General features: G+C 36.5%; 2 protein-coding genes across 5 annotated transcripts; both read right to left on the minus strand.

Moving 5' to 3' along the window:
- Positions 1-7312: 7312 nt before the first annotated feature.
- Positions 7313-8807, minus strand: LOC116861953 (non-POU domain-containing octamer-binding protein). Its single transcript, XM_032848890.1, has one exon. It carries the CDS (start codon positions 8753-8755, stop codon positions 7343-7345), a length of 1413 nt encoding a protein of 470 aa, XP_032704781.1. The 5' UTR covers positions 8756-8807; the 3' UTR covers positions 7313-7342.
- Positions 8808-15301: 6494 nt separating this feature from the next.
- On the minus strand, positions 15302-87607 carry ARHGAP5 (Rho GTPase activating protein 5). Of its 4 annotated transcripts, XM_032848893.1 has the most exons (8): positions 87116-87349; positions 70060-73947; positions 43886-44033; positions 25542-25619; positions 22817-22948; positions 22004-22109; positions 18655-18982; positions 15302-17085 (listed from the first exon to the last, which is right to left on the minus strand). In XM_032848893.1, the coding sequence occupies exons 2-7, from the start codon at positions 73777-73779 to the stop codon at positions 18655-18657; spliced, it is 4512 nt and encodes a 1503-aa protein (XP_032704784.1). In that variant the 5' UTR covers positions 73780-73947; positions 87116-87349; the 3' UTR covers positions 15302-17085. The 4 variants fall into 4 exon arrangements, with proteins under 4 accessions (XP_032704784.1, XP_032704783.1, XP_032704785.1 ...); XM_032848892.1 differs by lacking the exon at positions 87116-87349 and adding an exon at positions 87503-87607 and having other exon boundaries at positions 15302-18982; XM_032848894.1 differs by having other exon boundaries at positions 15302-18982; positions 43886-44030.
- Positions 87608-144179: the final 56572 nt, after the last annotated feature.

Raw genomic sequence — 144179 nt, forward strand, 5'->3', positions numbered from 1 at the left:
AAAGATCAACTGACCGCAATCCTAAAGGCAATTCTCGAAAGCTTTGAGCAGTGCACTTCCATGGCTGCCATATGAACCTGATTTTTAACTGAGAAAGAAGCACTAGGGCAACAGGAGTTAATGAGATAAGGATCAGGACTACTTGTTTGTGCAACCTAATTGACACTAATGCCCACTCACAGAGGTACCACTTCCATCTTATGACAGATTGCTGCTGGGTCCTTCCTGACTTTATGACCTGACAGATCTAACAGAACCTACCTTATCTTAGATAGTTCTGGCTACATGGTTACTTGATAGCCATGGTCATGCTCTTTTTCCAAGGTGTAGAGCATGCAAAGAACTTCTTGAACAGTATATAATTCTCTATAGGAGATGGTGTGGATTGCTCCCAAACCCCGAGTCTATGTTGTAATTCTCCTGTTGGGGCATTCCATAAACTCCGCATTCTGTCATTGGGGCCTTTCTAAAAATATGGATAGCTGCTTATTTCTTCTCATACCTTCTCATAACTCATATCTTCTCAAAGATTTTTACTCTGTACATTTGTTTTCTACCTCATTAGTTTTTATTTTTTTCTCCCTGCTGATAATTTAGGTTTCCTAATATATGAATTCAAAGCTATGAATTCTGCTTATATATGTGCAAAGCCATAGATCTCCACAATTCAACACATCACAAGATTTGATATTTTCATTATCTTTTAGTTCAAAATATTTCCATTTTTTATATTCTTTTTCAGCCATAAACTATTTTTTTTACAAATATATGCTTAATTTCCAAGCATTCGGGGATTTTATCTTGCTGTTAACTTTTATCTTAATTTTAATATAACCAGAGAATAAATTCTATATGATTTTAATCCTTTGAAATTTGAGATTTCCTTTGTGGTTCATCATGTATTCAATTTTGGAGTAGTTTCATGTAATTATCTACAGTTATTTGGTGCAGTGTCTAACATGGGTCCTCTCTATCATGTTTTCTTATCATGTTGAATCTTTGATACTTTTACTGTTAGTTTATTTAATTTGCTTGTCCCATGTGTTACTCTCTTACTCGGATAGTGGAGATCTAGCTCTCCTTGTATTTCTAACATATGTTTTGGCTTTATTTATTTTAATGGTATGCTACTCAGTGCTTACAAATTTAGAATTACTATCTCTTCCTGCTGAATTAAACCTTTACCATTATTAAGTGTTCTCTATCTCTATGCTTTTTACCTTCTTACATTTTACTGTCTGACAATAGTATGGCAATATCAGCTCTTAGTATTTGCATGATACATCTTTTTCATAAAGTGCTTTATACTTATCTATTAAGTCATGTACTTTTTCTCTTATTCTATAAACACACATTACAGTGACTGATTTTTGAAAGTTAAATCAACTCTGTATCTTCCTTTTAACATCTTGCTAAATAAGATTTTTCACTTATTTATATGATAGTGCCCTATAATTGTCATCATTGAATTTACTTATCAAGATGTTAGCCTCATAAAATCAATTCCAGTGTTTCCTCTTTTTTAATTATAAAAAGACATTATAAAACATGTGTGCTATTTCTTCCTCTAGTAAAATTCACCAGCAAAGGTATATGGGCCTATGAATGCATATAAACTTTGAAGTTATAAATTCATTTCAGTAGATATCCAATTAGTAGTAATTCCTACTCTTTTCTTGTATGTTGTGCTTTAAGGGAATTTTTCTATTTCACTCAAAGTTTCAAATATATTGGCATTTATTTGTTTATAATACCATCTTTTTCCTTTTAATCTTCCTGTATCTTTCTGATTTTTGGTGAGGCCCTGGTAAATGTGATTTGGTCATTTTCTGAATCCAGTCTGACTTCCCATATCACTCATTTAGAACATTAAATTTTCAAACTCAATGCACTTAATATGTTTGGATGTAATGTACCATAATATATTTTTGTCCTATTTTTGTTTCCTTTTCTCTTTTTAAGGACTTATTATTCCATTTCCTCCCTTTCTACTGAAAATATATAGTGAGAGGAAAGTCTTGTCATAAATTTAATTGAAATTTCCAGAAAGAGCAGAGAGAAAGAAGTAGTATTTAAATAGATAATAGCTGAGATCTTTCCACAACTATCAAATCACAAACAACTGATTCAAGGGCTGTGAATCAACGGAAAGCAGGAAAATACATAACGAAGCAGATCAAAATTAAACTAAAACTAAAATTAGACTGAAAATTAGACAAAAGCAATGCGAAAAAGGATAGAAAGAGTACCACTTAGACTACAAACTGTTTTCTTGATCATATTAGAAGCCAAACAATGTGAAACATCTCCCTAAAATTCAATAGCAAAAAAAAAAAAGGTAGCTATTAAGAATAAAAGTAAAAGACATTTTTAGATGAAGTAGAAAATGCTCTTAAAATACTCTTAAAATGACTGTTTCTCAGGCAGAATAAAACTAACCCCAGATGGAATGTTAATATGTAGAAAAGAAGAAAAAGCAACAACAATGGTGAATACATGGGTAAATCTAATGTTAATGATAAGTAAAAAGTGTAACATTGAAGCCAGTAGAAAGGGGGGAAATGGAATAGTAAGTCCTTAAAAAGGATCTTTAGGGTTATGAGTTCAAGCCCCACATTAGTTGTAGAAGTTACTTTAAAAAAGAAAGGAAAAAAAATAAGCTAACAGGAGAGTGAGGGATTACAGTCAGCAATAGGGGTGAAAAAAGGGCAACATAGGTAAACCTGCTTTTGGCGTCCAATTATTTAGGTAACAGAATCTGGATAATGCTTCTGATGGCCTTCTGTAGTTTTAAGTGGGCAGGGATTAGATTTCAAGGTCTCAGTGTTTCTACAGTTTTGCAAATTTGATGTCCTACACAAAATAACAAGATGTGTACAGACAGCATGAATTAAAACTAATGAACAACACAGGCTCATATGCTAAGCCCAAGGAAATAAATGTCAAGATGGAGAATTTCAGCAGACGATTACAAAAAGAGAGAAAAGTACCAAGTAGAAGTCAAAGAACCGAGAAATCTATTAACTGATTTTAAGGACTCAGGATTAGTTTATAGTAGATTAAGACACAGCTGAAAATATAATTCATGAATTAGAAGTGGTTAATAGAAAATAGAATAAAAGATTGAGAACAGAACCCTAAAGATCCGGAGTTGTACACTCTACTGACTGAGCCAGCCAGGATCCCTGATCTTGTTAGTTTTTTTAATGGCCTTCATATTGATGTTTTGAAACAAATTTGTCCATTTTTTTTCCTAGGCGTCCTAAGCTGGAGGATTGGTCCAAATGATACTACCTGACATTACTATAAATGGAAATCTCTTCTTGTTTTATGCCACTTACATTCTAACTATATAGGATTCTGACTTTAAGGCAAAAACAGCATAAGAAGGGTGGGAACCTTCAGTAAAGAAATAAACTTTTATAACTAAATTTTGCTCCTTCCCTTTCAAATTTCATGTGTTACGTTCACATAAACTGATTGATTTAACTAACTTTCTTTTTTGGAGGGATGACCCTTGGAGTTATCTACTGTGCCAATTTCATCGATGTCATTTTATCATTCATTTTCAAAAGTCAAACCAACCCGGCATTTTTTTTTTACATTTTTTTTTAAAGATTTTATTTATTCATTTGACAGAGAGAGAGAGATCACAAGGAGGCAGAGAGGCAGGCAGAGAGAGAGGGGGGAAGCAGGCTCCCCACCGAGCAGAGAGCCTGATGTGGGGCTCGATCCCAGGACCCTGAGATCATGACCTGAGCTGAAGGCAGAGGCTTAACCCACTGAGCCACCCAGGTGCCCCCCAACCCTGCATTTTTGATCATAGCATATTATCCTTTTTGTATATTGTTAGTTTCAACTTGCTAAATTTTTGGTAAAGATTTTTAAAAAACTATATTCAAGAGATATATTGGTCTGTAGTTTTCTTCTAATATTCTTTTATATAGTTTTGGTATCAGAGTAACACTTGCATTATAGAATTAGATGGCACAATGCTCCTCTTCGATTTCCTTGAAGAGACGGTAGAAGTAACATGTGGTGAGTTAATGAAATCACGTTTACAGTAGCCAAAGAAATGTGTGCAGAGGAAACTTATTGAAGACTATTAGCTTTTTGGCGAGAACAATTGCTTAGTTTAGAACTAGGTAACATCCATTTAAAAACAATGCAAACAATTCCAAGTGGTTTTCCTTGAGTCACAGATCTTACCCGTACTGCTTAGTTACTATCTACTCAGTCAATGCTGAGTTTGAACTGATTAAACAACCTCTAAGGATGTTTTGTGGAACAACCAAAGCAAGCTGAGAAAATGTTCAATACAACCTTAAATAGAATTTGTTCTTTAAATTGATGGTGGTAAAATATAGGTGTAAAATAGAAAGATTTATTAGACAAATTGATCAAGCTTTTGCAACGTTAAGGCTTCAAATCTGTGGTTATTCATTATATTATTTAAAGGTCCTTTACAGAAAATATTTGAACCTATCATGTTATTAAACTAGCAGTATCAGTGCTTGACTTCATCAATATTTACACATGTATCCATTGTAAATATCATGAATTTGTCAGAAGAAGCCACATGCCCTGATTTGCCCTTCCATATGGCAATTCAATTTCTTAGCACTGATAAAGTTTGATTGTAATTTTTTGAGGTCAGGGCCAGGATTTGAAATTTTTCTGGATGAGAGGACCTACCCCAACCACCATTGCTGAACACCGAATTGTTTTCAAAATTACCTCATTGTTGCTGACTTGAAGTTTCTCAATGAATTCAACCTAAAATTACAAGGCAAAGTAGGTAACTTGCAAAATGTACACTGCAATGCTCATTTCATGATAATTAATATTGATTGAATCACAAGCAAATCTCAAGATGCTTTATACATTTTCTATACTATCAGAAATTTAAAAAATTTCAATTCCAAATCTGTATCAGATTTATTTTCCAAGCCCACATTAATAGTCTAGCAGTTTTTGGACCTTCATGGACTTCCAAAGGAAATTTATTTAACCACGTGATTGTGGAATTTCCACATAAACTTTAATCGGAAATTATTTGTAACATAATGACATTTTAAATTTTTATTTATGGACATTTGTTTTTTCCTAATTGTCTTTAGAATATCCTTGCTTTTGGCCTACTGGGCTGCAAAGCATAAAAAATTTACCATCTCCTAATATAACACTGTTTGTCAACTATATTTCAATTAAAAAATATATTTACCATCTGACCTTTCATAAAGTTTGCCAGTCCACATGCTAATATTTCAAACTAGCAAGTTTTTCCTATGAATTATTAAGTGCAGTAAGATGCCCTTTGCTCAACACATTCTTGGATGTTCTCCTCAGAATTTTTCTCACAAATATATCAATATAATTTCTGAGCTGCATAGAATCTGTAATGTGCAATTTCATCTTATTCTGTGAGAAGCTTTCTCACTTTATAGATTTTCTTTCATTTATGAATTCTGATATATACTGCAAACTCATGCCAAGGCCTCTCCCCCAGTAAGTGCACCAATAGTGACTCAGGGACTATGGTCATATTAATCTGTTGGGGAAGGTCTTACACTCCCCTCTCCCCATGCACCTTTTCTCCTTTGTCAATCTGCTGATGCTGCTGTGGTATTTTCTAGAGAAGTTACTACATAGTGCATTCTCTGACATGTATTTAAAATAAGATTTCTCCATGAAGGTGCTCTTATTTTGTAAAAACAGTTTTTCCATTCATTTTCTGATACTGAAATTTACTTGAGCAATTAGAGTTTTCCTACTCACTACATATATATGGTTTCACTCTGTTAATTTTCTGATACACTTGGCATTGTGACTTGGAAATGAAGAAAACACACCATGCATTCATAAAATATCTCCACACTATGAACTTCTACCTGCAGCTGTGTTAGTTATATCTTTTGCTGTGTAAATTACCCCCAAAACATGGCAGCTTAAAACACTTATACTCCTGAGGGTCAAGAATCTGGGGAAAGCTTAGTTTCATAGATCTAGCTCTGGTTATCTTTTGAGATTTCATTCAAGGTGTCAGCTGGGGGCAGAAGAATCAGCTTCCAAGTTCATTCATCATATAAAGGGGATGCCCAAGAGGGGAAACCGTAGTCCTTTGTAATTTAGTCTTGGATATAACATATCATCACTTCTGCTGTGCTACTGGTCACAGAAGACCAATCTTGGTAGAATGTAGGAGATCATACAAATATGTGAACACCAGACACCAGGGCCTCAGGGGCCATCTTCGGAGCTGGCTATCACTTAGTAAGCCAGTTTAACTGGAGGTTGATGGACTTGCCAAACTCAGTACGTAATACAGTTTCTCTCCAGAATAAAATTCTGATGTACAGAGTTCTGACTTCTGGGTGAAGGCTCTTCCAGTCATTGCATTCAAATGGCTTCTTGCCAGTGTGAATTTTCTTTTTTTTTTTTTTTTTTTTTTTTAAAGGCTTAAAACGTATTTTAATAAGTTGATGCTGTATTACTGCTCCATTTCTCAGAAAAACTCCAAAGATATCAGGGACAAATCAAACATGGTACACCAATAAAAAAAAATGCACAGCATAACTACCTAAGATAGGCAAGGCTAAGAGCTACTGTCCGACCTTCAGCATACAGCAACCCTGTTCCCAAGATTGTACTAGGCCTATCAAGAAAAGCTGTGAACAGCAACATCATAGACACAAAAGGGCCATTCCTGGGTTGTCCAAACCCAAGAAAAAAGATGGAGGCAACTTAACACAAGATTTTTTTAAAGATACACTAAAATGAAAATCTCTAAGAGAAAATGTCTTCCTTAGGACATGAAGGGGTAATATATGGGATATAACAGAACCGTATGTATGTTGTCTGTGACCTCTGTGGACATTTGCCTGAATTCCCACCTGTGAATGAATGGAACAATGGGGCTAAGGTCATTGGGGGATTTGTTTTTGTGGTGTATGTGGCAGTGTCTCTGGGGTTGAAGGGTATAATGAGAAACCAAATAGAACAGGATGGACAAAGAATGGAATGATCAAGATTAATGGGGGCTCTAACTGGATCCATTTTGCCATGGTTCCCCCCCCACCCCAGGCCCTCAACAATCACGAGAGACTTCAGGAATGCACCACACAGAATCGATTAGTTAAACGATATACCACACTGAACTGATTTGTTAAATATCGCCCCTCCCTTGCCCTCAGCCTCCAGCAAACTCCCTCAGAGTAGTACAGGCAAGGAAGACCTAACTATTGGGAGGAATCCGTAACACTTTTCCAGGGCAGAATTCTGGCTAGTCCAAAAAGGGTCCTTCTTTAAAGGGTTTTTGAGAAACTAGACATTGAAATTTTTATTAGTATCGGCGACGTTTGTTTGGAGCAAATTCAGCTCCAGGAGCTGCACGGTTGAATGCAGGAGGGGTTCCACCAATTGCCCCAATTCCTTCCATTGTAGCAGCTTGGCCAAAGCGTTCAGTTGTTGGTGGGGTCAATCCCAAGGTTCCATCTGGCATCATAGTGGCAGGTCCTGGAGGAGCTGGGGTACCAGCTGGCACTGGAGCAGGGGGCATGGCGCCTCTGTTGTTTATTCCCATAGCACCTCCCATAGCCATCTGGCCCATCCGTATCTCCTGTTCTCTCGCATCAGGGAATGTTCCCTTGAATCCTTCCTGCTGTCGCCGCATCATTTCTTCCTGTTGCCGTCGCATCTCTTCCTCACGGCGCCTACGCTCCTCCTCCTGCCTGAGCTCCAGCTGCTTTCGTTTTTGCACTTCTTGGTTGTGCAGCTCCTCCATCCTCCGAAGTTCTTCCTGGCGCCTCATCAAGTCCTGTCTCATCAGCATCACCTGGTGCTCATGGCGAGCAGCCTCCATCTCCATCTCCAGCTTCTCACGAGCCTCCTTGATGTTGCGATCCACTTGGTCCTGCTGCTGCTTCTCCATCTCAATGAGTGCCTTCCAGCGCATGGCATACTCATACTCAAAGGAGCCAGGCTGTGCAAATCTGGGTGGCTGCTCTCGCTCCTTGTGAAATTGCTGGTTCTTTATAACCAGCTTCTCTGGAAGTCCCTCTTCATCATCCAACTGGTCCATGGGCTCCACAGTCACAGGCCGGGGAAATGTGGTTAGCAGGAAGGAGCCTTCACTGCACCTGTCCAGAGCTTTCCGAGCAGCTGGCTTCCCTGAGAATTCAACAATGCCTTTTCCTGAGGGCCTTCCTCGATCATCCACGATGACCACAGCCCTTTCCACCTGGCCAAACACCGAAAAGGCTTCCTCCAGCAGTTCATTGGAAACATACTGAGGAAGGTTTCGGACTGTAAGGGATGCACTATGGCAGGCAAAGCGCACACGCAGCTGCTTTCCACGGAGTGGCATGTTGTCCAGTTCTACTTTGGCAATCTCCGCTAGGGTTCGTGTTTCCAAGCGGATAAAGCCAAAGCCCTTATCCTTATGAATGAAGACTTCGCCTGCCTTCCCATATTTCTCAAATAGTTTCCTCATCTCCTCCTCAGTGATGTCAGGAGGAAGATTGCCCACAAAGAGCCGGCTACGTTGAGTGAAGGTCTTCTCTCCTGGTTTCCTAAAATTCTTCAGGTCGATAGTCAAGCCTTCATTCTGGCTGCTGGCCTGTTGCCCATTTGCAGGTATCGGTGGCGGTGGCGGCTGCTGCTGTTGCTGCTGGTGGTGCTGCTGGTGGTGATGCTGATGATGCTTCCTTGGAGTATGGTTTTGCTTCTCCAAGTTAAAGGTTTTATTGCTCTGCATTTTTGCACCCCTCTACCGACTGTTCTCTCCTCAGAGTAACGGCGACGCTACACGGCCTCTACTGTCCCCGCCAGTGTGAATTTTCTTAAGTGTAACCAAGACTTAACAGGTAAAGACCTTTCCAAATTTCAGTACATTCATGGTTTTCTCTCCAGTGTGAGCATTAGTGTTCAAAGATATGTCATCTTTTGGTAAATGTCTCTACATTTTAAATGTATGTGTAAGATTTTTGTTCTGAATGGTTGCAAATATTCAACCATTGTATGACTTCAATTTCCCAGGTACCATGTTTCTTTCCAGTACAAATGGTCTGATGTTCAAATGGCTTCTGAATGGAGACCTGCTCACATTCTGCACACGTAATTCTTTTATATGAATTCTTCAAAGGAACCTAAGTACTCATTGGGGGGCAAGGTCTTTCCTACTTTATTTCATCTTGGCCTATATCCTCAACTTTATTTTCCACAGGGGTCTTAAAGAGCTTGGGCTGTCTTTAAGTTCCAGAGTTGCTAGAAGAGCTGGATTAATCTCAGGACTGAGCTCTCAGGTTCTGAGACACCAAAACCTAAAAACCTTGCAGGTTTTAGAGGGAACTTGATTTGTGATCAGTCTTTCAGGAACTATAGTTGGAAATCTCAATGATAACAGTAAACTCCCTGAGGACTACTTCTGCTTTCCTTGGCTTTTATTGAAGGCCTACTGGTGATGATGTACCTTTTGTCTACAGCTGTATTTATTCCACAAGTACATTTTCTTTGGCAGATACTGCTCCCTCTCCTCCCCATACTGCCAGCATTTTAAAGATGTCATTCCATTGTCTTCTGTCCTCAATCATTTCTATTGAGATATCAACTGTCAGTCTTATTGATGATCCACTGAAGGTAATGTGTCTTTTCTCTAGCAGCTTTAAAAATAAGTCCCATCTTGGATTTTCACCACTTTGCCATGGGTACCTACACAGTTTCAAACATTTAGTTCTGCTTGACTGGTATTGGCTGAACTTTAATCTATGGGTTTTCATCATTTTTGCAAAACTGCTTTCTAGCCATAACCTCAAGCATTGTTTCTGCTCTAATTACTCTCCCCTCCCCCTACAACTCCAAATTATATCAAACATTTTGAACATATCCTGATTGATAACGTGCAGTGAAAATCCTGTCTTCTGGCTAATTTTTTTTTTCCTGGTGCACACGATCTGTTACCTCGTCTAGGTAGTTCTTTGCCCCCCCCTCCCCCCCCCAGTATTTAAGTAGGCTCCATACCCAGTGTGGAATCCTATGTGGGGCCTGAACCCACAGCCCTGAGATCAAGACCCAAGCTGAGATCAAGTCAGATACTCAATGGACTGGGCCACCCAGGGGTCCCTGATCTAGGAAGTTCTTGACTTTTCAGTTCTAGAGTTCTTTCAAACAAAAATCATTTCTTGATGAAAAATTTCACTATTTCATGTCAACCCTATTTTCTTTCACTTTAAATCACAATTATTTAAAAAGTCATAGTTCTACACAATCTAATTTGGATACAATTGTACATTTCTTTCCCCTCTTGTTTGTCATATAATTTTGTTGCTTCACATACCTAATAATCTTTGAACTGTATGCTGGATATTGTGTATAAAAGAACTGTAGACGCTCCAAGACTGTTTATTCCTCTTTAAAGAGTTCCCCTTTGCTTTGTTAGGCAGACTTTTGGTTAGATTTAGCCCAAACTCATCCTTATGCCTAGAGTATAAGCCTAGAGAAATTTTTGGTTGAGAAGCCGGATGGACTTTTGTTTCCTCAGCCTTGAAAGACTGCAGGGGATACAGTTTTACCTTTCAGAATTTTTCAGCTTAGCTTTTTAGCCCAAATTTCACATTTAACAAAAACCCTGGTAGAAAAACTGGCTATTCTTTTAAGGCTTTCAAACCTTCCAATTTTGTCACTCCCATTCTATGCAATCAGTAAAAGCATAGCTGGTTTCTCTCCCTAACATGGCCCTTTACCTGGGCCAAATCCTGATGCCCAGACTAAGCCCAGCTTCTACAAAGTAAACTAGAGTGTAAAAGAGTTTGTGATCTTCCACTAACCTCTGAATAATTCTCCCCTTTATGGGATTGAGTCGTGTATACCCTCCTTCCACATCACATACCTTTGAAGTATGGCTTTGAAAATTATCCCGCTTAATAGATGGTATGTTGTTGACCTGAAGTGAGCTATATCCTCTGTGAAAAACTGAAAATCTGCTTTTTTTTTTTTCTAAGACAAATAATTAAAAGTGGTAGAAAAATTAAAATTGTGACTTTGGAAAACTCAGAATATATAAATTTACAATAATGAATACATTCTGGAGTGCTTGGGTAGCTTTAGTTGTTAAACATCTGCCTTTGGCTCAGGTCTTGACCCCATAGTCCTGGGATCAAGCAATGCATTGGGCTCCCTGCCCAGTGGGAGGCCTGCTTTTCCCTCTCCCATTCCCCCTGCTTGTGTTCCCTCTCTTGCTGTCAAATAAGAAATCTTGAAACACACACACACACACACACACATTCTGCAATGCAAATCACTCCATATCCCCCAATTCCTTTGACTCTCAATTTCCTCTTTGATGGAACCTTTTTTTTTTTTTTTTAAGATTTATTTGAGAGAGAGAGCACAAGTTGGTGGGGGGGTAGCAGGCAGAGGGAGAGAGAGAAGTAGGCTCCCCAAAGAGCAGGGAGTCTGATGTGGGGCTCGATCCCATGACCCTGGGATCATGACCCGAGCTGAAGGCAGTAGCATAACCAACGAGCCACCCAGGCACCCTGGACAGAACCTTTTAATTCACAAAGAGTTAAGGAGGGAGAAGACTAAACAGTTGAATTTTCTAAGTAATAACAGTAAAAGCTTCCTTAATAATATGCCCAGATCTTTGCCATTAAAATACTCAGTTTTGACTAATTTATGACAACTTACAGCCATAAAATTGCTAACTATTAAGTCTACATATTGACACAAAGTTAAGTTTAAATTTGAATGCCAAGGCTTTTTCTATGCAATGAACCATTCTCATACGAACCTCTTCTTCCAGAAATTCCATTTAATCTTCCCCAGATGGAATACATGTAAGCACGTAACTGGGAATAAATCTCTTATCTTGCACCTCAGAGATTTGTATAGTTGGATGACTTCCAGATAGCTTAAATAGTTTCCACTAGTGATTCTGAGACTTGGAAACCATGGCTATAAACAGAAGAATACTCAAAAGCCAGCACATTCTGCAAACTTTCAACATTATTCTTAGTTGAAGGAACTTGCTTGAATTTGTCTGAATCTTTTACACCTCATATGGCATTTAAGTAGATTAAAAATAGCGAAAAGATTCAGAAGCAGAAACTTACATTTTGAAGAGATCATCTATTAAATAGTGGTCACATACTTCCAGATCCATTATGGACATGATTTTGGCATTTTGGGCTAGTTGTTTAAAAATATTAACTATTTCAGTAACATCACAATCTACTGAAGTATTTAATGTATGCTCATGATTAATGTATAGTGTGTAGAGATGCAATTATCACCACTAAAAATATTACTGTAAGGAGCACCTGGGTGAGTCAGGTGGTCAGGCATCTAGCTCTTGATTTCAGCTCAGGTCATGATCTCAGGATTGAGCCCTGTGGTTCTGTGCTCAGTGGGGAGTCTGGTTGAGAGTCTCTTCTTCTCCCTCTGCCACTCTCCCTTGTCAAGCTAAAAATAAGTAAATCTTTAAAAAAAAAATGTTACTTAATCTTTAGGAACAGAAGGCAGGGCATGCCTGGGTGGTTCAGTTGCTTAAGCGTCCAACTCTTGTTTTCGGCTCATAATTTGAGTCATGGGACTGAGCCTTGCATTGGGCTTTGCTCTGGGCATGGAACCTGCTTGGAATTCTCTCCCTCTGCCCCTCCCCTGCTCACAGCCTCAGTTTAAAAACGAAAGGAAGGAATGACGGAAGGATGGAAAGAAAAGAAAGGAAAGGAAAAAGGAAAGAAAAGGATTGAAAAGAATTAAAACTGTGGAAGTAACTTAATTCTGATATATACAATTATATCACCAGTCTTAAACACTGGATATAACACTTCAATAACTTACTATGATCTTTTAAAGAACTATTCCACATAGTTCATTTACTTTATTACAACTAAAAAAGATAATTCCCTTTGGGAATAAAGAGTGCTAAAATAGAGGACAATTATCACCACCCCCTGTAAAATATTACTTCAGCCTATATTATTTAGAGTTAATCTATCATAAATTACTACATATAACTGGAAACTTGGAAGACTGGATTTTACTAACAATCTATGCCAGTGATCATCTGGTCTGTGGGGCAATTTCAGTCAGTCTGCTGCATATTTTCTGTAGACACAGTTTTACTGGAACACAGTCATGTTCCTTTATTTTTATTGTTTATGGTTCTTTTAACACTACAACAATAGAACTGAGATCATATGGCCTGCTAAGACTAAAATACCTACTATCTGCTCTTTGATAGAAAAAGTTTGCTCACCTTGATCTACACACCATGAAAATAATTATTATAAATGGATTTTTAAGTAACTTACAACTTCCATTAAAAAAAAAAAGATTTTATTAAGTAATTTCTACACCCAATGTGGGGCTTGAACTCACAACCCTAAAATCAAGAGTCACATGCTTCACTGACTGAGCCAGACTGGTGCCCCATAACCATCATTTTGTAACTAAAGAATTGGATAGAGCATTTTAGTTTGTATTTGAAAAAGACATCCCTGATAATGGTTTCTCTCTATAAACCAAGAGCATTTAGCAATTATACCTCTGAGCACCAACAAAGATGAAAAACCTGAAAATGAATTTCCAAGAAGTAAATTTGACAAGGTATCTAAAGGTTATGTTCTTTCAGACAGCTTGGGTTTTTGTTATTTTTAAAATCTTTTCACCTACACTCTTAAAATAACCTAAGTCCTATACAAATAATAACAGCAAGGATAGTATAGATTGCTTCTAATCTTACTTATTTTAGGTTATTAAATATAAGGTGGCTTTAATGAACAACTAGAAAGACATTTATTTGAATAAAATGAAATGCCAAAAATCTAGAGAAAAGAGAAAACTGAGAGCTCCAAATTTAAAATGGGTAAGATCTTTTAAAAACTGGCAAGCACTTAAAACACATTAAATGATTAGGACAAAACCTTCAGTTCAAGGCCACAAGAAAATGATCTTGTGAGTACAGATACCTAATTACAAGTAACTTGGGTGGTTTAGTGAAGCAATGAATAAATAGGTCAATTGTTAAGCCTATATCACCTGTATTGAAGTAAGATTTAATACAGAATAGAAATAAATCTGAAAAAACAGGTCACAACACTAATAGAATTTAACTAAAAATCACGTAAACTTTCAGAACAGGAGAGCCATTATTAAACTGTTCATAATTTTTACCAAATGAGGCAAATAAAATTGAATAGAAAATCTATATTGAGGGAATATACAAACGTTATTTCCACAAATTCCATGACAATTACTCAGTGTGTATATATTGTAAATCTTAGACTATCAGTAAAATGACTAAACCTGAACTGCTAGCACTGTATTAATTTTAAGGCTTATAATTTTATATGTTAACTTAGTAATCAAAATCTTAACTTTGACTATCACTGATTAGCTTTTCAAAATCATTCCTATTGCCTGAAAGATTTCTCTAAGACTAGTATTAAATACTTTAAGATTTAAATGATATGAGAACTATGGATCCCCCCACCTAGACCCACCTACTCACAAAGAAATAAAACTAATATGAGGTGGGGGGGATAAATGGAATCACGGTCAAAGGATAAGGTTCAACTTTAACAGTGAATGTTTTGTCCAAAGTTCAACAATTAGATTTTAACTACTTTAAGAAGATCATGGTACCTGCATATCTAAGAGCTAGATGCTGGGTATGAGATATTAATGCCTGTACAGTTTGCTCAACTACACACAGACGTTACCATGAGAAATCAGTTTAGAAGAGTAATTCTTTCCCCTATTAAATCTTAGAAAATTTTATTTCCAGATATTTGATAAATTGAAATGGCTGCTTAGAATTCCAAGAGTTCAAATACAATAAAAAATTAAGACCTATAAAGCACTGACCCAGATCAGAAAGTGTTCAGCCTAAAAATTGAAGTAATTAAAATGACTGAATTCCAAGACAAACACAAAGACTATAGTCAAACAAACTTTACCAGATCCATAGAATCTGAGTACATACATCCACAATACTGGGTTTAATATTCACAATCCATGAAGAGAAAACAAAAGTATATTCTTCAGTGTTAGCAGCTCTGCTAATAAACTAGAATGGGCTTCAAAAAATATTTCCAGTGGCTCAAAAGAATGTCTAGCCATAGCTCAAAATTCAGGTCCATGTAACAGCTGAGTCAGAAGTCTGAGCAATCCATCTTTTCCTGAACATTTAAAAAGTGCATCTCCATCAGTATGTATATATCCAAAATGAACTTTGGATCTCCACTCATGGTACAGTAAAAACTCAGTAATATACCTCCCTAATAAAACTTTCATCATATTGACAAATTTATTTTTATTTTCCTATTTTACGCACCCCCCAAAAAAACTTTTTACCAATGAAATGGTAAAATTAGAGGCAACTATAACTTAAAATTACACAGCTTCTTAATGTTTTATTCATAGCATTCTTTACACAGAAGCAGCTTCACTGATATTTAATTTACTGCAGCATCCTGTGGGTGAAGCACAAAATTACATTAATTATAAACAAAGAAACAAAGCACTTCTGACTTTTTAAAATTATATATATATATATATTTATATCCAGTTGACAAATAGCATCACATTACTGTATAAAAAACTAAAAATCACCATGGACGCTAAGGCCTAAATTCTTATTCCAATTGTTCCCTTTGTTTGTATCTAAGAGATATCAGAAATTAAATTCCAGTATCACCAAAAGAAAAAAAAAAAGGTCTACATTATTTACACACAGTATGGAAAATAAAAGCTGCTTTTTGGCTAAGTTAGATTGCTGTTACCTACAGTATATATATAGTAAATTTTAGGGGGAGAAAAGCACTACTAAACAAATACCATTTCAAATGGAAATGTATTATGCCTAGAACTTTGCTCTAAAATTAATTGTATATCCTAGTGTCTGTTGAATAGAATTTGTCTTCCAATAAATCTACTAAAAATTTGAAAAGAAGTACCACTATGCTTCTTTATATTGCTAATCTAGACACTGTTAAGTATAATATTGTAGTAACTATAAGCACTAAAGCTTAAATGAAACAATGGCAACATGTGTGTAGATGGAATTTTATTTAAAATTGTAAAATATAATGCCTTAATATTTACCCATAATTATGAGACTACCTAATATTCTTTTTGTCCTTTAAGTCTCATATACATTATGTCCCTAAACAGTGAAACCTTCCAGTAACTTACCAGAAAAAAAGTTTAATTATATTATTCTGTTCTTAGAATTATTTTTCTAATATTTAAAAACATATCTAAGCCCTTGGCAAAAACAAACGCAATCAATTCAGTGTAACAGACTGAGCTTTAAACTGTACTTTAATTTTCAATTAACTGTAACCTACAGGTTAACTGAACCAAATGCAGAATTTTAAATGACCCCTACGAAGGTTTTCAAATCAATTATAGAACGCATAGAAAAGCAGAGATAAGTTTTGGGGAAGGTGTAAGGTAGTTAATGTGGAGTATGGTAAATGCTAGTTTTAATAACAAAAATGGTACTAAATGTACATGAAAGTTAAATTAACACAGTATAAAAGAGAATAGCTTAAATAAACTGGGATTCACATATTACAATAGCAAAGTCATGACCGAATGAACTGAAGACAAGAACAGTTCTGAAAATTCTTTTTTCAGCCTACTTCTAAAAGAAATAGTCAGGCTTTTTTTCCTGTACATAGTTTTGAGCTTTGTCTATACCATATATAGTAGAAAAATAAATTCTTTAGCAACCTAGAAACAGTTTATAAAACTCTTAAAGTTTAATTTTCTTTGCCAGACATGCCAATGTTAAACTGACAGCTATAAATTAAAGCTATATAGACAATAGGTTATTAAGTAATATAGAACAAGTTAAGAATACTACATTTACCGGATTTTTCTTTTTAAAAATTACTGTACTTTCTTAATTCCCGTGTGCTTTGCAATAGGAATAATAGGGACTTTGTTTTCTTAGAAAAGATAATAACACATAAGAGTATAACACAAATAAGATAATTTATAATATACATGTACTTCAACAGCAGCCTGGTTCATGTTGACATCTTGATTCTGAAGTTGAAATTAGAAGTACAATACCTAGGACATAACAGTTGGGAAAGACAGTATTTATTTTGGGGAAAAATGAGCAAATCAAACTCTTAGGAGCCTTGAATCTCAAAATCATCTATTTACTATAATACACATAAGACAACCTTAAAATTGCAGTATGAATGAGGTTTACAATATGGACCAAAGAATTTCCTCTTCCTACAGAAAAATGTAATTGAACAATGAAAAACACACCATTTTTTTCCTTTCCAGAAAAAAAATGGCACGGTTTGATAATCAACGAATTCTGAATAAAGTCTAAAAATACCTATGCCACCTATTCTGAAATTTTTATCCATATTTTAGTGTTCTGGTTGTATCTTCGCTAACAAAATGTTTAACCCCCAAAGCAGCAGTAATTTACAGCAAATCTGGTACCAACGTCAAAAGAAAAAACTGTTTTAAAAAATGGTGCAAAAGCATTTTGATTTTAGTACAACATATCACAGAAAAGAACATGAATACAAGTTTGCAATTTTATATATACACACTTCAAAGAGGTTGTCAGTACCCAAAGTATTTTTATTGCTATATTAGCAATGGATTTTTGGATATGTTTTTAAGGGCCACATAAAAATAGATTCAAGGAACAGATTAAATTGAAGTCCTAGATTAAAATGTTTGGTTTAAAGAATTTTCTACAACAAATTTCATGTTTATGTACGAAAAGTTATAGAACCCTTATATGAAAATGTCATGAAGTATTTTCTACACTATACTAAATGTATTTCCCAAGAGGGAAAAAATTAAAATATCTAAAATATATTAGATTAAGATTATAAGACCATCATAGATCTTTTGAACATGCATCTGTTTACAGAATTAACAGTATACAAGATGTTTATGTCATTATGGACCATAAAGAAATGAGTTGGTGACAACTATCCTTTCTTTGCACAACATTATCAACTCACTTTAGCCACAAGTCTGTCCTTGGTATGTGTGTACAAGAAGTATCTTCGTTTACCCCTCATCAAATTATCCACAGGTTTACTTAGAAGATGAAGGAGCAGAAATATGTTAAGTGTATTTTTCTTTCTTTCAAACAACATCCCAAGCATGGCATAAGTAGCCTGAAATTATAAAATACTTAACTGGGCTTTTAGGTATCTACACAGATTGCTAAAATGTAAATTCAGTTGCCCAAATTAACACATCAAATAACAAAATCAGCCATAAAGCAGGCTGAAAAGCATTAAGTGTTTCATATATGTGAGTTTTTAAATCATTTAATTTCTATAGAAAAATTTTATTCACAATATAATGTGACAGAAAATGCCACAGGAATGATATACTGATTGCAATAAGGTTGCATGCAACAGCAGCTTTGTATTTTATAGCTATTTTTGTTTATAAAAATTAAACCTCTCCAGTCATGCTTATCCATGGTCTTAGATTTGTAATGTAAGTGAATACCATACAGTTCAAAGAGAAAATGTTTCATCATTTTGAATGTGAATTACCTGTAAGAAAAATCAAGTATACTACTGAACCCTGAAACATGCATGCTTAGTTTTGCTTTTTGTCAACTTCAGGCTGTCTGCAATCAATACCTACTCATATAATACCAAGAGGATCTGTCTGTAACTGTGGCTGAATCAGCTGAGGTTGCAAGGGTGGTGGCAACTGAAGCGGTACCATTGGTTCCACCAACTGTCCTGGGTTTGAAGGTGGTGGAGGAGCCACAGTGTTCACAGTTTCTACAATTTCTCCATTATAAAAGAAAAACTGACACTGCTGAATGAATGTTTCAACAACAGATTGATGGATCTTAGTGGTAGACAGAAACTCTCGATTTTCAAAATCGGGTCTCATCAATGTTGGCCAAAAACAGATGGATAAGTTGTCTGCCGTCATTAGGTTGATTTTATTTTGCTGACTAACCCTGAAATTACGACAGGAAAAAAACAGTTAGTAACCAATCAAAATTCATGACAATTTAAGTATTGTAGATCTCAGATGATATAGTTTTAAAATCTTTTATACTAACTTCAAATTTAAACCATTTTTCTTCTTGTATATTCTAAGATGTTAAACTAAATTCCAGTATCAGGAGACAGCAATAAAATCCATTCCTTATGAAAACCAAAGATAGTCTTTAAAAAAAGGTTGTACATAGGGGGCGTTTTATACTTACAGAAGCCTCCTTAATTTGTGTGGGGGGAAAACACCCCACCTTTTTCTCATAGTAAAAGAAAACATGTGGTAATTTTAATGAGTTTCTGGCAACAGAAACAGAAAATTCTAATTGCATATACAAATTCCTTGACTATTATGAGAGATGAAGAGACAAAGTATGATATGCCATCCCTTTGAACCTTGGAAAAACCAAACTCTAGAAAAATGACTCTATTATAATGCTCCAAGAGGCTTTTTAACTTAAAAAAAAAATTAGTTTCTAGTATTGCAAAAAAGAATTTTTCAATCATTAAATATTTTACCTTGCTACAAATTTAATTTGAAAGACAATAGTTCACAGAAATACATTCCACCTTAAAATTCTTAGGATTTAATAATTTATAAATGATCATATATTATTAAGATTTACATCTACTTCTTTAAATATGTGAGCAAGAACTTCTACCATTATCTGTAATAAACAAACTTAAGAGGCAAATCTTGAATTTTTAACTCAAAATTATTAAATTGGGAAAGAATCTTAGTATTTTTATCTGACCTTCTTATTCCACACATAAAGAAACAGCCCACTATGCAAGGTAGTGAAAAAAATCTCGTAATTAAATTTGCACATCAAAATTTTTAAAATATAAACCAAAGAATCCCCTCTCCCCAACCACAGAATTGCTCATCTGAGGTAAAATATGTGTCTTAAAAATGTGTTCTATGGTAAAAATTATTCCTATTTGTTAAGAGACAAAGTTAGAATATTTAGAATAAAATTAACTTTTTATTAAAATATAGTGGGCCCAGTCAGGTGTTTCTGTGCAGCAGGCAAATATAGATTCTGAAAAAAAGAAAAAACCTTAAAGTTGAGAGAAATTAGAGTACGGACATCAGGTCTAACTGCAGGGTCAAAAATTATAAAAGAAAGGTACCAAATAAGAGATGAGGGTGGCCAGGGAAGGTTTCTTTGAAGAGATAATGTTTGATGTGTGAGTTAAGTGTGAAGGGCAACTGGTAAAATGGTAGGAAGGAAAGGTAATTCAGTCAAAACAGTGGTTCTCAACTTAAGTGTGTATCAGAACCTCCTGGAAGGCTTGTTAAAACACAGACTGATAATTACGTCTGAGGGGAGACCTAATAATTTGCATTCCTAACAAGTTCTGAGGTGATGCTGCTGCTGCTGGTTTGAGGACCAAGGCAGTTACATTAAGATGTAATGACAGACAGGTGCAAACTGATACTTTTGATTAAGTGCTATTAGCTTAGTACAGTTACCTGATGTGTGCATGGCGGAAATTTCTGGAAAGAAGGTGTAACTGAAGAAATTAGAACCAGACCACTTAGTTTTTCTTTAGGATATAGGATGTTATTCAATGGGAAGAGATATTTATAGAAAGATCATTCTGACAAGATCAAAGGAAGAGTCCAATTCTTACTTCAGCATTCTAATCTGGCCAGACAACAGTATCTTCACAAATCATCCTTACACTCCATATTGGGTAAGATCTCTGACAGTACCATGTACACATCTGTTATTATGTCAAGAACCACTTGTACGGTAATTTTCAAAAGATGATATTCCACAAATTATATGTTTATACTAGTATGCTGGTATTTTCTCAAGGAGGGAGACTTCAGAAAACAATGACCAGGAATGTTAATATAATTTTATACTACATTGACTGCAACAATAAAACTTTAAACATTGGTTAATATTCTAAGAGGTAGAAACTGATATGTACTTGGGTTTTATTTAACATTGATGTTATTAAAAACAAACAGCATTGATGTTATTAAGAACAAACAAACAAACAAAAAAACCCAAACACCCAAACTTCAGTTCATTGAAGTGTCGACAGAAAATATTATGAAGAATGGACTTTTGAAAAAATTAGCACAAATACTAATAATTCTATTTAGTCCCAAGAACAACTTTGTGAAGTGTTATTTTTCTCATTTTTATAGTTAAGAAAATGAAGACTTGCACAAGGTAAGTAATCTGCCTAAGGTCAAAGAACTAATAAAAATGTTTCAAAACCAGGCCTGTTTGACTCAAGAGCTGGAGCTTTAAGCTATTATACAATATTGTCTTTCACTTAAGAAATGGCATTGTGAGTAGTATCATTTTAGAAAAAAGAATAAACTTAAGGCTTTTAATACAGGATTAGTATCCTGCACTTCAGGTTAACAGGGTAGATTATAATATGAATTTAAGTTTCTGATGAAATACCACCTTGTGGGCTATATCCAAATAAAACAGGCAAGATATTCAAAAGCAACACAATGTGATACAAAAAGTAAATGAAATGTCTTAATAAGACTTAGATTCTACTTATAAGATGTGTCACTTATTATGTGACACTGAGCATACAATTTCCCTCTGAGCATGTAACTTTCCCTCAGAAAGTAAGTTAGTTTTAGAAGAAATTTCCATTACATCACTGACTAGAAACCTCAATTCTTCCAACTTCAAATGAGGCTGATTTGGTTAAGAGTCATTTCATACCTATAATTCCAAGAATCTACAGAAGAAAAGTGTTAAAAAATAACAGTAGTAAAAAAAAAAAGGAAGATGTACCTATTATACTATTCATAATCATTAAATGTACTAAAAAAGTCGTATGTCTTTCTTTAAACAAGTTGGTGAAAAATCCATTTTAAAAATCCAGAAAAAATAGAAACAAAACTGAATTGTATGTTTAGTTTGCCTTTTCTCTTATATTTATAAAGTCTAAAGTTTGAAATTTATAGTGCATTTGCAAAAACAAAAAATAAAAAATACCTGTTTAGATGTGTTATTACATATCTGAATACATCATAGTTTACAGGATGAAATTTCTTAACAATTTCTTTCAATGCATGAAGACGTTCTGTTTTATCTGGGATTTCTGTAAAATTAAAGTAGAGAGAAATCTGTTGAAACTTACACATTTAAAATATTTGATAAAGCTTTCTGCTTTGCTTATTGTAAAAGACAATGAACAATCTTTCTGAAGCACATTAGGATAGGTAAACAAAAACAAAGTATTCTAAAGAACCTGCTAAATACTTCATCGTTTATTACAACAGCCTTTCTCCAAATAAAGCTAGTCAGAGAGGGCCTAAGAGACACTGAGACAGTAAGTACCTATCTTCTTATCTTTTTCAAAAAATGAAGACAAGAGGCCAAAGTTAATTTGACTTTAAAAAATTTAAATACACACATGTACACACCATACATATGTTAAAATTTTACTGACATACATTATAGATACATTCATTTGAAGAGTTCATTTAATTTTCTTACAAAGCCTCTGAGTTTGAATCAAAAGTACAAATCTCAAATTTCTAGTAAAATGATCTTCAAACTTCTAGAAGCACTGAGTCACTTGAGAGACCTGCTAAAATTAAATATTCCTGGGGAACACCCCCACCCCCCAAAGGTTCTGATTTTGTTTACTTGGAGGAAAATACATTTAAGAAAGAGTCTTGTAAGTTAACATTTTATGAGCTACACATTCTAGTGCATGACTGATTTTAATACATAGCAATCAATATATAATATATAACACCCGCCATCATCATCCCTCTCCAAAAAAGAAGGCTTATAACTTACTTGCTGCTTCCAGTAACTCTGGATGAAGAGAATATGGAATTAAAGGGTCTGGCAGATCTGCAAAGAAAGCTTTAAGAGCTCCAGCTACAGCATTTACTGTTACTTCCATTGATACTAGACTGATATTATGATCTAAAAGACAAAAATTTAAATTTATAAAATAAATTCTTTTTTATAAAATAAATTTTAAATATATTATAAGAGAAGTAAGCTAAACAGGTATTTGTAGATCCAGAGATTTTAGAATCTTCTCATCAGCCATGTTTCTTTACAGGCTGATTCATCTCGTCCCCACTCTTCTAGTAAGTTTGCCTGACATAAGGGAAGAGAGAACCAAGCAAGAAGCATCTTCTACTACAACAAAAAGTGCTGTTAGGCTTATAAATATGTTGAAGAACATTAGCTTTCACTAACATCTATCTTTTGAAATGTTTTGTTTACATAAGCTATTTAAAAAGGTAATAAGAAAACTGAAAGACAAAAGATAGGAATTAAGCACATAAATCTGAGTTTATACCTTCTAGTTTATGTTAATTTTTTAAATGAAATATTTTTATTTCAACACTTATCAGTGAAATTCTGACTTAAAAGACAAGAATGGAACATACTAAAGGTATATCATAAGGTTAATTTGCTATTAAAAGAATCAATTATTTTCCTTTTATAAGTACAATGGATACTTATGATGGAAAATGTATAAATACAGACTAACAAGAGAAAAAAATTACCCCATCACCTAGAGATAATCACTGTTTATACTTTATTTTAGCATATTTCCTTTCAGCCCTCTTCTACTCATTAAAAAAAAAAAAAACAGAAAAATCATAAATACATTTTATACTGGATTTCATTTTTAAGGCATTGCCTAAGATTATTAAAATTTTACAGGCAATTTTAAAAAACTTTTCTGTGTGTGCTAGGTAACATTTAATTGTAATATAACTGAAAATTGAAAAAACAGTACCAAGAAACTATATATAATCCTTAACTCATTACTGGCCTTTTGCCCTAGTTTTAATGACCCCAAAATATTCTCCCAGATCTAACAATTTATATAATATTTTATTACTGAACATTTGGATTTTATTTAAAAGAATTACAGATACTATGATAAACACTTTTATATAATAAATCTTATTTTCTTAGGCTACATTCTCTGTAACAGCTACCTAAAGAATATTTAATATGGTTGTATAGAAAACTCTTCATTATCTCCTTATTCATCATAGTTCATCTAATCACTCCCATTCTAAATATGATAAAGTTAGGATTTAGAAAAATTAACTTTCCTCGGCCCAAAGACAGTAAGTGGCAGAACCAGAAAACAAAACAGGAAATCTAATTCAAGAGGCCCTAGTATTGACCACTACCCGCTCCTTCATTATTGTTAAGTGAAAATGCACAAATCTGATATTATAAAGTCCAGTTTATCCAACCAAATATTTTTTAAAATTACATACTATATATACAATATACTTTTAAAGTAACGAAAACACACACAAATCTACATTTTACGTGGGTATCTAATATTCTACTTATAAGCCCAGTGGACAGGCCCCCTCCCCCTTTTTAAAAAATTTCAGACAGGACGCCTGGGTGGCTCAGTGGTTAAAAAATTTCAGACAATGCTGCAATAAATGACCTTTCAAGTATATCTTGGTAAGCTTAAACTAAGACTTTGGTAACATAAATATTTTAAGTGCAATTTCTCTAGCAAAGATAATATGAATTTTAATAGATATACATGAACTGCTTCTCAAAAGTCAACAAACCTGCTTGTCTACACTCTTTCAACAATCTTTTTCACAGATTATAAATCAAAACCAAATCTTTTTGTTTTAATTTTGTATCTATAAATCAGAGACAAAGCATATTTTCATATACGTGGTTGGTCACTTTCTTCTGATGTGAACAGTTTAATCTAGCCTAGGTAATATTCCACACCTTCTTCAAGTTTATAGTTTGTCTCCTGATTTTATGTTTTATCCATCATCTCACACAGAATTCTTACATTTTTAGGTAGTCCAACTTATTATCTTGTCTATGCTTTCTGGGCTTCATATCAAATTTAGGTCTTTCCCTACTCTAAGATTATAAAAATATCCACTCCTTTTTCACCATAATGCTCAGTTTTCATTTTTCCTATTTAAAACTTTGATTTCTTACAGAATTTGCTTTGAGTAGAGAATTGTTTTGCTTTCATTCCTAATGGCTAGCTGGCCCTATAGCATGAAAAAAAATTTCAACTGCATCTTTAAGTAAGTACTGTCTCTTATATACAAAGATGCTGGTATCTCATAAGTCAATTTACTGCTTTTCTAATTCTGGTAATGGATCTTTATAGTTCTTCTATTTCCTGACTATGGTATTTATTCTATCACATACTTATCCTTTTTTTTTTTTTTTTTTAAAGATTTTATTTATTTATTTGACAGAGAGAGACACAGTGAGAAGGGAACACAAGCAGGGGGAGTGAGAGAAGCAGAAACAGGCTTCCACTGATCAGGGAGCCTGATGTGGGGCTCGATCCCAGGACTCCGGGATCATGACCTGAGCCGAAGGCAGACACTTAACCACTGAGCCACCCAGGTGCCCCACATACTTCTAATCCTGTTTTAAAATCCTTACCCCTCAAAATCCCATAACCTTAGAAAATCAATCTTCCCACCATGAAATTTCAATAAGGAAAATAATTTAAAAAATGATTTTATTTTATATACCATACCTTGATCAAACTGCTTTTGAATATTGTCTTGATCAGTTTTGTTCCCACTAACACGGTAGAGTCCTTCAGTACATAATCCTAAAAGAAGAAATAAATACACAAGCTTTTACACATACATACTTATCTACAACAAAGAATATACTTAAGCTTATGTACATCTTAGTGACTTACAAAAACAAGGTGGTAAACTACTGTTAAGAATTACATTTTTTAAAGCATCTCTTTTTAAATTCTCAATGGACTATTTTTTCTGTTTAATAATTTAGGACACCCAGGTTCCATGCAAAATGAGAAGCAGAGTTTCTCCTTATTTCTTCCACCAAATACAGCTAAAATTCCTGAGCACAATGAACAGAAAGTCAAAAGACTGGTAGAGAGAAGGTGAGCTAACTAATGACCCTGGAACTTGAAGAACAATAGGACAATGAGTTCTCCGGGTTTTCTTTTTGCCTTATACTGGACTGGGCAACAGAAGCCTGCAACCCAGAACTACCACCAAGCACAGGCAAAAAAAGAAAAAAAAAAGAAAGTAACAGAAAACCAACCACAACAAGAAAAACCTGCTTTCTCTAGTGAAAGGTGTAGACTTAGCAAAACAAAACAAAAAGAAAGTAAAACAAAACTTTTTTTTTTTTTTTAATCGTTAACTGCCCTTCTCTGGCTAAAGACATCAGTTGTGACCAAGCAGGGAGATTAGAATTCCACTTCTGCCCAGCAGCAAGAAAAGGGACACCTCGCCTTCCCCTTCCTGGAATGTCAAATAAGGGTGAATGGAGACTAGATCCTTAGGTAAGAGGGAAACTACCCTCCCCACCATGGCAGTGTTAGTAGAGCCCCATGGAGACCAAGTAGGGCATCTGGATTTCCAACCCCAACTTGAAGTAATGAAGCAGCTCTCCTTTCCTGCTGGTGCAGTGTCAGAAGAGGTCTGCTAAAACAGAAGATCCAAAATCTCGTAGCATAATCTCCAAAATGTCTGGGAAAAAACAATAAAGCTAACTTCACTCATCATACCACAAAGAAAATTTCAACATGAATAAGGAAAGACAATTTAACAGACACCAACACAAAGGCATCAGTTTTGGAATGAACTGACAAGAATTTTAAAACAGCTATCATTAAATATTTCAATAAGCAATCATAAACACACTAGAAATAAAAAATAGTTAAGTTTTAGCAAAAAATCAGAAATAAAGTAAGAACTGGAAATTTTAGAACTAAGAATGGAGATGAGAGAGTAATGAATGAATGACCCTAAAAAATCAACTGAAATTACAGAATCTAAACACTTGAAGAAATTATACTGAAGGGGGGGTGGGCAGAAAGAAAGAAAAAAGAAAAGCCTCAGGGACTTCTAGAAAGTAACAAAGATCTAACATTTATATGTCACTGGCCAAAAGTCTATAGCTATTTTCTACATTCCATCAAGTTCCTCAAAGCACTTCTAAAAGAAACTCAATTTGATAAGGCACTGTACTCTTATGATCACAGGAGTAACAAAAAACAAGAAACAAATAGAAAACAAAACAAAACAAAGCAAAACAAAAGAATGAAAAAGTAGATTATTTGAAATATTCCTTGACCAATGTCACAGCTTTTGCATGGGATAATGTATTATTAATTCCTTCTACTTTCCCACCTAGTTATTAGAATTACCTTAGTGTTTACAAAGAAAACACAACAGGAAAGAACAAAGCGTATCTCAAGGTAATATTCAGAAATCCATGAACATAAAAGGGAACAAAAAATCCAATGACAAGTTTCATGGGCTAAAGTTGTATTTTTTAAATGTTACAAAATTTTACTGACATAATCAACATGAATTATTCTGTAATGAATGAAGAAACCATACACAAAAGAATTTATTTTGTATGATTCCATTTATATCAAGTTCTAAAACAGGTAATACTTACCTAGAAGTGGGGGACGGGGGAATCAGAAGAGGTTTTTGTGGGTGGTTGGAAAACTAATTGGAAGAGACATAAAGGACGATGAAAATGTTGTCTCTTGACAGGTATGCAGATCAAATAGGGGTATGCATTTGTCTCAACTCAATCTAAGTGTGTACCCTTAAGTTTGGTGCACTTCACTCTTTGTAACTGGACCTTAAAAAATTAAAACTGTGAGCACTTATGGAACTCTGCTTAGTAGGTTTTAAATCTAGAGTGTAATGTATACTTTTTGCACATTCCAGACTTCAGCAAATGAGTAAATATGTGGAGAACAAAAGGAGCAAGGATTCTCACTGTTGGAGTAGGAAATTAAAAATTAGGGTTTTTAACACACTACTACAGAAATAAGTACAGATACATACATAAGTGTATTTCTAAGCTTTCCTAGCTTTTTTGCTAAAATGGTCCATAAGCAGCCCTAATAGTGGTTTCTAAATACAATTCTCCACCAACACAAATCTGAGCAATCTGGAACAAAGGCTGATTCCAAAGCTGAATCAGGAAAAGCACAAGCCAATCCTGGCTGGTTATATCCTGTGCCAGAAAACTGAGAAGTACTTAAAGAATTATGGGGACATATCTTCAAAGGACACAGAAGCCATGAAGGAGAGAGACTAAGCTGCAATGATCTGAATTATCAAAAATACATAAAAACATTAATGGATTACAGCTTATTGAGTATAGTAAAGAATGAATCCATATCAATATAAATAAAAAGTTAATAAAGTTTTAACTTCAGTGATGAAGTCTGGTAGATATAGCACCAAATAATCAAAATCAGTATCACCTATATTGGGACACACTGACATTTTGTCTCAACAGATGATTTACTTAAAAAGACGTATCACCCTGGTGGTATTTCTAACAAAAAAGCATAATTCAAATCTAGTAACGAGGAAATACCACACAAACTCAACTTGAGGAAGAAAGAAGAGTTCATCTGTATGGCGAAATGTCAACCATTAACACAGGAGAAATAATAGAGATTTAAAAAATCAATGAAGACTAAAACTAGTGGCTAGAAGTCTGATGATAATTTCAAAAATTCTTTTGAATTAAAGGGGTTTAAAAAGACATGAACATTAAATGCAATGCACTTAAATTAAATTATATCCTAGACTGTCCCTCTCATAAATAATTAAATGGCCCAAAATGTCAATAATGCTGAGGTTGACAACCACTGACATATGATGAGCATTTAATATTTCTTGCTAAATGAAAATTTTAAGGTACTTAATCATATGTACTAAAAATCTTGTCTTCCATTCACTAATAATTAAAGGATGTAAAATAAATAAACAAAAAACATCCCCAACTCACTTACCTAGATGTGAACTATCAAAGTTTCACCTGGACTTAAATCACCCAAAGTATCTATTGTGGGCCTCCAAATAATAAAGGCATTAGAAATCTATTCTAACACTCCAAAACTAAATATAAAAATTTAGAAATTTAGGATAACTTTTAACCAAGTATCCTCTTTTTTCTTTTATTAGAAAAGTGCCTAACCCTTTGCTGTACAAGGTTCTTAGTATCTCAAAATGGTCTGTTTGAATTACTAATATAGGATATCAAACGAGAGTTTCACAGACTGTTTCTGTATACCTTTAGGTTGAAATAATCCTAAATCATAAAACAGATCACAAATTAAGGTGTGTAGATAACCCATAAATTAGGAAAATATCTCCATGAGGAACGGCATCAGTAAGAGATGGAGATAGGAATTTCAGGGCTTGGTTCCCCCAGAAAAGCAACTAATGTGTGGTAAAAAAAAGTGTCAGAATAAATTTTTGCAGAACTCTAAAATCTAGTTAAAAAAAAAAAAAAAAAAGCCACAACCACTTAAAGGCTTGGTGAAGAAAGGAGCTTTTAATTGTCCATCTACCACTGAAATACCCTTACATTTCAGATTGGCCATGACCATACTGATGCAGTCTGTGCTCTGGGCAAAGGTTTCAAAGGGCCAGAGGGAACAGAGATCTTGTTTTCAAAGAACTGTGGTGATGGGTTTTCACCTGTCTCCCAGATGGAAAAGCACAAGGGCTTGCTTGTGTTTCAATCAACATGAAGTGTCCCAGGGCTAAGGTGGCTTTCTCTGGCATATAAAGGCACAAGTATGGGCTGTAGCAATTTGGAGCAAGGGACAACAGTCAGGACAAGCAATGGGAGGGAAAGCCTATGATGGAAGATGTTAGCCAGGGAGACAGTGGCATATTACGGCTTTTAACACGCTTCTACATATACTGGGGAATCAAGAAGCCCACATACATGCTCAGGGCTAGATACATCCTCAGAAAAAGCCTGACAAGGTTAGAAACTTTCATTTCTAGGCGGACCACAGGCTCTGCTCAACCTGGAAGTGGAGGCTCAGGCAGAGTGATAATGGCTTGGGTTAAGTGTTCAAAGAGTGCCCCGATACAATCTGCAAAGATTTGGAAAGGACTTTTCCCAATGACATCAAGTATTTAATCTGTCAAAACACTAGCAAACCACTAAGCTAATGGAGTACAGACTTCAGTGGCCACAAATGACAAAGAATACACACATTACAAACAAGAGTAGTTTAGAAAAGTCACCAAACTAGCAAACATAATCAATAAACAACAGAAACCCTGCTAAGGAGAATTTCCAAAGATACCACAATAATGAAAACCCCAAAATATGTTTTCAAAAACATATTAAGAGATAGAAAGAAACAAAACAATATGGTACACTCAAGAAACAAGAGAAATAAACAGAAACTGTCCATGAGGAAACCCAGTCTTTGCACTATGGAAAAAATTTAAATCAACTGTTTAAAAAAATATATTAACAAAGAACTGAAAGGAACAAGGAGAATGATCACAATAGTGAGTATCAATAAACAGACAAAAATTATAAAAAGAACTAAAGAGAAACTCTGGATCTCAAAATCAGAATAAAGAAAATGAAAAATTCACTACAGAGGTGCACCTGGGTAAGTCAGTTGGGTGTCTAACTCTTGGTTTTGGCTCAGGTCATGATCTCATGGGTCATGGTAGTGATCCCTAAGTTGGGCTCTGCACTCAGCAGGGAGTCTGAAGATTCTCTCCACTGCCCCTCCTTCCACTCACAAATGTGCTCTCTCAAATCAATCAATCAATCAATCAATCCTTAAAAAAAATATTCACCAGACAGGTTTAAGAGCAGATTTTATCAGCAGAGTTTACCACCAGGTAGAAGAAATAGTGAACTTAAAGACTGGCTGGTTGAGATTATCTAGTTTGAGGGAATGAAGAAAAATTAACAAAACCTAAGAGATTTTTGGGACACCATCAGGTTTACCAACATATGCACAAGGGCTTTCCTAGGTGGAAAGGAAAATATCTGAAGAAAAAATGGCCAAGGGGTGCCTGGATGACTTAGCAGGTTGAGGGTCTAGCTTTTGATTTGGGTTCAGGTCGTGATCTCAGGGTTGTGAGATCCAGACTCGCACTGGGCTCCATGACGGGAGCTTTTTGAAGAAATGCTTATACAGAGATCTTCATAAAGGCACTATTTACAAAAGACACAAAATGTAAATAACCCATAAACCCATCACTGGGTGAATGAACAAACAAAATGTACATAAGGAGTAACTTCATGCTTCATGGGTACAGGATTTCCTCCGGAGTGATGAAATACTTTGGAATTAATTAGAAGTGATGTTTACACAACACTGTGAATATACTAAATGCTACTGAATTGTACAATTTAAAGTGGTTAAGTTATATGTTATGTGATTTTTACCTCAAAAAAAAAAAAAAAAATTCAAAAGCTCATGTAGGGGGGAAAAAAAAAAATCAAGCCCTGGTGGTAGTATATAAGCTTATTCAAGGTAGATGTTACACAATTAAAAATGCATTGTTGGGGCACCTGGGTGGGTCAGTTGGTTAAGCGCCTGGACTCTTGGTTTCGGCTCAGGTCATGATATCAAGCCCTGCAGTGGGCTCCACGCTCAGCACAGAGTTTGCTTGACATTTTCTCTCTCCCTCTGCCCCTCCCCCTACTTGCACACACACTTTCTCTCTAAAATAAATAGGTAGAGGGGAAGAGAGAAATAAAATCTTAAACTTAAAAATACATTCTTATTGTTTGACAGAAATGTAAACACCACAGGTGGAGGTATATGGGTAAACAGTAGTATTAAGGCAAAATCCTATTTCAAGAAAACTGTACAATGTGCATTTAGACAAAATAGGACAATCTACATTAATCAGTTATTTAAAAAATTAAATAATTTATTTAGAAATGCTAAATCAACAAACTTGTCATTACAGTATGCTTATGATGTACTCATCAGATTCTCTGAGAATATGGAATTGGGGACTCAGCATGTAATTCAAACTGAGACATAAAAATGTAGGATGTGTAAACATACAAGGTAAGTCTAGAGAGAGAAAAGGACACAGAAAAACAGATGATGCTACTATCTTGATTCTAGTCCACTGGGGACAGATGCTCCTGGCTTCCAGAAATAAATTTCCTTTCAATTAAATGTTATTTTTTGCATTTGGTTTCTTGCAACCAAAATTAGGATTTTAAAAGCCTTAATTCCTAGGCTACAGATTCATTTCTTTTTTTTCCTTCTTTTAAGCACTCAGTATTTTTAAGTAGAAGACACATTTGGGGGTAGGGAGACAACTGGATTAGAAGCAGTGTAAATATGATTTAAAAAGATCTTGATATGGTAGTGACAATGGAAAACAGAAGAAAAATACTACTAAGAAAGATCAAGGCTTAGTAATTAATGCTGTGTGGGCACAAAGGGTGAAAGAGGAGTCAGATAAATGAAATACCTTTGCCCAGATTAACTGGGAAAAAGAAACTGGCACTATCGAAAAGGAAATCAAGAGAAGGAGTGGTGTGGGGGAAAAGGAACTGAACTTTAATCTTAAATGCCAAGATATCACATCTCAATAGGAAAGTTCAATAGGCAGTCAGCAATACAGAAAACACTGGGGTGTGAGAAAAAGATCTGGGAGTCATTTTCTTAGATGTGGTATCCCAAGTCTAAAACAAAATGTGTAACAGAATATGCATAAATGAGATGAACACTAAATGAGGCAGCTATATCTTATTGAAATTAATTATAAGTGTACTTCATAAATGCAGAAAAGATATGAACATGTGGATCCCTACTATGGTGTGTTTTTATTTGAACCAGGATTTAATATTCCTTAATACAACACCTACTATGGGCTGTGTATTGGTATATACATGTGATGAAAGACATAAAATATACTGTCCCTGATATGAAGCAGTAGGTAGTTCAACAGGGCAGTTTTAAGTTTTAAAACAATGGCTAAAGTAAAATGTCCATCAATTTCAAGCGGAGTATAGTATAATTTTTCATATTGTAAAAGTTTATAAATCCAGACAAAATATTTTAAGAAAATAAAAGTACAGACCAGTATCTCTCATGAACACAGATGCAAAAATCCTCAGCAAAGTATTAGCAAACTGAATTTTTAAAAAGTGTAAAAAAGATGATATACTACAAACAAGTGGGTTTTACCACAGGTAATCAAGGTTGTCCAATATTCAAAAACCATTAAATCAATTAAACAATCCATTAAATCATTAGCCTAAAAAAGAAAAATCACACAATCATACCAATATACAGAAAAAGCATCTGACAGAATCCAACACTCACTTATGATAAAAACTCTCAGCAAACAAGGAACAAAGGGGAACTTCCTTAATATGATAAAGACTATCTATAAAAAAAAGAACCTATAGCAAACATCATACTTAATAGTAAGAAACCTAGAAGTTTCTCATTAAAATCAGGTACAAGGCAAGGATGTCCCCACTCACCATGCCTTTCGACATTTTTTTTGGAAATCCTTGCCAAAGCAATATAGCAAAAAAAAGGAAATCAAAAGCATAAAGACTGGGGAGAAAAACTATCTTTTTTTTTTTTTTTAAAAACAAATGACACAATCTTCTATGTATTAAGTCAACAGGCTAAAATCTGGAGTAAGTAATTATAGCAAGGCTGCAGGATACAAGGTTAACATATGAAAGTCAGTTACTTCCTCCTTTATATACCAATGAACAAGTGGAACTTGAAATTAAAAATATGATACCATTTACATTAGCACTCCCCAAAATGAAATACTTAAGTATAAATTCAACAAACTTGTATAAGATCTACATGGGGAAAACCACAAAACTGATGATAAAACTTGAAGAACTAAGTGGAGAAATATTCCATGTTCATAGATAGGAAGACACAATATTGTCAACATGTCAGTTCTTCCCAACTTGATTTACATATTCAACACAATCCAATCAAATTCTTATTTCTATTATCAAATTACAGTAGTTTTATTATAAATATCAACTAAAAATAAAATAAAAAATAAGTATCAACAAACTGATTCTAAATTTTACATTGAGAGGCCAAGACTCAAAGCAAATACAATATTCAGAGAGAAGAATAAAGTTGTAGGACTGACACTACCTAACTTTAAAACTTACAACAGTAAACAAGACCATGTGGTATTAAGAAAACATAGGGAAACAGAACAGAATAGAATAGAATAGAGAATAGAACAGAATAGAATAGAACAGAATAGAGAACCCAGTAACAGACACCTACAGAATCAACTAATCTTTAACCAAGGAGCAAAGGCAATAAATACAACAGGGCAAAGATAATCTTCAACAAATGGTGCAAGAAAAGCTATATATCTACATTTAAAAACAACAACAACAACAACAACAACAAAACAAACCTAGATATAAACCTTTTACCCTTGACAAAAATGAACTCAGAATGGAATATAAATGTGAAAGTTAAATGACTTAAATACAAAACACAGCAATACAGTGTGCCTTAAATATAAGACACACTGCTGTCTTCTACTGCCTAGAAGACAGTAGTAGAAAACCTAGATGACCTTGGGTATGTATGGTGATGCCTTTTTAGATACAACACTGGAGACACAATCACTGAAGGAAATATTGATAAACTGGACTTCATTAAAACTAAAAATTTCTGTTCTGTGAAAAACAGTATTTTGAGAATTAGAAGACAAGTCACAGACTGGGGAAAAAATATCTACAGGAGACGTATCTGATAAAGGATTGTTATCCAAAATATACACAGAACACTTAAAACTCAGTAAGAAAACAAGTCCATTACAAAACAGGCTAAAGACCTTAACAGACACCATAAAGGAAGAGATACTGATGGCAAATAAGAGTATGAAAATATGTTCTACATATTAAAAACTGCAAATTAGAACAATGAGATACCGCTATATACCTATTAAAATAATACTGACAAAGCCAACTGCTAGCAAAGATGTGGAAAAACAGTAACTCTCATTCACAGTTGGTGAGAATGCAAAATGGAAGATACTTTGGAAGACAGTTTGGCAGTTTCTTACAAAACAAAACACATTCCTTACTGTACCATTCAGCAACTGCACTTCTTGTTATTTACCCAAAGGAGTTGAACACTTAACATCCACACAACAATCTGAAGACTATGTTCATAGCATTTTAATTCATAATTGCCAAAGGCTGGAAGCAATCCAGACAAACTATAGCACATTCAGACATCATGGAATTATTAAGTGCCAAAAAGAAAAAAAGTTATTAAGCCATGAAAAGACATGGAAGAATCTTAAAATGCATATTACTAAGTGAAAGAAGCCAATCTGGAAAGCCTACATACTATATGATTCCAACAACAGGACACCATGGAAAGGCAAAATGATGGCAAATAAGAAGATCAGTTGCTGCCTAGGGTAGAGGAAGGGAGAGTGGGGAAGAGATGAATAGTAGAACACAGAGAATTTTTAGGGCAGTGAAAACTGTATGTTATTATAATGATGGATATTATCATTACATATTTGTCTAAACCCACAGAATGTACAAAACCAAGAGTGAAGTCTAATGTACACTAGGGACTTTGGGTGATTTTGATGCATTAATGTAGGCTGAACCTTGGTAAAAAACGTAGTGTTCTGATGAGTGATGCTAGTAAGGTGGGGTGGGGTGGGGTTCACATGCGGAAGCAAGGAATATATGGGAATATATACCTTCTTCTCAATTTTGTTATAAACTTAAAATTGCTCTAAAAAATGCATCTATCTATATATACCAAGCTTATAATGGTGAACTAACATCAGGACACCTAGGTGGCTCAGTTAGTTAAGCATTTGCCTTCGCTGGGTCCTTGGTTCAAGTTCCGCATTGGGTTCCTTGCTCAGTGGGAAGCCTGCTTCTCCCTCTGCCTGCAGCTCCCTGTTAGTGTTCTTTCTCTTTCTCTGACAAATAAATAAAATCTTAAAAAAAAAAAAAAAAGGATGAACTAATATCAATGCAGTAACTTCTACCAGTGTTAAGTAACATATTAGGCAAAGGCTATTACATGAATAATAAAGCTAACGGCAGTACTTTTTCTTTTTTGCAGTATTTTCTTAATTAATAAAAACAGCGTCTTAAATTCCACTGGGGGGAGGGTGGAAAAGATATGTATATTATTACAACTCAAATTTACTGAATTAAAACATGTCACCACCTGAGTGGCTCAATCGGTTAAATGGCTGCCTTTAGCTCAGGTCATGATCCGGGGGTCCCAGGATCAAGCCCCATGTCAGGCTCCCTTGCTCAGTAGGAAATCTGCTTCTCCCTCTCCCTCTGTCCCTCCTCCAGCTTGTGCTCTCACTCTCAAATGAATATAATCTTTTTAAAAAATTTTAAAAAAAAGTCACTATATTTTCCAGCCACTAAATCTTTAATATTTGAGAAAAAAAACAATAATAGCTCTCTAATCTTTCATTTTGTTATTTTCCTTACTATAATGATTAAAGTTTCATAAGCAGGCTTGCCTAGCTGGCTCAACTGGTACAGCATGTGACTCCTGACCTCAGGGTCATAAGTTTGAGCCCCAAGCTGGGCACAGAGATTATTTAATACATTAAAAAAAAATAAAGTTCATAAAAACGATACTACTTTACATTTTCATCTCCTGTTCAAAATAACAATGCCTTATGTTAAAGAGAAAGAAATAAGCTTTGAAAAGTGAAGTGACTTTCTCAAGGTCACACACTGAACAAGCTAGGGTAATTAGTTTGTCACATTCAATACATGCTTACTTGTTTTATGGTGCGTACTTTCTACCACTTCAGGCTGGGCATAGAAAACTCAGGTCTTAAATACTTTTCTGAAAAAACCAACACTACAAGCATATAAAGATGTACATATAAGAGGATAACTGCCAGTATTCAATGTTTGTGGACCTTATGTTCAGAAATACAGGGTAATTGAATAAACCATGACCATAATGCTATTGTTCATGTACTAAAATCATTATAAAACCATGTTTAATTATCCCCTTCTGAAAAAGCTATGTATGCTTAAAGGTGTAGAAAACCTTAACTCTTGATCATAATAAACTTAAAAGTGATTTTTCAGTCTACTTTTACAGACTTATCTGCACTTTTCTTCTTGCTGTAACGAAAGAGAAAACTCCTTTCCTTAACAACAACAATAAAACAACTCTGAAGATCATCAAAAGTCACCTGTAAGCACTAATGGTAAATGGAGCTAGACTCCAATTGTATGACCTCAGATCTGTTACTTAATTTCTCTGAACATGTTTCTACTTCTGTAAAACAGATAAAACCACTGTACATACAACTCATACAGGTTGAAAACTACATGAATATACAAGTTATTTTATAGTATACTAAAAATTACTATACAAACAGTAAATATTCCATAAAAGCTGATTAACTTATAAAGGAAGCATCTGGCAGCTTTCACCTAAGAACAGTCTCTTTCCACAGAAAAACCAGAAAATATCTTACACATTGAGTCACCTTTGTCCATTATTATTACAATGCAAAACTTGTGTTTTTATGATATTATAACTTAGTGGGGCCAAGCATAATGCAAATTACTCAGTTGCTATCCATTTAAATTATTATAAGTTTCACTGCAACAGAAATGTCTCCATTTCTCATCTTTTCATGCAGTCTTTGTGTTCACATGAGAAAACAATAAACATTAACTGTAGTTTGGAAAATAAAAAGACTGAAATATTCATATGTAACAACGTCACAAGGACAAATATGGCTATTATGAAAAAACTGTTTAAACGTTTATTAAGTAAGGAGTTACTTACATGTGCCACAGCCATGGGTTTTAGGACCCAGGGGTCCCCACTCATGATCATTGTCTAAGGGCAATGATGTAAAAACAAACAACAACAACAATAACAAAAAAGCATTACTTAAGACTCAATGAGAAACTACTTAAAGAAGATAGTATTCCTGCTAACAGATAAAAATATATTTCAGAGTCAGAAACCATAAAAAAGTAGTATTAATATATCAGGAAAACCTCAAGGAATTTCTGCTAGACACAACATACTAAAACTAAAGAAGTTCATTAAGAGACTAACTTGTAATTCCTGGTTTCTCTGGTTTTGAAAGAGTCCTACCTTCAGAATCTATTTAGGCATTCCTGGGTTAGAGTCTTTGAAATTTTTTTCCCTACATTTTACAGTTTTTCAATTTGCTGCTTTGCTGGTAGTACACCTTCTGCTGCTGATAATCTTATCTTGCTCTTCCAATTTGCCAATGATTTGGACAAATCTGAACTCTTATACCTTGCTGATGGAAATATAAAATGGTGAATCCACCACAGAAAATAATTTGATAGCTCCGCAAAAAGGCAAACACAGAATTACCATATGACTCAACATTCAACTCCTGGGTACATACCCCAAAGAACTGCAACAGGTACTCAAAACAAATGTTTGTATATGAATGTTCACAGCAACAGTGTTTACAATTGTCAAACGTGGAAACAAGCTAAATGTCCACCAACTTATCAATGAATAAACAAAATGTGGTAAATCTACACAAATACATATGCTACAACACAGATGAACACTATGCAAAGTAACAGATGCCAGACAAAAGGTTACATAATGTATGATTCCATATATATGAAATATTCAGGATAAGTAAATCCACAGAGACAATAAGCAGGTTGGTGGTTGCCGCAGTCTTGGGCCAAGGGAGGAATAGGGAAAGGAGTAACTACTACCTCTACTACCTCTAGGGTGATAAAAAATCTTTGGAACTAGATAAGGTGGTGGTTGCACAACACTGTACATGCACTACGGGTCACTGAACTGAGCATTTTTATATGGCTAATTTTATGCCATATGAATTTTATCTCAACAAAAATGTATCATTCTAAATCACCTGACTTTATGTTCAATGCTGATATTGATGCTTCCTTATTAAAATTTTCCTCCTCTCTAGTGTTTTAAAGCCTATTCTTTTTATAGCTTATTTGCACTGAGCTTTTCTTCTCACTCCGTATAGTCACGCTCAATTTCATCAACACATAGCTTACATTAATAACTATATAATGACAATTACCGATTTTTTTTCTCAGTTACCGAAGTCTTAAGACTAAATCATTTTCCAAAGATCCAAAGCCATACATTCAATGGAGTCTTGGGGCTTTTATATGGATAACCCATAGGCAACTGACAATTTAACATGTACATAATGAATCCATTACCAAAACGTCATTTCTGCTTTTCATACTACAATTTCTGATGTATGGAATGGCTGAATCACTATATTGTATACCTAAAACTAATATAACACTATGTTAACTATACTGAAATTTTTAAAAAATTGCAGAATTAAAATATGTAACAGTGGAACAAGGGATGGAAGGTTAAATATATTGTTACTAGGTTCTAAATTGTACATTACAGTGGTGTAATATTTGACAATGAGCTGTGATTAAAGATATATATCTCAAACACTAAGCATATCACTTAAAAGACCTAAGACAGACATAACTGATAACCCAAATTTGGGTCAAAACAAAATTTTTAAAAAATTCAATTAATCCAAAAGATGGCAGGAAAAGAAGAAAAAAGGAATAATAATCACACAGACAAAAAGAAAACAAAAACAAGATGGGAGATTTAAAACCAGTTATACTGATAATTATAATAAAAACCAATGACCTAATGAATACTCCAATGACACAAATGAATTATCAAATCCACTAACATGCTGCCTGCAAGAAGCTAAACTAAATATAAAGATACAAATAGGCTACAAGGATGGAAAAGATATACCACGCAAACATTACTCAAGGAAAATACCACTGGCTATCTTAATATTACATAAAGTAGTCTTAAGAAGGAATATTATAAAGCATAAAGCAAATCTTTTTTATAACTAAGTTCATCAAGCAGACATAATCCTAAATGTATATGCAACTAAACAAATTTCAAAACACATGAAGCAAAACCTAACAGAACGGAAAAGGAGAGAAACATACATAATCATGAGGGAGAGCAGACTTCAACAGTATTTTTTAACTAAAAAAAAAAAAAAAAAGTCAACAACAACAAAAAAATCAGTAGGGATCTATGAGAATTTTTAAAGAACATCTCGTGACCTAACTTATATTTACAGAACTCTTCACCCAACACAGAATAAAACATTCTATTCAAGGTCCCATGGAACAGTATTCAAAACAGAGTATATTATGAGCTATAAAACAATCTAAATAAACTTACAGTGAAATCAAACTGCTTGTTTTCTGAATGCAACAGAATTAAACTAGAAATGAGTAACAAGATATCTGGAAAACATTCAGAAATAAAATACTTCTGGGGAGCCTGCGTGGCTCAGTTGGTTAAGCATCTGCCTTTGGCTCAGGTCATGATCCCAGGGTTCTGGGATCCTGGGATCCTCCTTGCTCAGTGGGGAGCCTGCTTCCACCTCTCCCTCTAATAAATAAGAAATAAAACCTTTTAAAAAAATAAAATACTTCTAAATAACCAATGAGTTAAATTTTTTAAAAAATCAAAAGGGAAGTTACAAAGTATTCCAAACTGAATAGAAATGTAAACATATCAAAATCTGTGGTATGCAGGTAAAACAATGCTTAGAGGAAAATATTTAAAATTAAATGTTAAAGACTGGTCAAAATCATTAATCTGGGCTTCTACTTTAAGACACTGTAAAGAAGTCAAATGAAAGCAGAAAAGGGAATTAAAAGTGGAATTCACTGAATTAAAAAATAGGAAACAAAAATCAATAAAACAAAAAGTTGGTTCTTTGAAAAGATCAGTAATATTGATAAATATCTCATGAGAGGGGTAAAAAAAGACAAATTAGTGATGCAAAATCAAAACAGAAGGTATCACTACAGATGCTACAGGCATTAAAACATGGATAAGGAATTCTATAAACAAGCTTATGCCATCCTGGGTGAAATAGACAAACCCCTTGAAAGACAACACACAAAAAACAATGCTTACTCAAGAAATCAAAAATCCATAAAGCCCAGTATCTACTTAAAATAATTTTTAATCCATAGTTAAAAACCTTCTCATAAATAAAATTCCAGGTCCAAACAGTTTCACTGGTGAATTATACTAAAATTTACAGAAGGAAATATTACCAATTCTGTATAAACTTTTTAGAAAAGACTCAAGTCTGTGATGCCAATTTTATTCTGATACCAATCCAGAAAAAGACATCGCAAATATTGCAAACAATAGACCAATATCCCCCAGGAAGCAGAAATCCTTAACATTTCAATAAATTGAATCTAGCAGTATCTAAAAAAGACAAAACATTATGACCAAGTGGTATTTATCCCAGGGATGCAAGTTTAGTTTAACATTTGAAGATCAATTCATATAACTTACCATATATAAAAGAACAATATGATCACCTCAACAGATGAAGGAAAGTCACATGACAAAATCGACATTCATTTTGGATACAAGGAAACAAGAACAGAAGGGAACTTCTCAATCTGATAAAGAGCACCTACAAAATCCCCAACAGCTAGCTATCATTATCATCATCATACTTCATGATGAAACACTGGATGCTTTTTGGGATGATGAAAATGTTCTGTATCTTGACTGTGGTGGTGCTTAAATGACTACAGAGTTATCAAAACCTCACTGTACAATTAAAATTGGTGAATTTCACTGTATGTAAATCATCAATGAAGTTGAATTTAGAACTAACATAACGGGCTTCTTCAAGGTTGTTTAAAAAGTTTAGTCCTTTAAATAAGGCCTCTTGATTGATTCTAACAATAAAAGTACTGCTCATTTACACCACTATGTCTATGGAACTCCAAACAACAAAATACAACTTTTATTTTTTTTTTTTAAGATTTTATTTATTTATTTGACAGAGAGAGAGAGATCACAAGTAGGCAGAGAGGCAGGCAGATAGAGAGGGACGCAGGCTTCCCACTGAGCAGAGAGCCTGACGTGGGCCTCAATCCCAGGACCCTGAGATCATGACCTGAGTCAAAGGTAGAAGTTTAAGTCACTGAGCCACCCAGGCACCCAAAGTACGACTTTTAAATATTAAGTATCTGATATATATTTACATTGTAAGTAAAACCTTCGAAAGATGGTTGTGCTGTAAGTGCATATAGAGAATATTCAACACTGAACTCAAGCAACTGAGAATTTTCTGCTAAAACTCATCTGCATTAATTCGTAAAATCAAATACACTACCACTATCACCACCAAAGAATTGGGCTTTAATCTTCTATATGACTACTCTTACGGTCTTATGTTACCTCAGTACACTTCTAACAAAGCACTTAAATATATAAAATTTCCTATCAGTTAACTGAATTAATTCAAATTATGCTAAGAACTGGGGTAGAATTTAATTTTATCTTACACTTGGAATTCATTCATTTTCCTCATACCAAATCACTCAATTACCGTAAAAATATTCAAGAAATGGGAATTTTTTTTAAAGATTTTATTTATTTATTTGACAGAGATCGCAAGTAGGCAGAGAGGCAGGCAGATAGAGGGGAAGGGAAGCAGGCTCCCCGCTAAGCAGAGAGCCGGATGCGGGGGCTCGATCCCAAGACCCTGGGATCATGACCTGGGCCGAAGTCAGAGGCTTTTTTTTTTTTTTTAAAGATTTTATTTGACTGACAGAGATCACAAGCAGGCAAGAGAGGCAGGCAGGGAGAGAGGAGGAAGCAGGCTCTCCGCAGAGCAGAGAGTCCGATGCGGGGCTCGATCCCAAGACCCTGAGATCACGACCCGAGTCGAAGGCAGAGGCTTTAACCCACTGAGCCATCCAGGCACCCCAAGAAATGGGAATTTTTAACTATAAAAAATAAATGTACAAAATACTATCAATTATTACTTTATTGCTTTCTAATTACTAAAGAAAAATACCTCCTAATTTCTCAGTCATATCCATAAAGCCAAATTTTACTAGAGCAAATGAGAGTTCAAGCTCAAAGCAGAAAGCTAATATTTTAAAAATATCTGCACTTCTACTATGCTAAAGATGGGCAGAAATACAGACAAGAAATTTGGCTAAAACACACTTTGTTGAAGGAAAAAACAAATGATTAAGAGCATATCCAAATGTAGGCTCTGTAAATTAACCCTTATTAATGAAATGGGGAAGATAAGTTATTTCAACTATAATACTAATGGGTAACAGTTACTGTCCCATATTCTACCCCTTTATTAAAACTTAAAGTCAGCACTTCTCACCAAACAGAAAATCTAATAGGTATAGAACTGTACATCCAAGCAAAAATGAGCTTGACATTTTAGACAGGACAGATGTCCTAGTTTTGTCTTTTAAACAATGCTTATTTAGCAAAGAAGATCATTAAGAACAAATAAAGCTAAGAGGGAATTAGCGCATGTTTTCAAACCATTAAATTTTGTAGTCCATTCAGTTACTGAGGTTTAATGTTAACATATTTTTAAATGCATATAAACATAAGATTCTATCTTTATTCTTCAATTTTGACTAGTCCAGCCCTCAGATAATAACACAGGCTAGTTTTTAAAATAATGAGGGTATCTGTACACTCCTTAAAAATACAACTCAAACCATAAACAACACATCAAGATAGTGCTGCTAAATAAACAGTAACATCTCAAACAAGCAGCCTTTCATACATTTATAAATATCACTATGAACTTTAAAATAAAAATTTATCTGTAAAATGGGTAATAAAAATAGTACTAGACTTTAGAAATTTTTAACTTTCAAATTATTTAAAATCATTACTATCATTAAATAGCAACATAATTCTAAATTACAGAGTAAGAGAAATAAAATTTTAGCATTCAACTTACCCATTTATTAAAGAGAAGTCCAACAAAAGCATTAATGGCTAACAAGAGCTTTTTTCAAGTACCAGACAGTTATGTCTAGAGTTACTACTCAACAAATCAATCCTAAGGAGAAGTATACACCTCTTTCAAAACTTAGCTTTTATGAATCATGAACATTTGACAAACTGTTGGTATAGCAAAAGTGAAATTTTAAATTAAATCTCTTGCAATGATACTTCTATCCTACCTGTATCTTCAATAAATTCCACACATTTTTCAACAAACAGTGGTATGGGCTTCTCAGCTGTAACCAGATCCTGGAGGGGCATCCCAAAGTAATTACTTTCCCAATTTCTACGTGTTGGTGGATTGAAGTTCTTAGTTTTCTTTTTCTGCTATAAGAAAACATATTCAAGTTAAAACTATTAAAATTAATTTCCTTCAGAATAACAGTAGTATTTAGCAATGCAAACACATATTTTGTATCAAAAAAAGTTTTGAAAAGCCACATCCCACCTAAATGACCATGAATATGGGAATCCATTAAATGCCGCTAGCAACAACTTGAGCAATGGAAAAAAAAAAAACATGAACAGAGAAAAAAATGACTAGAAAGAAAGTTCCTTTTGGAAAATAATAGGAAACTAGATAGGTAGGGAAATTAGAAAAGATCATTTTTCAATGCTAACTCAAGGGAAAAGCTGGAAGTAAAAAACACTTAATTCAGTTTAGGTGCAGTCTACTGATTCTATTTGGTCTTTGGGGCAGGTCCAAGTGAGGTTTTTGTGCATAGCTGTATTTATGAGAACATAATGTAGCTTTAATTGTTGATTATACAATGAAACTGTGTAACTTCATGAATTTTAGTCCCATCATTTGTCCTTTATTTTCCCATTTTCTTCCTATCTACTGACTCTGTTTCTTAAATGTTAAGACAGTTTTTTTTAAGTAATAGAAAAAACATTTTCACAATAGTAAAAACAAAATGAAATCTTCACTTTTCAGAGTTTAACTTCAATCTAGCACTGGGAGAAAAGGGGTTCTTAACAAGGGAGTGAACATCTCAAAAACCTAAGGAAGTACTGTCTAGAATTCAACTGCTGTGAAGATTCCAAGTCAATTTTTCTGGAGTAAGCTATTTTAGGAATCTCCAAAGATAATTTTACAGGAAGATGCAAATAAATTTTCAGAAATTTGAAGATGTTAGAGCATTTTTATTGTTCCCTTTTTAGTTTACCTACAAAATTTTTTTTTAAAGATTTTTTTTTTTATTTGAGAGAGAGAGCGCGCACGCGCGCATAGGAGAGGGGAGAGGGTCAGAGAGTCAGAAGCAGACTCCCCACTGAGCAGGGAGCCCAATGTGGGAATGACCCTGGGACTCCAGGATCATGATCTGAGGCGAAGGCAATTGCTTAACCAACTGAGCCACCCAGGCACCTACAAAGTTATTTTCTCTGATAAATCACAAACCTATTCAAATCTGTCCTAAGTATCACTCGTAAGTATCATTACTAACTTGTAAATAGGATAAAAGCATACTATTTCTTTTCAGAAAGGGGGGGGAGGTATAAGTTGGCGGGGGGAGACAGGAGAGCTTTCTATGCCTAAAGCAATACTCATCTTAATTTCCCATTCTTGCTGGAGGAGTCTCTCCTTTACATGGATCCCCCAATGTATTCTTCCAAGTCTCTGGCTATCTTGAATAAATAAGTCCTTTCTGCATTTTGATTTCAGGCTGCTCCACCTAGCACACTTCCAGAGCTCATGAAATCCAATTTCTCAATTCTCACATACTGCAACTCAATGATACGGATTACGTATAACCCTGATACATACAGATCACATAAAATATAACTAGATATCTGGAATGTTGCCAACAAAGCACTGGAATGTTTGATCTGGCTCAAGACTTAAATCTACCAAGTCAAGCAGTGTGGATCCTTACTCCTTAAATAATACTTCCACTACCACACCATCACCACCAAAACAGAACAATATGTAAGGAAATGGAAATGAAGACACTTAGGTAGATAGTGGCTGAGTCCTTTTTCTCAGAAACATTAAGGTGCTTTCTAGCCTGCAAACTACCAGGTGCAAAATTTTATTAGAAAACTGAAAACTGAGGCAAAGATGGATGTATCTTATTTAAAGTGATAATACAGCAATGAAAAAGATTACACTTAGGTAGATTAATGGAAAGACCAATGCTTAGCCTATGACAGAAGCAACAGGAATGAAAATGATAAAAAGATCTTAATAGATATTTGCTACCTAAATAAAGAACAGTTACAAGAAAAGTAAGCTAGCTGGTCCTAAATGTTCCAGTCAACTCTTAAGAAATCCTCTTTTTAATACTGCCTTTTAGGAATCTATCTAAACTCCCAGATGACTCAGAAAACATTCCACCCTTATCCCTGGGATGATAGAAAAGAAGAAACAATTAAGTGTAAACTTTATCTAGTAAGCACTGAATACCTGACTAAAATTGGGAGGCTAAAGCCAACAAAACAAAGTAAGGTAGTTTCTCTGGCTTATGCTCAGGGAACATCCCCCAAGGTCTATAAAATTACAAGGGCAAATTATTTAATTCTGTGGTTATACCAAGATGCAGGGCTAGTAATCTAAGATAATGAAAGGCTAAGTGTCATGTAGCATGGAATTTCTGGCAAACTCTAAATGGATAATTTACTAATAAAGTACTGCCCTGACAGCTCAAGTTATAATTCAAATATATTAGGAGGAAAAAAGGCATAAAAAGTTCTGGATTTTACTAATTTTTCTACTGTCACTGATATAAAATATTCTATGCAGGAAAACTTTTGAATTAGACATTCCTGTATTAGGTTTTATGATGAATAAAAATGTATATAGTTCATTTTTTCTAATAGTGACGGTTCTTAACCATCAGAATTCAGGGAGTTCTTTTATAATATGTGAATTATGAAAAAGTCTACATATTCTGATATACATCCCTTAACTAAGAGATGCTGATCTATAGCTATACATTTATAGCAACTCAAAATGAATTTTCTAAGTTACTAAGGTTAGATGATTGTAACTCCTATAAAACGCCATCAAGATTCTCTGAAATGCAAGAAAAGGAGGAGGAGTATGGTTATTTGGTAATTATTTCCATAACTTTTGAAGAAGCACTGTCAGAAATGGCAGCCCCCAATTTAAATAACTATACCAGCAGGAAAACGTCTGATCTATGATAACCCAACTTTTGATTCATACTACAATCACACTATCTTTATTTCTGCTTAAATGCAAATGCCCAATCTTGTTTTTCTGGCTACTCAGGAAAATCTCATGTCATGTCAGCTGCTGCAAATGAATATCCACAGAAAATTAAACATCCCATTCACAAATAATGTATACAATGTTATCAATTAAGTGTTCAACAGACATTAAAAACTATCATTAGTCTAAGAAAACAGGATCAGGAAAAGGTATGTAAGTAACTCTTTCTAGAAATTGCCCTCACACTCCAGTAATATCAGCAATACAACAAGGGAGGGCATCTAAGCAACATCCTCAAATAAATACTGTAATCAGTAACATTTAAAAAAATATACCTCAACCGCTTCTTTCATAATGAACTGAAGAAAAAAAGCAGTTAAGGAGGCTTCCAAAGAGCTAATCCAGGAAACGAGAAAACTTGGTATTCTCTATTCTCTTAAATTTAAGATAGGATTCTCACAGGGGGTAAAAAAATCAAAGAAATGAGACAACAGAGGAAAAAAACCGTTAGAGAAATGAAAACTCTTTAGTAAGACTCCATACAACTGTAAAGATCAAAATAAAGTGAAAAAGATCATTGGTTCCCCTTCATTGTATCATTCCTGTGACGCATTCCAAAAAATACTCTTTTGCTTCCATTTTATTTAAAAGATTTTTATTCATTTATTTGTCAGAGAGAGAGAGAGAGAGAGAGCAAGCGAGCACAAGCAGGCAGAGGCAGAGAGAGAAGCAGGCTCCCTGTCAAGCAAGGAGCCTGATACAGAACTCGATCCCAGGACCCTGGGATCATGACCTGAGCCCAAGGCAGTGGCTTAACCGACTGAGCCACCCACGCATCCCTTTTGTTTCCATTTTAAAAAGAAGTCTCAATCTTCCTTTCCTTAGGTATTTGCCCCATAATGCTACTCCTTTTGCAAACTCTGCAAAAGTCATATATATTAGATGTTTCCAATTCTCTCTTATATGTACTCAAATTAGTCTATCACCTTCATCACTCCACTAAATCTGTTCTTATTAAGGTCACCAATGATTGTTTTGTAACAGTTCCCAGTTTTCAACTTCGTTGACCTTTCAGCAGTCACTCTATGTCTTCACTGGACTTTGAGACCACCACCTCTATTTCCTCACTCACACTCCCCATACAAGTCTCCTCACTGATGTCTCTTAGCCATCCCTGTAATGTTGTGAAAACTCCAGGCCTCAGTCCCTGACCATCTTTATTTCTCAACGTCTATACCCACCCTCTTCACATTGTCATCCATCTGCTGATAACCCAAATACTTCTCAGGTCTCTCTCCTGAACTCGACTCATTTGAAACATTCTAGTGGACATCACCACTTCAATGTCTAAGAAAGATATCTTTGTTAACATATGCAAAACTAAACTAACTGATGATTTCCTTAAAATGTTTTCCCAACTGCAACCTTCTCCATCTCAGATGCTGACAATTCCATCCTTTCAGTAGCTCAGGCTATCAATCTTGGAAGTCATTCTTGATCTCTCTTTCTCTCTCATACACTACTTCCAACTGTTAAGCAAATGTATTAGATACAGAATCCAACTACTTCTTAAAGCTATCATTTCATACATCTAGATTATTAATCAACTCCTCAATCCATTCCCTCCCCCCGCCCAGTTCTACCACAATCCCCTCAAACCATTCTCAATAAAGCAACCAGAATGATAACGGCTCTCTTAATAGCAGCCTACAAGGCCATATACAATCAGCATGCCTTGAGCTCTGCCTCTCTGTACTGTGACTTCATTTCCCTCTACTTCCTTCATCACTTACTCCTTTCCTCCAGCCAAATGGCTTACTTGCTGTTTTAACATGCCAGGCATGCTCCTAAGTGTTTTTTTATACTGGCTGTTCCCTTTACCATTTCAATGAGGCCAACAGTGACTACCCTATTAAGAATTATTATCTTAATCCCTGTCTTCTAGCTCCTGTCCAGTATTTCCAATCCAATCCCTTCTACTGCTGTTTCTACCCACACCACTACATTCTTTACTTATGTATTATTATTACTGTTATTATTACTTGCTGTCCTCTACTACAATTTAAGCTCCACACAAGGGCAGGGATTTTTATCTGTTTTGTTCATCAACATACTCCAAAGATCTAGAATACTGCCTGTAAAAAAGTGCAAAGTAAAAAAGGATTTGAGGTCTCTTGAAATAATGAACGCCAATACGTAGATTAAATGATCGCATCATGTACTAGGAAAGATAAACAGGAGTGGACCATCAAGTTACAGACATACATTCAACTCAGTAAGCTTCAAAGAATCTTAGAAGCATCCAGTAAGCTTCAAAGAATCTTAGAAGCATCCAGGCAGAAGAAATCAAGAACAGGAGAGGGAAAGTATCAGGCTAGCTTTAAAGTTCTCAGGAAAACTGGAAAGTCAGAAGACTCATTTATAGGGATATTCATGAGAAAGGAATTGTCAAAAATTCTTTACTTAGTGTATCAATTCGGATGTGCACTACAAGCAACTATAATTTTTTTTAAATTCTCAAATATGTAATATTATTTAAACAGCACAAACTCCTGAAAAAAACATGTGATGAAACATCATTGATAATAAAGAGCTTATATGTTGAGAATCTGTGCTATGGAAGAAAGAATGAACTTTTTTTTTTTTATAGTCACACACAGAACTAATTCTAAATTATAGTGGTTTGGCTATATAATAAAATCGCATCTACAATTTAGTGGCTCAAACTACAAAATGTAAAAATAATCTGACAATAGGCCAAAACCAAAGGCCTCAATATACCCTAAAAGAGAAGGAGAAAAAAATAAGAGATCATGTAATTATACTAATGCCTGACAGAATATCATGACTACTGGGAGAGGTAAGAAAGAGAAACTGAAATAGGGGTTCAATATGTATTTAATGATAAAAATAAGCAACACACAAACTAAGTTTCTTCACTTTTCTTTTTCTTTCTTACATTTTTATCTCCAACTGAAGTGGAATAAAAATAGGAAACAAGACAAAAGCAAACTGAAACTTACAAAAATAAATACAAATGAAATAAGATCAACTAAAGAAGATTCTCAGACTTGGTAAAAACTAAACCCAAATAGGGACTCCTGGGTGGCTCAATTGGCTGAGCGTCTGCCTTTGGCTCAGGTCATGATCTCAGGGTCCTGGGACTAAGTCCCACACTGGCCTCCCCGCTCAGGGGGAGTTTGCTTCTCGCGCTCTGTATCTCTCTCAATCTCTGACAAATAAAATCTTAAAAAAAAAAACAAAAAAACCTAAACCCAACTAAACACATGCCATTTAAACAAAAGGACTCCTAAGACTTGAAAATAAAAGGAAAGGAAAAGTAATGATGTTTTCTTTTTTAAGAGCAATGTTAAATTGGAGTTGCCTTCAAGGCAAAATGCTTTGAACTATAGAGTCACCCCTATTCTCTAACCCTTTTCTCCTATAACATTAATCTGTCCCTTCCCTGGGTCATTCTCCTGAACATATCATTAGTTTCTAATAATTGTCATCTTTAAAAACAAACATGATAACCCTCCTTTGATCCCATGTTGACTTCTATCTACCACCCCAATTCTTGCTTTTTTTTAAACTGGCGTTTTAAGTTTTTATTTTCATTCCAGTTAATCAACATACAATGATATATATTAGTTTCAGGTGTTCTGCTCCCTTTCACAGCAAAACTTCTTGGAGGTTCCATCTACATCTACTATCCGCCATCTACTTTTCACATCCCATTCACTCTTCAACCTACTTCCATCAGGGTTTTCTCTTCCATTCTACTTAACCACTAGTCAAGACCAGACATTTCTACACTTTAAAATTAAAAAGAAACATTTCGCTTTGCCCTTCCTGAGCTCTCAGAAACATTGTTTCCTGACTACTACTTCCTTAACCACTTGCTTTCCCAGCTCCCATTTCATTACTCTTTGCTCAAAGGATTTCTTTTTCAGTTTCACCTGCCAACATTCTGGTTTACCAAACTCAGTTCTGAGCCCTCCATTCTTCTCTCACTACTCGACACCCTAATTTCGAGTTTTAAATCCTTTAAATCCTGATGCCTCTTTTTCTAAGTACCAGATTCATATGCTTAACTTCTATACTTTCACTGTGACCCTGACATAGGTCCCACAGGCCCCTGACATATTTTAAACATTAACATAATAAGCACAAAGTAGATCTCTTTTCTCTGGTCTGAAACCTTTCACCTTTAGTCTTCACTATCTCAGTATATCTACCTAGTTGCTTAGACCACAGATCTAGGAGTTGATCTTGATTTTCCCTCTTCCCTCACTCTCCACAGCAACTGCATAAAAAGCCCCCGTTGGTATGACTTCCAAAATATTATTAGAAACTGTCCACTTTTCCCTTTTTGGCATCTGTACTAGCAAAATACATAGCACATGATAAATAGATATTCAGTAAACACTGACAGAAGCACACAAAATTACAAACAAGAACCAGAGAAAGCCTTTACCATGTAAGATTTCTGTTAATAAATACACAAAGTACTGTTTGTTGGTTTATTTACCAGTCTATGGAAAGTTTCATTATATCAAATTCTTCCTATCTATGGGAGTCACTATGTAGGTATACCTACACTTAAGCTCCCAAACCTAATAAAGTAAGGAGTCATACAAACAATGATTACACATCATAAAATTACAAGAAAAATTATATAGCCAACTCTATGTGAATTCATTTGGATATAAGGTAATGCACTTTTTAAAAATTTAAATCCAATTAACATATAATATATTATTAGTTTCAGAGGCAGAGGTCAGTGATTCATCAGTCTTATATAATACCCAGTGCTCATTACATCACATGCCCTCCTTAATGTCCATCACCCAGTTACCCCATCCCCCTTGCCCTCCAGGATCCCTGTTTGTTTCCTATACTAAGAGTCTCTTATGGTTTGTCTCCCTACCTGATTTTACCTTGTTTTATTTTTCCCTCTTTCCCTATGATTGTTTTGTTTCTTAAATTCCATATGAGTGAGGTCACATAATTTTCTTCCAACTTATTTCGCTTTGCAAAGTACCCTCTAGTTCCAACCACGTTGTTACAAATGGCAAGATTTCCTTTTTTTTTTTTTTTAAATGACTGAGTAAAATTCCAGTCTGTGTGTGTAATGTGTGTTTACCACATCTTTCCCCATTCATCTGTCAACATCTAGGCCCTTCCCGTAGTTTGGCTATTGTGGGCATTGCTGCTATAAACGCTGGGCTGCAGGTGCCCCTTCAGATCCCTACTTTTCTATCTTTGGGGTAAATACCCATTAGTGCAATTGCCGGGTCATAGGGTAGCGCTGTTTTCAACTTTTTGAGGAACCTCCATACTGTTTTCCAGAGTGGCTACATCAACTTTCCCATGAACACTGCAGGAGGGTTCCTCCTTTTCTGCATCCTCACCAACATCTGTCATTTCCTGACTTACTAATTTTAGCCATTCTGACTGGTGTGAAATGGTATCTGATCGTGATTTTGAGTTGTATTTCCCTGATGGCCAGGATACTGAGCATTTTTTCATGTGTCTGGTAGCCATTTGGATGTCTTCTAATAATTGTAATACCTGTTCATGTCTTCTGCCCATTTCTTGATTGCATTATTTGTTCTTTGGGGGTTGAGTCTGGTAAGTGGTTTATAGATTTTGGATACTAGCCCTTTATTTGATACATCATTTGCAAATATCCTCTCCCATTCTGTCGACTGTCTTTTGGTTTTGTCGACTGCTTGCTTTGCTGTGCAAAAGACTTTTATCTTGATTAAGTCCTAATAGTTCATTTTTGCCTTTGTTTCCCTTATCCTTGGAGTCATGTCTAGCAAGAAGTTGCTACAGCCAAGGTCACAGAGGTTACTATCTGTGTTCTCCTCCATTACCGATGGATTCCTGTCTCACATTTCGGTCTTCCGTACATTTTTTAGTCTATTTTTGTGTATGGTGTAAGGAAATAGTCCAGTTTCATTCTTCTGCATGTGGACATCCAATTTTCCCAATACCATTTGTTGAAGAGACTGTCTTTTTTCCATTGGGTATTCTCTCCTGCTTTGTCAAAGATTAGTTAACCATATAGCTGAGGGTCCATTTCTGGGCTCTCTGTTCTGTTCCACTGATCTATTTGTCTGTTTTTGGGCCAGTACCATACTGTCTTGATGATAACGGCTTTGTAATAGAGCTTGAAGTCTGGAACTCTGATGCCACTAGCTTTGGTTTTCTTTTTAAACATTTCTTTGGCCATTCGTGTCTTTTTTAATTTCCATACAAATTTTAGTATTATTTGTTCTGGCTCTGTGAAAAAAAGTTGGTGGTATTTTCATAGGGATATATTCCTCTAGGCAGCATAAACGTTTGAAAATATTTTCCTTCCAATCCATGAGCTCGGGACGTTTTTCCATTTCTTTGTGAATTTCAAGAGTGTTCTGTAGTTTTCTGAGTACAGATCCTTTACCTCTTTGGTTAGGTTTATTCCTAGGTATCTCATGGTTTTGGGTGCAAATATAAATGGGATCAACTGATTTCTGTGCATTGATTTTTTATATCCTGCTACTCTGCTAAACTCCTGTATGAGTTCTAGCAATTTTGGAATAGAGTCTTTTGGGTTTTCCACAAAAAGTATCATACCATCTGCAAAGAGTGAGAGTTTGACCTCTTCTTTGCCAACTCAAATGCCTTTTATTTCTTTTTGTTGTCTGATTGCTGAGACGAGGACTTCCAGTACTATGTTGAATAGTAGTGGTGAGAGTGGACATCCCTGACCTTAGGGGAAAAGCTCTCAGTTTTTCCTCACTGAGAATGATACTTGCTCTGGGCTTTTTGTATATGGCTTTTATGATAGTGAGGTATGTTCCCTCTATCCATTCACTGTAAAGACTTCTAATCAGGAAGGGATACTGTATTTTGTCAAATGTTTTTTCTGCATCTATTGGGAGTATCATACGGTTCTTTTTTTTTTTTTTTTTTTTAATGTAGTGTATCACCATTGATTGATTTGCAGATGCTGAACCACCCTTGCAGCCCAGGAATAAATCCTACTTGGTCATGGTGAATAACTCTTTTCATGTACTGTTGGATCCTACTGGCTAGCATCTTGGTAAGAATTTTTGCATCCATGTTCATCAGGGATATTGGTCTGTAATTCTCCTTTTTGGTGGGGTCTTTGTCTGATTTTGGGATCAAGGAAATGCCGGCCTCATAGAAAGTCTGGAAGTTTTCCTTCCATTTCAATTTTTTGATATAGCTTCAGAAGAATAGGTAATAATTATTTAAATGTTTGGTAGAATTCCCCTGGGAAGCCATTTGTCCCTGGACTCTTGTTTGGAGATTTTTGATTACTGCTTCAATTTCTTTGCTGGTTTACAGGTTTGGTCAGGCTTTCTACTCCTTCCTGGTACAGTTTTGGGAATATGTATGTTTCTAGGAATGCATCCATTTCTTCCAGATTGCCTAATCTGTTGGCATCCAGTTGTTCATAATATGTTCTTATAATTGTATTTCTTTCATGTATTTCATTGATTTCTGCTCTAATCTTGATTATTTCCCTTCTCCTGCTGGGTTAAGGCTTTATTTGCTCTTCTATCTCCAGCTCCTTTATGTGTAAGGTTAGATTGTGTATTTGAGACTGTTCTTGTTTCTTGAGGAAGGCTTGTACTACTATACACTTCCCTCTTTGGACTGCCTTTACTGTATCCCAAAAGTTTTTAATAGTTGTGTTTTCATTTTCATTTGTTTCCATGAATTTTTAAAATTTTTCCTTAATTTCCTGGTTGACCCATACATTCTTTAGTAGGATGTTCTTTAGCTTCCATGTATTTGAGTTCTTTCCAAATTTCCTCTTGTGATGAGCTCCAGTATCAACATACTGTGATCTGAAAGTATGCAGGGAATGATCCCAATCTTTTGGTATTGGTCGAGACCTGATTTGTGACCCAGGATGTAATCTATTCTGGAGAACGTTCCATGAGCACTGGAGAAGAATGTGTATTCTGTTGCTTTCGGAAAGAATGTTCTAAATGTATCTGTAAAGTCCAGTGTGTCATTCAAAGCCCTTGTTTCCTTGTTGATCTTCTACTTAAATCTGTCCATTTCAGTAAAGTGGGTGTTAAACTTCCCTACTATTATTGTATTATTACTGATGTGTTTAATTTTGTTTTTAATTGGCTTATATAATTGGCTGCTCCCATGTTAGGAACATAGACATTTACAATTGTTAGATCTTCTTATTGGATACTCTTTAATTATGATATGTCCTTCCTCATCTCTTATTACAGTCTTTGGTTTAAAATCTAATTTGTCTGATATAAGGATTGCCACCCCAGCTTTCTTTTAATGTCCACTGGCATGATCAATAGTTTTCTACCCCCTCACTTTAAATCTGGAGGTGTATTTGAGTCTAAAATGAATCTCTTGCAAAAAGCATATCAACGGGTCTTGCTTTTTTATCCAATCTGATACCCTGTGTCTTTTGACTGGGGCATTTAGGTCATTTACATTCAGAGTAACTACTGAAAGATATATAGTTAGTGCCATTGTATTACCTGTAAAGTGACTGTTATTGTTTCTGCTCCTTTATGGTCTACATTACTTTTGGACTCTCTCTTTGCTTAAAGGATCCCTTTTAATATTTCTTACAGGGTTGCTTTAGTGATCACAAATTCCTTTCGTTTGTTTGTTCTGGATGCTTTTTATCTCTCCTCCCATTTTGAATGACATCCCAGTTGGAAAAAGTATTCTTTGCTGCACATTCTCATTTAGCACCTGAATATATTATACCAGTCCTTTTTGGCCTGCCAGGTCTCTGTGGATAGGTCTTCTGCCAGTCTAATATTTCTACCCTTGAAGTTATGGACCTCTTGTCCTGAGCTGCTTTCAGGATTTTCTCTTTGTCTCTGAGATTTGCAAGATTCACTATATATAAAGTCTATGTCAGGGTGCTGACCTATTTTTACTGCTCATGAGGGGGTTTCTGTGTGCCTCCTGGACATGAATGCCGGTTTTTTCCCTACATTAGGGGAGTTCTCTGCTATAATTTGTTCTAACATACCTCCTGCTCCCCCCACTTCCTCTTCTTCTGGGATCCCAATTATTCGAATAATGTTTCATTTTATGGAATCACTTATCTCTTGAATTCTCCCTCTGTGATCTAATAGTTGCTCATCTCTCTTTTCTCAGCTTCTTTATTCTCCATCATTTCGTCTTCAGTAGCACTAATTCTCTCTTTTGTCTCATTTGTCCCAACAGTTAGAGGCTCCATTTTTTATTGTATTTTATTGATAGCCTTTATTTCAACTTCATTAGATTTTAGTTCTTTCATTTCTCCAGAAAGGGATTCTCTAAGTGTCCTCGATGCTTTTTTTTCAAGCCCAGCTAATATCTATAATCGTTAATCTGAACTCTAGTTCTGATATCTTACTTATATCCACACTGATCAAGTCCCTGGCAGTCAGTACTACCTCTTATTCTCTCTGAGGTGAGTTTTTCTGTCTTGTCATTCTTACAGAAGAAAATGGTCACTTTTCTATTTATAGAGTTGTGGCTATTATTTTCTTAGATATCCGGTTGAGTTCACAGGTATTCAGAATGATTTGACAGCTCTCTAGCTCAATTCTTGGTACCAGCTCAAACTAAAGTTTCCTATTCCCCTGCCACCTTGGACTATGTACTAGTGTTTGGTGATAGACTTCCAACAGTGTGTAAGAACTGAGTACTATGTGCATAGCACCATGCTAGATATTGTTCACAATATAAAAATCGTGGAGGTAATGTTAATGCTCTCAAGAAATACATTATGGAGAAAAAGGGACCTCACTACCTATCATTTAATTAACAGCACATATAAAAATAGTACATGATTAAGTGTCAAAATAACTGGATGCAAGGCTTAAATCCAGACTTCAAAAGCTAGAACTTAAAAAGGAAGCGATAAGGTCAGAGATATTTCAGAAATTTAGAAAGAATTTGGTCTGTATTTACTCATTTAAACACTTGGGTGCCTTGGGTTCAGCATAAGAACCCAGAAATCACTATACACTGCATTTATTCCTTACTGTGTATTAGGTACTTGGTAATATTACATGTATAACCTTAACTGTCACAACGGCTCTGAGACTACTACTATTCTGTATCTATTTTACATCTATTTCAATACACCTATAATGTGCAGGAATGAATAATGTGGGCAGAGAGGTAGGTAAAGGCCACATTGTTAATGGCGTTAGGTAGGTCCCTAAGAAATTTGAACTTTATACACGGGCTACAAAATATATTTTGGAGGGAAAAAGGTTAGGCACTTTATTTTAGTACTAGCCCTCAGAAAGCAACATAAAAGGAAAGTATGAAGCAAGGACAAACAGGAGACACAAAAACTTAAGTTATTATACCACCTATGCTAGTGAAGCTATGCAGAAACAACCCATCACACATTCCTAGTGGGACTCCAAAATGGTATACCCACTTTGGAAAACAGTTTGACAGTTTCTCATAACACTAAATATGAAAATACCAAATGACCCAGCAATTACGCTCTTGGGCATTTATCCCAGAGAAGAGAAAACTTGTATTTCCATAAAAATCTGTACTTTATGGTTCATAACTACTTCATTCATAACAGTCCCAAACTAGAAACAACAGATGCCCTTCAACAGGTTACGTAACTGTGGTATATCCACACCATGAAATATTGCTCAGCAAAAAGGGGGACAAACTAATGATTTATGCAACAACTTGACTAAATCTCAAGGTAATGATGCTGAAAAGAAAAAGTCAATCTCAAAGGTGTATATGGTATAATTCCATTCATATAACATTCTAGAACTGGCAAATTATGAAATGACAAAATGGAAAACAAATTACTGGTTGCCAGGGGTTATGAATAAGGGGAGGGTGTGGTTATAAAAAGACAACAGAAGAGATGTCAGTCATAGAACTGTTTTATATCTTGTTGTCAATACACAAACTTACCCATGTGATTAATTACATAGAACTAAATACACACACACACACACAAATGAGTACAAGTAAAACTGGGGAAATCTAAGTAAGATCTGTGAATCTTAATGTCAAAACCCCGGCTGTGATATTGTACTACAGTTTTACAACATTTGTGGGAAACTGGGCAAAGGGCATATGGGATCTTTTGGCATTATTTTACAAAAACATGTCAATCTACAATTATCTCATATATTAAAATTACTATTTAAAAAAAAGATCACCACAATAATCCAAGTAAGAAGTTATGACAACTTTAACCAAGACTGCAACAATGAAATGTATCAACATATTTTACAGCAGAATAAACACCAGCCAAGTAAGATAAACAGCAACAGCATGTAGCTTTGGCCCACAGTAGCTCCTTCCTGAAAATACATTCTCATCCAATCAAGGTAAGGAGAGGGAAATAAATTCTATGACCTCTGAGGAAAATTCTGTCTTTCATAATGACCAGGTACAAGTTTGTCTTACATGACTGACTCCTAGAATCTCACAGGAATTTCCCTAAAGACCACATTCTGTTATACAGGGTTTTTCAACTTTAGTATTATTGACATTTTGGGCTGTATAATCCTTTGTTGAGAGAGATCACCTATGAATTGCTTAGCAGAAACCCTGACTTCTCCCCAAGAGCTACCAGTAGCTACTCCCTACCCCAGCTGTGACAGCCAAAAATGTTTCCAGACATTGCCAGATGTTCCTTGGAGAGTAAAACTGACCCCAGAGAACTACTGTGCTAGGCTCATTAAAAACAAGAACAAAGAACTTAAGTCTGGGAGATAGCTACAGATAGATTCTGAGAAGTCTGAAAATTTTAAATTTAAAAAAGGTCAGTACTTAACTCATGACTGAAAAACATTACTGTAGGGAACACAAAGATGAATAATCGTAACTGCCTTCAAGAAACTTACAGTGTAGCAAGAAAAAACTTATTAAACTATAAAGTGATAAAGCTACTACAACGCAATTACTTTAGATGAGAGAAATAAGTATTACATCTGAGCATACACTTATATCCGTATAAGAAGCCTTTAATGGGAGCTCGGACTCCATGAAGATTTACTTAATCCTTTTTTAAAAAGTCTATTAAAGCTACAGGTACTGACTGAGGGTCCACAATTTGGAAATGAGGGATGTTGTCAAGGCTTTCACATCCTTTGTGAAAAGAGGGGAGACAGTAACTGAGGGTAAATAAATGTGGTCTGGATTCTTATACATACTAACAGACAGACTGCTTCTAGCACTGATTCATCTCTAAGATGCCATCTCTCTATAAAGCATTTCAACATAAATTATCTACCTGACAGTGACTTTATTAATGACATTAACAACCTCACAAACCAAAAAATAAACATGTAATCATCTGGAGAGGGTCCTAGCAAAATATCTAACTATTCAAATGAATAATGGGTGGATTTCCTCCTAGTTTCCCCACATATGTATTTTTAAGTATATTCACATGAAAATGGGTTTTTTATTATACCAGCATTTCATTCTTAAAATCACTGATTTTCCTTTTGCTTCACAACTAATTTGTTAAGTACTTTCCCTTACTCTAATGATTGTCAATCAGAGGATCAAGAGAGGGAAAAAAAATTTTCAGTGTCTCTTCCTCCTTCCTCATTATCAACAGAGGTTCTTAAGCAAGAGGCCTCAGCTTTAGAAAGTATAGGAAACCCTTAAAACTCAGTAAAATTTTGTGCATGTGCATTTTTCCAGGAAAAGTACCCAAATCTTTCTTCAAATTTTCAAAGGCTAAGAACACTTCCCCTGAAGCTCAAAATGATTACTTTGTACAAAGTACTCAAGGTATACCTTCTATTTGGACAAAATTAGATACAATCACAAGATCACTTCTATCACACACTTTATTTTGTTCTAAAATTTGGAAACCACAAAAATTACTACTTTAAAAAGCAGTCCTTTTGGGGTTTCCTTTTTTTGCAATCATAGCTTAAGCCCTGTTTACTTGAGGACTCTTTTAAAACATCAACTGAGATGACAAGAAAACATTACAGAGTTAGAAATCATAAAACTATACCTATTATAGAAATAACTCTTCTAGGATTAAGTGGAACAATTTGTACTATGCCAAATTTTGGAGTATATAAAATAAAGAACCCTATAAAATTACCCATAAGTCCTGGAATAGTAACAATTGTCCAATAATAAAAAATTATAGTAAGAATATTCTATGATACAGGAGTTAAGTGACTCCTTGATATATTAATATATCCTAACAATTATAATTAATGTGCTGCAGAAGAGTAATTTCAATATTTGCAGTATGCCAGTTTTTGTTAAACATTCAAAATATGCTGCTATGAAAGCTAAGAAAAAAAGTTTGAATAGAAAGCCACACCAAAGAAATTTACATATGCTTTTAAGTTAGTGAAAACAAGCACACCAGTGACACAATCATTTAAATTAAGCCCCATTAGAACACATAAGTGAAATAAATATACTTTAAAAATTGACCATCTAGTTACATTTCAATCTGAATTGAGAAGTACTAAATCATGGTCAAATGGACACCATACAACAAGTTCAAAGAAATAGTAAAATATAAACAGAAATACTCACCTTATATAACCATACCTATATAACACCATAAATTGATGTACCCAACACCAGAAATGACACCAACTTTATGAGAAATTTTAGCAACTCCATATAACCAATCAGGCATAGACCAATTTAGCCAGTCAGTAAGAAACCAAGTGAAATGGTTACTAAAGAACACCTCACCAAATTCTTCCCAAATGAGATCAGAGATAGGAAAGAGCTAAATCTTGCTGAAAACATAAAATGTTTAATTTTCAACAAAATCATATTTTACTAGACTGAATTCCTTGAGACCAGAACCCATAACCAATTCATTTCTGTATTCTTAGCTTCAAACAGTGCTCAGGCATAGCAGACATTTAGTAAAATGCTCTTTGAATAAAATGACCGTTTTCTTAAGTTAAAATAAATGGTAATTACTAAAAAACAAAAACAAAACAAACAAAAAAAACCCATAACAACCAAACAAAAAAATCCCACCCCACATAAATGGTTCTGTTGTCACCATAACAAAAGCCACATACTCAAACTGACTTCAACTGACAACAGTCAACGTAATGTACTAGGCCATAAGATTAATTATAAATCTTGTTTGTAACAGGTATTATGGTTTTTGTCCCATAAAAAGTACCCCACAATCTGGGGAAAAGGCAACTTCACCCAGAGCTCTAGGAATAAAGGCTCAGGCCTACATTCAGTACCATAAATTCTATTCTCCTGGCCAGAGTTCACTGGTTAGGAATGGATACAGGACTCAATTCAAGGTAAATAGGCTGGAAAAGATGCTGATTGAGGAGTCTGGAAAAGCAACCTTCTCATTCTTCTGCACATACTGCCTTTATAAGAGTAACCCACACTGTCTCCCCAAACAAATTCTGCAAGACCATAATGGTTATAATGGATACTCTCGCTCCCAGAATAGGTAAAAAAATAGAAAATCTCAAACTTTCAGGCAGTTCAAGACTGTTAAATGACCTTGCTCATGAAACAAAGTCTACTCCGTATCCGTATGTGATCTGTAAGTATTGTTCTTTCTATAGGAAGCTTTTTAGCACCCAACTTTTATTTAGCCTTAATTAAAATTCTTTCAAGAATTTTAGTTTCTCTCAGATGTGAACACTGACAGACCATCAAATAACTGTCAAGAGGTTAAATGATACACACTAAAAATGAAAACTTACTCTGTAATTTATGCATTTCGATATAGACAAACAAGAGTTCAATATAGACATATATCTGATTACTTTTCTATCTGGAATGAACAATCAAGAGAAAATCTTCACCACCACTGTCTGGGTAAGAGTATTTTTAAAAGGTATTTTACTTAATAAAGACTAAGATTCTAGAAGTCAGAAGTCAAATAATTCTAAACCTAAGATTACATTCTAAAGGATCTATCATACTAATTAATATTAAGGTACCAGTTCACTATTTACTAATATTAAATTAACATTTTGATTCAATATATACAGATAAGACATCTATCTCCTCACAGCTTGTTTTGAAGGTAACATACCTATTTTGGTATTCTTCCCCAAATCCTGTTACAATGGCTACAGCAGTACATTCTTCTAAGACATTATCTGAGAATCAGGTTTAGTAAGAAGGAAGCAGTAAAACAGAAAAGAATACGGACTGGAAGCAACATTTGAAAAATAAGATAGGAACTGGTAGTTGTTAATACAAATAAGAGAATTAAAAGATTCAGGACCTGGAAGATCGGAAAATAATTTTAAAAGCTGAAAATGAAAAATCAACATAATACCTACTCTAATGCACCATAAAATTCACCAAATATTTTACTATTTCCTGTCTGAATCAAGCTAACAGCACTGAAAGAGATAACTGAAGAGAAACCAAACTGGATTAAACACCCTTATACCTCATTTCATTGAATGAGTGTGTTACAAACCGGCAATTTTATCAATACAACTCAAATTTCTCATCCTCTCAAAGCACTTTCAAGCACCTGCAGGTTATGAAATCAATTCAGTAGGTCACAACCAGCACTACCTCATTTCACTATAACAGACAAGAAAATCAAAATAATGTATACAGTAGCGGTAAGTATTTTTTGAGATTTCACTTATGTAGAAACATTTATGTATATGATTTAAACAAAATAATTCCTATGGCTGCAATCAAGAAATGTCATACAAGGTTTGGATCTCATAACTAACACTAAACTCATTTTGGAGTATAAAGGACAATCAAGCATAGAGCCTCTGAATGACAAGCTCAGATCTCTTGAGCCTTCCTCAGATGCCACTAGGGCCCAAAGGTTATGATTTTCCAGGTGTTAAGAAATCTGAGAAAAGATTCCTGGACTACAGCTCCCATCTTGGAATCAAAGGATGAAGGTAAACAGATGACCTTTCCTCTCAGAGAGGATTTAAAAAAAAAAAAAAAAAAGGCAAAGAAATGCATAAACTCAGGTTCAGAATTAATAAGAGTATTTAATTTAAAAATAAGTCCAGAAACTAATCCAATATTATGGGACAAAGGGCTGTTGTGAAATATAGCCAGAGTACATGGGGAAATTTTAGGCCTAATACATACTACAGTAGCATTTATTAAGCACTGCTATATGCCAAGCATTTGAAACGCATAGTTCTCATGTCTATCACAATTCCAAATACTATAATCACTCATTTAGAAGTGAAAGAATCAGCTCAGAAGCAGTAAGCGTTACTATTACTCTCTACCTACTGTTCTTAAGGATTATCTTACTACATAGCATTCAACACTGGCAATTCCTCAAGGCTTGGAGATACTCCTCTGTTCGTACTCTCCCTAGGTCAATTTCATCTACTGCCATCTCTACTTCATTGTCTCCTAAATATGTATCTCCAACTCAGTGCTCTCCTATGAGGAATGGTATATCTAACTGCCAAACTGGTATCTCAACCTGAACTCTAAAGCCAGTTTTAATTCCCACTCCCCAATTCCAAACCTGGCAAATTTCTAATGCTCTACACCATAAACAGCATCATCACTGTTTAAGCTGCATAAGCTAAAACCAAGAAGGTATCTTTCCTATCTCATTCATCACCCTCCCTCTTCCCCCACACAATACATCATCAAACTTAGGGATTCTAAGTACTCTCAAATCCATCTCATTCTCTCCCTCTGCCACCATTCTCCCTCTCCACTACAACTACTCAAAGCTTTCATCATGGTTTATTTAGACTACTCTAGTATGCCAATTAGTCTTCCATCATTCAACCCATTCTCCGCACCGAAACAAAGTGATTTCAAATCCATCGCAGTCTAGTTGCAAATTACTCTAAAAAATAAATTGTCTAAAATACTCTAAAATAAAAATGTCTAACAATGCTAAAAAGGTCCAAGTCTAGTCCCAACTCTCAAGTCCCTCCCCTTCAACTACTCTCTCCCATAAAACAAGAGTCAGCAAACTATTGTCTGGGGACCTTCTACCTGTTTTTGAAAACAGCCATACTCAATCATGAGTATGAGCCATACTCATATTGTCAATGACTGCTTTGGTACTGCAAGAGCAGATATGACCAGTTATAATAGAGGCTGTATTACCTGCAAAGCCTAAAATACTATCTGGCTCTTTATACAAGTATGCCAGCACCATCATTACATGAATGACCACCCACAGTGGTCTTTTTAAAGAACACACCACTTTCCCTTTTACAACATTCAGCACTCAATCTTCTTCCATCCACCCAACTATTCCTCTTAAGTCCTATTAACCCATGATAATGATACTTCTCAGGGAGGGCAAGCTTTACTCTCTAGACCAGCACATCCCCATTCAGATTAGCCACATGCAATAGCCCCATATGGGTACCACACTGGAACAGGAGTTCCAAGCCAGAAGACTGTATGTTTCAAGGTGCTCTATTCAATTCCATTGGTCAATGTGCCTATCGCTCTGCTAGTACCAATCTTACATGCCAAAGGTTTACATTATCTGATAAAATAAGCACATACACTCAACACCACCACTCCACCTCTGCCTTTCTTAAGTGTCCTATTCTAGGCTCTTTACTCTTCCATATATGGATTAGAATCTGTATGTGCAATTACCTGAAAACCTAACACTTTGAATGAAACACTGAAACCAGAGATTAGTCTGAAGAGCAGTGACTTCATGATACACTATATGCATGGATAGGAAGGCACTAGAGTTCCTCATTTATTTAGATATTTTTCACTGTCTTTCAATACTTTTATTACTTTTCTACATAGTCGTTTGCACAATAACTCCCAGGCACTGGACAATCTCCCATGCTTTTTTTTTTTTTTAAAAAAAAGATTGATTGACTGGTTGATTTGACAGAGATCACAAGTAGGCAGAGAGGCAGGCAGAGAAAGAGGAGGGGAAGCAGACTCCCCCTTGAGCGAGAACCCAATGTGGGGCTCGATCCCAGGACCCTGGGATCATGACTTGAACCGAAGGCAGAGGCTTTAACCCACAGAGCCACCCAGGCGCCCCTAAAATAAATTTTTTTTTAAAGATTTTATTTATTTATTTGACAGATGGAGATCACAGGTAGGCAGAGAGGCAGGCAGAGAGAGAGAGAGAGAGAGAGAGAGAGAGAGAGGAGGAAGCAGGCTCCCTGCTGAGCAGAGAGCCCCATGCGGGGCTCGATCCCAGAACCCTGGGATCATGACCTGAGCCAAAGGCAGAGGCTTTAACCCACTGAGCCACCCAGGCGCCCCCTAAAATAAATTCTTAAATAAAAATAAAACTGGGGACATGCCTTGGTGCCTGCCTCAGTCACGTAAGTGTCCAACTCCTGATCTCAGCTCAGGTCTTGATCTCACAATTCTTATTTCAAGCCTCATGTTGAGCTTGATGCTCAGCAGGGAGCGCACTTAAAAAAATACAATTAAAAAAAACTATATATGTACATCAGCTTCCACACTTAGACTATGTGATATCAATCTCATCCCTACCTTCCACCTATCCAACACAACTTTCCTTGCTCCTCTGGCCTTGCTTAACTAACTCCTTTGGATTTAAACTAGTTTTTCAGTTTTGTAGATTTTTGTAAATACAATGCTATTTCTCAATACCCAAATAAGGGCAGTTTCCTATCACCTCTCACCTTACTTCAGTCATAATTTTATGCCCCTGTACAAATGATTCTCCCCACCTAAAATATCTTTACTCCTTCTTCGAAGCCAATTAAAAAACCCAAAAGTAATGATTTACACCTTTCTCTTCATGAAGTTTTGTGACATACTACATACTCCATGGCAATTTCTGTCTATATTCTTTTAATATTTATATTTAAACAAACTATCACAAAATAGTAGATACACTTTTTTATTTAACAAATTTACCAATGTGTCAGGCACCATTGTAAATAAACATGAATTGATTTCTCATAGCAGTCCTAAGTAGTATGATTATCTCTATTTTCCTAGTGGGAAGTGCAGAGAAGTTATGCACTTACAGTTAGTAAGTGGCAGAGCCTCAATTCAAATCCTAGAAGTCTGGCTCTAGACCATGTGCTCTTAAGAATTACACTATGCTTCCTTAAATTGCTCTAGTAGTACTTAACACTGCCCAAAGCACAAGGTACGATCTCTCAAATTCCATTTAAGCTTTTTAAGGGGGGATGCATGTCTTTAACTTTTCATATCCTTCAACAGCTTTTTGTACAGACTTTAAGTGTCTAGCAGGTTTTTAATAAATGCTTACTGAACTGAAACATGAGATGACAATTACTCAAGTCCAGATGACACAATGAATATAATTTTTAGAGAAATTAGGTTGCACTGAAGTGCTCCAACCTTTCTATAATGCTTAAAAAAAGATACTTTGGATAACTGTGATACAATAAATATAAAACGAGATGAAATCAGAGAGGCAGACAAACCATAAGAGACTCTCAACCACAAAAACAAACTAAGGGATGCTGGAGGGGAGAAGGTGGGGGAATGGGGTAACTGGGTGATGGGTATTAAGGAGGGCAAGTGATGTAATTAGCACTGGGTATTATATACAACTTATGAATCACTGACCTCTACCTCTGAAACTAATAATACACTATGTTAATTAACTGAATTTAAATTAAGTTAAAAGTAATAATAAAGTTAGCCTTGAGTGAGCTAAAGCATTTCACTGTGCATATATACAAAACCATAAAATATAAACTGTGACACAAAACTCTATGAAATTTCACTGTTACCTATGTTTTTCTTTTTAAGACCACAGGTACAGAAACCAAACACTTAAATGACACCTGATTTAAAAATTACTTACAGATGTGAAGCCTTCTAAAATACAATTTCTCCAATTTTTTTAGATTTCAAATATAATACATGAATCTAAAAATTAAAGCAATGTTATACAGAAGTGCAAGGAAATTCTAATAACTCTAAAAGACAACTGAAACTACTGCGTTAAGGCAACTGAAAGCAGATTATAAATATCACTCTAAATTGATTCACTACTTCAATAGAAGTGAGGAAAAGATGGACACCAAATGAAAGACTTATATTAAACAAAAGCTTTAGTGGAATCAAATATATGAAACATCTGCAGGTGTGGAGGAAGAGAATCTAGGCCCATTTTTGTCTGTGGGATGATAATAAAAAATTAAAGACAAATTGCTATAGTCAGTGACTTTAAGATGAGGTGATTATAAACACCACCATTACTTTATGGACCTCTAAAAAAAAAGGAAAGAATAAAATCCTGTGTTAATTAAGATATGCCATCAATTACTAGACATACCAGATTTAGGATCTATAAACAAACAAACAAAACCCAAAACCCTGGATTTTATAATCAATTGAAATATTTATCTTCCAGAACTTATAAGGTTACATCCCAATAAACCCACTGTAAGTTGAAAACATTAAATTAAAAAAGCACTTAATACACTAACATTCTGATCATATACTTTGGCCTGGCCTACCTTAAATGCGCTCAAAACATACTAGCCTACAAATGAGCAAAAATATCTAACACAACCCTATTCTATTAATAAGGAGTATCTTGTAATTTACTGAATACTGTACTGAAAGTGAAAAACAGAATGATTGTTTACCCTTGTGATCATTGGGCTGACTGGAATTACAGTTTACTACCACTGCTCTGTATCACAAGAGTGTATTGTACTGCGTATCTTCCTAGCCCAGGAAAAAATCAAAATTCCAAATTCTAAACATGGTTTTTACTTAATGTGTTATTCCTTTTGCACCATCATGAGGTTGAAAAATCCTAAACTGAACCATCCTAAGCCAGGTACCATGTGTACAGTTAAGTGACTACATAAGACAAATCAGGTATGAGGAGATTTGCTTCAATTTGAGGAACATTATTATTAATAAACTAACTGGAGGGGCACCTGGGTGGCTCAGTGGGTTAAAGCCTCTGCCTTCGGCTCAGGTCATGATCTCAAGATCCTGGGATTGAGCCCCGTATCGGGCTCTCTGCTCAGCAGGGAGCCTGCTTCCTCCCTCTCTCTCTCTGCCTGCCTCTCTGCCTACTTGTGATCTCTGTCAAATAAATAAATAAAATCTTTAAAAAAAAATAAACTAACTGGAATCAGAGGTTGTGCTAAAATTTCAGAATATTAATACAGATTTGGCATATTCCTTCCTTGCATAGTACTCATACTTAAATTAATACTAAAAGAAGTAGAGTAATAAATATCAAGTCATTGGAATACTCTTGTCTTCAATCTAGTGATTCTATTTTTGTACATTCACCCTAAAGAAATGACTGAAAAGAAATAAACTTTTATGTAAACTGGCCACTGTAACAAAAAATGATAGCAAAATTTAAAACCTGGAACCCTAACCACCCATTTTTAATATAACTTGCTAAATGAAAAATATAATGACTAAAACGTATTATCGAAAAAACTTTAAAAAAATAAAAATAAGAAGTATAATCGAAATACTATAGAGCAATAGGGAAAAATACAACTAAGTGAAAAAATAAAAACTACATATATACTATTGTTGGAACTACATAGAAATTAGGGAAAATTGGGAGAAGATATAAAGAAAACTAATGAGAAAGGTTTCAACATGTTCAAAATCTGTTTTTGATCACAGATTGCATATTAAATAATAATACCTTAACCTAATTAAATTTCCTGATTTTGATACCTATACAGTTGTTATTTAAGAGAATGTTCTTATTCTTAGGAAATAAAGTATTTCACAGTAAAAAGAGTCCCAACATCCGCAACTTCATCTCACAGGGTTCAAAATGAATAAACCCCAATAAATACCCACACGAAATAAATCAAGGAAGAGGGACAAAATGTAAATAGCTGGTAAATCTCAGTAAAGGGTAAATAAAAGCTTTTACTCTTCCTGTAGCTATTCTTGAAGTTGAAATTTTAACAGAAAGTTATCAAAACAATTAAGCAGACTTATGATCAAAAATGGAAAAATAACACACACACAAAAGCAATTTAAAATGGGGCACCTGGGTGGCTCAGTTGGTTAGGCGTCTGCCTTCAGTTCGGGTCATGATCCCAGGGTCCTGGGATAGAGTTCCACCTTGGCTCCCTGCTCATCAGGGAGCCTGCTTCTCCCTCTCCTCCCTGATCCTGCTCTCTCTCATGCTTTCTCTCTCTCAGATAAATAATAAATAAAATCTTTTCAAAAAATAAAATAAAATGGAATGACTGTAAATGCTTTATCCTCATTAAGTAGTATTAATAACAAACAAATTGAGAAAAAATGCTGAAATTTTTTGACAGTGATTAAATGTGTAGGGAGAACTAGTGATAATAGATTGAGTATGAAAGATGCCAAAGATATTTAGCCAGTAGCATGTGTTGAGAGTACCTGTAGTAAACAAACATGTATTAAGACTATGGACATAACTGATGAAGAAACTTCAATATGCAGAATAAAAGCCTGCTGAAAGCTATCTCAAAACCATAAAAATCTTCAGCAAAGCTTGTGCACACTCAAGAGTCAAAGAGTACTAGAAGTGAAGGTGCTAAAGTACCACTGTAATAAAGATCCAATGGAAATTACAAAATACAACTTAGCACATATATTTAAGTTTTCAGTGCTTAATACAATCAGGTCAATTACTATCTACTGAAAACAGATATTGCTATTTAGTCAAAATGCTCCAACTCAAACTTAAGAAACTTTTCTACACGTCTTTAGACAAAATACCACCACCCACAAAAAAGAATCCTAGAACTGTTAAATTTCCAATATTACATATTATCAGTTTGACTATATTATCATGATCCTTGATTGAGACTGGTATTTCAAAATAATTTTCCAAAACTGATAGGTAAAGAAGGCAAAAAGAGATAAATGGGATGCTTACAAACAAAATAGAGCAAAATCACGCTATATCTGGGCTTCTATTAGGAAAATAAACATATTCACCTAGAATGATTATACTGAAGAATATGAATTCAAACTTCTACATTAAATAAGGCACAAATAAAAAGGCAATTTAAAAAGTAATGAAAATATTTTTCCTCACAAAATATTCAGAAAATTACTAAAAAAAAAAAAAAGAAAATTACTGAATGACATAGGCATCCTAAGTTCTCAATGATGTCAAATTCATTATCTTAAAAAAATACATATTTTAAAAAGCAAAAACAAATATCTTTATAAACATCACTTACTATGAGTTAAACTTACCTTTTTATCTTCTTTTACTTTGTGGGTTTTCTTCTTCATTTTCTTATCATCTAACTCCTGGTCTGAGGTGATTGCAGGATTATCAATACCACCTTTCCAAGTTTCAACAGGAGAAAGAAGCGGATCTTCTTCACTTCCACGATGTCTTCCTTTTCTTTTTGTTTTAGAAGTGGTAAAAGCCTCATCATCACTCGCATCTGAATGTGTTCTTCTATAGTATGACTTGGCTTTACTAAACAGAGTTTTAGATTTGTATTTGTATTTTGAAGGCCTCCTTTCTCCATGACTTTTTGACGTTCTATCAGAAAATCCATTTTCTTCATCTCCTTGGGTGTTATTTACAAAGGAGTTTCGAATTTTAATAATGCGAGTCTGACTATCATCTGGGACAACATATATCTCTTCAGAATAGCCCTTCTGTTTGAAAATTGTGTCAATGGGTTCCGCATAGTTATCTGAAGGATCCATATCTTCAGGATGTGCCAAAGGCACCCGGGAAGTCTGTTTTCTTGGATTTTTACCAATTCCAGCTTCAATTGTTTTTACAAGGTTTGGATCCAGTTTTTTCACATTTGTCTTAGGTACAACTGGTTTAGGTTTAATAGGTGGAGGCACTTTATGGTTGCGTTCATGGTCATGACAATTTGGGGTGCTATGAATAGGATATTCATTTCCTTCTAAATCTAATCTGTATCTAGAACGTTCACTAGGTGTTGGAAGCAACTGTACATCATCTCCAATTGGGCTATAAGGAGGCGGTGCTTCTGTATCATCATCTGAATCAGGATAGTTGTTATATGGAAAGCAGTCTCTGGGAGATGGTAGAAAAACATCCTCACTTTGATGGGTTGATTCCCTTGTATTATCAGATAAATAGGAATTTTCTATCATATTTTTTTTCTCCAGAACATCACTGAAAAACAGTGTAAAGACCTCAGTTTGTCGATGATACTGAGATAATGAATACAGTGCTGTAAATTTAGCGGAGATCTCAGTTGCAATGTGTTCTCCTTCAGTCATTAGTTCCTTGATCGCCTCATTTTCAAAAAAGTCTGCTTGGCTATCAGTAACTGCCACCAGCTGTACAGGAATGGTGTCCTGAACTTCTGACAGAAATGCTCGAAGCATTCCCATTGACGCTTTCCGTTTGGCAGAATAAACTAATATATACCCATGGACCAGTTCATCTTTCCTTACTCCAATTGAAGAATGGTATGATAATATTGTGATCTGTATTCGCCTCCTTTTTTCACCAATGATTTTATCAAGCATTAGGGAATTATTTTGTCCAGCTTGAGCAGCACTACAAGAATGAGAATCAAGGAAGGGTGAAAGAATAAGATCCACACTAAAGGGATCACCACACATGGCACACATGACAATTCTCAGGTCAGCTTCTGATACATCCTTACTGGCTGGAACTGGGCTCATGACATCTAAATTATGCTTAACTGATTCTAATACTCCTCTGAGAGCTTGCTTTATTTGAGTTTCATTAAATTTACGAGGATATGTACCAGGAGGTACATCGACAAAAGGGCACTGTAACTTGTTTGCCAACTGTTGCCCTTGGTGCCTGAGAATTGGTAGATTCTTACTCATAGAATCTCTCTGATTAGCCAGAATTAAGGTAAATGGAAGATTAGCCATATACTTATCTTTTCTGATTTGAGAAGCTTCAGTTCTTATTTTTCCAATAAATTCCCCAATAAAATTCAGTGACTCAATGGAATTAAATACACAGAAGCACCCATGTGGTTTAAAGGCGGCAGTCCACAACTGACTTAAGAAGTAAGGCGACTTGGCATCAACTGGCCGAAGATCAAGTTCATAAATTTTTCCATCTAAGGCATACTCATCATCAGTAGATTGTGTTCTTATCTCATTTGCTAGTTCTTGAGCAAGGCCATCCTTCCCTAAAATGAAAAGGTTAACTTTATCTATACTGGTACTATCATGATATAACCGTAAGCGGCCATGATCCAACTGCGAAAGACTACTGGCAAGTAACTGCTCCACTTTAATGTCTGTACAATTTTGGCCACTAAGACAGGTTTCTTTAGTGGGATGATAAACAAACCCTATGTGCTTAAGTAGAAGAGATTCCCTATCGGGTGCAAGTTTCTGTAAAGCTTTATATCTAGGTTCTTCACTCAAAACTGTATGAATTTCACTCATTTTATCTGAACTAGGCGTTGCATTAAGATCTAAATCATAAAAAAGTTCAGAGTGCTCAAAAAGCATTTCCTGAAACTCTTCTTTGGCTTTTTCAACTATTTCTCGCTGATGCCTACCATACACCTCTTTGCTATCAGCCTCAGTGATATATTTGAAGGCTTCATCCTCCATAACAAAGCACATAACTTCTTCCCACGGTTGCCCAGGTGAAATGAACTGAATTTTTTCCAGAGTCTTTTTGAATTTTTCCTTCATTTCTACCCTTCTTTTCTCTGATATCAGATGCTGTACATGGTTCTGATAAACTTTTTCAGCTTCTAAAGTGCTCAGGAGGTCAAATGGAATTCGTCTATCATTAATTTTATCTATGTGGTCAGTTTCGTCCCAAGGTGTTTTTTCTAGCACCACAAAACATAACTGAAAATCTGCTCTCTTTTCCATTAACTTCAAAGCTTCTGACCAATTCAAATGTTCAATCTCTTCTAGGTTTGGCAAAAGAGTGTTAAAAGCTCTTGGTAAAGTATTTATATATTCTTCTCTCCTTTTTCTTATATGTTCCTGTTTAAGTTGTTCTATATGTTTTGAAAATGTATTTCTGGCCTTTCTTGTTCCCTCTAAGTTGATGTATTCTTCATAATCAGGATGATTTTTTAATTTATTACTAACAGTTTTCCAAGTTGCATGATAATCTCTCACAGTCTGCACAAGTTTTTCAAACTTATCTGTTGCTGTGACAACAAGTTGTCGCTGTGTTTTATAAGCATCCAGATAGGGAATAATTTTAGGCTTGCCACGAGTTTTATCCAACATTTGTACCAGTGCAGTAAAACATGTCTCAATGTTGACATTAAATCGTGCTGATGTTTCCACTACAAGAAGGTTCTTTTTGTTTGAAGCAAAAGCCTGAACTTCTCTAAGATAATGATCCACGCATTCATCACATTTAGTTGCTGCTATTATTACAGGCTTTTTTGATTTTGATAGTTGGACAAAAAGATTATTCACAAATTTAAGTTGATCATCAAACTTCCTATTGCATCCCTGGCTCACATCAATGCACAGTAAAAATCCGTCTACATTGAGCTTCCCTTCAGGCATTTGCTTCTGTTCAAAGTCTTGCTCCAATCCCAGCTGATCAGTGCAAATGTACATTAGTTTCTCTGCTGACTGCAATTTAGAGGCAGCTGCACGTTTTATATATGGTTGCAAATTCGTACTCCGATGAGGCAAGAAAGTCTGGTCATCAATGAACTCTGTTTGTTCAATGACATGAATTTTGCATTCTATTCCATCTTCACCATTTTGTGTTATGTCACCCCAGTATAAAAAGTGATCATTGTTTACCACTCGTCCTCCAAAGTCAATGGTGCTAAGCACAGAAGTATGTTCTGGGTAATATTCATCTGCTTTTGAGCGTACAAATCTATTGCACAAACAAGACTTTCCAACTCCACAGTTACCTTTATCTTTTTCAGTCCCAGAGAGTCCAACTACACTGATAGTATAGGATGGGGGGCGAGGCTCTTTGTTTTTTGCCATCATAACTCTCTTCTCATGTCTCTACATTCATAAAGATAATCAGATATACTTCTCATTCTGAAAATAAAATCATCTCAAAATACAGATCCCAAAGTTCAGAACTATATTTGGTTCTTTGTATTTCCCTCATTTCTGTGCAGAAAGGTCTTCAAAATCATATGGATCATCTTCCTAGAAAGAGGAGAAAAAGGAAAAAATTTAATCATGAAATTATACATTACATCATATACACACTACAGATATTTATAACAAATAACTATGGACATTAACAATAAATATTACATGTATTTTAGGAAGCCACCATAAAGTTATGATTTATTGCTTTAAATGCAAGATGACTTCAAAATTTAAGACAAATCTAACAATTAAAATACCTACATACATAATTTAAGGTAATGTCTCAAGAAATTTAAAATAAGCCCCTAATAACCAAATGTGCATTTTATTTTACCTCTGTTCCTTCCTTTAAGTTTGAAGAAATAACTAGTCTTTTCCCCTCCCTTAATTTTCTTGCCTTCTGTGACTACACTATGCTTGCTGATAATTAAATGTACCAGTTGCCATTAACAACTCCCTTACAACTTTCAAAAACAACCTATTACACCGTTCCTCAAAACTTGTTCCCTAAAATGGAATCTCATATAAATTTAGGAAGATTTTACAATTATGTAAAATTTTTCATAAAGTTTAACACGCTCCTGTGAAATCTATCGAATTTTATGCCCCAATACAAATTCAAAACATTCAAATACTTCAATAGGAAAACTGAAATGGACAGTTAATACAAATACTGAAAGTATTTAACTAGACCAATGTTTCTCAAAACTATCAAGGTGAAGGATCAATTTTTATTTCATATCTGCGAGTCCAATTTTGTAAAACCCAAAAAGTGAACTTTTTTCAAAAATCCAAACCCTAATAAGATTCAAGAGACATAAAATTACTGTCCAACATTACTTCTAAATGTTCTTGATTTCTATATTCATTTCCTGTCAGAATAGTTACAAAAAGCTCATGGATAACATTTTGAGTAGAACCAAGCTGAAGAATTTTGAGATTGTCTACTTGAGACAATTGTTTATAATTATTTGACATACCAGCAACATGAAATAACCCTAAGAATTGAATGTAATTTAATTTACGTTATTTACGTGAAAGCAGTCAATCAGTCTTTTATATAAGTTTTATTTGTAGATTCTTCACACTTTTGAGGTTGAATTAAAAGTAATATATCATTTCTACCACGCCAAAATTCACAAGACAGGGAAAATATCCACTCGTATACATCAACATACATGAAAATTATCTTCAATCCAGACAAAATAAAGAACATAGGAAAAAAAAGAAGTAAGAAAGGAACCATCACTTGCCCCAAATACCTGGCTTCTACACTGACCTCAACTGCAAGTAAACAAGTAAACACCTATTGGTGTTAAGTAAACACCTATTCAAATTACACTACACATTTACTATACTACAATTAATGATTAAAGAAACTATTATAATTTAAAATTATGACTAATAGTTTTGGTAAAATAATATTAAAAGTAAAAATTTCAGATTTACTTTTGTATTTCTGAAGTGTATTCTATTAGCTTCAACTATAAATATTAATAGTATCTGCCATATGATATACAAAGCATTTATTAGATTCACTTTCATAATAAAATAATCCTGTGTTGAAGGAGCAACACAACAAGTAGAAAACCACAAATAAATACAACTGATTTAAATCTATTATTTATGAGTTTATGACAACAGCAAAACTGAAACCGCTTTGTGTCATAGCTTCCCCATCTATAAAATGGGGCTGTGTATCTATACAAATTTAAGAATGAAATCATTTTTTAAAATAAGTGCCTAGCAAACAAAGAAAGTTTAATAAGTAATGTATCAGTTTGATTCTTGGAATCAGTGAAGCTGTCAAAAGATTTTTTGTAAAAAATTACATGATCAGATTGCAACTTTAAAGTATTTACCTGGCAGCAGTATATACAATAATTAGAAGTAAAAGAAATTAGGGGAGTCCCATCCAATCCTATTAACTCTTTTTCATTAGTGGAACTTCTAAAAAATATTAATCTGGTTAAATTGGGTACTTGTACCTAGCACCAGTTTCTTTACCTAAACTGCATAAAAAAAATTTGTATTTACTGATAAGAAAACAAAAGGGAATGAACTGGATAACAAAGTTATTCACAGTGATAAAAAGATAAAACAAAATTCACAAAAACAGCATGATTCTGTAACAATTGAGAAAAAAAATGGAAAACACACAAAGGAAAATACAAGGCCTACCCTTCCTTCTTACTAGAAAAGCAGAAAACCGCAGACAGTACACTTTAAGATGTACATCAAAAGAAAACATACCTAGTGGTTACTCTGGGGAATTTTCATGTTAAACAGTATATACACTAGTACTACATGCAGCTCTTTATTAAACAAAAATCTGTTCTAAAACTAAGAGCAATTCAAAGAAAAGTAAGACTATTCCCTGCCTTCTAGTTTAAGAGACACAAATAGAAAGGTTAATAGTACAAAGTCACATGAACCTAAGTATTATAGAAAATTCTCAACTACAAACTTAATCCCTTGCCTTCACAGTCACTTTATTCATTTCTCATATATGCTTATTCCAAACACATTAAAACAAACATTCCTGCTCTCCTACAGCATATAGCTCAGAAAACTGAGAATACAGAATACTTTCTACTTTAAGCTACAGAGTGTAAGCAGAAATAAAAACACTCTCATCATAAAATGTATTTTAAAAGCTACAGGAAGAAAAGGGCCTTAAAATTCAATGGAGATGAGTGGAGCATAAAGTTACCACCCCTTTTGGGAGGCTTTTTATCTAATGAGAAATAAAATTATTATACGGAGGATAAATTTTAATATTGGGGTTTCAACACACATCCTAATAAATTTGATAGTGGCAGGCTCTGAATCATGAATATTAAAGTTTAAATTAAAAATGAGGTAGCTTTGTGTGACATTTATGGTTTTCACACCAAATTCACAGTAAACTACCAATTAGACACTGAGGAACATCCATGTTCTTCCAGGAAGGCTACCTGCTGGTTATTTTGAAATCAGCTCCAGAGCTTATGTCATGAGTCACTACAAAGTGATTTTCAAACGGTGGTGGAAAATTCTTTCACTTATAGGTGGTAAAAAATATTGGACAAATAGGTGCTCTCTCCCTCCAACTCAATCATCAAAAGCAGTACATGCTTTATCTGATTTACAGGTTTACTTAACTCAAAAGATCTTTTTAATGTTTTTCCAAAAGCTTTAATATTTAAAAAATGTTTTCAGAGTTTAAAAAAGTTTGAGAAACCAGAAGACTAGGAAAAAACTGTTACAACCCACCCTCAAAAACATTTTGCTATTTGTTTGGGATAGTATGGTGTTACCACCTCATGAGAGAAAGATAGCATTCATGAATTTGGCTGTAACAGGTTATAAGGGCATTTAATTTTAGCCACCTGGATAGTTTACACATACATGAATTTTCTACTGGCCCTCAACATCCAGGTCAAAATTACTATCCATTAAGTAACAAAGGTAATTTTTCTTCTGCACTGATTAAAAAAAGAATCCCCTGTTTTTTGTGTGTGCTCCTAGTAATAAACTAATGGCTGATATCTATATGCAGGCTATTCAATTTAATCTGAAAATTCCTTTCAAATGTTTAATGATAATATTTGATTATGTTGATCCATACAACTTCCCGTTTTTTGATGTGACTTTACTTTCATGTGACTTGTTCTCATTTTCTCGTATCTTTACCCTTGAAGAAACCATGACAAAAGTAGCAATCATCGACTCAAAGCTATCCAGTTAAAAAGAGTCTGGATGACCAATTTTTATTCTCTTAGGCAAAGTACTGCTTTTCAGCAATTTGCAATGCATTTTTTAAAGATTTATTTATTTGAGAGTAAGAGAGAAGGAGAAGGGAGGGGTGTCAGACTCCCACTAAGCAGAGAGCCTGATGTGGGGCTCGATCCCAGGACCTGAGCCAAAGGCTGGCTCTCAACCAGCTGAGCCACCCAGGTGCCCCAGCAATGCAGTTTCTGTTTCATTCTAACTTTAAGTTCATTTTACAACCGTTTCAAGGAAATGTTTAGATTAAGTACCTTCCCAGAAATTAACAACAATGTATAATTTGAGTAGAACTACAGCTGATGAGAGAGATGCAGGGGTACATCAACTATCTGCCTGATATTGTTGAGTGGTCCCTAAAACTGTCTTAAAAATGAAGCCATCTATACGACGGAATTTTCTAAGATACGTGACAGCCACTCAAACACAACATACTACTTCTAGTGGAGTTTTAATAACATGAAGTGCTTTCTGCAAGAAAAATTTTTAAGTCCTACAGGGAACCTAGGAAAAATCAATTCTTAGTGATTCTGGACTTAAACCAAAATTTGTTTTGTACCTTCTCACAAAGTTTGTGTTCATAAATATAAGGTGGAATTTTAAAATTATTTTATACTTTTAAATTATTATACTTTGTCAGGAAATTCCTTTTGGTCCTATCTTCAAAATTTATTGAGAATTTATTACTTCTCATTACATTTATTGCTCTATTTTTGACCCCATCCACCAACCTATCTGGCCCCAGATTAGTCCAAAGACTTTCCCTGCTTCCATTCCTGCTCCTCTTGCCATCTATTACTACCAGAGCAGCCAGAGTTTCTTTTAAAACATTAAGTCAGAGCTTCCCATTCTTAGGCCCAAAACCCTCCAAGGGCTCCTAAAAGTCAAAGTCAAATCCTTTCTGTGGGATACTATAATATCTACCTTCTCCAACCCTGTCTTGCTCTCTGACCTACTCTCATATATTCTCCCATTCTCATTCTGCTCCAGTCACATGGAGGAACACTGTTCCTCAGCATGTCTGCTTTTACACTTGCTTTTCCCAATAACCCCCCAAATCCTCCTTGCCTCTTAACTCCTAAGTTACTATACAACTTATTTATTACTTGTCATTTAACTCTATCCCTCTCCCCACCCCAGACCATACTTAATAAAGATCCACAAAGGCTTCAAATCTTTATTTCATCAATGTATTCCAAAAGTCTCCAACAGTGCTTCCTATGTATTAGCTACTCAATAAATTCATGAATCTTAATAAATGTTCAAATCACAATGTTGTTAATTCTTTGGCCAAAAAAAAAAAAAAAAAAAGAGGAAATCACACGATGTTTACTAAATAAGCTCTGCAACATATTAATCTAAAAGTTTTCTAAAGCTATTAATGGAAGGGAGCACGGGTGACTTAGTCAGCAGATCGCACGGGTTTCAGCTCAGGTAGTGATTTCAGTTTGGTGTGATCTAGGCCCGAGTCAGGCTCTGTGCTCAGCACGGAGTATGTTTAAGATTCTCTCGCTCCCTCTTCTTCTGCCTCTGTCCCTCTTCCTTCCCCCCACCACGCCATTGTCGCTAAAATAAATCAATAGATAAATAGATAGATAGCTTTAATGGAGGAAGTGCACATGGATTTCAAGGTCATTAAAAGTCAAAAATTAAGCCACCAAAATGAAGACTATGATCTACAGTATCTTCAGTCAGAATAACCATCTAGTTTTTTAAAAATATTTTTTAGAATCACAATTATAAGAAATTACATGTTCCATCTTCTTTAGGTCAAATAAAATATCCCTTATATAAACAAATATTTGAGAAAAGACAGTTCCAAGCCCTAAGACTATCATATATCTTACAATGTCAGGCAATCTAGAATAGCTTAATAAAAGTAGCAACTGAATTACTAAAGATGAATATGGCACAATACTGATATAGTACTACTTTTCTTAATACTGCTCATTCTCAGTAACAAATTTATCAATGCCATGAAAAATCACAAGGGGAAAGCCATTTTAACATACATGATAACTAAAAACAATGTAATACCTATAGAAAAGTCAGTTATATTCCATAATAATGTGTTTGACCAAGTTTTCTACCACATAAGCACATAATCTTAAGGCTGAATGGAATGCTAAAGACATCATTCATATGAACTGCTCTTTACACAAAACTATAACCAAGTTAATGAAAAGAAAATCTATTAAAAATTTCAACAACTTACATAGCAACTAAATAACCTGGAAGCATATCTTGGTAGGATTCAGAATTAAACTATGTTAGGATGGAAATTTTATTCTGGTTTTTTTGGTTGTAGTCGTTATTTTTTTATTTTTAACCATATTCCCAACACCCTAAACAGCACCTGACACACAGTAGGTACTCATATATCTGATGATTACATGGGTCAATCTGCAGACTCAGATCCTAAACCACTAAGCAATCCTGAAGTCGTATTTATGGTCAAAATTAACAAAAATTACAAGCATGTTATGGGCCCAAACACTATTAGTATAGCAATATATTCTAAAATAAAAAGTCTCCAGTTTTTTTCAAGACCAACAGTCCGCTTGTTAAGACTGATTAGGTAACCCTGAAGGCTCATTGGAAATACTTCCAAGAGGGTCCAAGTAGGCAGTACTTTGGGAGCACTGAAGTCCTACTCAACAAAGACAATTCTGCTTTTATTCATTTTTATCTTTTGATATTTCAAGTACTTCTTGTTTGAAAAAAAAAGTTTCATTTCATTAAATATTTGAAAACCAATGACCTAAACTATTTCCAAACAGATTAACTACCTTATTATTTTATCAACAGTTTCCTCTAACAAGATATTATGTCCAACGCCTTGGTATGAAGTTATTCTAAACTGTTTCTAGACCATATCCTCACTCTGTGGTGAAAACAGAAGAAACAAAGGTCATTTCATTTATTGCAACCTATGTGAACAATCCAGTAAGTATTTACTATGCCTATCTCAGCTTTATGTCAGAGGTTTCGAGGGTACAAAGGTATAGTATAGGGAAGTCCACTAAGCTAGTGCTATGAATATTCACCTCCCTTCCAGATTCTTAGGTATTCTCAATGGAGAACAGAGAAGTGAGGGAAAGGTCATGATTTTGACATACAAGATTATAATGCTATAACAAAGGAAAACCATTATTTTCATTATACAAAATACGTTAGGTAAGTCTTAATTTTCTTACTGATGGGAACACTAAAATTAAATAAGAATCTCACTGATGGGAACACTAAAATTAAATAAGAATCTCAGGAAGACATATAGACTAAAAAGAAGGTATAGATATGCAGGGGGAAAAAAGGTTCAAAACCACTTTCCCCATAATTTTAAAAGAAACTTTATGGTACCATAGCTGAGAAGACAAAGGTGATGTGCTATACCATGGAACTGATAAATGCAACAGGAATTACAAAACATGAAAGATCAGTGTAAGCTGGGACAGATGAAGTTTGGAAAACTGGCCAGACAGTATATATTTTAGGCTTTTATATACCACACAGTGTCTGTCAGTAATAATTCAACTCTGCTGTCACAGCACAAAAACAGCCATAAACAATACTTAAATGAATGACCATGGTTGTGTCTATGAACACAAATTTGAATTTTCATATCATTTTAATGAACCACAATCATTATTCTTTCAATTGTATCCTCAACCATTTCAAAACGTAAAAAGCCATTATACAGAAACAGGACAGAAGGCCAATCTGATCCAAGGGCCGTAACTGCAGACCCCTGGAATAGATTAAGTTACAGTGAGGAGAAAGGATTTGAACCAACTTTGAAAAATAAACTGGATTTGGGGTGCCTGGGTGGCTCAGTGGGTTAAACATCTGCCTTTAGCTCAGGTCATGATCTCAGGGTCCTGGGATAGCCTGCTTCCCCCTCTCTCTGCTTGCTGCTCTGCCTTCTTGTGATGGCTCGCTCTCTGTCAAATAAATAAATAAATCTTAAAAAGAAAGAAAGAAGGATAAATAAACTGGATTTGAATTTTAGAAAGAAGTCATTCCAGGTGTGTGACTAGGGTGGAGTGGCTGAGCACAGCTGCCATGCTGAAAAGCAAACTTATTTCTTATTTTGTTTCTGAAGATATAAAGTATGACTATAGAAGGTCTTCAAGGACAAGCAGGAGTTAAACCTCATAATAAGCAATAAGAAATCATTATAAGCTAGAAATGGAATACAAAATTAATTTGCTAAGGCACAAAGCCCAAAAGATGGACAAATCCTGGAGGCTTGAAAGTACCTCGACTACCAAAGAATTTGAAAGAACAATCCAAGAAAAAGAATCTGATGACTGGCTGCTAATTATAAGAAATAAAGACAAATGAGTCAGTGTTTCTTAACAAAAAACTGATCAGTTTCAGCAACAGATGGTGGTGTCACTTGAGTTTCAGGTGACAGTATTTCTAAAGAAAAATGAAAATACAGAAATGAAATAAGGCAACATTAGAATTAGTAACATAAATCTCAAGATCATAAACATAAGAAAAATCATTTAAGAGAGCATTTAATTCAATACTCTTATAAGAAACACCTAGTTACTTAGTTAATAAAGAAATCTGGATCTTTCAATCCTCCAGATCATAGAAATGTTAGTTTTCCACTAGTTCTCTGAACAGTCAACCAAAATAAAAATATAAGTAAATAAAAAGAGTTAATATTTGGTTCTGAAAAGATAAGTATAGAAAGAAACAAATTTTTGGACCAGGAAGAACACATCATCAACAGGAAGAAAATGAACAAACTATAAAAGAACCAATGTACAAGTTTTTGCAAGGTTCCTAGTAATGCCAAACACCGCAAAGATAAAGAGTAACACAAAAACTGTTTATTTCCCCAACACTCCTATTAACCATGTGTTAAATACTTTTCCCTAAATATTTCACTCAAAAGGTACAAACAGATGCTTTTAAATTTTTACTTTATATTTTCCCCTCATCAGCCAATCTATCTTCACTTCCCTGTGCTTTTGGTCCACAGTGTCCTTAACTTACTTGTCTTTTTTCTTACTCATCCCCATCTTCCCCAAATTCTAAATCTTATTTCCTTTATCTAAATTCCTTTACAACGATTTTAAAAATCATTATGCCCTGCCTTCTATATGGCTCTTCTACTCTATCTTGAACTGGCATCTAACCATTCCTAAATTGTCAAGCTCTCTCCCCACCAAAGCTCTAAGCTCTTCTAAGGGAGTAGTATCTTATACTTCTTTGTATTATTCACAACGCCCTAGCTGCTCAATAAAATAATGTGCAGGAACAAAACAGGCTAAACCTAGTATGAAGGTAGAAAAATGAAAATTCACTTTTACCACTAACTCTTCATGATGAAAAAAGCTTGAAAATCTAACTAAATGATACACACAGGTCATATTTTAAACCTAAAATTATGAAGTTATATAACTCTTATTCCCAAGTAATAGTTCTAAGGAGTCAAATAGAAAGGACATGACCAAACATTAACAATCTATTTTTACTGCAAATCTAAGGTATTGTGTAGAGTTAACCTCCAAAAAAGACCAACCTTGTTTACCATCCCTCTTATATTCAAACTCCTATTTGCAGTTAATACATCCAAATTCAAATGATTATTCTGTAAATAATTCCCTAAGAGCATCTTAAATAGTTGTTCTCTTTTCTGCATTTCTTAGTACTTGTACGTACATATTTACTCCTTTTTTAAAAAAATTTTTTAAAAAGATTTTATTTATTTACCCGACAGACAGAGCTCACAAGTAGGCAGAGAAGCAAGGGCGGGGGGGGGGGGGGGGGGGGGGAGGGGGAGGGGCCCGGGAGGGGGGGGGGGGGCGTGTAGAAGCAGGCTCCCTGTGGAGCAGAGAGCCCAATGCAGGGGCGATCCCAGGACCCTGAGATCATGACTCCAGCCGAAAGCAGAGGCTTAACCCACTGAGCCACCCAGGCGCCCCCATATTTACTCCTTTATAGTTACCTCTTCAACTAAAGCTCAAGCTACACAATCTCTAATTTATCTTGGTATCCCCAAGGCCAGGTACACAGTAAATGCTAAATAAAGGTAATATGAATTAATGAATTAAAAACCACAGGCTTTAAGTTTCCTTTACATGCAGATTTCTTTCTACAAAGAAATTCTTAGATTTAAGTACAATACATTTAACAAATAAAAATAGTAGCTGCTGGGTTGTCAGAGGAAATCTCAAGCCATCCAGGAAAAATCCATAATGGGTTCAAATAACAGAGTTTTAAAACCAATTAGGTTAAAGTTTATACTTAAAATCCTTAACACTGAACTATTTTTTAAAATTTCTAATACAGTTTTTCCTGGTTTGAGAAAATGATTAACTAAAGCCTTCATTTAAACAAATAAGAAGCTTGATTACTCAAGTCACCAAATGATGGATCACTTTATCAAGGTTTCTTCACCATTCGTTACAGAAAACCAAGCTCCCCTGGTGTACTTTAAATGTATTTTATAAACATTTTTTAGGAACAGAGATATTACTAAAACAGAACACCATACAACACTTCTTGAGTAAATTACATTATCTGCATAACTTCTTGGTGTGCAAAGAAAAAAAATCATGGGTCTTACAGGTCTAGAATGAGTTTGTAAAATAATTTGTATAGAAACTGTAGTTTGAAACTTACTCTGTAGCCACCAGAAAGTTTTATTATGCCATTTCATACTAAAAGGCAAAATTTACCTTAGGGCCTGCTAATGTTGAAAATACTTTAGTAGAATTCTGAGACAAAACTTTTCCTTCAGTATTAAAAAACTGAGTTACAAAACTGTTTTCTAAGCTGTATCACAACTTCAATTCCAAAAAAGGAATGCAGATACGATATTTTATTTCTTTAAAAAAAAAGACTTAACTTTCAAAGTCAAAATAATTTTCTCCAAAAGAGTAAGTGTACTAAATCTGCTTTTCAAACAGAAAAAAGTGTATGTGTGTGGAGGGATTTCAAAGCATTTTGGAGATGTGACAGAATTTAAAATATGAATTTTGCAATACATTTTTAAAATTGCTACAGTAATTTAAATGGGGTGGGTGCTTAAAAATGACAGAGATACCAGATTTCTGTGACAAATCTTTCTTACAGCAAAGTGTAACCCACCCATTCCCCAAAGCTTTTATAACGAACATATACAAAGAATGGTTAAATAACAACACATGCTGAGGAGGGTTAAAAAAAAATGTAGCCTGCACAGGACAACCAAATCAATTGTTATCTAGTCATCTGTGTCCTCTTGACTAAAGTCTGCTTTAAGTCAATCAGATCGATAGCGCAATAGCACCATTCTTGAGAGTTAAACACACAGCTATACCCAGCTTTTCAATCATGTATGTTTGTTCATAAAGTGCTCTAAGGGCTATGAAAGTTTTTGGTGATCAACACTTAACACATCTCCTCTGCTCTACTACAGATATAGGAAATGGGAGTCAATCTGAAAGGATAGATGAAAAGGCCAAAAGTGAGAAAGAATTTAAAATGGAAACTGTCGGGGCGCCTGGGTGGCTCAGTGGGTTAAAGCCTCTGCCTTCAGCTCGGGTCATGGTCTCGGGGTCCTGGGATGGAGCCCCGCGGCGGGCTCTCTGCTTCGCGGGGAGCCTGCTTCCTCCTCTCTCTCTCTGCCTGCCTCTCTACCTACTTGTGATCCCTCTCTGTGTCAAATAAATAAATAAAATCTTAAAAAAAAAAAAATGGAAACTGCTAACTTTCCAGTAGATTACCTATATAGTATGTATATCTAAAACTATTCATTAAGAATAGTTTTATCAAGGGGCGCCTGGGTGGCTCAGTGGGTTAAGCCTCTGCCTTCGGCTCAGGTCATGGTCTCGGGGTACTGGAATCGAGCCCCGCACCGGCCTCTCTGCTCGGCAGAGAGCCTGCTTACCCTCTTGTCTCTTCCTGCCTCTCTGCCTACTTGTGATCTCTCTCTCTGTCAAAAAATTAAAAAACAAAACAAAACAAAAAAAAATTTAAAATAAAAAAGAACAGTTTTATCATATTGAAGTCAAATAAACTGGAATTGACAATAAAACATTTCCAAAACACATTTTACTAACATATCTTAGTATTTTTCCAAATAGTTGTATCTGGATCAAATTTTTGCTAAAAGAAACATTTTAGGAGATTTTGAGAAATACTTCCTGAAGTGAATGCAAATAACTCCCCCGCTCCCATATACTCTGAAATTGGGTACTGGTTTTGGATGTTCAAAGTGAAGACCGCAAACCCTTCCCTCCACATGCCCCGCCAACACCTGTAGAAGGCAGCAATGGCAAAGATCAGTAAACACAACAACGTACTCCACCGTTTTACACTTTTACTCTTTAATTAAAAAAAAAAAAAAGTAGTTTCTTAACTATAACAAAGGAAAAAGAGCAAATTTTCGTTAGGAACTTAAACTTAAAAATGGGTGTACACACAATCTGTATGCCTATTTTGGTCTAGGTCTAAAACACTTAAAACTCCCATTTATTAAGCATGAGCCAAAACTGGATTTCTATCATATGGCGTAAGTATAAGCGTCTCCCTACAACTTTCCCGGAATTTTACCAAACATCCTAATAGTTTGCCTTTACTTCCAAGCACCTTTCTGCGCCAGCTACACCCACAGTCTCCACCTCACTTGCATTTCTAATAACGCTGAAGAGGGAGGGTGTGAGGGAGTGAGTATTTATGTGTGGATAAGTGCGCGCGCGCTCCCGCGCGATTCCCCACCCCCACCCCGATACTTTTCTTTAGTGGAAACGGAGAATCTAGAGGTTATTCTCGCAAAAACTCAGTATCAAAGCCTTAACCCAGCCGCAGTCAACTGGTAAGACTCCGCGTTTTCGTTGCGCAGTGCAACTTCTCACACCCTACCCCGAGCTTTCGCAGCAGATGGGAAATTGGTGAAGAGAACCCAAGGAGAAGTGGGGGAGATCGGGAAAAAGTGAAAGGGCCGATCCCCTTGAAAGGCGCTTAAGTTTGCAACCAAGATTATGTTTCCGCGAATATGCGCCCACTCCCTCTCCCCTTCCAGGTGGAACTCGTTAACAGCAGCAACCCAGCCAACAGACACCGCCACCTTCCCTCCCCTCGTACCATCGGAGAGCAGGGCAAGTGAGGGCGGTGGGCGAGAGCGGACGCCTGGCGGGGCCGGCGCAATCTTCGGCCACCACCAGGCCTCCACCGACCCCGGCCGCGTCACCTGTGGAGAAAGCGCCCCCTCCCCCGGCCTCTCTGCCCTTCACGCCGACCGTACCCCCGCCCCCCGTGGCAGCCGCTCCCCGCTCGGCCTGTGAGGACAGAGCTCGGCGCCTGGCTCCCTTCCGTGCCTGCGGGGCCCCAGCGCCTTGAACTGGTTACAACCGGCGGCGGCTACCGAGCGGGGCAGCCGGTGCCGGGAGGGTCCCGGTCGGGGAGGGGGAGAGCGGACAGGCCCAGAAGAGCGGGGATCGCAAGGTCCTACCTAACACCGTCGTTCTCCTCCGTCTCCTCATCAACGGCAGCGGCCCCGGCGGTGGCGGCGGCAGCGACATTCCTGGGGAGCGCTCCCGCCGCCGCCGCCTCCTCCTCCTCCACTCTCTGCTCGCCTCTCTTCCCCGGCGCGCTCACCAAGCGCCGCGTCCCTTCAGCCACCTCCCCCCGCCCTCCCCAACACACACACGCCCCGAAACCTTAAGCCCTACAGCTCCCGCAGTCGGGTAACCCACCCTCCCACCCTCCCTCCCGCCACCAGCGGCGGCCCCGTCCCTCCCCCCTTCCCCTGTGCCCGCCGCCGCGCCGGGCTCAGTAATGGCGGCCACTCGGGCTCCCTCGCGCTGACGGATCTCTCTCCCTCTCTCCCGAACTTTACCTCAGCATCTCTCCCGGCGCGCACCGCCGGAACGCACGCGCGCGCGCGCAGCCACACACCCGGCCGGGGGCGGAGCGGCGGCGCAGCCTCGACGGGGCGCGCGCGAGCGCGCGCACGCGCACCCGCACCGCCCTCCCCACAATTCCCCGCCCCCCCCGCCCCCACCTCGCGGGGCCTCCCGCGCCCCGCGCCCGACTGGGCCCGCCCCTGCCCTAGTCTCCGGGGAGCCTGGGAAGGCGCGAGCGCTCGGGCCGAAGGGAGGGGAGCAAGCGCGGGGCCGCGTCTTCGCTCGCGTCCGGGCTCCCCCATTGGCTTCTCCCCTCCCCCTTCTTCCTCCGCCTCTCCCACCCATTGGTTCCCTCTCCTACTCTATCCCTTCTCACCTTTTCCCTTTTACCCATTGGCGTGGGTATTTTTCTTCAGCTTTCCCCTTTCTCCGTATTCTCCTTCTCAGTCCCATCCTCCACGCTTTAGAAGCTGCAGACCATGCAACCCTGAGCGCGGTCGTCTCCGAACCTTCCCTGCTTTCTCCCTTTCCTTCTGTTCCGGTTTCTGGCTGAAACTGAGAGCAAACCACAATACTGCAAAGGAACCTGATACTGTGTTAGCCGTTGCAAAACATCGTACGGGCACCGAAAGATTCTCGATAAATTCCCCCTACGGTCTCAGAGCATTAAAGAATTCAAGGGAGAAAAATATGCGCCCTAGCTTGTTCGCGGGGACATGCTCTCATGTCTACTCCTACGTGTGCAGCCAGTTTTCCGCCTGGGGATCGCTAGCCAACTACAGACATCACCCGCCCCGGACCTGGTGCCATGCTCACCCAGAAGGCAAAACTCCATACGAGCTAGAATCCCTTTATACGCCCACACCGCACGGACTCAGGCCCATGGTTTATTCTGTTCTTATGGAAGTTAAGCGAGATACCAAGATTTAGGGGTTTAGGGTGGCCCCAAAGACCCCGGTCCACACCACTACCAGCCCAACCTTAGGAACCAGGCTTTTATTATCCTACCTTAAGTATATTCAGTGTTTTTTGAGACATGGAAATTTTACAAGTTTGGGGGTACACTGGGTTTTCGTTGTATTTCTCTTCCGAGCATTGGTATTGAAAGGTGAAGAAAAGACGGACGGTAGAAAAAAATGCCTTTCCTTTTACCATTGAAGAAACTGAAGTCTTGTGACTTTCCCAAGGTCATCAGAATCTGTCTCATAGAGAGGTCTTAAAATAGTTGCCAGTAGATAAAAGAATGAGCAGAAACATAAGTCTACCCCAATTTGTTAGGTCTAAAAGAAGTAATTTGGGGGAGAACTTTCCTCTGGGGAAAGATTTGTTTCCTATCTTGAAAACAGCTCATCATCGGTAAAGTTAATATATGAAAAATCTTTTAAGTTCCAGTTATTCTTTATTTCTTATGTTATATAAGGTGCTGAAGTTAGCCAAGTTTGCTGCTTTGTGTTATAATGATACAGCTACTGCCAACCAGAAGTACCTTTATGGTCTGTTGGTAAACTAGAAAAACAAAAACTACCTTTTGGTAAAAATCAGAAAATATTTGTCAGTAAATCTATCACAATATTCCAGCACAAGTTTGTTCCACACTCCTCCCCCTCTACTGTCCACATTTCTCAAAGGTAAACTTAACAAAGTAGAAGAGACATGTTTAATTTCTCTATGTCTCTTACTCCTCCCTAATTTTAAAAAGGCATCACTGAAATTCCTTACTCCAGCCACTTTCTTGCATCTGAATGGTACCAAGTAGGTTAAGTAGTTAAGGTCCTTAGGCACTTCTTTCTTTTAGTTACAAACCATAGGCATAGAAAGATGCAAAAGAAAACTTGCAATGAAAGTAAATATAGAAAGGAAGGGAAAAAAGGAGAAGAAGAAATTGGGGAAAGAGAATGGGACTGTCGATGTGAGGTTCTAATGCCATAAGTACCCATACCACTTGTGCAGGTTGGAAAGTTCGTGCATTTAAATCTATTTCTTGACCTTTGTACTAAGAGTCCTTAAAAATACAGTAATTGATTCCAAGTCACGACTTACACTCTGAAATGTTAACTGTTATGGAGTGTCCACCCTAAAGATACTTTGAAAATTACTTCCTAAATAATCAGAAATTTCATAACCATGGACATGTATCAACACAAACTCAAGTCAAATAAATCAGGGCTTTTAAAAGAAGCATCATCATATAAAGAAGGTGAAAATTACACCTTAGTTACCTGATAATGCTTCCTTTAAAACAGGACATGATACTAAAGGATCAAGACATGATTCTGGAGGGAAAAACAAGTCTTGAAATGTTACATTCTCATAATGAAGACCCAGAAAATGTAACAAACAAAGCCATGATTTTCAAAGGATACTTTTCATAGCTGACATTACTGTTAGTCCTCCTACATCATCTATCTTGATTTAAGGGGTCTGGAACTTTAAAACTTTGCTCCTTATCAGTACTAGTTGTCTAAAGCTGCTTACCAGTACAAAAAAATTAACATATTTTTATTGTTTTTATATTGCTTGTTCTTCTCAGAAAATAAAACATACACTTTTATGTACAAATAAAAATCTGAACATAGGAATTGGAGGCCAAAGCTCTGTGCTTGAAAATGCTCAAATGTTTACAAATAAAAGGCAATAAAGGGAGAAAAATTAAAAAACCAAAGAATAAGATGGCATTTTTAAAGTTGACCAGGAGCCATACCTTCAGAGAAATAGCTTTAAACACCCACGCTTGCCACCCAAAAGGAGAAATTTTGAAAAAAATAAGTAATGTATTCTTTACACACACACACACACACACACACACACACACACGAGAGAAAGAGAGAGAGAGAGAGAGATCTCAGATCATCTACTCTTCTTTTCTAAAATAAAAAAATTTAAGTACTTATTTAATTAAGTACTTGTTGTACTGGATAATTAAAAATACCCAAAGCTTTGTTCTTCATTTACTTTGAAAAAATTAGCAGAATAAGATTTTGGTCAGATATTTTAGGTTTTTAAGTTAAATATTCTCCACAAATTGCTAGTTCTTTAACACATCCTAATAAAATATTAATGTGCATGGTCTTTCTAAGATCAAAAGAAATGACAGCCATAAATGTTATCAAAATTCCAGCTCTATCATCAGTGGTAACAGTACCATATTTAGATGTTTGATGTGATTTGGCTTCAAAAGAATTTACCCTATAGAAGCAGCTGCACCCCCTGCTGGAAATCTCTGATCATAACTTCTTTGGCTTTTATAGCCTCAACTAACAACAAATGAAAGGCCAAATAAAGGGCCTTTGCATTCATAATAAAGTTGACCAATACTTTTTGCCTGTCTGATACTAGACAGGCTTCTGGAGAACAAACTACTTCAGAATGTCACCTGATTACAGACAGACTACGCAAAGAAGTTGGAGAATAACGAAGGCAAATTAGCTAAATAACCAAAGCGCTAAAGGATTGTTTACTGTGTAATTTCTTATTGAATTTCACAACTCACTTCCACCTCCCACCTAACCCCCACCTCTTGCCTAGAATTCTCTTTCCGCCTGTCTGATACAGTGAGGACTATCAGGTGGACAGAAGGCTGAGTAGGATGGAGTGCTATTCTCACAAGTGGCAAATCGTGATATAACCAATAAGCCCAGTAACCATTCACTGAGTTGTGTGCTGAAAGACTTTTCTTCAAATTTGTTTTATGGCTACCAATGATATTTTGCAGCATGAAGAAAAGGTACTAATTATGTCTTATCTGTTACTGTAGAAAATATTTTCATAAGAGTTAAGGTAATTGTGAGCATGGGACTGGAACAGTAGGAAAGTAATGCATTGACCTTCCTGGCATTTCGTTCCACAGAGCCTTGGTCTGTTGATTTTCCAGAATTGTACTTTCAGACTGAAATCCCAAAGATGGTATCAGAGTCTAGCTTCAAAATGTCATGCTCTTGCCACTCTGGTCCTAGGACATAACTGTAAGAGTGAAAGCAGACCTCTCTTTTTGAATAATTAGTATTTCATAAAGATTACTTGTAATGCAGACTCCTTTTAAAGGGATAACAATTCATTCAGGTCCCACCAGCACAATACTTTCATTAGACAAAAATCTTCAAGTTATTTTCTCTCACAAAAGGAGGTATTACTGGGCCATCTGGACCCTCCATTGAGTTTTTATGAAAGATCACAGCTTGAATTTAATCAACCCCAATAAGGTTAACCCCACAAAGCTAAAAAAATAATTGCAGAGGTTGCTAACTGATTTCTCTCTTTGAGATTATACCACTGTGATTTATAAATCATTACAACGGGTAACAAGAACTCATATTGCTTGACTATTTAACCACAAGAACATAACTTTTGTGAATACCCCTTATTCCTGCTCTCTTTAGGCCACCTTTGGATTGTGAGCCCCTCTAGGTAAGAAATGCAAATGAATGTTTGGCCCTATACAATAACTAGAACATAGTTAGTAGAAAGTTCAATGAATGTTTGATGAATAATAATACAAAACACTCTAGGTTTTATGGATTTCTATGGATTACTAACAGAAGGCTTTAGATTATATTTTGAAATACTAGCTGAGATAATCACTTTGGAAAATATAAATCATTTAAAGAAATTGCTGAATTTACCTGTGAAAGTCAAGTTAGATGTCTTACCTGAGTATAACCCATAGTTTTCTAAGTCACATCTCTCTAGAAGGTAACTGAGTTACTAGCAACGAGTAACTGTAATAACATTAAGGAACATTGTAAAGAATTGGCGCAGCATAAGTTTCTGAAATCAATGAGAAGCTGTCTAATCACTTCACATTTAAGGCTTTGTTATTTTTCTCTATTATTACAAGCTGCAATAGATGATAAATGTTTGCTTTGCCAATCCATGCTTTTGCATTTTCTTCAAAAAGCCTCTCAAATAATAATGCCATTTTTCTGATTGGACACACAACTTCTTTCAAACACATCTATTACATAGAGAGGGATAATAATACTCTTCTTTCCCCAAATAGGCTTCTAATCTCTCTTCAGCATAGTCTAGCACAGGACGATAGCATATGCTTCATTTATTTCTAGCTTTAGTACCCACAAGTAATTCTATTTTCTCCTCAAAAAGTATTTACATTAGAAATTCTGAGTTGTCGGGCACCTGGGTGTCTCAGTGGGTTAAGCCTCTGCCTTCAGCTCTGGGATCAAGCCCCATATCCAGCTCTCTGCTCAGCAGGGAGCCTGCTTCCCTCTCTCTCTCTCTCTCTCTCTCTCTCTCTCTGCCTGCCTCTCTGCCTACTTGTGATCTCTCTGTCAAATAAATAAAATCTTAAAAAAAAAAAATTCCGAGTTTTTACAAACATGGTAATAAAGTAAAAGTAAAGTAGCAAAAATTCATAACATGTCCTGTAGATCAAATTTTTGTAAAATTACATTTAAGTGAAGGCAAATATTTAAAATATTTTAAAAGTATATATTTTTGAGATAGAAAAATATCCATAATGATTTCTGTGAAAAAAAATCAGGCTACAAAGAAATAAAAGTAGTATGATTCCATTTTTGTAAAAAGAAAATGTTTTGAAAACAAGATGACAATATTATTGACCAACATGTTAACAGAGATCTAATCTAGATCACTGGATTATAGCTAATATTAATTTTCTCCTTTTTGCTTTTCTATATTTCTAGTTTTTTACAATGAACATATTATTTCTTGTGCCATTAAAATCTGGAGTATAGGGGTGCCTGTGCCTCAGTCGGTTGAGCCTCTGCCTTTGGCTTGGGTCATGATCTTAGGGTCCTGGGGTCGAGCCCCACATCGGGCTCTCAGCTCAGCAGGGAGCCTGCCTGCCTCTCTGCCTACTTGTGATCTCTCTCTCTGTCAAATAAATATATAAAATATTTAATAAATAAATAAATAAATAAAAATCTGGAGTATAATGGTATTTAAAATGGAGAGATACAATATATAAAGCAGGATTAGGTAAACTTTCTTTCTTTCTTTTTTTTTTTTATTTTTTAGGTAAACGTTCATAAAGCAATAACTGCCTACCACATAAATCTATTTTTTGCTCTTTTATTATTTCCTTTTTTCTCTCTTTCTTCCCTCTTGCCCCAACTTTAGATCATTTCTTCTATCTTCCTTTTTAATTTTTGAATCTCTATCTGCTTTTGCTTTTCTCTTATCTCTTGGGTCTTTTACAGGCCACCTTGGGCATTGACTGGTTCCATTTGAGCAACCTCTGATGTAATGGAATGAAATGGTGTAGGTAAACATATAATTGCCACCACTGGATTGTAGCCTGTCATTGATTATGCCTTTTTTTCTTTAAAGGTCTTATAGACCAAAACATATCAAATACATTTTATTCTACTTAATGACTTTATTTTTAATGATGTAAATCTGCCAATAGTACTGTCTGTATTCCTGACGATCTCGTGGCACAGATTCTATTTTTAAGCTGTTTCTACACTAAAACTCTGTTCCAAAGCTTTCAGGTATAGACAATAGATAGTATCTCTAATGCTGATAATGCTGATCTGATCTTTCCACATACTCTGGTGTTTCCCTTTGAACCACAAGAATTATTATAAAATGTGTTCCATTTGGAAGGTTTCCCATGTGGCTTTGCTGATACTTAGGTTACTGTTAGCTTCCATCACCCCAGGGAACTGAGGGTTACTGTTTTAAGTCGGGGCATTTATCTTCTAGCACTCCTGTTCACTATATCCTCCTCAACACAATTACCAGTTTAAAGAAGATGCCCAAATAGTCTTACTACAGTGCAAAGGAATGCTGAGGCACAAATTCATCTGCAGTAGAAAGCCCACCAAACTGGGAGTCAGGAAACCTGAATTTGTATCTCGAGATTTGCTTATGGTGTGACCTTCAGAAGACATTGAAGCTTCCTGAGCTGAAATTTCTACATCCACAAATTTGTCTGTTTGCCACTCTGACATTATTAAGTTTGAAATTATTTTGCAGGGTTAGTCCAGGAACCAGGCTTCACTTTTTCCTGGTTCACACTTAGTTTAACACCCACTCATACCCACCACCACACCCAGGATAAAGCTATTACTCTCAGCTTCCCTATCAGTTCTGTCTAGTGCCCTTAAAACAAAACAAAACAAAACAAAACAAAACAAAAAAACTTCATCCTGATGAAACTGAATTGATTTACATTCCTCTAAAACTTCTTCCTAAAATCTATTTAATTTGCTTTGAACCTCTGGATTTCCCAGAGCAAGCCTGCCCCATCCTCGTTATAAGGTCAACTGCTCTTAACCTTCTCTGCCAAAAGGTCACTCTGTGGTTTCTAATACCACAGTTCTTTATACTCCTACAATGTATTCATCACTTTGCATCCTCCACAGCAGTATAATCCAGAGCATCCAAGTAGCCAGTACTAGGTCCCCACAATCTGTGTCTTTTCTCCCTTGTGTCCCTGTAGTCAATCCTGTTTCCATCTTCAGCCCCTCTTTCTCTCAGGATTTGCCTATTCTGGACATTTAATATAAATGGAATCACACAATATGTGGTCTTGTGCATCTGGCTTCTTTTATTTGCTATTCCATTTTTGAGGTCTATTGATATTTTAGCATGCATCAATAATTCCTTCTTTTTTCATTGCTGACTAGTATTCAATTATATGAATATACCACTTTGTCCATTCATCAGTTAGTGTACATTTAGATTGTTTACACTTTTTTGGCTGTCATGGATAATGCTTCTTTGACCATAAAAATATTTCTGTGGATATATGTTTCCATTTCTCTTAGATACCATTGGGTAAAATTAATGGGTCATATGGTAAATGCATATTTAATGTTATAAGCTAATGCCAAACATTTTCCAAAGTGGCTGTAGCAGTTTACGGTCCTGTCAGCAACGTATGAGGGTTTTAGTTTCTCCACAACCTGGACAATATTTGTTATTGTTTGTCTTTTTTATTATAGCCATTTTAGTGGATATGAAGTAATGTCTTATTACAGTTTGAATTCACATTTCCCTGATGACAAATAATGTTGAGCATTTCTTATGTGCTTATAATCCTTTGGTATCTCTTCTTTGATAAGATATCTATTTAGCTCTTGCCCATTTTTTAATTGGGCTCTTGGCCTTATAATTGAGTTGAGCCTCACTGGATCTTAAATTCTTGGATTGAATTTTCCACAAACAATCTTAAAGATTTTTTCTTAAGGCAATGATGACTTGATTTTAATATTTCCCAACACTTCTCAAGAATCACTTCCTTGCATGATCGCAATATTTCTTTTTCCCAACTTGCAAAAAATTGGAAAAGATAAAATGTCATTAAGTAAATTACTTTTTCTCTTCTAGGACATTCTTACAGCCAGTTTATTTATTTGGCAATGCATTGTTTTTTAGGTTTTATTTCCTAGTTCCTCCTTACTCAAACAGGATAGCTTCATGCCAGTTATTTAATTTGATTTTGTTGTTAGAAACAGTATATTCATTCTATCAGAAAAACTGGGTGAAGAATTATTCAACAGTGAGCTTTCTGATCCACAACAATTAGGATTTCAATAACATGAGCCTTGAGCAGGACTTTTGAGTCATTTCAATCAAAAGTGAGTAACTACAACAAATCTTCTTCTCCTTGGTGACTGATTCATTTTCAGTTATAAGTATTTTTGAAAGTGAGTTAACTCTTTTAAACCAAGGGACTATAATTTTAGAGCACTTCAAAGTGATCTTTTCATTTGATACCTCAAAATACTGCCAAGCCTTTTAATATTTTGCAGGGCAAGGCAACTTTTTGGCCCCAAAGAAATCATGTGCCACAGTGATTCAGGGATTAGAAAGAAAAGAGGCTACTGCAGCTCCAATCCTGCCTTCTGATTTACTGTGTGTACATCCACGGTGTGGCCTGCGGGTTCATGTTACTGTGGTATGCATCCCAAGTGTCATCCTAATTCTAATAAAAGAGCCCTGGCTTTGACAGTGTTCTGTATGTTCACCTTGTATTGGAACAGGCTGCTGACAATTCTTTGAATTTACCTTAGGGTAAAACTCTTCACTTTCCCCAGTCATCTCATCAGTTAAGTCGCCCGAAATCGGCTGCCACAGCCTACCATTCGGGTAAGTATTTTTAGCTAAATCATCCCAATAATAGGTATTTGCAAGGATATTTTTAGATCAGATGCTACTATATACACCTGCAGCAGAGAGGGAAGACTTGCCTATCAAACTCTCCTAAATCATAGAGAATAAATACCCTAAGTTACTGAGATAGAATGTCCTCCTTTAAAAATTGAAGTGTCTTCATATGAATAAGAAACATTTTAGGAATGCTGACAATCTAGAGATCCAGGAACCTCCTTAGTCTCATTGGCCCTGTGTCACTGATTCAAATCTTATTTGGTTTTAGCTTTTAGTTTAATCTTGTTGAGAACTCTTATTGTTTCAAAGTAGTATTATATTAAGTATAATATGATACTGGCTATAGGGTATTTTTAGTTTATTCCCTACATTTTATATATGAAATATATCTGGAGTTTGATACATTCTGGAGATTCAATATTATCCCAAATTTGTTCAAATATTAAAAAAAATGAATACATTTAAGTATTAAGTATTAAGCCTGGAGAAAAATACATAAAATATTAATAGTTGCTACCTCTGGGTAATTTTCTGAGAAATATTTTCATCATATATACTTTCTTATATGTCCATCCTAGATACTTCCTTATATATACTTTCTCATATATCTACATACTTTCTTAGAATTTGAAATAGAGGATTTTTTGTTTAATGCTACACATACTAATTATACCTTCTCATTCACAACATTTCTTAAAATTACACTGACTGGAAGGATACAATGAACGGGAGTTCTGAAATTTAGGGAGCCTATCTCTTTGAAATACTACTTTGATATATCCTCTCATTTAACTATCATCAATTTGTACCCACTATGTGCCAAAGATTGTTCAAATTAGAAATATAAACATGAAAGACATGGTTTCTATTTGCAATGAGCTCATTTTCATGTCAGGATTGTATCATGTCTTAGAAGTAGGCCCATAGTTTGCATCTTTTAACAAAGAGCAAATAAGTCTTTCAATCTCAATTATGCTATAATAGATTTGTCATGTGCAATTTCTCATTTTAAACATGACAAGCATAGATAGCTTGGTAGGCAGGTAAGTTGGTATGTGGGTAGATAAATGTATAGATAAACTGCTGAAGAAGGACAAATTTGAATGGGCAATAATTTCTTCTTAATCAAATTAACAAACTAACTTTCTCAAATTACTTTCATGATTAGGATATTTTCAGACTTACATTCTGAATGTTAGAGGCACTTTGAATCAACTCATTTTTCTCTTCTGTTGTCAATTTTGTAGTCTTGCGGCTTTGTTTTTTGCAGTTTTTAGGTTAGTGCCATACCACCAAATGACATACAGGCTGCTCCAAGACTGAGTGAAGTCTTGTTTTAACTGGCATATAACTGTTTTTATTTGGGTTTCTGTGGAATTTGGAAGTCTGCAAGTCATCCAAAATAAGGGCATTCCACAAATTCCATTTCTTAAAAACCATCCCTCCTTCATATACTGTTTCCATTTCCTTCAATGTAACTAAACTTTTAGCAGGACGTTCCCAAAAAAGTGAGAAAAGGAGGTGTTTTAAGACAAGCAAAGCAGAATTCTTACTCAGCAAGTACTTTTGGTAGTATATTAATAGTAGCAATGGCAGGACCAGTAGTAATAGTAGTATAGAAAAATAATTGTAATATAGCCAAACACTTAAAACACCAACCCTTTTAAACAAATCTAGAAAATCCAAGAGTTAAAAATGTCCTTTTGTACATGTATTAGTTGATTCAATACAATAATAGGCACAATTCTTTAACAATGTGTGCTATATCTCAAATTGTTTAAATAAAAACTAGGTTTTCTGGGTTGCCAAATTTTTAGCCTTAAAAATCTTAGTTTTTTCTTTCAAATGCAAAAGTTTAGCTGGACTCCAAGCCCTTCAAATGCAAAGAGAAAGAGGAACAGAATCTGCTATGGGGAGAAGGACTTAAGGAAGACATTGGCTATTATCCCATGTAAGATTACCCCTGTGGCATCTTGCTTCCTGAGAAATAAAGCGGAAGGCAGCTCCCCACATACGTGGGTCAGTCTCTTTTGATGTGCGGGTAAAACTCATTAAAGTTAATGGGGATGAGGCCGCATACATCAAGGCGAGCATGGAACCCACAGACTATAATAGCAGAGGAGACTCTGAGAACGTTCTGACTGTGAATGAGCAGTTGGTTTGCTGAATTGTAATAAGGGCTGTGTGTTCCGGGTCCTCATTTCATCTGGGAAAGGCTTGGCATATTTTCTCAAACCCTGCCTTTGTGCGGACTCATGGCAGAGTGTTTCGTTCTAGGGTTGTGCTGCTCACGGCCTACTCGCACAGCACAATTTAATACAGATACTTTAGAGGGTGCTCCTTTGTGGGAAATAGGCTCCATAAGAGTTGAAGTAACTTGGATTTTTTTGCTTCAGAAAAGGAAAACTACTTTGAAGCATATAAAGCATGCAGTGAAGAATGAACAAAAGGAAATGAGCTTACACGGCCATAAGGTTAAAAAGAAGGAAGACCTGACAGTGCTGATTGTAAAAATAGGATTTTGTAGTTTTCTCTAGAGATGTTGAAAAATCAGAGAGAGTAGGGGCACCTGGGGGGGCTCAGCTGGTTGAGCATCCGACTCTTGGTTTCTATTCAAATCATGATTTCATGGGTCATGGGATCAAACCCTTGGCTGGGCTCCACGATCCCCAGGGATTCTGCTTGGGGCTTCTCTCTCCCTCTTCCTGCCCCCACTTGTGCGCGCTCTCTCTCTCTCTCTCTCTCAAATAAATAAACAAATCTTTAAAAACAAAACAACAGAGAGAGGCAGGGGTGCCACTGGTAAGTCAGGGTAAAGGACTAGGTAGATATTCCTATGATACTCTCCTCTCAAGTGAAAAATGCCATTAAAATAAAATGTTCCATGTATCTTAACATGTGTGTAAAACAAGGAGATCACCTTCACTTGACATGAGCACATGTAACCAATGCTCCAGTGGCATGGAGTACCTACCAGTATCAGAGTTACTACTGTCTTCTATTGTTTCGTTAGTCTCAGACTCATCTTTTCATCAGTGCTACTGGCCCTCTGTTCCCTCAGTTCATGTTAATAATAATAATAGTAACAAATAAAGAAATCATTACCCTTTTCTAATTTTTGTGACATTTTGAATCATTACAAGTTGTAATAAATAGAGAGGAAAAGAGATATTGTGTCATGGTTCTCAAACTTCACATACACTTCAAAAATTTTCCATGGTTTCTGTGTGATATTTTGTATTTTGAGAATCTATTGATGAGACGAATACAAAATGACAACCCCCCCCAAAAAAAAACCTACCGTCAATTTTTTTTAACATGTTTTTTAATGGGTGTATTTTGTTAATCTCAGTGGCATATACACATTTGAAAATTGTACCTATGGGACACTATGCGTTAAGTTTCCAGACAATGTTTGGCATACATATTCACAGGTCCCAACAAATTCAGGCCTGTAAGAGAAATAACTACCCAACCCTAGCCTAGATCTGGATTTGTAGTAACTCCTTGAACACATGAGTAAATGTCTTCTCTTTTCTGAACCTTAATTTTCTTATTCATAAAATAAGGAGGTTAAGGGGCACCTGGGTGGCTCAGTGGGTTAAAGCCTCTGCCTTCAGCTCAGGTTGTGGTCTCAGGGTCCTGGGATCAAGCCCCGCATCGGGCTCTCTGCTCAGCGGGGAACCTGCTTCCTCCTCTCTCTCTGCCTGCCTCTCTGCCTACTTGTGATCTCTATCTGTCAAATAAATAAATAAAATATCTAAAAAAAAATAAGGAGGTTAAACTAGCTTTCTTTAAGAATCCTTTGAGCTTTAAAACTTCTTTGATTATATCAGGTCTTTTATTTAGCAACCATATGCAACTGGATTTAAATGTCACAAGTGGATGTAAATGTCAATGTGTGGCACTATTAATATGCTTTTCATGCTAGGGAAGTTGTTCTTATAAAAAATTTATCAATATTCCTATGCGTTTATGTTTAGTGAACCTGCTATAAATATCCAGCTTGCCTATTCTTAAATATGGCTTTCCTTTTCATATTTCATCTAGTCATAGATCTCCAAGACTAGGTTTCAACATGTTTATCCCTATATCATAGATGGGAACAATGAAGTCTGTGCAAAGAATCACATAGTAAGTCAATGACATAGTTTAGAATGGAGCAGTCATTAGGAGATTATTTCTTCAAAGAACACTAAAAGTAGCTGTTTATGCTCTCTTCACAGTAATGAGTAAGTTATTGAAATAATCACTGTAGGTGATTTTCTTCTCCAAAATTATCACTGTTCTAATTACTGATGACTATTAACTCAGTATTTTTCTAGTTTATGCCATTTGATTGGAATTGATTAAAAGATTATAATGCTGCTATATCCGGGTTTGTGTGTTTCTTAAATGTTGAAACTAAACTCTACCTTAAAATAATTAATAGAAATATTATTGCTTCTGTAAATAGCATTTTCAGGAAAATTTTGAGAATGAATGAGTTAGTGAAATTCTATCAGGTGCTGTCCTTAGTAAATTTCAATAAATATACTTTTAAATTTTAAAATATCAAGTCACATTTTATGTATATATTTTTTACAGATCTAATTTATTTATTTGCCAGAGAGAGGGAGAAAACACACACATGTGCAAGCACAAGCAGGGGAGTGTCAGGTATAGGGAGAAGTAGACTCCCTGTGGAGCAGGGAGCCCCATGTGGGACTCCATCCCAGGACCTTGGGATCATGACACAAGCCAAAGGCAGACGCTTAACTGATTGAGCCAACCAGGCATTCCCCCCTTTATATTTATATATTTTTTTCAAGTCATATTTTAATGTTTATATACCTACTCGATATGTTTACTTTTCTTCAGTAATAAGATTCTAGTGTTATTTTTATCATTTATTTTACCCTTTTATATTTTTCCTGAAGTGAGTTTATATACAAACGAATATAACCATACACACAAGCATGCACATATAAATGCCATGCACATATCTCTTCCTCTTCTTGATCACTTTGAACTCTCAGTAGATATTTTAGGTAGCCACAGGAATAACTTCTATTTGTAATTGCACCATCATGTTAAAGCTGAACTACAGGAAAACATTTTGTTTTAGAATCTTGGAAGTCTAGAAATAAAAAGATTGCTCCTTCAAGAAACTTGGGGTAGCCAGTGTTTTAAGGGCAATGAGCACCTAATGGACTTGGAAGAAGAGTAGCTTTCAATTTGGAACAAGAGAACTCTGCCCAGAACAAACCAGTCCCAGTCTAACAATGGTTTTGTAGGTTTACATTCCACCCAGGTGTAAAAAATTCTGCTGAGTAAGAATCTGAGAAGTCACATCAAGATAAGCATGATAAAGAGGCAGGGGTTTAGGTGGCAGGTGGAAAGGAGAAAAGTAGAGCCTAAATCACAAGGAATTAAGACCCAGAAAACTTCTGTAGAGCTCAACTCTTCCTTCTTTGTATCTTCCTCATCCCAAATGAAGTAGGATGACTGGGCCACACTGCAGGCCCCTGGAAGGGGCTGGCCACCTTCAAGGTCACTCTGCTGTGTGGATTTGGATGCATTCATGGAAATGAACTCTGCAAGCTGGACCAAGATTTGCACTCTTGATTCAGCACTTGCAAATTCAATGCTGGTGAGCAGTTTCTTCATAAAACTTTCCCAGGATTGCTGAGCAGGGTAAAGATCTTCCTCAAAAATATACTGATTAAGGAATGGTTCAGATACAGTCTAGAAAGTGCTGCATGAGATAAATAGGGGCAGAAGCAACTACTCAGAAACTCAAACTCATGAGGGTGGGGGTGCTCGGATGGCTCAGTTGGTCAAGCGGCTGCCTTCTGCTCAGGTCACTCAGGTCGTGATCCCAGGTCCTGCGTAGTGCTCCCTGCTCAGCGGGGAGTCTACTTCTTCCTCTGCTCATGCTCTCACTCGCTATCTCTCTCTAAATAAATAAAATCTTAAAAAAAAAAAAAAACAAAGAAATTCACAAGAGTTTTTAAATATAGGCTCTTGGTTGGCCCCTGCATGACGGAAGGAGACAAAATAGGAATCTAGACACAAACAAGAAGTTGAAAGACACAACTATAGTTGCAAGCCTAAAAAAAAGTTCAGAAATTAATTTCAGCTTTACATAATCACACAGGAAGCAATTAAATGAAAAAAGACAACCTGCTTGTTCAGAAATTAATTTCTATGCTAATTTTGAACCCTAAATTTTTGCTAATCCTGTTTCCATTTAATCACTTTTACAAAAGCACACACCATGTTTCCCAAATGCCACTGTTTAGCAGTTTTCACAATATATTTTGTTTTGATACAAGTCTTGTTATCCTTGCCCTCAACTTACAAATTTTTTAAAAAGGCAATGAAATCTAAACACAAGCACACAAAAATTTTGGAATATTTCTTGGTACAAATGCCCTGAGAATTAAATTTTTTATTAATTAGTTTGGCCCAGTACAAATGATCAGAGGTCTCTATAACAAACCTCTGGAATCATTTCCATCAACTAAGTAAGAATCCAGGAAATTACCAAATGATGGATGGACAAATGCCATCATGATGGCTTTTGACACATTAACAAACACCAAATCATGTAGTAGTCATTTTCCAAAGTAAGTGGTTATCACCCCTCCACAAAGACTTTAAAGATTCTAAGTAAGATAATTATTGCTTTAACATGGACTCAGAAACTTGAAACCTCAAACCCAGTTTTCTTCTTCTATATTGAAATATATTTATGAAATAAATTGGGACTATTTTCCCAATTGGTTTAGTCAGTCATTTGTTCATTCACTCATTCATTCATTTAATCATTATTCAGTGCTGGATATTGTGTTTGGTACTAGAGATATGAAGAAAAAGATAGATCCCCTATCCTCACTGTTTAATAGGAAAGACAAACAGGAGAACCCTCTCAAATTATAGTGATAAACATGATAGAATAAGATTCTCCCCTGGGAATCAGAATGTAGCAAGAAGGCTTTCAACCAGAGCTGGAAAGAGGAGAAGGAGCTGTAGGGGTGGATGGAGTCAGAAAGGACCAAGGAATAGGCACATGTGCACAGGACATAGAGAGGGGAGTTTGATTTGATCATTCCATTCTCATCAACCATCTTTTCTTAAGTACAAAAAAAGGTGAAAGAAACTCAACAGGAATCTTTTTTTGAAAGACAGATGATGTGTTAGATTACAGCTCAGAATTTTATCACTTCAGGGCAAGAGAAAGGAATCAATGGCCAAGGACTCCTTTTCCACTTAAAATTTTCTGATTTTTGAAGCTGCAACACAAACTTAACAATAAAGTGGTAAGAAAGGTCAATGTTCACTTTTGACTAAAGCAGTCAGGATAGGTATGGAAGGGAACTGGGAGAATAAAGGAGGGAGTCCAAAAGACATTATCAAACAACCCATAAAAACATCATCCAATGTGTCCCTAGCTCCTCAATCCTCTTTGAACATTATTCATAACCTTCTGTTTGAGAGGCTGTGGTATATCCCCATTCTTGGAAATCTTCATTACCTTTTTAGAAGTTAGCTCAAAGCATGACCCACATAATTGTAGCCTACATTCCTCATTTTTAACACTTAAAAGGTCAGAATTCTTAGGTGCTTCCTTTTCTTTAATTTAAAGGAAATAATAGAAACATTTGTGTGATTACAAAAACAGAAATAAAACAAAACAGAAAATGTACATTAAATTTAACAGAAATCATTTTGTAGGCATTCAGTAGAACTGGATTGCAATTGTCTAATATGTTCAGAAGCACTTCATCCCATATTTACCTGCCTCACTCCTCAAATCTAGGATGTGGGATAATTTTTTTTTTCATATGACTACCCATTTAAATAGTTAAAATCTCCCTAGATGTGGCACAAGATAAAATCAATGTAAAGCTTAAGTTGAGGGGTGCCTGGGTGGCTCAGTCAGTTAAGCATCTGCCTTCTACTGATGATCTCAGGGTTCTGGGATCGAAGACTGTATTGGACTCCCTGCTTCGTGGGGCACCCACTTCTCCCTCTCCCTAGCTCTCTGCCCCCTGCTTGTGCATTACCTCTCTCTCTCTCTCTCTCTCTCTCTCCCTGTCTCAAATAAATAAATAAAATCTTAAAAAAAAAAAACAACTTAAGCTGAACTAAAAAATGAATCTTGTTATGGTGAAAACCCAAATATCACATCATTAAAAGTTCTTGATTAAATTAACATTAGTGACATAATCTTTCCTTCCCCCCCTACCCCGTTTAGGAAACTAAATCTTCTTTATGTTGATATCTCAATATATTTGAAGGATCAGTTACAGGGTGGAATTTCAACCTCCTGTAAAATGGAGAAGAATAACAAAAAACAGTGTTTACTAAATGTTGCAATAACCTCCTTTCAGTGGCACTCCAAAAGGAGATGTGCTCTTTAACAGGGCAATTCTACTTTTAGGACTCTGTCCTATGGAGAGGTAAAGATAAGAATGTCCATGGCTGTATTATTTATATTATGAAAAATGGAAAAGAAACTTATTTTGATTAAAAGAGGAATGGAAAAATCAATTATGTTAGAACAATGGTATGGAATACTATGCAACCATTAGAAAGAATGAGATCTATTTATGTGTACTAACATGGAAAGATCTCCAAGACAAATTAAGTGAAAAAAGCATGTTGCTTGATAATGCATCTGTATAGCTGGATCCGATTCATGTGCAACAATGTATGTGTAGGTACAGGTACCTATATCTATATATTTGATATGTAGGAAAGTTTGGGAAGGATGCCCACCTGTGGGGAAAGTGGATAGCATGAGTGGAAAGGAGGCAGAAGATGGCAAAGAGGAATTCGTTATTTCTTAACGCTTTTCTGTTGTTGACACTGGAATGATTAAAACTTTTTTAAAGAAAAAATAAGAATAATAATAAAGAAAAAAAAAACTTTTTTAAAGATTAAAAAGAAAGCAGCATTCACTAACTGTTGACTAAGAGAAAAGAACAGCAATGCAACAAAAAGCCTAAAGTGAAGAAAGTTAAGAGTCCCAGTACACATCAAAGAAAGGGTACCGGGAGCCTATTTGAGCAGACTGAAAATTATCCTAATAGTGGGTTCTTGTTTCTTTTCTTGATCTCAGTTAAGGTATTTTTTTTTTTAAGATTTTATTTATTTATTTTGAGAGAGAGAGAGAGTGAGCATGAGAAGGGAGAGGTCAGAGGGAGAATCAGACTCCCCACCGAGAAGGGAACCCAATGTGGGATTTGATCCCAGGACTCTAGGATCATGACCAGAGCTGAAGGCAGTTGCTTAACCAACTGAGCCACCCAGGCACCCTCAGATAAGGTATTTGCAAACAGTGAATTATGTAACCACAAAGCATAACATCTCTGATTGGTATGCGCTGTGACTTTATACCATACAGATTATATCATTTTATAATATGTGTCAAGCATGTCACTAAAAAGGCATGAAACATATGGTTTTTACCTGTGATAAATCACCTTGACTAGGTCACAGAATGAGTCGATTGCAGACTACAGGGTTTTTTAAGTGCCATGTAGGAGCCCTGAAACGTGGTGACACTCCTTATTTTGCTGGCATAAATGACACATGCTCTCAAAATCACAGCCCTATCTCACATTTGTCACATTTTTGACAAGCAATTTTCATTCAGTAATGTTTGTTCATAGGAAATGGCATAAAACAAAAGGAGACATATATCAGTCTTTTTTGTTTCAAAAGTATAAAAGAGAATTCAACTATATTTTTTATAATGATGATGTTTTAGAATTAGAATTAATATAATAAAACATAAATACTTAAAACACAATACCTTGAATAACTATACAGTGATTTTTGTCCCATGGTACTCATGGCATTTAGTTCCTTCCTCTTCCCTTTCTTCTTGCTTTTCTTCCTCCCATCCTTACTTCCTGCCTTCCATCATTATGTATTAAACTCCTGTAATGGGTAAGTGTGCTGGTGTTAAGGATCCAAAGAGAAGTATGACATAATTTCTGCCTTGGGTAGGTCTATAGTAGAGTAAGGTAGGTCCATATGCAAACAGGTTAATCTGAATAAAAACATGGTGTTGTAAACAAAATCCTAATGAGAAAAAACATAACACTTACTGAGTGTCTACTACATGCAAAGCACGATATTAGATGTTTTATATACATTTTTCATTTAACCTTTATATTTAATCTTCATACTTTCACATAAGTATTTATACCTTCCTTTTTGCAAATGAGGAACTCGAATTGCAGAAAAAATAGTGTTAAAAAATTTCAAAGCATCTGAGAAATAATCAGCAATGCTATGAAGATGGCAAATTATAAACTTGGCTGGAGTCATTGATTTGTCAATACCTGCTCCTGCGCCAGAACTCAAAAATCTTGCTACCCACTGCCAATGCTCAACTTTTAAATGAACAGAAAGAAATGGGCTGAAATAGATCACTACAGTAAAACTCAGTATTCATTTTTAATAATTGGGTCTTGAGTTTTAAGTAAATGACAATAATATTATTTGATTAACGATTAATTAGAAAAGAATTGATAATTGGACAAGTGAATTTTCCTGGAAACAAAAGGTTGACACTATACACAAAAATGGAAAATTCTAGAACTACTGAATGGCTTATCTGACCTCCATTTTAGCAAGTTTCTTTAATTTCACTGTTTATATATATTCTTAAAATAGGAGATAATTTTTCTTCTCTTTTTTGGGGACAGCATTGGCTCAGTTTCTGTAGCTAAGAAATATCTAGAGGACTTAAGGCTGTGTCATTTTTATGTATTATACCTAGTAAACTTTTTTGGGAGGGGAGAGAGCAAGCATTTTTTAGCTGGTGAAACTGAAGATACAAGAATATTAACTAAAGTATGAAAGAAAAGACAGTTAATGAGCCTTCTTCAGAAATGCAGTTTAACATTGTTTTTTCTTTGTTAATGGATGTTTGTTAGAAGAAAAGAAGGAGGCAAACAAGCTACCATTCATCCATTAACAAAGAAAAAGACCATGTTCCAGGCACTGTATTCTGTGCTTTACATAGACTATCTCATTTAATATCAGAAATAACTGTCAGACACTAATACTGTCTCTGTTTTGCAAATGAAGACAACAAGGCTAATAGATGTTAAGTACTTGCCCAAGGTCACAAACCAGAAAGTGGCATTGCTAGGTGTGTTTGAATTTTAATTACTATATAACATTGTTATAACAAAGATACAAACAAAGAGCTATGGGAGCCAGAAAGGCATAAAGGGAAGTGACTGACTTGGCTTCAGGCAGTCCAGAGATTATTTATAGAGGAGATATCATGTGAACTTTACCTTGAAAGAAGGAATACTGGATATTCCCTGGGTGGAGAAGAATGCATTCTAGAAGGGCATTCTAGGCTGGAAAACAAAACACAAAACCAAAAATCCCAAAATATGCAAAGGTATGGAGGTGTAAAAGGGTATGGCAAGGTTGAAGAAACAGATGAGAATCAGCAAGAAGTGAGCCAATAGACCTAGAGCTAGAGAGGAAGTTCACATGCTTGAACGAGGAGCTGGGGCTTTATTCTGCAGGCAGCAGAAAGCTAAGAAGGGAGTAAAATAAAAAATTGTGTGTGTGTGTGTGCGTGTGTGTGTGTGTGTGTGTGTTTAAGATAATGCTTGTGTCACAGAGTGGGCTGGATTACCATGTCTACTTATAACTGCGACAGTGTGTGGGAGAGGGAATGGGCTTCCCTGAGGCTCATAAGTGATTTGTAAGAAATATGTATTTGCTCTATGTCCCCAGGCCCTGATATAGGGCTCCTAAAACCTTTGTAAATTCCTAGGTGACAGGAGCACTGAGAGCATCTTTTGTTCTAATGAGGTGACTCTGAATGGGCTCCTAGATGGCTCCTGGTTAGGGGCACATCACCAGAAAGACTACACCAGGATGAGAAGGTTGGAATTTGGGATACCTGGATGGCTCAGTAGTCATTAATCATCTGCCTTCAGCTCAGGTCATGATTCCAAGGTCCTGGGATTGAGTCCAGCATCAGGCTCCCTGCTCCATAGAGAGCCTGCTTCTCCCTCTCCCTCTGCCTAACACCGCCCCCCCCCCCCCCCCCCCCCCATATGTGCGCTCTCTCTCTTTTTGTCTCTCTATCAAATAAATTTTTAAAAAATTTTTTAAGTTTTTTTTTTTTTAATTTTTATTTATTTGAGAGACAGAAATCACAAGTAGGCAGAGAGGCAGACAGAGAGGTGGGCGGGCCTCCGAAGACAGAGGCTTAACCCACTGAGCCACCAAGGCACCTCAAATTTTAAAAAATGTTTAAAAAAAAAATGCTTGGGGCTGCCTGGGTAGCTCAGTCATTAAGTGTCTGCCTTCGGCTCAGGTCATAATCTCAGGGTCCTGGGATCTAGCCCCGCATTAGGCTCCCTGCTCAGCGGGAAGCCTGCTTCTCCCTCTCCTACTCCCCCTGCTTGTGTTCCTTCTCTCACTGTTTCTCTGTTAAATAAATAAATAAAATCTTTAAAAAAATAATAAAAATAAAAATAAAAAATTGTTTAAAAAGGCGCTTGGAAGTTTCAGTCCTCCCCACCCCCACTTCTCTAGAGAGGGGAGAGAGGTGGGAAATGGAGTTAATATTTGATCATGACTGTATGAGGAAGCGTCCATACAATCCCAATAGTACAGGGTTCAGATAGCTTCCAGGATGGTGAACATAACCACATCAGGAGGGTGATGTGCCTCATGTTCACAGTGACAGAAACTCTTGTACTTGGGATCCTCCCAGACTTCACCCTAAGTATCTCTTCAGCTGACTGTTCATCTGTATCCTTTTTTTTTTTTTTTAAGATTTTATTTATCTATTTTATTAAAGAGAGAGAGTGGGTGTGCGCGTGTGTGCGCACACACAGGAGCGAGGTGGGGGAGGGACAAACGGAGAGGGAGAGAATCCCAAGCCAACTCTGAGCTGAGGGCTGGACACCAAGACCATGACCTGACCCAAAACTAAGAGTTGGGCACCTAACCCACTGCCACCCAACGGCCCCATTTATCCATATCCTTTATCCTATCCTTTAATAAAATGGTAAATATAAGAGTTTCCCTGAGTTCTGTGAGCTGCTCTAGCAAATGGGTGGGACGCTCCAACTTGAAAACAAGTCAGACAGAAGTTTTGGGTAACCTGGGGGCCTATTGCTTGAGACTGGTGTCTGATGTGAGATGGGAGCTATCTTGTGGGAGTGATCCCTTGAACTGTGGAATCTAGATATTGTCTCCAAGGAGATTGTATTATTATTGAGTTAAATTGTAGGACACCCAGCTGATGTCACAGAGAATTGCTTGTTGTAGGGGGAAAAAAACAAACATCTGGTGACCAGAGTATTGAAGCGAAGTGTTTTTGTGTGAAAGTAAAGGAGAAAGACAGAAGGAACAACTGAGTTTTTTCCTTAATTCCCTCTAGTTCTGGGCTGTGCTGGTATTCCAGCGGTCTGTACTGCGCAGGGTGCTACAGGGGTTATTGAGACCAAGTAATAAGAGAAGTAATTACGCACACCCCTTATCAATGCCATGTTATTGTGCTATACACTTTTATGTCCATTAACCACTTGATCCTAATAACAACACTCAGAAGTTATTTCTTTATTTTGCAGAGAATTCTAGTTGCTAAGAAAGTTATCAAAAGTCATACAGATGATCACTGGCAGAGCTGGAAATCACACCAATCAGGTTTGTCTTCCTCTAAAACCCATGGCCCTTCACAGAGGACACACTCAAGGACACTACAATTTATTTAATGGTTCCATTCATTCCAGTTTGCCTTCACTGAATTTAAATAGAGTGCCTTCAAGAGCCAAAGTGTTAAAGCAGCAGAGAGAGCAAAATAAGGGTCACATAGCAGATCTATAAAATACAGGCCTAGTTGGGGCTCTTTTTGAAAGTATGCTCTATACTTCATCTTTGTTGGCATACTGCCATTCTCCTAAAAGGGAATTTTCTAGAGATGCATGTGTCATTTGCATTTGTGGTTTTGGAAACTTCCCAGAAAACTATGATCTGAATAAAAGAATGTGGTATTAAGGTAAAAATGACACTTAGCTTTACCTAGCAACCCACCTTCCAGAATTGAGGCTATTACTAAAATGATTTTGAGGAGGCTTTAGGCATTTAGATGCGCACACACACACACACACACACACCAAGTATCTTTTTAGAAAAACCAGACTTGCCTGTTGCCCTTAGGCCCTGTTTGTAACATCACATTCCAGTGACTAAATGGCCTTGCTACCATATAATATCAGAATGTGATATATAATATTCACACCGCTGTGGCAAAGTGCCATTAGACTTGTATTATCATTCATCAAGTTTTACAAACAGACTGGAAAAGATTATCCACATGGTGTAAGTGCTATATAAATGTTAGTCGCTGCTGCTATTGTTATCCATCATCACTTTTGTTGTTTTCCCAATCCAACTAGTCACCAGCCTTAGTACTATCAGGGGTAGACCCTAAAACTATTTGGAGGGTCTCCCAGTAGCACGAATCTCATATGCCTTTGACCAAAGAAGTATCTTCTTTTGTCTGGAAGAGGCAGTCTTAGATAATCAGATTGACTCGACCAACGCATCACCCTCACATCATTTCCCTCTCCCATTTCCCCCCTCTTCTTTCTTTTCTTCAACAAACTTTTTTTTTTTTAAGATTTTATTTATTTATTTGACAGGGAGAGAGATCACAAGTAGGCAGAGCAGCAGGCAGAGAGAGGAGGAAGCAGGCTCCCTGCTGAGCAGAGAGTCCAATGTGGGGCTTGATCCCAGGACCCCGGGATTATGACCTGAGCTGAAGGCAGAGGCTTAACCCACAGAGCCACCCAGGTGCCCTCAACAAACATTTATTAACTCTCATAATTAATTCATCCATTTATTCAGCAAATATATACTGAGTGCCTATTCTATGCCAAACCTGGTTTCAGATGTGGGATGAGAGCAATGAATAAAGCAGACAAAAATGCCTGCCCTCAAGAAGATTCCATTGTAGTGGTTCCATTAGGCCATGCATCTCAACCAGATCATCAGTCAGCTAGGATTTAGTATCAGACATCCTGTCAGGACCCAAGCCTGGCAATGGGTGAAGAATGGGGAGACAGGGGTCCCTGGGTGGCTCAGTTGGTTAAGTGTATACCTTCTGCTTGGGTCATGATCCCAGGCTCCTGGGATCAAGTCCTGCCTGGGGCCCCCTGCTTGGCAGGGAGTCTGCTTCTCCCCGTCCTTCCCACTTGTGCTCTCTCTTGCTATCTCTGTCTCTCTCAAATAAGTAAATAAATAAATACTATATTAAAAAAAAGAAGAAGAAGAAGAAGAAGAATGAGGAGATGAAAAGACCAGGCCTCCACACATCTGACACTCCTCCCTCCCCCTACACTTTCCCTCACCCCCACTCTCCTGCTGGAGTCTGACTACATACCAGCAAGGTTGAGAAAAATTTTCCCTATTGCTTCTCTCTCTTTTGTGTGATGTTCTGGGTGGTGACCACCTCTAGCTCAGTTCCTGTGGTTGAGCCTGTCGCTCTCCTTTCAATTCCAGAGGATACCTAACACTAAGCACCAATACAGAGCCTTTCAGGAGGAGAACGCTAAACAAGTTAAAAAACTGAGAACATTTTACGTGAAAATTAAGACTCCTGACCACAGGCCTTGCCAAGCACTTTACTCTTAGGTCTGAGCCTGTGCCGAGGAGCTCTGCAAACGAGGAATCTATCGACACACAGTCTACTTCTGTCAAGCTAGAAACTCCTGTCAGCAATGCCTGAAGGGCATGACCAGGAAGACTGAAACTGACCTACTTCATACTCTGGCTCCTTCTCCATAGGATCTTAATGAGTTTTTGTTGAACCGAATCTTCTCAGTTTCCCTAAAAAAACAAATCAAGATGATTCATGTAGAAATGTCCTTTTATCATGCAGTGTTGCTTAAAGTCATTTTTTCAAACGAGGGCATGTAAAGCTATCCATTATAAGAGCAGGAACAGAAACGATCTAAAAAATAGGTAAATTAAATTCTCCGAAAACCAAAATATGTTATTTTGGCTGGTGATTCGGTCTCTTTCCCTCAAACTGAAACTTTTACTAAAAGTAATGATATATGAAGAAAATGGATGCTTTGAGTCAAATTTCTTATTTTCCCTTTCTTCCTGGTGGAGGTGATTAACGAGCAGTAAAAGATCCAAAAGGTAGGCAGGAAGCCACAGAGGAGAGAGGGAGAAGCAAAGGACAGGAGTAATCCACATGAGGTAGCTAGGTGTGAACCAATGTAGAATTTAGTGTATTTCCACTTTGCAAGGTAAGGGAAGAGACGTGGAAAATCATAGTTGTATTAACTTAGGTAATGACAGTAATTAATAAGTACATGCTTCTACTACACTAGGCCCAGTGCCTACCAAGTATTTTATATCCTTTATCTCTCAGCAATCCTGAAAGGGCTTCATTATTCTTATTTAAAGAAGAAAAACTGGAGGCTCAGAGAGTTAAGTAACTGGCCCAGACCCACACAGCAAGGTGGTATAACCTGGGTTGGAACCTAAACTCAATGCCCTTCCCTTTCACCACAGGACTCCTCTGCACTGCACATTAGAACCCACTGCAAAACATTACATCCTTCTCAAATGGGAATATATTATGTTATTATGACAATTTAAAACATATTAGATAATATTCTAGTGAAACATGTAGGGTATCATTGGCACATGGATACAAATTATAGCATACAAAAAAATTACCTACATAGCTTGTTTAAACTGCATAGTCCTCGGTCCCATCCCCAGGAGACTGAGTTTCAATAGGCCTGGGTAGGGTCTAGGAATCTGTATTTTTAACAGGCAACTAGGTAATTAATATAAGTGGTCCTCAGATCACACTTTAAAAAACAATGTCATTGACCTTACCCCAAATTGCCACGTTTCAGTTCACTATTCCCTTGTCTTGTCACTTGCTTTATTCTAAGACAGATGGAGGGGCACTTGGGTGGCTCAGTTGGTTAAACATCTGCCTGCAGCTCAGGTAATGATCCCAGGGTCCTCAGATTGAGCCCTGCATCGGGCTCCCTGCTCAGTGGGGAGCCTGCTTCTCCCTCTTCCTCTGCCTGCTTCTCCCTCTCCCTCTGCCTGCCACTCTGCCTACTTGTGCTCTCTCTGTCTCTCTGTCAAATAAATAAATAAAATCTTAAAAAAAAAAAAAAAAGGGTAGATGGAGCCATGCTATAATAGTCGTTGTCTGGTGTAGCGGAAAAAGAAATACAATACTGGTGGGAGAGGCCTTGATAGAAAACTATTACTAACTAGTTGGGTAAACTCAAACAATTCCTTTAAATGTTGTGAGACTACTTTTCCTCATATGTAAAATTAAGAGTTTCTAAAATCACACATCTATGATTTCATTTTGCTGAAGGAAGCCAATTTTTAAATTGATAATGATCTATAGGGCCTAGACATTTCAATGGTAAAAAGAAAGATCCAGAGTCTATTTTCTTCATAAATTTTGTAATATCAACACAGTGTCTCTAAATATCATGGGTTTCGTGGAAGGGAACAGAATCCAAAAATGAAAGCAGGTATAACTTATATTTTTAAGACAATTCAGTTGATTGCTTAACAACCAATTTCTTCAATTAGGCAGTTGCATCTATACTAAGAATTTTTCAAGTATACAGTGTTTCCAATCTTAGAAAGCAAGTTGTTACACAATCATTATTCATTTTAATTTTCAGTAGCATCTTGAAGTTCAGAGCTATTTTGAGCTTATTTTTAAAGAACTAAAGGTGGCCCTTGATTTATGTCAATACACCCTTGGATATTGAAAATACAGGTTGAGAATTGCTAATTTATGTCCTGTTTTAAAATGCCCAAACGTGGGGGTGTCTGGGTGACTCAGTCAGTTAAGAGAACAACTCTTGATTTCACCTCAGGTCATGATCTCAGGATCATAAGATTGAGCCCTGCCTTAGGGATGGGCACGGGCATGGAGTCTGCTTAAGATTCTCTCTCCCTCTCCTTCTACCCTCCCCCACCACTTGTATTCACTCTCTCTCTAAAATGCCCAAAGTGTGGCTTATTGGATGGTTAGTGTCCATGGAGACAAGCTTAACAAAGGAAATGAGTCACATAAATGAAGACACAAGTTACAAAAGAGAAAGAGGAGCACTGGTGAAATGGCTTGGTTCTAACTCACAAAGAAAATCATGATGCAAATTTGCTACACTTTCAGAAAATCATGTAGATATTTACCTCCTTGTTCCATGACTTATTAACACCTTCCTGGGAGGCATTAATTTGCTAGCTCAGCCTAGCCTAGTGACAGAACCTGATTACAGAGATATAAGAAAAAGGAATATTATTATAAGAGAAATCTGAATCACCAGAAACAAAAGAAACAATTTGCTCAATTATGAACTAAGTTGAGATGCACTACTTATAGCAATGCTGAGGGAGACATTAATTTCACATTTAGATAGTGTGTAATATTTCCTCCAACATTTTGCAGTATAATTTAACAGCTCTTATTTAAAAAGGAACTTTTCAACTCAATTGACACTAGTTTTATCTCCAAAGCTTTCAATTATACCACATTCCCAAAAGCATCATGTTAAGTAAACTCAAAGCATTCATAATCTCACATAGCCTATGTAGAAGAGTAGAGTCACTTAGGGAAGTGTTCTGAGATTATTTCACATGTATCATAAGGATAAATATTCCTTTTCTATGTATTTTCTAGCTACTTCCTTAGCAAGATCTTGGAGTGTTCATAAATTGACTTTGACTTCTCCAGTTTATGATTTTGCAGCATCCAAGAAAGATAAAATGTTTTCTGCTGCAGCTAAGGAGTATAATATTGCTACAGTCTATTTGCTTGTATTGCAAGGTAAGCTCAGAAGCTAAAATGAAAAGGTTACTTTTTTTAGGTCAAGAATTCGAAGGAAAACAATTTTTTTATATTCCATACTAATCTTTAATAACATTCATAGTGTTCTGACCTAAAAAAAACCAAAGTAACTTTTTTTTTGTCCTGGCTTTAAAAAAATGCCAGCCAATAGCCTCTAATCCACACATAACTCAAAATATGAACTCCAGAACCAAACCACTGACAACCCATCAAAGGCCAGGTGGGCACAAGGCTATGTAGATGCTCAAGCATCTTCTCCCTTCACATTTTACTACATCTTCTGAAATGAACAAAACAATTCTCTGAGCCTGAAAAGGGCCAGTGGAACTCCAAAGCTCTCTCTACCAAGACAAGTGAGAAAACTATGTCCCTAGCAGGCCAGGGATGTCTATAATCATGACTTTCAGAAATCGTCAGAATGCTAGTTAGCCCGCAAAGTTTGCATTTACCTAATTTTTTAGAGGCTCTGAGCCCACTTAAATAACTTTGGGTATAATTATGGTGTAAGAATATCTTGTCAATGTTGAGAGAAACACAGGCCTTTACTGGAAATATGTCTATTTTGTACCTAAAGAATAAATAGCTTTTTCTAGAATTGTTTAAGCACTCAAAATTTGGGTAGACACTTAAGTCTCAATAACAATTCCAACTAATAATAATTCTGAATAATCCCAGTGTCTGAAAGGCCAGAAGAAGGAATATCAAAGTAGATAAATACTTAGTGGCAGCTAAAATTTATCAAGAATTTGACACGAATGATCTCGGTTAACCTCTGTAATAATCCTTTGAGGTGTGTAAATTACATATTCTATTTTACAAATGAGGAAACTGAAGTCCAAAGAAGTTAAGCAACTTGCTTAAGGATTCATAGCTGATAACGGCAGGATAAGAATTTAACCCAGGCAGCAGGGTTCCAGATCTGACATGTTTATAAACAATATGATATACCACCTCCCAGAAGGCCTCTTTTGTCCACAAGTTCCAGCTCTACAATGGTTAGCTTGTTTCTGCCTACCTGTCGTTAGTTGCCAAGGTAATGAGACAATCTCTAAGGTAAGCAGTGTAAAATGTTCAAATGAGATTTAAATGAGGAACTTATACATTTTTATTTACGCTACATTGTGTAGTACTAAAGGAATTTATTTCATTTAATACCTCAGAAACTACACTATTAATTTAGGAATGTGATAGTGGCACAGAAGACTTGACCTGTACAATCTGTTATTCTTTCAATAGGAATTTCTCTGGCATTGAGGATACATTTAGGGACATGGAAGTATAGCCTCTTTGAACACACTCCAAGGGACAAGTCTCCCTGCAAGGTATTGGGGAAAATAGGCAACTCTTCACCTAAATTTGTGGGAAGTGGCTATTAGAGAGATGGAATTGTTACTCCTGTCACTTTGACTGGGAAAACCTTACTGCCTGAAGGAGCTCCTTAGAAGGAACTTGTGGACCACTCTAAGCCTGGGATGTCCTAGCAGCACTGGATCCTTATACCTCCCCACTCACCTGTAGGGGCTCTTGGGTTCCACAGCCCCCAGTAGAGATGCTAAGAAATCCTAAGAACCAGTGCAGTCTCTAAGAGTTAGGGTGCATAGCTGAATAGTACACACTATTCTCTTTTCTAACTTTCTATTTTGAATTGTGGGGTTCTGAGTTACCTGCACACACACTCACAGATGTCCATGCCTTTGGAATGACAATGACCCAGTTCTCTTATCACCAATTCATTCAAAGCTTGTGGTTGAAACAGACAAAGAAATTACTGGAAGAAGTTGGAAAGGTAAAAGGTTTTAGTAAATCATGTAGTATTTAGTTGTCTAAAAGTACAAGTGCCTTTTCAAATGGCAGTGTGTCCAAATTTGTAATTGCACTCTTACTGTTTAGACACAAGTTTATCCTGTGTTTTACAAAACATTTTTATTATTTCCTTATCTGACAATGGTTATTTGTGACCCTGTGGTCAGATAAGAAGGTTGGGCAGATGGTACTTTCAATTTAAATGGATTTTTGTGCCATTAAAAGGAATGTTTGCTCTGTCTAAGAAGAGTATTGACTATAAAAGTCACAGGCTCTGGACTATTTCCTGTGGGATTTTTCCACTATCCTTCCAATTAGTCAGTCAATGTGATGTTTCTCTAAACATGATCATTTATTTTTCTCTGGAGAGTTTCCTTCTATCCCGTTCAAGAAAGATGATCCTGGAAAATAAAGAAAGCTTTCTACACCCCCCAGTGCAATATTTATGATTAACTGCAACCCATCGTAATGAATGACAAAAGAAAAAAAGCATTCCGTTTCCTTGCTCTTCTCATATAAAAAAGCATTTGTCGCAATTTGAGTCCCAGCCAACTTCCATTGTTTAGGCAATAATTAGTCAAATTATACCAATCACTAACAATCATAACAGAAATTATATAATTGCAATTTAGACCAATGACCTTATACTTGTGAAAATAGAATGTGGGGTATTTAATTGCATAATGTGACCCTACAATTCTATACCTATAAATTCAAGGTTTTCAGATTAGTTAATTAATTTACAATATCCTCTACCTAAACATCTCTGAAAGTGACAAAATTTTGTCAGCTCCACAAAATATCCAAATCGCATCTTACTTCAAACAAACTGATGCATATCCAAAATAAAATAAGACTTCCATTCTCATATAAACAATGACTCCATATATTTCAGAAATTTGGAAAGACTTTGCAGCAAAACATGTTCAAATTAGACTGTTTCGGGGAATTGGTCTAAGATAAATTATTGAATGATTAAAACAAATCAACATCATTTGCAACCAGTGAAATGCTGAATCTGTTCAATACTTACTGTCAGCAGAGTTCACCTTAAGAAACAGAATGGGTGAGGCGCACAAGAACAAGCCTCGGCTTGGATGCTCGGCATCAACAGAACGAGGAACAGAAGAATCTTCCAGCACAGTAGGCAAATTTCCCCTTTAATAAGCAGCCAGGAAAAAGCAATATTTCAATGTTTGCTTTCCTTCCTCTGAGGGAGAAGGTTTCACTATGACTTATTTTACTTCCTTTTTATTCTGTCCTATTTTCTTGGCTCTCACAGACAGCTCCAGTAGCAACATGACAATACCACTTTGCACTTGCCCAAAGCGCCTTTTCTCTAAAAGTCTCAGCTGTGGTCTATGCGAGGAGAGTGTAAAACAGGGGTAACGACGCAAACATTGAAGTTCATCCTCTCGTGCAAACATTTTGAGGGGCCCAGACCAATCTTAACCCGGACTGGGAATGAGGGACACTAAGACAAAACAAAACAAAACAAAACCAAGCCCCAAAATAGCTCCTCCCAGAGTTCATGCTTAGTGTCCCGGAGGCCTTTGGCAAAATTTACCATTATCTTGAACTCTGTCTCACATATAAAATAAAGCAATGCCATTTTCTTTATGAGGATGTGAAGAGTAACTAGAGTGCATTTTCTAAAATAAAACTTGGGAAAAAAAAACCCAGATTTTGGAGTTCTAAAAGTAGGCCCAAAGTGGGTTCCTGGAGCATATTAGTCTTGAAATCATTTTTTTCTGGAGTAGAAAATATTCACATTTCTATTTTTAAAAAAGAAATTCAAAAACTTACTTGTCCAATTGAGAAATACCTCAAACACAATAAAACAAAACACTTCAGAACAAAACTTATCGAAAAGTTGCTGATGCTCTTTAAGCCTATGTATATGCATAAGTATATCTACATCTATATCTATCTACACAAGTGTTGTTTAATAAAAGCTATTTAAGAAATAGCTTACTTCACAAACATCAGAGCTCTCGGTTGTATAAGGTAACTAGGACATGACAGAAATTTTAGACTCCCTAAATCCTTGATGAGTAGCTGCATTTCAAGGGTCTCTGTTCATCTCTTTGCTCTCACCATTAATAATGGCCTTCGAAACCCAGAGCAGTTTTCTCTTCATATTTTGTCAAGATGTGGATAGTTCTTTTCAAAGTTTATCAGTTAAGAGTTGGATTGTGTGGGTTGGAAATTTCTCATTTCAGGTTTTGAATTTAATGAAACTCAAAAAAATACACAGAAAAACTATTCCTCTACTAAGAGAAAATAGGGGGAAAAAAGGATATCTTGAAGTAATCAGCAAGAACTTTGCAAACATGTATTTTCTCTACATTTAAAGAAAATGTGAGTTTTCAGAAAGAGATTACAAATGAGTATATATGGTGTCATTCTGTTTTTGTTTTTAAAAATATACATATACATGGGGCACCTGGGTGGCTCAGTGGGTTAAAGCCTCTGCCTTTGGCTCAGGTCATGATCCCAGAGTCCTGGGATCAAGCCCCACATCGGGATCTCTGCTTGGCGGGGAGCCTGCTTCCTCCTCTCTCTCTGCCTGCTTCTCTGCTTATTTGTGATCTCTGTCAAATAAATAAATAAAATCTTTAAATATATGTATATATATATATATACATATATATATATACATACATATACACACAAGTAAATTAAATACAACAACATGTGTAAAAGATAGTATATTATGGCTAAGTGGGATTTATCCTGGGAATGCAAGGCTGACTCAACATTAGAAAATCAGTCAATGTAATTCACCATATCAATGGACTAAAGAAGAAAAATCATATGATATTCTCAATTTTACACAAAAGCACTTGAAAAAATTCTACACCTGTTGATGATCTTTTTAGCAAGTTAGAAAATGAAGGAAAATTCCTTAAGCTAATAAAGGGCATCTACAAAAAGTCTACAGCTAACTTCATGCCCAATGGTGAAAGAATGAGTACTTTTCTCCCTAAGAACAGGACCGAGATAAGGATGTCTGTTCTCACTACTCCTATTCAACACCATACTTAAGGTCCTAGTCAATGCAATGAGTTAAGAAAAAGAAATAAAAGGTATATATTTGGAAAAGCAGAAATAACATTTTCTCTATTGAAAGATAAAAAAACACATCTAAAGATACTCAACATTCATATAAAGAAATGAAAATTAAACTACCATTATATGGCACTACATACCTATTAGAGTGCTTTAAAAAAAAAAACAAAACTGATCATACTGATTAGGTGTTGGTCCAGATGTGGAGCAACCAGAACACTCATACTTGGTAGTGGACATACAAATGTGGTACAGCTACTCCGAAAAGAGTTTGGCATTTTCTTATAAACATTTACTTCACAAATGGTCCAGCAAACCCTTTCTAGGTATTACCAAAGAGAAATGAAAACTTATTTTCCAGTGGTTTTCTTCAAATTCCTAAAAACTGGAGACAACTCAAATGTTCTTCTGGTGAATGGAAGTATGCTGTGGTACATCTACACAGTGAAATATTACTCAGCAATAAAAAGAAACAAACTACTTATACACATATGGATAAACCTGAAATGCCTTATGCTGATAAGGGAAGGCAGACTCAAATGGCTAAATCTTATATGATTCCACCATATGACATTCCAGAAAAGATAAAATTATAGGAATACAAAACAGATCAGTGGTCACCAGGGGTTAGGGTTGGCAGTAGGAGGAGTAAGGACAGCAAAAGGAAATTTTTAGGGCAATGGAACTGTACTGTATCTTAATCATACTGGTTATTATGTGACAGTGTGCGTTAGCCAAAATTCATAGAAAAGTATACCAAAAGTATGATTTTACTGTGGGTAAATATGATAAATTAACACAATTAACACACACAAACACAAAACATAAAAACCTGGATGAACATATACCAAAATACTGATGGTGATTATCTCTTAGATATGGTATTATGGGAGATTTCATTTTCTTCCTTGTCCATGTTTCAAATTTAAAAATTATCCCCAATGAATATTTATTACTCTTGTGTCAAGGGCAAAAATAAAGTAATACTTTGTCATCTGTTGAATGTCTGCCTTGTGGAGGCCTCCTTGATTCCTGTCTTCCTTCCTTTCCCCCCTTCTGTCGTTTGTCCTTTATTTTTTAAAATTAAAAAAAAAATTATGTATTTAAGTAATCTTCACATCCAATGTGGGGCTTGAACTCATGACTCTGAGATCAAGAGTCACATGCTCTTCAGACTGAACCAGCCAAGTACCCCTATCCTTTGTCCCTTATAAAAAAAGTAGATTCAACATGGCAATCCTCAGTTCAAGAAGCTGCAATAATTGCCTAATTCCTACTCATACAACTCCTAACTACTTTGCTGCCTTTTGAGTCTGTTTCTGGTATAATAACATTAGGCAAAGATTAAGTGAGCCCTTATTATGTACCAGGCACGGCTAGGTGGGCCACATGCAATAGCTTATATAGTTATAGCACAAAGCTCTTAAATGATGTACTTTTCTTTTCCTTAATTTATAGATGCCTATAGCTATAAATTAACAGAGACAGAAGAGCAACCATACCAGAATCTGCATTCTTGACCACTGCAGTAGAGTGATATGGTTAAGGAGCATGGCATCTGGAGGAAAGTTACCTGGATTCTAAACCTTAGCTCACTGTTTTCTAGGTTATGACCTTGGGAGGAATTACAAAACTTCCCTGACTCTGTTTCTTGGGTATAAAAGAAGGATAAGAGTAGTAACCGTACATCGGTTGGTTGTAAGGATTAAGTCCTATTACACATGTGAAGTGCCTGGTACATGACAGGCATTCCCCCCTCACCCATCCCTTCTTCCCTCACCACCAGTCTTCTTTCCCCTTCAGCTCTAGCAGGACTCTTCAGCACCCATCAAGGTGATGTCCTAACTGTTCAGACATAGCAGCAGGCTCTTCTTGTCTTCATGTCATTGGTTTATCACTCCCTCAGCCTAGACCATCTCTTCTCTTCCATTTTCTGCTTTACTCTAGTCTACCATGTCAGCTCAAGATCTCCTTTGTCCAAGTTAACATTTCCTTGTATACCTCTTTATGGTGGTCACTAATGGTTTTATGGGCATTGATTTTGTCTTCGATTAAAATGGCCACCCACTAAGGTAGTCATTACCCTTATGTGGTGATTTAAATTTAAATTACATAAAATTGAATAAAATTTGAATTTTTGGTTCCTCAGTTACACTAGCCACATTTCAAGGGCTCAATAGCTCTATGTGGCTGGTTTCAACTATCTTGGATAGCACCAGCATAGAGCATTTCCATCACAATAGAAAGTTCTGCTGGAGAGTACTATATAAAATATAAGCCTTTGGAGTGCAAAGTTCTGGAAACCCAGCAGTGCATAACATAGTGATTGCAAAGGAAGAACTCAATTGAGTACTTATGTTTTGCTTTATTGATTCACCGAGAGTGTTCATGTTTGATGGAAATATTAATGTAAGCAAGATCACTTAATCTAGGCTACAAAATACTGACTAAATTATGCATACAATTTCTACTTTAGCTTCAAAAGACCAAATTTACAAAGAGCCCAGCCCATCTTCCTTTTTAGGGAAATGAAATAATTATTCTGTCAATGACCCCTTCAGCTAGGACCTAATGTCCTTTATGGTACCTACAATTTACACAGAATCTTAGGTTGAACCTGCCTGTATTAAGCAGTGTTTTGCAAAACATTACCCAAAATAATTGTCTTAAAGTAAAAAGATTTCTTTGTGCTTGGTCAATACTGCCCTGATAACTTGCAGCATTTCAAAAAAAGGAAAATGCATGTATTCACCTTATTTAAAGATGAAGAATTAAGGTCAAGTGATTTACCCAAGGTCACAGTTGAGCACACTATTGGATCCAGTTCCCTGAGACAACTGAGCCCCTAACTTCCTCTCTTCACTGAATCCTAGAGTTCTAAATCACTCCATATCCTTAGGGCATTTTACGCCCACTAATGATGCTACTTATTCTGAGTGCCTACAATTTGTAAGCTCTCTCCAAAAGTGGCAAAAGCTGAGACGATTTCCCCCACCACATTCATGTAAACATCTTGGCTCAATCCCAGCTGAGACAACTGCCACAGAGTAAAGCACTCTCCAAAGAGTCAGACTGAGCTTAAACCAGTCCACTAAAGCTGCTGCAGAGAAGTAGGTCATTAAGAAATAAAACATAAAATTAGCAAAACAGCGTTTTTTTCCACCATATGCTAAGAGGTTTCTCCGAATGATAACACATGCACAAAAATCCATACATCAAGACAGGAAGGCGAATTGAGAAAGTGGCTTCAGGGATGCATTGATGGAAATACTCAAGCATGATGAATTGTTTTTTGATAATTAGATTTAAGGAAACTTTCTTTCTTTTTCTTTTCTTTTCTTTCTTTCTTTTCTCTCTCTCTCTCTCTTTTTTTTTTTTTTTTTTTTTTTTTTTTTTTTTTTTTTTTTTTTTTTGGTCTGCTGTGACTCCAGTTTTGTGTATCGCAGAAAGACATAAAATTCCAAGGAGATAAAGGTCTTTCTCCCCATGCCTCTTCTCTTTGTGCTTTTATCCAAGACACAATGGAGAACTTTTATAAAACTTCTCTTATCAGGCTTATTTGCCAAATATTTTCAATGTTAAAATGGTTTGGTATTTTAACCAAACTATAATTAAAACTTGAAGAAGAAAGTTATTCCAGGGTACACTATCATTAACATTCAAAGAGAATAAAAGGGGAATAGTGTAAGTTTCAACAAGTGAAATTAGCAAAATGAAACTGATTTTATATTTTAGGCAGTCCCTGATAGCATAGCTCCTGAAATCATAGCATAAATAATGGCCCCAATTATTAAAACTGAGAAATTTAACAAGGCACAAGATCAAAGTGTGCGCACACCGGGTTAACCTCACACTCATTCAGTCACAATTATTAAAAAATGCTTTCAGCCAGGCTTGTACTTTGAATTCGAGAGGATTCTTAACTGACAGCAAATTTACAGCCTCTCCTTATTGCAGCAAATTTGCTTGACTTTTGGTCTTTATGCTGACATTTTGATAAACTAGTACTCCAGTCCCAACGAGAACTATCATGATAATGATCTATGGCAAACACTCACAAATTAAAAAAAAAGGTGGGGGGGGAGCAGAGATAGCAGGATAACATGCAAGTCTCCAACAGCAGAAAAAGTAATCAACAGTACCAACAAAAACCTTATTGGCAGCCTCTCTACTTTTGTCCATATTGCAATCCATTCCTCCCCCCATCCCGATCTCCAGGGAGGTATGCTGATCTTTTCAACAAAGAGATTGGGATGGGATGCTAGGGAGAGTCACGGGCAGAGAACATAGAGTATGATGAAAAGGCAGGGAAAGGGATGTGGAAAAAGGGGAACCCTCTTACACTGTTGGTGGGAATGCAAGTTGGTGTAGCCACTTTGGAAAACAGTGTGGAGATTCCTTAAAAATTTAAAAATAGAGCCACCTTATGACCCTGCAATTGTACTACTGGATATTTACCCGAAAGATACAGATGTAGTGAAAAGAAGGGCCATCTGTGCTCCAGTATTCATAGCAACAATGGCCACGGTCGCCGAACTGTGGTAAGACCCAAGATGCCCTTCAACAGACAAACGGATAAGGAAGATGTGGTCCATATATACTATGGAGTATTATGCCTCCATCAGAAAGGATGAATATCCAACTTTTGTATCAACATGGACGGGACTGGAGGAGATTATGCTGAGTGAAATAAGTCAAGCAGAGAGAGTCAATTATCATATGGTTTCACCGACTTGTGGAGCATAAGGAATAACATGGAGGACATTGGGAGATGGAGAGGAGAAGTGAGTTGAGGGAAATTAGAGGGGGAGACGAACCATAAGAGACTATGGACTCTGAAAAACAATCTGAGGGGTGGGGGGTTGGGTGAGCCTGGTGGTGTATTAAGGAGGGCACGTATTGCATGGAGCCCTGGTGAAGTGCATAAACAACGAATTTTGGAACACACACACACAAATTAAATTAAATTTAATTAAAAAAAAAAATAAAAAGAGGCAGGGAAAGGAAGAGACCAGAGATAGGGAGAGAGATAGAAACAGAGAGATACAGAGAGCCCAAGACAGTGACACTGACAGTGGGGCAAGAGGGAAACAAAAACTTCTAAGTTAGAACAAGTTGGTATTAGATTAGGCATTGAGTTTGATAATCTATTGGGAAGTCCAAACAAGAATGAAACAAAGGTGGATGCATTCAGCTTAAATGGATTTGCTCAGTGTCCCAGTCATAATTTCCCTGACCTTTCCACCACACCGCACCCAAGTTCATGTTCAGAGGCTCTCTTTTGAGCATCAGCCAACCTTGGTATTTTCACTCAGGCTGTTTCAGTTGGGTCAGTTGCCAAAAAGTAGAGAATACTAATTTGTAACCTCCAAGGTTTTTGGATCAGGAAGTTATTTTTCATTTGAAACCCAAGAGTCTGAGCCACTTATATCCTGATACCATTATACAGCACAGCTACCCAGGTTCTTCTCAGATCCTGGCATTTCATTAATTACTGCAAGAGAAGATCACCTCCGACACTTGTATTCGTCAAAGTATCCTCTTCACCAGTGAAGTAGGAGGTAGGAGATATTATGGGATTGACTGATTCTGGAGGATTGACAATATGAAGCAAGACTCTGTGGGATTTGCTTTATATCATATGACATTGGCCGATCTGTTATACACAGCAGAAGATGCTGAGTATTCCAGTGAATGTCATTTTTAAATGCAGGCCAGTAACATCAATGCCAGTGATTCTCAAACTTTAGTATGCATCAGAATTACCTGGACAAAAGGGCTTGTTAGAACACATGCTGGTGGGCCCTTCCCCAGAGTTTCTGGCCCATCTGGGGACCCGTCCCAAGAATTTAGTAATCCCAGGTAATTAAGAAGGGTAGGGCTGTAGGGGAAACAAATAGGTTGACATATGCAAAGAGGTAAGAAGATGCTTGCTCTAGACCAGTGCTTTTTAAATTTGAATGTGCCTATGAATCACCTGGGGGTCTTGTTAAAATCCAGATTCTGACTGAGTAGGCTAGAGGGGTTCTGAGATTCTGCATTTCTGATAAATTTCCAGGTGATGCTGGTGCTGCTGGTCCAGGAGCCACACTGAGATTCTACATTACTCAGGGCAGTGTTTTTCAAAGTGTATCCTGAGAGCTGTCTATTTCAAAATCACAGGGTTGATTGGGGAGAGAAGGTACTGACTGCCCTTAGTGTGGAGTCCTGGGTCCACCCCTAGATATGCTGTGTCTAGAAAGAAACTCTGGAATTGGGGTCCTAGGAATCTGTAGGTTGAACCAGTGTTTCTGGGGTTCTTCTACAGACTGAATGGCCTGAGGACTGAGGGTGAGGAAGAGGAGGGCAGGAGGAAGGGAATGCTGACAGGCGGGTATTCAGTGATCCATCTTTCCAGGTACTGATTGCCAAGGCCCACAGCTATTTTCTCTCCTTTATTCTATTGCTCATATTTTGTTGGCTGTTGGTGACATTATCAAAAAAATAACTGGAATCTTAAAAGAAGGGGTAAAATTTCTAATAGCTTATTTTTTCTCTGTATTAACAAACACTTAGTAAGAAAAAAAAATGGAAACTATAGGTCACATTTTTTCAATTTTCCATACATTTAAATTATTCCTGCTCTACCTATCCTCTATTTCCATAGACAACTACAAATTATTGTCTAGATATCTTTTGTTAGTAGTAAGTGGAAAATGTTTCTGAAATGATTACTTAATATGTTGCTAAATCCAGAAGATAGCAACTGTCTGCCAGCAAGTGCCATATTGAAGTTTCCTAAACACAACAAAAAAAAAGAAATTATTTACAGTTAGCATTCAACATTGGCAAACAAGTCATGCTATTAAAGATGTATTTGCATATGTTCTATTAAGAGACATGCAAATGTATGTGCAAAATGGGCATAATTAATCATTTCCACCAGTGATGAATATCCCATTTCCAATCTCGCTGTCCAATCCCTCCTTTCTTTTGAGTACAGATGTGTGTTTCTAACCTCCTGGGATCCCAGCATTATGTGCAATACCCTTTTCCCCAATGCCACCTCCTGCCCCTACAGTTAAGGGACTGAAATATGGGAAGTAATTCCATGTTCTTATTCAAAGACTAAGAAAATAAACATTGAAAAGCAGGAAATATGGCTCGTTGTTTTTAATCCTGGTTCTTAGTGTCAGGAATGTCTAGAAAACTTTTCAAAAATCCAGATTCCCTAGCCACCTGAAGATTCACAGCCAGCAGGTTTGGGGTAGTCCAGGAAATTTCTAACCGTCTAAAACACTGTGGGTGATTCAGACAATCAGTCAGGATTGGGCGCCACAGGCATATATTCGGACAGAATGGGGGAACTTTGCTAATAATGTAGTTATTATTTTTGTTGTTAACTATAATTTTTGTGACTACTGAGTTCTTCCTGCATAATCAGGCCTGTTACTAAACATTTTATTAATGTTATCACTGAATCATCATAACAACCATCCTCTTATGGATGAGGAAACTAAGAGTTGGAAAGGTTAAATCATTTGCCTAAAACCAGAGATAGTAAGTGGCAAAGCAGGAATCTGTTTTTATCACTAAGTAGTACATGAGTCATTTGAGTAGTTATGTGAGTCATTTAAGTCATTAATTTTTCTCATTTGGACTGAGGGATGTTAGGACTAGACACTAGATCCCTTCTAATCTTCCTTCAAGCTCTGATGCTTATTTGTGGAACTGAGTTGAACCAGAAGACATGGTTTTTGGCCTTCTGGAACTTAAGATGTATTGTCAGAATCCTGTGTCCTCCTTCCCATGTCAGGTTTAACCTATGGCTCCTCGTTTTCTATGGAGCAAAAACTCCCTCACCATCAGCCCCAAACCCTCTCTTGAGTTTCATCTCCCAGCAGCTCAGGGCAGAATCCCAACCCTCCAGCACTGGGCTTACCCAGCTCTGCACCCTTGCTCACCATGTTCTTTCTGTCCCAAAGCTTTGTCCTTCTTGGTTGCTTGATGGTCTAATCCTGCTCACTGTTCACAGACCACCTACATACCAGTTCCTTTGTATAGACATCCCGCTCTTCCCAGTCAGAATTAATTTGTTCCTTTATGATTTCATTTTGTGTTACAGGTAAAGTGAATTTCAGTCCTAGTTATCTGGCAATGCCAGTACTTGGCAGTCTTGGTTTAGACAGCATGGCAACTATAGTTATGGCATATATCCAACTAAGGATGTGAACTGTTTTCCTATTGGTAAGATTCTGGAGGGCAGAGGCACTTGCCTTACCTGTTTGACACTTCTCCCATCCATATCCAACCATCCATCTGATCTTCCATTCACTTATTTATTTTATTAACTTTAAAATTTTCATTTCAGTACAGTTAATACACAGTGTTATATTAGTCTCAGCTGTACAATATAACATAGTCAGGGATTCAACAATTCTATACATTACTCAGTGCTCATTATGATATGTGAAATCTTAATCCCCCCCACCTATTTCACCCATCTTCCCCACTCACCTCCCCTCTGGTAACCAACAGTTTGTTCTCTATAGTTAAGAGTCTGGGGTAGGTACCTGGGTGGCTCGGTCAGTAAAGTCTCTGGTTCAGTTCACAATCTCAGGGTCATGAGGTCAGGCCCTACATGGGGCTCTATGCTGGGAGTGGAGCCTGCTTAAGATTCTCTCTCCCTCTCCCTCTGCCCATCTTCCCCAACCCACTCATGTGCTCCCTAAACAAACAAACAAATAAATAGGACTCTATTTCTTAGTTTGTTTCCTCTTTTTTCCTTTGCTCATTTGTTGTTTCTTAAATTCCACACATGAGGAAATCAGATGATACTTGTCTTTCTTTAAATTACTTCACTTAGCATTATGCTCTCTAGCTCTATCCATGTTATTTCAAATAGTAAGATTTCACCTTTTTTATGGCTGAATAATAATCCATTGTATATATGTGTATATCACATCTTCTTTATCATTTATCTATCTGTAGAACCTTGGGCTGCTTCTAGAATTTGGTGACTGTAAATAACGTTGCTGTAAACATAGGAGTGCATGTGTCCCTTTGAATTAGTATTTTTGCATTTTTTTTGGTAAATACTTAGTAATGTGATTGCTGGATTATAGGGTAGTTTTATTTTTACTTTGTGGGGAACCTCCATACTCTTTTCCAAACTGGCTGACCTGTTTGCTTTTCCACCATCAGTACATGAGGGTTCCCCTTTCTCCACATCCTCACCAACACCTGTTGTTTCTTTTGTTGTTGATTTTAGCCATCCTGACAGGTGTGAGGTAATATCTCATTGTGATTTTGATTTGCCTTTCCCTGATGATGAATGATGTTGAGAATTTTTTCATGTGTCTGTTGGCCATCTGTATGTTTTCTTGGAAGAAATATCTGTTTATGTCTTCTGCCCAGATTTAATCAGATTATTTGTGTTTTTAGTTTTTTTAAAATATACATATATTTTTAAAGATTTTATTTATTTATTTGACAGAGAAAGAGATCACAAGTAGGCAGAGAGGCAGGCAGAGAGAGAAGGGGGAAGCAGGCTCCCTGCTGAACAGAGAGCCCAAAGCAGGGCTTGATGCCAGGACCCTGAGACCATGACCTGAGCCTAAGGCAGAGGCTTAATTCACTGCTCAGCCACGAAGGTGCCCCTGTGTTTTTAGTATTGAGTTGTATTGGTTTTTGACATATTTTGGATACTAACTCTTTATCGGAAATATCATTTGCAAATATATTCCCCCATACAGTAAGTTATATCTTAGTTTAACTATTTCCTTCTCTGTGCAGCAGCTTTTTATTTTGATGTAGTCCCAATAGTTTGTTTTTGCTTTTGTTTCCCTTGACTCAAGAGCCATATCTAGAAAAATGTTGCTATGGCTGACGTCAGACATTATTGCCTGTGCTCTGTTCTAGGATTTTTATGGTTTCAGGTCTCACATTTATGTCTTTAATTCATTTTAGGCTTACTTTTGTGTGTGGTTTAAGAAATTCAAGCTTCATTCTTTTGCATGTTCCAGTTCAATTTTCCCAAAACCGTTTGTTTAAGAGACTATCTTTTGCTCATTGTATGTTCTTTCCTCCTTTGTCAAAGATTAATTGACCATATAATCATGGGTTTATTTCTGGGTTTTCTATTCTATTCCATTGATCTGTGTGTTTATTTTTGTGCCAGGACCATACTGTTTTGATTAATACAGCTCTGTAACATAACTCAAAGTCTGGAATTGTGATACCTCCAGTTTTTTCTTTTTCAAGATCACTTTGACTATTCAGGGTCTTTTGTGGTCCCATTCAAATTTCAGGATCATTCTAGTTCTGTGAAAAATGCTGTTGGCATTTTGATAGGGATTGCATTAAATCTGTACACTGCTTTGCATCCCCTCAATTATTTGCATATATGTCAGTTTATATTCCCCAAATTTAAATTGTCTCTACTTGGCACAAAATAGACACTTCAGTTTTCATTGAATTGATATTAACTGATTTTATGGGAATTTCTGCTTGGATAAATCTTTTGCAATCAGCTTCTTCTCCACCACCACCCCTGCCACCTTGAATAAAAACTATGTCTTCTGAGGAAGTAGGTAATGAAGTATCAGAGGAATGATAGCTACAGAAAATGAATAGAAGGACAAAAATGTTAAATTTGATTAGTGCTGGCTATCAGCATAATAAAAGAGACAAAGCTGACATTGTGCTTTGGTTAAAAGACAATAATGAAGGCCAAGCTCTTCAGCTGGATCTGTGCCCAGCACTGCCTTTGTAACAAGCCTGCAAAAGGATTCAGACAGCATGTAACCAATGTGACCTATAAGACTAAGTGAAGGTAAGCAAGAGGCCATGTCTTAGTGAGATCAGGCTGCTAAAACAAAATACCATAGACTGGCTAAATGACAAAGAAACCGGAAATTTATTTCTCATCGTTCTGGAAGCTGCAAGTCCATTATCAAGGTGCCAGCATGGGCAGATTTGGTTGAAAGCTCTCTTCTGTGTTGCAGACTGCTGACTTCTTGGGGTATCCTCACATGCCAGAGAAATGAGAGGAAATAATCTCTCTCCTGACTCATATAAGGGCACTAAGCCCATTTCTGTAGGTTCCATCCTATGACCTCATCTAAATCAAATAACCTTCCAAAGGCCCCACATCCTAACACCATCACAATGTGGGGTGTGGCTCCCAAGTATGAATTTTGTGGAGACACAAACATTCATTCCATAATAAGCCACCAATAGGTCCTCAGGGCCAGAGTCATTCAACCCTCAAGAGCTGACAGCGTTCAGGGAAAAGAAGTATGGTAGACTTCCAAAAGGACATTCGTATGTTTGGACACCAACAGAACAAGGTACACAAAGAAAAATTTTTATTCCAATCTTTTCATAGTCATTATTGCTTGGCAACATGGGGAAACTTTCAAACTTTCCAAGGTCTTCTGAAGCATCTATTCTCTGTGCTCCCCAACTGTATGTCTGTCCCATTAACTACCATACTGTGGTTTGCTCTGACTTTATCTGTCACTTATCCTAAACTGAAAACTCTACAAAGATGACAAGGTATAATTCACTCTGGTGTGCCCAAGGCCTGGTAAAGACATGAGAATGTCTCAAAATATATTTGATGGATTAATAAAGGGGAAAAATAGCCACCTGTACCTATTACGGGTAGTTCCTTTTAATGACCACCTGTATAGGCTTGTAGAGTGGGAGGTGTTCTGTTTGTGTCATCCTGATGAAAAACTAGGCTATCTCAGGCTGGAGGTAGGTTTTTGACCCCAGGCAGGGGAGTCTACACTTGGAGTCAACAAGGTAGAAAAGATCAAAGAGATCAAAGTGTAGGAGGTATAGTTGCACTAAATCCCCTCTGAAACAAAACACTAGACCTTTACTATCCCAATAATTGCTAGAAAGCAGTTACAGTTCTGTTTTTATTCTACCAGGACAAGCAAAAGTTTCTTTTGCAAGCGTTTGTTCTCTTTTTTTTCCAAATTTACATGAGTATCCAAAGAATTCTTGTATAGTTAACAAATGGCCTCCTCCTTGTGTACGATGAGAACTACAGCTAAACATTTACTTCCTCTTAACCAAGGCCCAGGAATCCTGAACCAATAATTTCAAAGACCTAATGAGATGGCCTTTCATAATGTGTTTTTCTATCTCACTATCCATATACCCTGCTCTTTTCTTTTTGCAATCATTTGCAATTAGTTTTCTGTTATGACCTGTTTAAAACAGAAGATGCATTTGCCTTGATCATCTACTTGAACACTGTAAAATCATTCCATGTTTGATGAAACCTTGGTTATTCAAAAGAGGTTCTTCACAGGTGACTATATTTTCTTGTTGAGAAGTTTTTGAGGCTTGCCTTAGGGGTTAATGTTCTAAAGTCCTCAAAGTGTTAGGGCTTTTAATATTATCCCAGCACAGCCTCCCACACATTTCAAATCACCTTTACTTGCATCTCAGTCAGAAATCAAAGATACATGATTCCTCCCTCAGCCCTATTAAATAAGAAAATACATTAAAAACAACAACATGTGGTCTATGGTGAATGGTCAACACATTGACTCTCCTGCTCTTTGTCCCCTTCCCATTCCTTTACCTAGTGCACACCTAAAGAGCATGACCCCATTGAATATCAACTGATGGAAGTAAAAGGCACTATTCTTCTGATATTTTTTCCTACATCCCAGTGCCAGTGGGGATGTGGTTCTAAAGGCCTCAGATGATTGAGGTCCCATCTTTTTAAGATTACCTTGTGTTGTTTTAATTGTCTGTGACCCTTTACTGTGAAAATTTACCAAAAAAGCCATCTGTTTTGTTTTTGTTTTTTTCCATTTTTCAAATCTGGTTACTTTGTTATCTAAAGATAATATTGTGTGTGTGTGTGTGTGTGTGTGTGTGTGTGTGTGTGTGTGTGTGAGAGAGAGAGAGAGAGAGAGAGGGAGAGAGAAGAAAAGAGAGGTTTCCCTCTACTGTAGAGATTTCATGTGAACTATAACTCTCTCAAATTCCTTTTGGCTGGGAAACTTTAGAGTCAGATTAGATCTAGATGAAGATGAAGTTTTAAGAAAAGTCTTTGAATAGTAAAGATAGCAAAGGACTTAAGAAAGTGTTATCTACATACAAATAGTTCATACCTTCAAAGAATATTTCTTAGTTCTAATATTCAACAATCCTGACCATTTCAATAGGACATACACAGTGAAGCATAATCCTCCTTTCCCTACTTTATTATTTCTGATAGTGATATCACAGACCAAGGGATCATAAAAATTGGGCCCTGGATTTTTTATTTTCTTCAAAGGAAGTTGTCAAGATAAAGTATATGCTTTTTAAATCAGCTTATCACTGACAAGTCACTCCTTAGATTATTAAAGTTGCAAGAACTTCCACAACATCATTTACTTTTTATAGAGAAAAAATTTAATTATTATGGTAAGAAGAGAATAATGTAAGTCTACTCAGAGTTGTTGAAAGGCATAACTCCCAATACTTTATGAGATACTTTACAATACTGTTACTTCTCAATCATTTGAGCTCTGAATCTCTGCCCTGTGTTTAAGCAAAATCTTTTGCTGCCACTTGTTTCATTAGGGCTGAAAGATCCTTCCTCCAGAATATCTCTGGTGTATTGTTTCTCAAGCTGGTGTTTTGCAGGGCACTGACCTTTAAGATGGTGGAAGAGACAATAGAGCAGAGTGGTTAAGACCATAGTGGTTACCGGCATGAGCTGAACATGGATCAATGCAAAGTATGTAAGAGTCCCAGGATACTGATTATTTCAGTCTATGCACCTGATGTCTACATAGTTCAAGCAGGCTTTAATGCAGATATAGTCTTAATTCTGTCATTTCTACCTCTGCGATTTTAAATGTTATCCTCGCAAATCCTCAGTCTTATTATTTACAAGATAGGCATAATTTTAAAAGTTCCTGTCTCACTGGTGGTTGTGGGAATAAGATGAAATGGTGAATGCCAATTCTTTTGTTCATGAATCTGTTTATTGCCTTTCTTCTATCTTACCTCCAAGTAAAAAATCAGGATTTTGTCTTATTCATGGAGGTATATCCAGTGCCAGGAACCATGTGGTACATATAGCAGGAGCTCAACAAATACTGTTTTTAAAAAATAAATGAATTTTGGGGGCATCTGGGTGGCTCAGTCAGTTTGGCATCTGCCTTTGGCTCAGGTTATGATCACTGGGTCCTGGGACTGAGTCCCACATTGGGCTCCCTGCTCAGTTGGGAACCTGCTTCTCCCTCTCCCTCTGCTGCTCCCCCTACTTGTGCTCTCTCTCTCTCTCAAATAAAATATTTAAAAAAATTAATTTTAGGGGCTCCTGGGTGGCTCAGTGGGTTAAAGCCTCTGCCTTCAGCTCTGGTCATGATCCCAGGGTCCTGGGATAGAGCCCTGCTTCGGGCTCTCTGCTCAGCAGAGAGCCTGCTTTCCCCCCACCCCCCTCTCCCTGCCTCTCTGCCTACTTGTGATCTCTGTCTGGCAAAAAAATAAATAAAACCTTTAAAAAAATGAATTTTTAAAAAAGCATAAATTCTTGGCATGATTCCTAGAAAACAGTGCTCAATAAATATTAGAATAAAAATCAACCTAGTTTTATAAGATGTTTCTCAAATAAAGGATCTTGTATAATATATATTATAAAGACTCTGAGATACCTGTTAATGAAGAAATCTATAGAACTTCATTAGTTCCATTTACCAGTCTTGTTTGGGCAGAAAACCTTTTCTTCCCAGCTATACCTGTTAAACAACATTCTGCAACATTACCACTGGACACATGTTGGGAATTAATGAATTAATCCAGTATGCTTGTGTTAGAAATAAGGAGACTGAGGTCCAGATATTAAATGGTTTGTCTAGGTCAAGTAGCGAGTAGCAGCAATTCCAGAATTACAGACAAATGTTCCAGCTCTCAGGCCTGCCTTCTTTCCGCCCAGCCAAGTGAGCAGTGACATGGTGGCAGTGACATACCAGAAGGTATGGGTTCGAATCCCACCTGCATTTCCCAGCATTGAAGCCTATATCAGACGCTGCCAGAGCTCCTTCTCCTATACTCTCCTCCCTTTAATGGGGCCTCTTTGATACCTGAGCATGGTATACCTCTCAGATTGGTCCTCAAGAATGTGAAACCTGGGAGTGTAGGGGTCTTACCAACCCACAGGGCAACTCTTGACCAGTAAGAATGGTTACTCTTGAGTAAATTCTTTCTCCTCTATCTCCTCAGGAAGATAACTCCAGGTGCATTCTGTATGTCTCCCTTTAAGGGCCCTGTGGGATGGATCCCCGTTGCTCACCATCAGTGACATAGTCCACAAAGAGGTAGCAGTACAGGCAGCTCTTCAAATTCCTTAGCTTCTATCCTTTCCAGTCTCTGTCTTTTCCCAGGTGTGTTACTCTTTTGCTTACTACTGAAAACAGCTGCGTCATCTCTCACGAGCCCATCAAACAGGTGCTGGGTTTCACACCAAAGGTGGCTGCAATTCAGCAGGTGGGGGTGTAAAATAGGAAGTGAAATCTAAACATAAGTTGGACAAGAATGGAGGCCGCTAACAGATGAGAGGTGCTACTAGGCTCAGAGCTCTGCTGTTTTGTTTCCTCCTGAATCTTCAAGAATTTTGAGAAGGCATGAGAACAATGTGTTTACAAACACACTCTGTGTTTATGACACCTTCTGGTTTTTCTGTTATGCTGGATAAAACAAGAGAGCTATAGTGGTGTAGGGGAAAAGTGAAATCGAAATAGTTACCACAATCCTTTAACAACCTTGGGTAACCTACCCCAGGCATGAGAGGTTCGAGCTTTAAGCTTCTCATTCTGCTCTTTACATTCAAGGCAAGAAAGGGAGACAACACAGCTGTATTAGACTGTGGGAAAAAAAAAAGACCTAAGTATCTCAGTTTATTTCCTGCTCATGTAATAATACAACGCAGGTGTTCCTCTTCAGTGATTAATTTTCTTCCATGTTATGACTCAGGGAAATGGGCTCTTCCACATTGTGGCTCTGTTGTTCCCTGAAGCCTTGACCCTCTCATCTGTGTTCAGCTGGCAGAAGAGGAGAGTGTGGAGAGTGTGGAGAGAGCATTCTGCTCACAGGAAACCAAAGTTCATATACCACTGGCAAAAATTGGTCCCATGGCTTTCCCTAGAAGCAAGGAGGTTGGGAAATGTACTGACCAGCGAGGTAGTGACTTCTCAGCAACAGCTATGTTCTATGGAAGGTGGAGCATGAGTTGGGGGGAGCAACTGGCCATCTCTACTGCAATGGTACAGCTGTCAAGAATGTCAGTTCTATCCTCCAGTGAGTCTGGATTCAGACCCTGCTTCTGCCGCTCACTAGCTGCGCATGTGGGCATGTTATTTCACTTCTCTGAGACCTTTTCCTCATCTGTAAAAATGGGGATAATGGAAAAATCTCTCTCTCTCAGAGTTGCCATGGGATTGAATTGTGGATCATGCACATACAGCTCTTGGGACTCTGCCTGGCACATAACAAGTCCTCAGCAAATGCTGTTTCTGTCCTTAACTATGAAGAAATGCCAACATCTCACTTAGGGAGTTGTGTACGTTTTCTATAGTTTGCAAGACACAGAACTTATGAAAGTGACTTCAGTTCATTTGAATTTATTTTCTAAGAGATAAAAGGGCATAAAAAAGAGCAGGAAAAAAATCTGAGCAACCCCACAGCCAGCTTCTTGGCATGAGAACCTTGCATAGGTGATGAGAAGGGCTTCAAATGTGGAACAATAGACCTGCAAGCTTAGGAGGACCTCTCAAGACGGACACTGGTGCCCCACCGACAGAAGTCAGCTCTGCCGGTGTAGCATCTCTTTTTTTCTGCTGCTTATGACTGACCACTCTGCCCTTCTCAGCCTCTCCTTGTTTCTTCTGTGAGCTTTTTCCTGTGTATCATGACTTTTTTGCCATTGTGTTTTCTATAAGTCTCTGTCTATGCCTTGTGCTCAGATACCCTGAAAGGATCTGGTTGCTAAATAGTCCTTATCCAACAAAGGGCAGCTGTCACTGCCCTGAACCCACAGCCAATCCACCTAGGCTTTTGATGACTGTTTTTGTGCCTACTGTGAATCTCTGACTCAGTCAACTGTACCTATGGCAGTAGGAATATATCATACAAACATGGTGGTCTGGTACCAAAAATTGTTTCATGCTTCCTTATTCAGAATGGAATAGTGGTTGGAGGGGCACTCAAAATATCAGGAATAGGGAAAATCATTAAAGTGTACAGTGGTGAATAGTAATTTCTTTGACATCAGCCTAGAAACATTTTCTAGGTATTTCTCCCCAGGCAAGGGAAACAAACTATTGGGACTACACCAAAATAAAAAGCTTTCGCACAGTAAAGGAAACCATCAAAAAGGCAACCTATGCAATGAAAGAACATATTTGCAAATGACATATCCAATAAAGGGTTAGTATCCAAAATATATAAAGAAATTATATGACTCAACACTGAAAAAACAAATAATGCAATTTAAAAATGGGCACAAGACATGAATAGACAATTCTCCAAAGAAGACATACAGATAGATGGACAACAAACACATGAAAAGATACTCGACATCACTCATCATCAGGAAAATGAAAATCAAAATCACAATGAGATATCACCTCACACCTGTCAGAATGGCTAAAATGAACAACATAAGAAACAACAGGTATTGGCGAGGATGTGGAGAAAGGGGAACCCTCATGTACTATTGGTGGGAAAGCAAACAGGTGCAGCTAGTCCAGAAAGTAGTATGAAGATTCCGCAAAAAGTTAAAAATAGAACTACCCTACAATCCAGCAATTGCATTACTGGGTATTTACCCAAAAAAAAATGAAGACATTAATTTGAAAATACATGTGCACCCCTATGTTTACTGCAGCATTATTTACAATAGCCAGAATATGGAAGCAGTCCAAGTATCCATCCACAGGTGAATGGATAAAGAAGAAGTATATGTACACAATGGAATATTACTTAGCCATAAAAAGAATGAGATCTTGCCATTTGCAACAATATGGGTAGACCTAGAGGGTATAATCCTAAATGACATAAATCAGACAGACAAGAACAAATACCATAGGATTTCATTCATATGTGGAATTTAAGAAACAACAAAAAAATGAACAAAGAAAAAAGAGACAAAAATACAGAGAACAAACTGGTGGTTGTCAGAGGGGAGATGGGTGAGGGGATGAGTGAAATAAAGGGGATTAAGAGTATACTTATTGTGATAAGCACTGAGTACTATATAGAATTGTTATATCATTACACTGTTTACCTGAAATGACTATAACACTGGATATTAATTATACTTCAGTGAAAATTGTTTTTCATTGGTGAAAATCCTCAAACATATTACCTGCCTTTAATTTGCTATGGATTAACCTGGCTTTCCAAATCTTATGAATGAGTGCTTAAAGATCTTTTTTTAAAATTTATTTATTTGAGAGAGTGAGCAAGAGAGAGCACAAGTTGGGGAGGAGTGGAGGGAGAGAGAGAAGCAGACTCCCCACTGAACAGAGAGCCTGATGTGGGGCTTGATCCCAGGATCCTGGGACCATGACCTGAGCTGAAGGCAGACACTTAACTGACTGAGCTACCCAGGCTCCCCTGAATGAGTGTTTAAAAGTGGAGTTTCGAAGTCAATTCACTTAACTGATATCCTTTGTTCAAGTTTTTCTACATTTACCCATCTTCCATATTGCCATCAGGGTTCTTGTCCCAAGATAAATCTGATTATCCCATTTTCCTGCTTAAAAATATAAATTGATTTCTTTCCACCTGTAATTAAGCTCCAGCTTCTTCACCTGGCATACCGGGACACTGCCATTCATGACTTATCTTCTACCCTCCCCTCTAGCACCCTTCCGCCAGTGACCCACCACACTGGATTTTCTCCATCCTCTTTCACACTTTTGGACCATGTACATGCTCTTCTCTGCTAGGAATTTCGTTCCCTACCCCATTACCACCTACCAAATACCAATTTATTCTTCAAGGTCCAACTCACTTGATACCTTCTCTCTAAGGCGTTTTTCTCAATCCTCCGGTCTCCATCTCTCTCCCCCACCCAACTCCCCACCCTTCTATGCCCAGGTGAAACCAACTATATTTTTACCTGAGTCCCGGAGCATGTAAACATACCTCCGTGGTGATGTTTACTATTTTACATCCTGGTTATCCAAGAGTTGGTCTCCCAGGCACAGCTGTGAGCCTTAAAAGCAGAGAACGTGTCTTACTCATCTTTTACATTCCCAGGACCCAAAAGAACATCTGTTTCATTTACCACTCAATGCCTGTTTGCTGAATTTTATTGGAATTCAAAACCCTGATACTACAGAGGAACCTGGAGCATGAAAACAAAATCTACTCCTTCTCCTGTGTGTGTTTCCTATTATGCAGAATCTTTACTTCTCAAGGGTTACTTTACGATGGACCACACTTATTCTATTTATATAGTATGAAAGAGAAGTAAATCTATGCTTTCTATAAAGGTACCTAATGAAAGCTTCCATTCTTATTTAAAATCCAGGAAAAGTGTATTATTTTTTATAAGTCATGTCATCCTCAAACACCCTCTCTTATGCTTTTTCTCTTAATAGAAGAATCATCATCAAGGGAGTAATGAAGTCACCAAGGTATGTTAACTGAAGACATGATAAAGCCATGTTTCTCCACAAGTGGATACAAACTCTCTTTGGGTTTTTGAAAACTAATCTCTTATTATTAGACCTCTATATTTTTCCCCCCCAGAGGTACACTTCCACTTTGGACTCTTTTGGAGCAGGTGGCATTTGGAAATGTGTGTGGGGCTGGCATGAGTGTCACAGTGATCAGAGGGCGCTCTGGCATTTAGTGGGTGAGAACCAGGAATGCCAAATACCTTGCAATGCATGGGTCAGTCATGCAAACTGAATATTGTCCCATCCAATGCCAATAACCTCCAACCAAGAACCACTGAGTTAAGGGATATGTTAAGCCTATTAGTTGAAAACCATTGAGTTAAGAGTTGATGGCTTGAAGCCTTTTTTTTAAAAGATGAGATGAGAGCAAACCATAGGAATCCAAAAGGAAGCTCCTGACTTAGTTTAAAGACTTTTCATTTAAAGAAAATTCCATTTTCTGCACATAAAATATGGACTTATACCATATTCACTGAAAACAAGAGACTTCTAAAAGTATCAAGAAGAGAAGCAGTTAGCATGCCCTCTTGCTTGTGAATATAAGGCAGAATAGTAGAATAAAATGGCCCTTCCTTTGAAATACATTTAATTTAATGAAGCACCAAATTAAAGGCAGAACAGCCTCATCCCCATTACAAAATAACCTGTAGAGTGAAAACTGAAACATGCACAATTTCATTAACCTTCCATTCATAAAGCATAATGTAGGGAAAATGCCATTTTAACATCCAAGTGAACAAGACTATTTCCATGCCTTGAGAGAGCTTTACATATTAACATTGTCAGTGTAGAAATGATGTGGAGGAACAAAATCTCAGACAGACAAAGCACTGAGAAATATTTATCCTTTTAATCATCCATTTTTTTGGATGAAGATATTTCCTTTTCATGTAGTGTTTTGTCTGCTTTGTTAAATATTCTCAACAGCATATGGAAAGCATGTCAGTTGTGACTTAGTGATATTTATCAAATTTGGGGATTCTGTTAAATCCTGATCCAGGGTGTGTAGAATCAAAGAATTTTAGAACCTCACAACTTCAAAAGAGATCACAAGAATCCAGTTCCCTATTTTGCAGATAAGGAAGCTGAGGCTCAAAGAGATTAGGGACAGTAGGAGTGATGGCTGTCTCCAGGGCCCGGGAGAGAAAGCAGCAGATCTGGGGAGGTTTGCTTTGGAGCTCTAAGCATCTCCCACTTACAAACTGTCTTTAGTGAACCTTTATTTTCTGAACAGAAAACGACAACTCAAAACCCTGTTCATTTTACAGCATTCCTTAGCTGTTAGTGCCAATACAATGAGTTCCTGACCAAAAAAGAAACAGAGGAATTGGGGCAAAAACAAACAACCATGCAATTTATAAAATTGAAAAACATATCCACCTAACATTTGAAAAACATGTCATATTTCATTAAGATATTGTGTTGCATTCAACTACAATCACTGCAGAAAGATGTAGTAGCATCAATTACCTTCTCTGGCTCTAACGGGTTGGCACAAGGCAGGCTCATCCTTTGGCACCCACCCCTTCCTCCCTCCCACACATGCCATTTGCAAATAAATTGTGCACCTAACATTTGCTTTGTACAAGTGACTTTTAAACCCAGGAAACAATGCAGTGTATTTTAGTATAGTATAGCAGTAGGCTTCAAGTTTAATGAGATTTGCATCTAATGTAGCAATTTGGAAGTCTCTTTAAGCTTATTAAAATGAGGTTCTACCCAAGTTTACAAGTAGGTACAGTAACATTTGGAATGTGACCATGTCTTGCATTCTGAGAGGCTTTGTCAGTGTATATGTAAAGCAAATTGCTTATGTTACTCTCCTTTCCTTTCCAGAGTTCTAGTCTATGATCACTGACACTGGAACAAAATGTCCCCATTTGACAGGTATTGTAACATTTGGGTAATTAGCTTAAAATATAGCTGATTTGTCCTCCTGCTACTATCCCCGAGGCAACCAGTGTCTGAAAGCTTGTTTTAGAGCCATTCAACAAGCAGGAAGAACCACACCTGTTGCATTTTATTTCCTCCCTATTAAATCAGGATGAATAATTTATTAAGAACTGCTTATGCACAGACACTCCAGTGAATGGCTGAGAGATAAGACTGTTGGGCTGCTGGCATTTTGCTATTTCTGGCTGTTCTTGAGTGGAAACTTGTTTCTCCCCCCGCCCCCAGTGGCAATAAGCCAAAAAGCCCTGTGAGACCCCAGACTGTCACCTAAGCAAGCCCTTAATGCCCCAGAACTTTTCCCCTATGACAAAGGCCATGGTTTCTTTTGTAACTGTGGCAGACACTTTGGGTTGGCTACTCAACTGACCTTCACAGCCCCCATCCTTCTATAGGTTTAAATGGGCAGATACTCATATTCCCTGCTCCCTTGTAGCCAGGGTGGTCATGCACCCAGGTTTAAACGATAAAGCATAAGGCAAAGTCCACTGGGCGGGGATTGGGGGGAAAGGTGGGGGGGTAGGGAGGAGTTGTGCTTCTGAGAAACCTCTTCTTGCCTAATTGAGAGGCAGTTTGACACTACAAGGGCTCTGGAGCCAAAATGCCAGGGTTTGATGCTTGGCTCTTCCAGTTCTTATCTGTGAATCCCTGATAAAGTTAATTATACTCTCTGGGCTTTGGTTTTTCTTATCTGTTGTAGAATTAAATATATGTAGCACATACAAAGTACTTTGAGTAGCCCCTGGCATATTGTAAATGCTCAAAAATGTTAGCTACAATTATAATTAATAAAAAATAGAAGGCTTATGATAAACATTTCTGCTAGCTGCCTTTGGAATTGGCTTTGTGAGGTCATGATGCCTGGAGTTATGGCAACCATTTTGTGACCATGAGGGGACGATCAAGAGAATGACAAAGACTCTAACTCTGTCCTCGCATTGTGAAGTTGCTGACCGAAACCTGCCTAGCTCAAATTTTTCTTCAGTAAATAATAGATATCCTTATAGTGGATTTTCTGTTACTATGTGCACAATAATCCTACCTAATACTGTCACTATTAAACTAACATTTAAGCCCTGCCATCTCTGCCTTCAGCTGTTCTGTTGGCTTTGCTTACCATGTTCCACTTCCTCCTCTGGTGAAAACTTTTTAGGATTGCCCTCCTAACTGTATGTAATGGATTTTCTTTAATCTGCTCTGGGAACTCTCATAAATAGACTATGGGTTTGCTAACAGCCTCCAGTGTGAGAATCAGGGTTTAAGGAGGGACAAGAGAGTTATTAACTTCTCATCTTACTTCTGAGCAGGCTCTAACTGTAAAATAGGTAAGTCCTCCTCATTCCTGCAGGGCTGGCTAATGCCTGTAAATATCTTCATGAGTCACAGTAGTCCCAATCTGACAACCTATGGGCTGTATCTGAGGTGGCTGTAGGGGTCTCACCAATCTCCAGACATCATAGCATGTAGGCTCTGATGGGAATCCAAGGCCACTGCACGTGTAGATGTGGATGGGAGAATTGAGTGGTGCCTTGAATATTCCATTTTGCTTCTTTGTCAAGATCATGGTAGAGCTGCCCCACCTCTGCTCCCCCAGTGCACTTAAATTTCTTCTAGCAAAGTTTGTTCTCCCTGCTTTTTTGTTTTTCAGACCATTCCTGAGAAGATTGATCTGAAAAATATTGAAGGCAATGATCTTATAGAATGGCAGATGAAGGAAGAAACACAAAAGCAGCAGCTCTGGGTTTCACTCTTGTCTAGACAATTGGCTTCTGGCTGGGTGCCTTATATCAATGTTTCTATATCCAACTTTGATGATAAGCCCCTAAGGATTTCTCTCAGCCTGTTCTTCACTGCAACCACTGTAAAATCATAGCAAAAACAAGGATAATGAAAAGAAGGTCACTTTGTACCCCACCTGGGTTCTAGAATTAAATCCAGCTCAGGTCAGAAATAAGCCATGGGACCCAGTTGCTGTTACCTACCATCAGACCTCAGTGATACTATTTTCTGATATTTCCAGTGCGTTTGTAGATGATTTTTCTGTCGTATAAAATTCAGAACGAGAAGGAAGTTTCTCTGGGGAAATTTAGAAGAAAGAAAGGCACATTTATCTATTGGCTGAGTCTGTTTTCATTTTTAAGCACATCAGTGTATTTATTATTT

Source organism: Lontra canadensis, unplaced genomic scaffold (genome assembly GCF_010015895.1).
Source record: "Lontra canadensis isolate GAN:19392208 unplaced genomic scaffold, GSC_riverotter_1.0 scaffold214, whole genome shotgun sequence".
Lineage (NCBI taxonomy): Eukaryota > Metazoa > Chordata > Mammalia > Carnivora > Mustelidae > Lontra > Lontra canadensis.

Coding starts and splice junctions, on each gene's coding strand:
- ARHGAP5 (XM_032848892.1), bottom strand. CDS start 73,779: ATGATGGCAAAAAACAAAGAGCCTCGCCCCCCATCCTATACTATCAGT. Junction 44,034..70,059: donor AAGTAAAAGAAGATAAAAAG/GTAAGTTTAACT, acceptor GTTTTCTTATAG/CAGAAAAAGAAAACTAAGAA. Junction 22,949..25,541: donor TCAAAAGCAGTTTGATCAAG/GTATGGTATATA, acceptor TTTGTCTTTTAG/ATCATAATATCAGTCTAGTA.
- LOC116861953 (XM_032848890.1), bottom strand. CDS start 8,755: ATGCAGAGCAATAAAACCTTTAACTTGGAGAAGCAAAACCATACTCCA.